Source organism: Podarcis raffonei, chromosome 3 (assembly GCF_027172205.1).
Source record: "Podarcis raffonei isolate rPodRaf1 chromosome 3, rPodRaf1.pri, whole genome shotgun sequence".
Lineage (NCBI taxonomy): Eukaryota > Metazoa > Chordata > Lepidosauria > Squamata > Lacertidae > Podarcis > Podarcis raffonei.
Genome location: NC_070604.1, coordinates 7,954,710 through 8,097,242, shown reverse-complemented (window position 1 = coordinate 8,097,242; position 142,533 = coordinate 7,954,710). Strand labels below are relative to the sequence as shown.

The window sequence follows — 142,533 nt, the reverse complement described above, 5'->3', positions numbered from 1 at the left end:
TAAAACACACACAAAAATTACATATAATGAAGCATTATATATACAGGGGTACCTTGGGTTAAGTACTTAATTCGTTCCAGAGATCCGTTCTTAACCTGAAACTGTTCTTAACCTGAAGCACCACTTTAGCTAAGGGGGCCTCCCGCTGCTGCACAATTTCTGTTCTCATCCTGAAGCAAAGTTCTTAACCTGAAGCACTATTTCTTGGTTAGCGGAGTCTGTAACCTGAAGCGTATGTAACCCAAGGTACCACTGTACGTACACACACACACCTTTCCCCATCATGTTACCAAATAAATTGATTGTATTTCCCTTTTAACAGCAGGTTAAGAGAATGCCCTATTCAAAACCATTTTCTTCCTTTTATTGTTGTTTTTAAATTTTTATCCCACCCTTAATCCGTAGATCTCAGGGTGGTTCCTTGATTAGCAGTTCCTCATTCTATTAACCCAGTTATATAAAGTTATATAATTTTTGTCTAGAAGTGAAGGCTGCTAATGAACATCTTTCCCATTCCCAGTTTCTATATGTGACTGACTTTCATTAATCATCTCTACATCCCCTCCCCACTCTGTTCTATACAAATAATTAAATTTAAGTTACATCAGTATGAGCATTTATAAAATGAAGTTGAAGAAACCAATAATAAATTATTTTCTTTTTTTACAGGTTCAACTCTGTTGGGCCCGGTCTTATTCAACATCTTTATCAACGACTTGGATGATGGACTCAAGGGCATCCTGATCAAATTTGCAGATGACACCAAACTGGGAGGGGTGGCTAACACCCCAGAGGACAGGATCACACTTCAAAACGACCTTGACAGATTGGAGAACTGGGCCAAAACAAACATGATGATTTTTAACAGGGAGAAATGTAAAGTATTGCACTTGGGCAAAAAAAAAATGAGAGGCACAAATACAAGATGAGCAGTACATGTGAAAAGGATCTAGGAGTCTTGGTTGACCACAAACTTGACATGAGCCAACAGTGTGACGCGGCAGCTAAAAAAGCCAATGCAATTCTGGGCTGCATCAATAGGAGTATAGCATCTAGATCAAGGGAAGTAATAGTGCCGCTGTATTCTGCTCTGGTCAGACCTCACCTGGAGTACTGTGTCCAGTTCTGGGCACCACAGTTCAAGAAGGACACTGACAAACTGGAACGTGTCCAGAGGAGGGCAACCAAAATGGTCAAAGGCCTGGAAACGATGCCTTATGAGGAACGGCTAAGGGAGCTGGGCATGTTTAGCCTGGAGAAGAGGAGGTTAAGGGGTGATATGATAGCCATGTTCAAATATATAAAAGGATGTCACATAGAGGAGGGAGAAAGGTTGTTTTCTGCTGCTCCAGAGAAGCGGACACGGAGCAATGGATCCAAACTACAAGAAAGAAGATTCCACCTAAACATTAGGAAGAACTTCCTGACAGTAAGAGCTGTTTGACAGTGGAATTTGCTGCCAAGGAGTGTGGTGGAGTCTCCTTCTTTGGAGGTCTTTAAGCAGAGGCTTGACAACCATATGTCAGGAGTGCTCTGATGGTGTTTCCTGCTTGGCAGGGGGTTGGACTCGATGGCCCTTGTGGTCTCTTCCAACTCTATGATTCTATGATTCTATGAACTCTGTTTCTAAGAAGACTTACAGATCCTACATAGTAAACTTACCCTATCCATGTTCTGCATTCCCATTAAATGAAAAAGCATTAATAGGACGTTTTAAGTCTTGTGACTATCAAGAGGAAGTTATGTGAAACTTATGGCTATAAATAAAAAGATGCTTTTTGCCATTTCTCTGGTGGTTCTCTTCTGTTATAGCAGTTATTGACTTCTGGAAAATGCCTTAGGGCTCTTGCACTCAAATCCTACTTGTGGGTTTCCCACAGGTATTTGGTTGGCTGCATTTGTTATTGGTAATGACAAAACTCCTCCTTCCACCTTAGAGATATATGAGAGGGGAAGAGAGCTCTATATAAGTGCACACTTCCGGTTCTGATCAGAAACTTCCAAATGCAAGTTAAGAATGGTGAGGAAACATGGGAGAAATGTCAATAAATCAGGGGAGGTTTACAGTCTCTTATGGGTAGACAAACTAAGGCCCGGGGGCTGGATCCGGCCCAATCGCCTTCTAAATCTGTCCCACGGATGGTCCGGGAATCAGCGTGTTTTTACATGAGTAGAATATGTCTTTTTATTTAAAATGCATCGCTGGGTTATTTGTGGGGCCTGCCTGGTGTTTTTACATGAGTAGAATGTGTGCTTTTATTTAAAATGCATCTCTGGGTTATTTGTGGGACACAGGAATTCATTCATTTTAATTTTTTTTCAAAATATAGTCCGGCCCTCCACAAGGTCTGAGGGACAGTGGACCGGCCCCCTGCTGAAAAGGTTTGCTGACCCCTGCTATTTCTGCCTTGCTCTACATTGCACTGTGGTGATATACAGTGGTGTTCACTGCAAGAGCCTGCTTCCACTCTGGTTGCTTGAATGGAATTGTGAAGGTTCTTATTTTCAAAAAATGATTTTACATGTTCCCTTCCTGCTACCACAAGGTTCCTGCATTGCAGAGGGTTGGGCTAGATCAGGGGTCTGCAACCTTTAAGACAAAAAGAGCCACTTGGACCCGTTTCCGAAGAAAAAAAAACTGGGAGCCGCAAAACCATTGCGACATTTAAAACAAATATATCTCCGGAGCCGCGATCTGACAGCGGGCGGGAAGGAGACGTCGGGACGGTGCGTGACTAACGCACGCACCGTCCCCATGCGACGTCACAGCCAGTACAGCGCCCGCCACAGTGGGGAGTGTCGGGGCGCACAATGCGCCTCCTCCCCTCGCTAGTATCCGCCCCGGAGCCGCGGCAAAGGTGTAAAAGAGCCGCATGCGGCTCCGGAGCCGCGGTTGCTGACCTCTGGACTAGAAGATCCTGGGGTCCCTTCCAATTCTACAGTTCTATGATTCATTGCTGCATCTTCTCGTGTTGCACCTCCACTTATTGTGATATACAGTGGTACCTCGGGTTACATACGCTTCAGGTTACAGACTCCGCTAACCCAGAAATAGTACCTTGGGTTAAGAACTTTGCTTCAGGATGAGAACAGAAATCGTGTTCCGGCGGCGCAGCAGCAGCAGGAGGCCCCATTAGCTAAAGTGGCGCTTCAGGTTAAGAACCGTTTCAGGTTAAGAACGGACCTCCGGAACAAATTAAGTACTTAACCCGAGGTACCACTGTATTTCAGTGGAGTTATACCAGGAATGTTCTCCCCGGCTCACCTGAGAGCTTCATTATACACTTAAGGCACCAGGTGAAAACATTTCTCTTTGAAGGGCTTTGGGAAGGAATTCTCAAAGTTCGAAAAGGAATTACTGGAAAATAATGAGAAACTGTTATAAAAAATGTACAATCTATTGTTGGACTGGGAGACGAAAGATGAAGAGGTTAAAGCTGTAATGATACATTGGGCAAAAGATATAGGTCATAATATTCCGCTTGAATCATGGGGAAAGCTGTGGAAAGAGAATCTAAAGTTCACAGCCTGTAGTTCACAAAAAGAAAATTTTATGAAAATGATGTATCAATGGTATTTGACTCCAGCAAAGCTGGCTAAGATGTATAAATTCATCTAATTTATGCTGGAAATGTAAAGAGAAAGAAGGTACATTTTTTTCATATGTGGTGGACATGTAAAAAAGTAAAGAGCTTCTGGGAAATGATCTATAATGCAATTTTAAAAACGTTTAAGAATACGTTTGTTAAAAAACCAGAGGCTTTTTTATTAGGAGTAGTAGTAGAAGTACCAGGGAAGCAAAAGAGACTGTTTTTGCATGCTACAAAAGCGGCCAGAATTCCGACTCCTCTCTCCCCTCTCTCCCTGCCTTTTTTATTCTTCTCATTTATTTTGGAAAGGTGCCCTTCTCCTCCATATGCTCCATATGCTTCAATAATGAACCCTAATAACAATAATAATAATAATTCATTATTTATACCCCAGTTCAAGTCTGACTATGCTACGTACAACATTCTGCCTACACATCAACTTCATATTGTGCTGATTTTTAGTTGTCTTATTTATTTACTTTTTGAATTTTTATACATTTATCTTAGTGTGCGTGAATTAGATTGGTACTGATTCGTTGTCCCCAAGAGGGGGCAATGACAATAAAGATATTATTATTATTATTATTATTATTACTGATTGTTTGATGCTATCCTGCCAGCTACAGCAATGGCTTACCTCTCCATTTTAGGGAAGCCACTTTTGGGTTCATTTGTGAAGCAGATGGAATAAGGGCAGATTCCCAAAATAAAAGGGAAGAATAAAAAAGGGAAGCGTGGGGTGGCGCTGTGGGTAAAAGCCTCAGCGCCTAGGGCTTGCCGATCGAAAGGTCGGCGGTTTGAATCCCCGCGGCGGGGTGCGCTCCCGCTGCTCGGTCCCAGCGCCTGCCAACCTAGCAGTTCGAAAGCACCTCCAGGTGCAAGTAGATAAATAGGGACCACTTACTAGCGGGAAGGTAAACGGCGTTTCCGTGTGCGGCTCTGGCTCGCCAGAGCAGCGATGTCACGCTGGCCACGTGACCCGGAAGTGTCTCCAGACAGCGCTGGCTGGCCCCCGGCCTCTTGAGTGAGATGGGCGCACAACCCTAGAGTCTGTCAAGACTGGCCCGTAAGGGCAGGGGTACCTTTACCTTTACCTAAAAAAGGGAAGAGGCAGGGAGAGAGGAGTTGGAAACTATAGCTGATCAGACAGTGGAACAAATACGAAGCAGAACAAGCTCAGCTCACAGCTGACTTAATCCTGCAGGGAGACAGTTCTGTGCATCTCCTGCTAAAGGCTTTAATTCAGACTGAAAGTGGCTCTTGGGATTTCACTTCACGGCATACCAGAGAGATGCCCAGCAATGCTTCAAAAGTGACACTTGAAATGACAACCCTCCTAGAATGGTGTGGTGCTCCCAGGTATCTTGTCGTGTGCTAAACGAGCTGGAAGTGGGTGTGCACAAGATGTGCATTTTCTCTCTCTTGTGGCTGCCGCATGAAGAGAACAGGACCTTGCTTCTGGGTTCAGGAACGACAGAATTGTCATGATGAGGTCCTTCTTTGAGGGATCGGGTAGCTGAGAGGCACCACCATTGTGACTGTGCTTCTGTTTTCGTGCTGAACTCTTGCTTACTTTTCCTGGATAGTTAGGAAAGAAATTTTCAACTTTGGAAATCTTAATCATAGTGGGAAGGAAGGATTGATATGCCAGGCAGGATCAAAGCTCCTGACTCTCAATAGGGAATCACTTTTACCAGTTTCAGAAGGTCATACTGAGTTCTTAAAAAGACATACATTGGTACCTCGGGTTACATACGCTTCAGGTTACATATGCTTCAGATTACACACTCCACTAACCCAGAAATAGCGCTTCAGGTTAAGAACTTCAGGATAAAAACAGAAATTGGGCACTGGCGGTGCAGCGGCAGCAGGAGGCCCCATTAGCTAAAGTGGTGCTTCAGGTTTCAGGTTAAGAACAGACCTCCGGAACGAATTAAGTACTTAAACTGAGGTACCACTGTACATCAGAAGAACCTTAGAGTTGTATCCAGAACAGACTTCCTCTCATGCAAAGTTACTGCTTCCAATTGACTAGTAAACTCAGAGGAAACTCAAAGCAAACATTTGTGGGAAAATCGGATGGTTATAGAAGATATGTTAAAAAATACAATAATAGTTTTGACTCCGGGCTAGCATTCGAATGATAAAAGAACTAAAAGGAGGTGGACAACAATTAAGGATTTATTATGTTTTCAGAATGTATTGGAAAATTTATATAGAAAGGTTTATTGTTTTGTGTACATTTGATTGTAAGGTAAAATATATGCAAAGGGACTTGACAGGAAGTCCAAGTTGAAGAAAAGATTTTGGAAGATAAAAGGGGGGAAATATTTACTTTCATTATTATCATTTTGTGTGCAGATGTGGGTGTCTGCACATATGTGTGTTTTTGTATGGAATGTTTGGGAGGAAATAAGACGGTAAACAACAAATATCAAACTAAATATTGATGTATGTAATTTTTATTTCTTAATTATATTTAGTGGTAGTATGGTTGTATTGTTTTTTGTAACATAAAATCATTCAATAAAAATTATTTTAAAAAACAACAACTGCTTACTTTCTCTGTAGTTCCCATGAGCATCTAAAAAGCATAACACATGCATGCAACAAATGTGTACTTACAATCAGAGAACTGTAGAGTTGGAAGGCACTGTGTCAGGAAGATTTTGCCCTGTCAAATGGCAGGGCAGAATCTCAAACAATGATAGCCTCTCCCAAGCCCCCATTCCCAGCACTTTCGCACTCCTGTTTCAGTGAAGTCTCAGCTATTTGTATAGGTTGGATTACATTTTTTTTTAAAAAAAAATTGAGATTACTGGGTAAAACACAGTATGAAAAAGTTAAGAATGACACACCAAGAGATCAATTTTTTCAGGGCAATTTTTATTTAACTCATTAAACAGGTGAACACACACACTTTGAATGACAGGTGTGTAGGAAAATAAATTAGGGATGCGGGTGGCGTTGTAGGTTAAACCACAGAGCCTAGGACTTGCCGATCAGAAGGTCGGCGGTTCGAATCCCTGCGACGGGGTGAGCTCCTGTTGCTCAGTCCCTGCTTCTGCTAACGTAGCAGTTCGAAAGCACCTCAAAGTGCAAGTAGATAAATAGGTACCGCTCCGGCGGGAAGGTAAACGGCATTTCCATGCACTGCTCTGGTTCACCAGAAGCAGCTTAATCATGCTGGCCACATGACCCAGAAGCTGTACACCGGCTCCCTCGGCCAATAAAGCGAAATGAGCCCCACAACCCCAGAGTTGGCCAGGACTGGACCTAATGGTAAGGGGTCCCTTTACCTTTAGGAAAATAAATTAGAGCCGAGTACAACTTCAAGATGCAGAGAAAATATACCAAACAATATTGGGAAGCGAGGATTGATATCCCAAGCAGGATCAAATCAGGAGATTCTCAATAGGGAATCACTTTTGCCAGTTTCAGAATGTCATACTGTACTGTGTTCTTAAAAAGACATACATCAGAAGAACCTTAGAGTTGTATCCAGAACAGAATTCCTCTCACGCAAACTTACTGCTTCTTTCCCCTATACAGTGGTACCTCGGGTTAAGTACTTAATTCGTTCTGGAGGTCCGTTCTTAACCTGAAACTGTTCTTAACCTGAAGCACCACTTTAGCTAATGGGGCCTCCTGCTGCTGCCATGCCGCCAGAGCATGATTTCTGTTCTCATCCTGAAGCAAAGTTCTTAACCCGAGGTACTATTTCTGGGTTAGCGGAGTCTGTAACCTGAAGCGTCTGTAACCCGAGGTGCCACTTGTATATCACAATAAGTGGAGGTGCCAGTTTCAGAAGGTCATACTGTGTTCTTAAAAAGACATACATTAGAAGAACCTTAGAGTTGTATCCAGAACAGCAAAGTTACTGCTTCTTTCCCCTGTAGTTCCCATGAACCCCAAAATCTGCAGCTGCAAGAGAGGCACCAAAGCAGCGCTTTAGAATGGGGAAGAATCCAGCTGTTGATGGGGGCCGTTGCAACAGCCGGGGGGGTGCAGCAGAAGAGACCCGACCCCTCTGGCTGGGGGGGGGGGAGAGAGCCAAAGGGGTTGGAAGACGCAAGATTTACCCACTCTGGAAGAATGGCAGATGAAGCTGATTGACTGTATGGGACTGGCAGAAATGACTGGCAGAATCCGTGACCAGGGAGAAGAGTCGGCGGAAGAAGATTGGAAGAAATTTAAGGACTACTTAAAGAAATACTGTAACATTATTGAATCTTGAAGGGAGTTGGATTGAAACGAATGGTTTTTAGCTGCTATCGTAAAAGAATGTGGAAGAAATGTTTTTCTTTTTTCTCTTGTTTCAATAAGGTTTAAGTTATAATAATTTAAGAAGCTGAATAGAAAATAAGGTGTTAATTAATTGTGAAGTTAGGAGATCAGGATTTGCTGGATAAATAATTTGAACTAGAAAACAAGAAGGGGAGGTATGAGGAAGTCAAGGGACGATGGTTTTGAAAACTATGTGTTTTTAATATTGTCTTTTTTCTTTGTGCTTTTTTCCCTCTTCTTTTTCTTCTTGTTTGTATAAAACGGAAAATTGTAATAAATATTTATTAAAAAAAAAAGAGAGAGAGCCAAAGGGGCCCAAAGCCAACACCTTGAGTGTCTTCCCATGGTCTCTCCCGGAGGGGGGGGGCAATGCTGATCCCAGGTGTCCTGGCCAAGGGAGCCCCCCCTCCCCCGGCCGAGGAGGCGCCCCTGGAACGGGCTGCCTCATGAAGCGCCGCCTCGGACAGCGCCTCCGTCCCTGTCCGGCCCCCCGCCTCTCCCCCGGCCTGCGCCCCGGCCCTCCGGCTCACCTTCCTCCGGGGACGAGGGAAGAAGCACCGCCGCCGCCGGGGGGGGGGGGACCAAGAGGCGGAGAAAGCCGAGAGCGAGTCCTCCCACAGCCGGCCCGGCCCGACCACGCATGCGCGCGTTGACTGAGGAGGCAGGGCTCAGCGAGGAAGGGCGGGGCCAGAGGGGGCGGGGCTAAGGGCTTTCCAACGCCACCACCGGATCCCGAGCGCCTCTCGGAAGCACGTTTCTCCCGCTTAAAGAATTCCAGGCGCTGCTGGGAATTGTAGTTCTCCGAAGGTAAACTACAATTCCCAGAATTCTTTGAGGCAAAGCGTGTGCTCCCAATGTGCTTTAAGACTACTGTGTTCATGCAGCTTATTCACACAGTTCCCTTCTCGCACACCTCCTTGACTGTCCTAAAAAAATAAAATTATCCCCCTAACTAGACTTTTCTCCTTCTAGCCTGAAAAATCGGATTAAAACCCTTGGGCAGCAGGGATGGAAAGATATAAAAGCATTTTTTGAAAAGAAAAGTCGCCCTAATTCTATTCAAGCAATCAGAGCGAAGCAGGCTTTTGATGTGAACATCACTGTATATCATCATAGTGCCATGCAGAAAGTGACTGTCAACCTGCCCTGATTTATTGACATCCCTGCCCCCCATGTTTCCTCACTATTCTTAAAAAAAATAAAAAAATACTCATTTTTCTTTTTCATTCATTACATACATCTCATATTCATAACTACTATGCATTCCTTCCTCCCTCCCCTCCTGGGCTTCCCCCAACTTCCGCTTCTGGTTTGATTCTCCTTTCACCCACTTTGCTACCTCCTAAAAGAAAAAAACTACTAATAACATATTTATACAATAACATCAACCCTAAAAAGAAAAATAACAATGAATACACCATATTATTTTTCTATCTTCCACACATTTTCTATTACTCACCATTCTTAACCTGCATGTGGAAGTTTCTGATCAGAACTGGAATTGTGCAGTTGTATAGAGTGAGAGCTGGACCATAAGGAAGGCTGATCGCCAAAGAATCTCGGCCAATAAAGCGAGATGAGCGCCGCAACCCCAGAGTCGGCCACGACTGGACCTAATGGTCAGGGGTCCCTTTACCTTTACCTGTAGGCAACAGGCATCTTTGAGCAGGCACAGCATATGCCGCCTGGCAATCCCAACAGATAGGAGAGACTTGTTGCTGACCATCAGCTGTCATCCTCTTATGACAGGCTGCCATTCCTCAAGTACTTGAGGAAACTGAGTGGCCACGTCTGGCTGGCACCAGGGGAGCTTGAGAACATAAGAATCACAGAATCATAGAATTGTAGAGTTGGAAGGGATCTTGAGGATTTCCCTGCAATGAAGAAATATATGGCTGGCCCATATGGGGATCAAACCTGCCACCTTGACGTTATCAGCACTGTGCACTGTGCTCTAACCAACTGGGCTAAGCTGTTGAAGAGCTTCACCAAATGCCTGAGGGAAACCCACAAGAGGATTTGAACGCAGGAGCCCTAAGGCATTTTCCAGAAGTCTATAACTGCTATAACAGAAGAGAACCACCAGAGAAATGGCAAAAAGCATCTCTTTTTATTTACAGCCATACGTTTCACATAACTTCCCCTTGATAGTCACAACACTTAAAACGTCCTATTAATGCTTTTTTATTTCATGGGAATGCAGATATATGGAAACATGGATAGGACAAGTTCACTCAATGGGATTTGTAAGTCTTCCTATAAACAGAATTGAACCTGTAAAAAAAAGAAAAGAAATTATTATTAGTTTCTTCAACTTCATTTTATAAATGCTCATACTGATGCAACTTAAATTTAATTATTTTTATAGAACAGGGTGGGGAGGGTGATTAATGAAAGTCAGTCACATTTGAAAACTGGGAATGGGAAAGATGTTAATCAGCAGCCCTCACTTCTAGCAAAAAAATTATATAACTTTATATAACTGGTTTAACAGAAGGAAGAACAGCTCTGTGGATTAAGGGTATAAAAATTTAATTAACCACAACAACAATAAAAGGAAGAAAATGGTTTTGAATAGGGCATTCTCTTAACCTGCTGTAAAAAGGGAAATACAATCAATTTATTTGGGAAGGGTATGGGGGAAAGGGTGCAGTTCTTCATAAGGCTCAGAATAAATGTGGCTGAAATTGCATCCTTGAAAGTATCATCCTGGATTTGGAAAACTGATACAAGGCGCCATGGGTGTAAACAGCATTTATTGTGGGGCAGGCTTTATTTGGGGGGTAAGGGCAGAGCCGAGTTATCTGTGACACAATTGGTCAGTTAATTAAGTATTTTTATTGATTTACTTGATTTAGGGAGCAGCTACCTCCCCTCCTCCCTGGCTACACCCATGTTAGGAGACTAACACACAGTCTTTGGTGTGGTGATGCTTTCAAGAAAGCAATCCCCAATGTTCATTTTCTTTGGTTTTGTGAACTTTTATGGACTTCCAAAGGGACGCGGGTGGCGCTGTGGGTAAAAGCCTCAGCGCCTAGGGCTTGCCGATCGAAAGGTCGGCGGTCCGAATCCCCGCGGCGGGGTGTGCTCCCGCTGCTCGGTCCCAGCGCCTGCCAACCTAGCAGTTCAAAAGCACCCCCGGGTGCAAGTAGATAAATAGGGACCGCTTACCAGCGGGAAGGTAAACGGCGTTCCGTGTGCTGCGCTGGCTCGCCAGATGCAGCTTATCACGCTGGCCACGTGACCCGGAAGTGTCTGCGGACAGCGCTGGCCCCTGGCCTCTTGAGTGAGATGGGCGCACAACCCCAGAGTCTGTTAAGACTGGCCCGTACGGGCAGGGGTACCTTTACCTTTACCTTTTTATGGACTTCCAAGCTATATAGTGTGTTAAAGAAGGCAACAGCATTTTGCTATCATCATCATAACTTCTACGGATAAATTTAATTGATATTTACCTGTTCTGCCTTGCCTAAGGAGAAAATTAAAAGGTCTATCAGCTTTGAAGACAGGAGCACGGGATCGTTTTAGCAACACCATAGCTGTGTGGTTAAAAAAAAACAAGTAGGGAGTGCCAGAAGTCTCACAAGAAGTCAAAATTACCACGCTAGCGTTGAAATAAAAGTCTGTCCTGATCAGTCGTGGTTGGTGCCACCACCCCTGACCTGTTCAGGTGAACTGCAGGAATGTGGGTGTCATGGCCGATGAACACCAAGCCACTTCCTGGGCTGGTTCCCATATTTGCAGCCCATGTTCTCAAACTCTGGGAATATTCACAAGTTGGATACCCTACTGGCTGGGCCCTTGCACTTATGTAGATCCATTGGCCCTTGCCTGTTCTTTCCCACTGTAAGTTGGAAACCTCTCACGGATGTATGCTTTCTTTTATTTTCTTTTTTTAAAAAAAATTAAATTTATGCTTATACATCATAAAACAAACACTGAATAAAACGAACATATAATACAAAAACAGAAGAAAAAACAAAAACAAAATTACAAGGATATAAACATAACATAAACTACAATCGGAAAAAATAAAATGAAAAATAAAAAAGTGACTTCCAACTAACTCCATGTGGAACTTTATTCCTCATATCACTGGTTGTCTGTAATGATTAAATTTAATTATGTAGCTATGCTTTCTGATGTAATCAATTTCATCCTCTGAAGGGAGGGAGGCTTGAGAAGAGCTTTCTCCCTTGTGAAATGGACTACAACAGAAATGGTTTGCCAATACAGTATCAGCATAGGTAGCAGGGTGGCTTTTTTGTCAAGCTGGGCACTTTTGTGCAGTTGCCCTAAGCCCATCCCACCTTTGCACTATTCTGCTTGAGAAATAACTCTTTGGCAATGAACTCATGCTGAACCCACTAATCATCTGATGTGGAATTTGGACTGCAGTTTGAATTGTTCCTGCCTATATTGCTTGCAAGCATTATGGACATAACATCCCAGATGGCAAACTGGAGGAATTAGTTCTGTGGGACTGAAGGGCAATGGTTTAGGAATTGAATAAATGTAAATAATCAGCCTGTGCTGGTTATCAAGGCTAATGCAAGAACCATCTCCACCTGGTTTACCTGTAGTGCCTGAGGCCTTTGTTCCATCTTCCGTCACTTCAATCCTTGCTCTGTGGGTAGCTTCTGAGATATAAAGATGCTCTTGTTCTAGCAAAGAAAACCATTACTAGTCATTCCAGTTGTCAACGCAAAACCAATACAACCTTACTTTCATATTAATACTGAAAATCTTATTTGTCTAGTACAGCTGAATGGTGCAAGAGTCAGAACACAGGAAAATATCGAATTTATTTGCAGGATGTAATGGTGGCTGCCAACCTGAATGGCTTTAAAAGGGACTAGACAAATTGATGGGAAATAGATCCACTGATGTACTGCTGTTTCAGAAAGATATATCACAGTGGTTTACAGCAATATAAAAACATGAAGCCCAATGATAAAGTCATGAAAAGTTAAAAGCAAAAAAAAATAATTAAAAACAGACATCAGTAGAGCATTGTGAGGGATGTAGTTTTAATTGGCTGCATATGTCTGGTAGAGCAGAAAGGTTTTTAGCATGTGTTTAAAAACTGGCACAGAAAGCGCCCTCTGAATCTCTATGGCAGCGTGTTCCACAGGATTGGGCCAATGGCACTAAGGTCTTGGTTTCTTCTTGTTGTTAAGTGAACATCGCCAACTCTGGGAACGACCAAAGGCAAGGCTCCCTTCGCTGGCTGGCCAAACCAAGAGGAAACAAGCAGGTAGTGGCATTTACCCTGGTTGTCTGAACTAGAGTGAAAGGGAGCGATCTGGAAAGGAGGTCCACAGGGCTCTGGTTAGGAGGCCCTCTGCTGGGATGTGGGTCAGCTGATGCCAAACCATGCAGACCCTTGACTTAGGCTTTGCCAGTTGGAAAGGCCCTTTGCTCTGAATCACTGCCACAAAATGGACAAGGGGATCCAACACACTAACAAAGCGTGAGAGACTTACCTGAAATCCCTTTAAAATTGGCCATAGCGGGATCAAACATGTCTGTAATTCCTAAGGTAGGCAAAACCATTTTCAGGTCCAAGTGGTTTTCGATTCTGAACCTGAAATTTTGATGGGTGGACATTTAGACATGCTACTTGCAACTGCCCCTATCTTGGTTTTGCTCATTATAACCCACCTGTTTACAGGAATAAAGCCATGACAATTTACGTGGCCCTGGGTTGAGACTCCTCCAAGGCATGAGAACTCAAAATCAGAAGGAGAATTGCACCCAGGGACAAAATCAGAAGCACTCCCACAACACTAAGCCCCAGTGGTGATCTCTGCATCTCTTTTCCATCCTCACTCACAGATTTTGACGCTGTACTCCTTGAGTTTGTATGTATTTACTTAAAAGACCAATTTCACCCCAGCAGTTTATCATAGCCATCAGTTGAGAAATACAATATTTCTTTATTCAGTGAAACAAAACGATGACAGAAAAACAAAGCAATGTAATATTATGATGGAACCATAAGATGTGCTAGCGAAGTGCCATCCAGAATGGGATTTAATCATGTTTGCAAGAGGATGCAGGCATGAAGCCTTCCAGTTACTTTCTGACAAGGCTCCTAGGGATCATTTGTATTCTGAGTCGGCTTCTATAATGTGGAAGTTACTTGCATTATGACTACTTTACCAATGTTGCTGAGGTAAAATACGGGAGCATGACATTTCGTCTGCGCAGCTTATTTATTGCTCTTTGCCTCAACTCTGAGAATGCAAGGAGAGACCCGGTTGCAGGCGAGAAGATGGCAAGCGGCGCCCACTTCCCTTTGCCCGGCCAGGCCAGCGGCGGGCTGCCGCGCTACGAGGAGCTGAAGGACGAGCACGATATGGCCATCCTCGACCCCGCGGGCGCGTCGCCTGGCTCCACCGTGATCCACATGCACAACCAAAGCCAAGTCTGCGTGGCGCCTCCCCGCGACCATATCTTGTGGTCGATCTGCACCATGATGTACTGCAACTTCTGCTGCCTCGGGTTCATGGCCCTGGTCTTCTCGGTTAAGGCAAGAGATCGCAAAGTGGTTGGTGACCACAGTGGAGCTCGCAGCTATGGTTCTACTGCCCAGTGCCTCAACATCACAGCTGTGACCCTGTGCATTGTGCCCATTGTCATTGTCATCATCCTGCTAGCAACAGGGTTTTTCACTCCCCAATTTCATAATGGTTATTAGGAAGCCTATGGAGAACCATGTCACAGACGGGTTTCCCTTGTAAAACCACTCACTGCCTTTTCCCTTGCTGCCAAGGTTCCCACTCAAGTAACTTTGTTTGTGGGTAATGGTGATGTTTTGCTTTCCAATGACATGGGTGTGTAGCTGGTCAAAGAGCAGCCCTTATATTGAGAATATGGTACTTCCAGTGATGTCTCTCTAGTGCTTGTGAAGGCGGAGCTGGATAAGCATCAATTTCAAGAGTTGCCATGCTGTGAATTGTGCATTAGAGGGATTCCCCCCCCAAAAAAAAAAATCCACATGGCTCTAGTGCCTCTTCTCTCAAGTTATTTTCCTAGCATCCAGTTTTCTCTCTTGCTGGTACACATGGGGACCAAGTGACATGAAGATTCATCTCCTGTTCCTGATGCAAGGAAAACAAATTATCCAGTATTTACACACATCCCCACTTCTTTGTAATAAGAGATGCTTGTAGTTTGTTTTTGCAACATATCACCGTAATACATTTGCTTAAAAATATTTATAAAAAAAACTCTGAGAATGCAAAAGCATTTCATGTGCCAGTTTTCTAAACCTGTTCCTAATCTAAAACCCATCTTGTAAGTCTGCTAAATGGTTTGAAACTAAAGGAGCCCTTAGGAAAGCCTTAGAGAGATTCTGGCTTACGTGCTCCTCTCACCCCAACTGACTCTCATAAAAGCTAGTTTTCTTCTCCTCTGTTCTTTTACAATTCCAGCCACCCCAACTTTAGTCTTCATTTCCTGTTCATAATAATGTTGTCTACCCCTACAGTTGTGTTCACGCATACCCACACCTCCGCTCTCTGTAGGAGTGCAAATATCCAGAGATGTAGTGATCAGGTGAGATTGCTATGAGGAATTATAACAAATATAGAGTAAGCCATCTGTGTCAGCAATGAAAGCATTGCGTTGACTGGGTTTAAACTATTTTTATATGATTCTTGATCAATCTACACCTCTGCATCTCTGGCCATTTCCTCTACTGGCCATTTCTCTTGTCACGTACACAGCCCAGTTGCTTAGACAGGCAGGCGTCCGGGGTCCTCAAAGATAGGGGGCAAGTTTCTTTGATGTATATTAATCTTAGGATGTTAATCTTAGGGCCTGGAAATAGTTTCACAGGAAGGTGATAAAGATGCCTATCTCCTTCCATCCTCTCTTGTTTACTCCTGTTTGCGATCTCTGGAGTTTCTCTAGTCCTCTTTTATTTACTCTCAGATTATGTATGCATGCTCAGAGTAGTAGTCTTTGTAGTTAAAAGAATTTCTTTTGATCTAACTTTCTCCCCACGTGGGTTTGTGGAAATGCTCAGAAGAAACCTGATTGGTTCTTTCGAACACTGTAAAAAGTTCTTTTGTGAATAAAAACTACCTGGGCCAGGGGGCTGGAGAGACGGACAAGCACAGAGAGATACGATTATACGCACCCTTCCCAGAGTCTTGCTGGTCCAAGCCTCTGTGTGTATTCTTATTAAGCAGGGTTCAATCCTTCCTTTACTTTGCAAACACAACAGCTCTCCACAACCAAAGATCAAATTCCACAAAGGCCAGGCAAATGTGTGTACATATAACCTTTACCTGGGGAGAAATAGGTCCATCTTTGTTCTTCTCAGGCTGTTGGACCACAGCGGGAAATTTCGGGCTGAAAGGTATCTCTCAATCTCAGCTACAGGTGTTCTCCTGTCAGATGGAAGCACCACAAACATACTGACTGCCTCCCCCAGATAGGGCAATTCAACCACACTGACCCGCTCCAGAGAGTCCAGTAGGAATTCACCTGTGTTTTGGGGGGGAAATGTTTGTTTAGGACTATTCAAGTGACTCAGCGGTTAAGGTTAATCGGAAAGCACTTTTGTAGTCATGACCGCAACAAAAATAATATAACGCTGGCATTTCCATGCCTGCATTCTGCTTTTGTAGCTGCTTCTCTGCCTTTTTGGCTTTTTCAAAGGTCTTCTGGCAATGGGATTCTGAGTTTCAGGACATCACTACAGGTCATGAAACCAATTCAGGGTGAAGCCAATGCACAACTCATACAGTTGTGTGGCAAGCATAGTAGTTTTTTTGAGAAACAGGCAGCTCTTGTTTACTCTGAGGGTGACAGCTCTTTCCTGAAAGGTAGAAGTGGTTGCTCCCAGAGTAAGTGTAAAGGTAAAGGGACCCCTGACCGTTATTGGCTGAGGGAAGCAGACAGTTTTTCTGGGTCATGTGGCCAGCATGACTAAGCTGCTTCTGGTGAACCAGAGCAGCACACGGAAACACCGTTTACCTTCCCGCTGGAGCAGTACCTATTTACCGTATTTTTCGCCCTATAGGACACACTTTTTCCCCTCCAAAAAAGAAGGGGAAATGTGTGTGCGTCTTATGGGACGAATGCAGGCTTTCGCTGAAGCCTGGAGAGCGAGAGGCGTCGGTGCGCACCGACCCCTCTCACTCTCCAGGCTTCAGGAAGCTATCCGCAAGCCTTGCGAGCCCAGCAGGAGTTCCCGCGGGCTCGCAAGGCTTGCGGGCAGCAGCCTGGAGCCCGAAGCACGGGGCGCCCTCCGGAGGACGCCCCGTGCTTCCCACAGGTGTCCGCAAGCCTTGCATGCCCGGCGGGAGTTGCCGCTGGGCTCGCAAGGCTTGCGGATAGCAGCCTGTTCTGGGGGCTGGGGTTGGGGGAAGCTCGGGCTTCCCCCGCCCCAGCCCCGTGGCTGGGGGGGGGGATATGGTATCTACTTGCACTTTGACGTGCTTTTGAACTGCTAAGTAGACAGGAGCAGGGACCGAGCAATGGGAGCTCACCCCATCGCGGGGATTCGAACCGCCAACCTTCTGATCAGCAAATCCTAGGCTCTGTGGCCACCTGTGTCCCTCAGAGCAAGTGAGGCTTAGTTATTTCCCTAAAAGCTCAGTGCTGCAACTGCAAGCCAGACCAGGGAAGGGGAAATACGTGGAGCGTGGTTTTCTCTGTCTCCTTTAAACCAAACTACAAAGTTTCCAATCAAGCATCGACATATATATTCACAATGACAGATGCAAGATAATAGCTTTGCAACATATCCATCATTTGCATCCGTTTGTACCTCACCTTGGGTGTCAGTATAAAAGCTTTTGGCTGTCAAACAGGCCTGATTTTTAAGGCTCTGGATCCATTAGATCTCAATAAGCAAAAACACACGCCTCTGCTGTTGCAGAGGAAACTGGCAGAGGAGCACAGCTTTCACCATTGTTTTCTCCTTCCTTGGAGGTTTTTAAGCAGAGGCTGGATGGCCAACTGTCATGGAAGCTTTAGCTGAGATTCCTGCATTGCAGGGGGTTGGACTAGATGACCCTTCCAACGCTACAATTATATGATTCTATGATACTCTATATGCATTGCAGATTACTTCAGCAAAGAAACTGCATGTGGACAGTCTGTGTGGTTTGTATCCATCCCCAGTATAATTACCATAGTTGACTTCTGCGCTGAGATACATAGTAGGCACTTTCAGGATGAGGCCCTCTGTGGTTGTAAAGGACAAGGTCTGAGTATCTGTGAAGGTGAATTTCCTTTGCCAAGTGCTTTTGAAGGACATCACGCTCACTACAGCTATCTGGTTAAGCGGGGAATCAAGAGTTTCCAAAGATAGGTAACTTGTTTCTCCATCTGCAAAGGAAAGAAGAGTATAGTCATTCAGGCTAATCCTGTAGCAAAGGTCACATTGATCACTTGTATTTGAAAAGGATATTCAGAAATAGACGTGATTTCCTGTTTGGTTTTTGTCTATTCAAATAGAGTTGGGGACATACGGGTGGGAGAGAAGCTTGACTAAAACCATGCAAAGGTGCTGCCTACCAGTGCAGACAATACTGAGGCTAGATGAACCAGTGGTCTGATTTGGTACAAGTCAGCTTCTCATATTTCTACCATGATAGCAGCTGTTCCCTTTTTTCCGCAGTGTGCTTCTTATCAACCTGGGTTCCAGACCGAAGGTGTCCTGCAGTCTGCTTAGCTGACATCTCAAAGTCCTGGTGCTAAAGTTCTGCATTTAAAAACTGCATGGCACAACTGGGGGGGGGGGCGGAGCGTTGTCACTTTACCTCCAGTGCTTGTGGCAAACCATTCATTTATCTGAGCCGCGGTCCTGTTAGGCTCACTGAAGTTAGCCTGGTGTACTGTGTTGTTTGCCCAGAGTGCGGCATGCTGAACAAATGGCGGCAAAAGATGCGTTCCGGCTTGAACAAAGAGGGCACACGCCAGCTGTGCTACAGCAGGGCTTTGGCTTGAGTTGGTCACTTCTCTGTACACAGTGTGCAGGAAGTCTTGAACGTCCTGATCTAGGAACAAAGTAATTTATTGGGGTTATCAATCTCTTAAACAGTGGGATGAAAAATGCCCTTAGAAGGCCATTTCAAGGAGTGAGGCAGTGTTCTGCCTAACCAGGGTCTTCTTTCTAAAAGAATGTTTAGGGGTACTCTCATTTTGACTCAAGAAAATCACCATTTTATAGTTCAAACTGGGAAAAATAAATACGGTAAATGGACAAAAGTACAACGATTCACAAAATGTTTAGGGGTAAGCATCCCCCCAGAAAAAAAAGCACTGCTCCTAACTATCTATTGCATCCTTCGGATCTCCTGCTCATGGGCATAGCCAGGATTTATGTTAGGGGGGCAGGATTTATGTTGGAGGGGGCAGAACTAAGATATCAGTGGCACAATTGGTCAGTTAGTGAAGTATTTTTATTTATTTACTTGATTTAGGGGGGCAGCTACCCCCCTGCTCTCCCGGCTATGATTAGTTCTTATTTGTTTACCATGCCTTATAAGCTTAGTTACTATGAGATATTCATGCATATCTGTAGATTCATACAATCCATATTTATGATGGCCAGTTTATAACCATAAGGCTACCTGAGGCACATTCTTTCCTTAAAGAATTCTGGGCACTGCAGTTCATTCATTGTTGCTGAAACTGGCAACTCTGTGAGGAGTAAACTTCAGTGCCCAGAACTCTTTGGGGGAAAGAATGTTCTTGAAAGGTGTAGCATGCACATGTAAAGCCCATTGAAGTGAACAGCATGGCATGAAAGGGGGTTAACCCAGAAGTAAGTCCCCTTGGATGACTTGCTTTTGTTTTTATATGCTTTGCCTACCAGGACGGTCCAAGCTGTAAGGCGAAGCTCAGGACAGCCTGCACTGCTCACCGAAAAGCTGTTTCTCAGAAGGTTGCCTTACCCTGAGTGCTGTATCCCAGAGCATGCTGCAGTTGGGCCAGTGTCCTCCCTTGTGCCCCAAACTGCAGAAGCCCCAAAGAAAGAGACACGCTCACTGGGGAAATGGCGAGGTTGGTTCCGTGGTTGCGCTCTGCCCAGCGTTGGTAGAGAGCGAGGGCAAACTCCGTGTTCAGGTTCTGTGGTTCATGGTTGTGCTCGCAGCCTCCAACGTTCGAGGAACCAAGCGACAGAAGGAGGGTAGTGATGGAAAAGAGCAGCATGAAGGCAGATCTGCCGAAAGATGGTCTCAAGTCTGCATAGCAACCAACAATGGGGATAGTTAGTCACCAACAGAAATGACAATCGAACCAAATACGAATTGTGAGTATCCCACTAAAGCTACTAGCCTGCAAAAAGTCTTACTAGCCTGTCAGGGGCTGGCAGTGGAAAGGTGGAGAGTTATGTTTCTATGCCGGTTGGAAAGGCGGGAGCATCTTTGAAAACAACATTTGTAAAGAAACCAGAAGCTTTTCCGTGGGGTATTTTAGGACAAGATGTGAAGAAAGAATTGAGGACACTATTTATGTATGCGACAACAGCAGCAAGAATTTTAATGGCACAAAACTGGAAGACGGGAGAAATACCATCCAAAGAACAATGGCACGAAAAGTTGATGGAATATGCAGAATTAGCAAAATTGACAGATAAACTGCGTGGAAAAGATAATAGTGACTTTGGAAAAGAATGGGAACCTTTTGTAACATATTTGCAGAAACAATGTAAAAGCATGGATTCTTTGGCAGGGTTTAAAATAAACATATATAATGTAATTAGAGAGAACAAGAAAGACAACAATGTGATAATATACTACTATATATAAGCAGCAGAATGCAACAAGTGGTTTAACAAACCAGAAACGGAAATGGAGGGAAGCCAAGGGAGAGAGGGGAATTTGTAAAACGATTGTTTGGTTAAGTTGAATAATATATGTATGAGAACTAATAAAAACTGAATATATATTTTTTAAAAAAAGGAAAGGAGGAAGCATCCTTCCTCTTGCAGCCCACTTGAGAACGGGCAGGTGGTCCATCCTTCTCCATCAGTCCACTCATTCGCCTGCATGGAATTTCTGGTCACCTGTGAGTACACCTGTGGCTAAAGGTAAAGGTAAAGGTACCCCTGCCCGTACGGGCCAGTCTTGCCAGACTCTAGGGTTGTGTGCCCATCTCACTCAAGAGGCCGGGGGCCAGCGCTGTCCGCAGACACTTCTGGGTCACGTGGCCAGCGTGACATCGCTGCTCTGGCGAGCCAGAGCCGCACACGGAAACGCCGTTTACCTTCCCGCTGGTAAGCGGTCCCTATTTATCTACTTGCACCCGGGGGTGCTTTCGAACTGCTAGGTTGGCAGGCGCTGGGACCAAACGACGGGAGCGCACCCCGCCGCGGGGATTCGAACCGCCGACCTTGCGATTGGCAAGTCCTAGGCGCTGAGACTTTTACCCACAGCGCCACCCGCGTCCCAGTACCAGGCTACTGATTATAAAATGCCATGCTGGACATATAATGTAACATCTGTAATGGCAAAAGGGTTCTTGCTCCATTCCATGTATCAGGTATAAGGAACGTTGGCCAGAATGTCTGGTCACAAAGGTTGTACACAGTGGCAAGATATTAACTTTGAATTAAAAAAAATGGTACAAAGAAAGTTGCATGTGTGTGAGAGAGAAATTTGTTTTTGCTATATTGATCCTAGAAAACAAGAGATACAAAACAGGAAAAATGTTCACTATTACTGAACTTTGGTATGTGCATGATAAAAGTCTATTAAAAGTCCTTAAGCTAGACAAAGTTATAGAACAGGTAGCTATTTTTCAGCTATAGACTGAACAAGAACTTCTAATGCATATTACTTTTAAATCTTCCTAGGCAAATGAACAAAACAGACTCACCAGCTAGATTTAAACAGCCTCAGTGGTTAAACACGATGTCTTGTTTCATTCCAGAATTTTACACACAGACGTCTACCACTTTCTCTAGCGAGCAAATAAGCTCCGAAGACTTACTCACCGCAGTTTCCTTCGGATTGCAGTGCAATGCCTTTCTCTTTGTTTCAGCTGAGACCGGTGTCGTGTGTTGGGTCTACCCGCTTCTTTAATATATCAAGAAGTGGGGTGTTAGTCATAAGACCTCACTGAAAGGGATAGTCAGCGATCGTGGTCTCTGTCGGCGATGTCTGTACCACCCTGTCCAAATTCCCATGGGCTCTGCATGGAGCCAGGCGAGGAGGCATGTAAGTGCCCAGCAAATCCCAGGCAAGGAACAAAAAGGTACTGATGGAGAAAGAGCCAGCAAGCACCATTCAAGCCTCCATAGGCGTGTGACCTGCTTCAACTGAGAAAAGTATCACCTTCCAGTATCACTGACTGACCTCCCGCTTCTCTTTTCATGCATTCCTTAGATTTCTCATTCCCTAGTGGAAGGGAAAACCATGCCTGCCGTGTGCCACACACAAAGCTTATCTCAACAGAGGTCGGCTGGTGGAAACAGCCACTCTAGACAAATCAGTTAGAAACTTAGGAAGCTGCCGTACACTAAATCCTGCCCTTGCCCCACCTGGCTCTGCAGAGACTGAGAGTGGCCATCCACCATTTCAGGCAGGGGACAGTCCACTCACCCGCCTGGCATGCAAAAGATCCCAGGTTTTAAAACCCCAGCATCTCACACAGTTTTCGTATTTTGTTAGCTAAAAAGTGGAAAACCCAAGAATTACCAACAATAGAAGAATAGCAGATGAAGATGATGGATTTTTCGGAGCTAGCCGACCTAACCGGAAGAGTCCGCGACCAGAAGGAGGAGGAGTATCAGGAAGAGTGGAATAAATTTAATGATTATCTAGTTAAATTTGTGAAGTTAAATTAAGTGAAAATAGCTTGCAGATACTTAATTGGCTTAGGATTTTATTTATGCTAAGTGATGAATTAATATGTTTAATTCCATAAGGTGAAGATTTAAGGCTGTTAATGTTTAAATTAAATTTCATAAGAATTGGGATTTGGAAAACCGTTAAAAGGACATGCAATGAAATTCAGGCAAGGGGAAGCGAGGAAGTCACTTAACAAAGTTAATAAGTGTAATTTTCAATAAGGCTATGATTTATGTTTGTTTGTCTTGTGTGTTTGTTTGTTTATAATATTGTGAAAACTAATAAAATTTTGGGGAAAATAAATAAATAAAACCCCAGCATCTCTAAGCAGAGCTGGGAGAGATTCCAGACCCTCCAAGTATCCCTCTTTTCCAGGGACAGTCCCAGATTTAGAGAAGCCACCCCGGTTTCTGATTTGATCCTGGAACTACAAGACAGTTTCCTCTGGTCTTATCCAGAGATGATGGGAATCGAACCTGTGGCTTTCTGTATGTCAATCAGGCCGCCTACCCCTGAGGTACAGTCCTTCCGCAATTTCCAAGGAGTTTCATGGCCCCTCACCCCGAACCTTTACTAGGAAGTATCACATGAGAGGAAAGCGGTTCACCTAAATTATCACCCCTACTGCCATTCTTCGGCTGATTGTTCCTGATTTTTTTATTGGAAGAGAAAGAAGAGAGGGTATCAGGATGGCCAAATGGGGGGGGGGACAGATTTTCATATGCTAGTTTCAATGCATACATGCAAATTTAGAAAGAATTAGCATAATGGAAACACAGCACCTCTCACCCTAGCAGGGAAGACTTTGACTAGGTGACCTGTTTGTCTTCTTAGTCTGCTGTCCTTCTGCTCACAGTTGATGGACAACTTCAAGGCCCCTGCTCTTCCTCCACGTCTTCTAGGATGATGTCATCTCAGTGAAAAAGAGAAGGCTAGCAATTATAACTGTTTTAGAGACTTTCTTATATACACTGAACATATCCTTGGAAATAGACATTACCTTCATGTTTTCCTGGGGTTTTCTTGAGCTCCTCTGACATACGCAATGGCGCAACGGCACTTTCTCTTCCTGGCGCCACTGGGCCAGTCCTCTGTTTCCCTTTCCCTCAGGTGAAATACCTAAATGGAGAATCAATCACGAGCGACAGTGGATTTTTTCTTTGTGAAAACAGGTTGAAAACAAACTTTATTAACAGATGTAAACAAGGAGTTTTGGTTCTTCTTCTCCCACTGAAATGTAACAAACAGTGCTGTTGCTTTTTACTAAAATGAATACGGTTTCAAGTTATAGGCTGTATGCTGCAGGCTTAAGGTTACTTTCTTTTACACATCTTCCATAGATCAGACTTCTCTACACACACTTCAGGAATTTAGGATTTTAATTGGACTGTTTCCTTAAAGGTAAAGCGACCCCTGACCATTAGGTCCAGTCATGACCGACTCTGGGGTTACGGTGCTCATCTCGCTTTATTGGCCAAGGGAGCCAGCGTACCGCTTCCGGGTCATGTGGCCAGCATGACTAATCCGCTTCTGGCGAACCAGAGCAGCGCACGGAAACACCGTTTACCTTCCCGCCAGAGAGATACCTATTTATCTACTTGCACTTTGATGTGCTTTCAAACTGCTAGGTTGGCAGGAGCAGGGACCGAGCAACGGGAGCTCACCCCGTTGCAGGGATTCGAACCACTGACCTTCTGATTGGCAAGTCCTAGGCTCTGTGGTTTAACCCACAGCACCACCCACGTCCCGACTGTTTCCTTATAGACACCCAAATCCTCCTTTGCTTCAGAATCACTACTGCCCTTTCCTGTCAGAGTATTCCCTCTGAGGACCATTTTTCTGTAAATATCATGTGGGACTATGTCTTTTCTATTTTTAACAGTGTTCTGCAGTTCAGAACCTTAGAGCATATACTGTGAGTTCTCAGCTCTCCTCAGCCCTACCGCATCAGAACAAACTTTCTTGACAGAATCCCACTCCCTTTTTTTTAAAAAAGAATATTTATTAGATTTTCCAATTTTTTAAACAAACAAACAAAAACAGAACAAACAAAAACATTAAAAAAGGAATAAAATTCATAAACCATACTTTTAAATAACACATTTCTCAGACCTCCTCATACTTCTCCTTCTTGTATCCCAATTAAGGTTATTTGTTCAGCAAATCCTTCATTTAAAGCATTACAGCTTATAACATTACCTTATTTTTCAAACCCTTTCCCCCCCCCATCTATGTTCCTTTGTATCATTACAGCTAGAAACCTCTCAATTTCAATCCAACACCATCTAACTTTCTTTAATTTTACAGTATTTCTGTAAATAGTCCTTAAATTTTTTCCAATCTTCTTCAGCCGACTCTTCTCCCTGGTCACGGATTCTGCTCGTCATTTCTGCCAATCCCATACAGTCAATCAGTTTCATCTGCCATTCTTCCAGAGTGGGTAAATCTTGCGTCTTCCAATACTTTGCGATGAGTATTCTTGCTGCTGTTGTAGCATACATAAAAAAAGTTCTGTCCTTCTTTGGCACCACTTGGCCAGACATGCCCAAGAGAAAGGCCTCTGGTTTCTTCAAGAAGGTATATTTAAATACCTTTTTCAATTCATTATATATCATTTCCCAGAAAGCCTTAATCCTGGGGCACGTCCACCAAAGGTGAAAGAATGTACCTTCATTTTCCTTACATTTCCAACATTTATTGTCGGGCAAATGATAGATTTTTGCAAGCTTGACTGGGGTCATGTACCACCTGTATATCATTTTCATAATATTCTCTCTTAAGGCATTACATGCCGTGAATTTAATCCCGGTGGTCCACAACTGTTCCCAGTCAGCAAACATAATATTATGTCCAACGTCTTGTGCCAACAGAATCCCACTCCCAGACCCCATGAATCTCTCACACTATCTCTCACTCCACCTGCCTCCCTTGGAACTCTGGCCAATCAGGAGCTGCTGCTAGTTGACTGTTTGCTGGCAGGGAAAAACATACGCAGGTAAGCTCAAGAGGAATTCACTATCATCACAGAATGCAGATGCTGAGAGAAATCCTACTTACGGTACATGTCTCTTCTCTGGCGATCATCAAGATTGTCTTCCATAAACACGTATTTTAACAATGAGTTTGTAAGTGACTGTGGAGGCCAATTCTGGATCCACATGTCCTTCCACAGCAGGGACATTAGTTCCCGGGCAGGAGTTGATCACTGTGTGGATTTGCCAAGCATGCCTTCCTCTTAGCACGTTTCTCCCTTGCGTCCTGAGTTCGAGTGTCTTCAAAGCCCATGACACCTTTGGTCAAGGCTGTTCTCCAACTGGAGCACTCGCAGGCCAGTGTTTCCCAGTTGTCAGTGTTTATACTACATTTTTTCAGATTTGCCTTGAGACAGTCTTTAAACCTCTTTTGTTGGCCACCAGCATTACACTTTCCATTTTTAAGTTCGGAATAGAGTAGTTGCTTTGGAAGACAATCATCAGGCATCCGCACAACATGACCCCACCATAGGAGATCACTAGGCCTTTTAACACTCTGGTGATCAATGAGCCAGCAGAGGGACGTGTCCCAATGAAGCTTGTGACCCAACAACCCTGGGCCCTGAGAAAACTAGCAGCCACAAGCACTGCTCCTCTTAAGTGACACTACTAAGTTTTCTCATATGACTTTTCTTCCAATTTCCACTTTTTATAAATATGCAAAATGTGCCTGTTCCTTTGGATTCCAGCTGTAGTTGTTTCTGTACCTACTGAGCACTAGCTCCCTCCAACATTTCTCCCTTGAAAATAGGAATGTCCTATTCCATTATTATTATTATTATTATTATTATTATTATTATCATCATCATTATTATTATGATTCTGACTGGGTTGCCCCAGCCACTCTGGGCAGTTTCAAATTTATACAAAAACATCATTAAACATTACCAAAAAAACAAAACAAAAAAAAACCCCTCTCCTTCAGTTGTATAGTTACTTATCTCCTTGGCTCGGGGGTCACAGAACTACATATGCTCTAACATTTCTCCAATGAAAATTGGAACGTATTAGGGAAAAGCGGGTCATTCCGGGGTCAGACCAGAAGCCGGGATGGCTTCTGTTAATCTGGGACTGTCGCTGGAAAATAGGGACACTTGGCGGATCTGCTGAGGTGCCCAGATGTGAGACCACCAGGGAACCCATGATATAGTTCTTAGAATTATACAGACAAAAAGTAATATGTAAATAAATATATACAGTATATAGACACACTATACTTTTTGTCCTTTCTCACACAAGAATATTTCACTAAGTCAGAAAGAGGTCTTCTGCTCACGAAAGTCCACCTTCGGGCCTGAGCCTCCTAAATAGCTCTACTTGGGAGTAATTTTTTCTGACCCCAGTGGAAATTAGTTCCTAGTGAGCATGCCGGGGGTTGTGGTATGAGGAACAGGACACTGCTGTCAAGAAAGGGGAGAGGTAGCTTTACTCAAGTTTGCCACGTGTTGGGGGCCTCTAAGAACAATCCCATGCTTGGGTGGTACATCAAGAAAGTTTTTAAAAATGTGTGTGGCACAGTGAGGTAGAAGAAGAGTTGCGTCATTCACACATCATTAAAAATGCCACACACATGATCCAGTAGACATCTCTGGAAGTTTTGGAACAATGGCCGTCACATCTTGCTGGGCTACACAATTCCCACTAGTCCCAGCCAACATGGCCAACGGTCAGCGATGATGGGAGTTTTCCTTCACTAACATCTGGAGGGCACCACATTGGTTACCCCCGAAGTATTAGGATGTTTAAACCTTAATGTCTTAGAACTCAGTCAAGGTTCCCCACCCACCCCAGTGTGTTTCACAGTTTTTCCCCACTAGCTGTTCACATCAGCATGGTTTCCTTAGTGTCAAATACATTTCTGTTTCTGCATGCACTAGGGGACATTGACAGGTCAGGGATGTCTTTGCTTTATGCAACTGGTCTTCACACCTTGACTAGAGGCTTAAGGACTCCAATCCTTTTCAGAAACCATATCAAAATAGTAGGATTTTAGAACAGGATACACAGGCATTCTGGATGTCTGTTGAACAAGGATTAAAAACCCAGCACTGGAAACAGTGAGTGCACACAGCAAATGGAACTGTGAACACAGGCATAGAGAAGGTAGTATTTTTACAACAGAAGTGCTACTGGTCTAAACCCTCCTTTAAATCCATATCAACGAAAAGAAAAGAACTCACACTGAAACTCACCTACAGGTGGTACCTAACACCAAGGAAACTAGCGCTAATACAACCAGGAACCTCACCAAAATGCTGGAGAGGGTGCACCTCCACAGGCACATACCTCCACATGTGGTGGGAGTGTCCCAAAATTCAACTATTCTGGACAACAGCCATACAAGAAATATGTAAAATAACTAAGCAAGTAATAGACATCACCCCAGAATTGGCCCTACTAAACATCTTCCAAGACAACAATGCCCATTTACACCACAAAGAACTCATAACCCACCTGCTCTCAGCAGCCAGAAACACCATAACCAGACACTGGAGAGACCTGTCAGGAGTAAGCATGGACCAATGGTACCAAATAGTATGGGAAACAGCCCTACTAGAAAAATTAACTAATAAACTGAAACTGACACAGGGACAAACAGAAGAAGACGCCTTCACCCCGGTATGGCTCCCCTTTATCACATACACAACCCAACAGGACAATGACAATAATCCACCAACAGCATACAAATCAATATGGCTAACCTGATCCAAAACACACACACACCTCACTCACACACGAAAACAAAGATCACCACAGCCAATCACAAGCAAACAATCACACCCTAGGCCAACCCCAACCTCTCTCACCACCAAAGGAACACAAGTGAACAACACAAGCATGCTGACACCAAACTCTACATACATTAAACGTAATAGAAACACCGCCACCCGACCCCACCCCCATCCATCTTCCCTCTCTCCACCTCCCCTTTCTTTTTTCTTTCTTTTTTCTTCTCCCCCTAATGCCTCAACAAATGAAACGGATTTGTAAAAATGTTACATGGAAGAAGAAGAAAAAATACGAGGCACTACACTTCTGTAAAACAAGAAAATCCTTAATAAAAAATATTTTAAAAAACAACAACAACAACAGAAGTGCTACTTAGAACATCAGGATTCAGCCTACACAATCCTCAGCAAGAAAAGTTACCCTGGCACATTATTCGTTTTTATACTTCATTCCAAATCTGGGATTTGGTGCAGGTCATTTCAGTATCTCTGCCTTGAGACTATCATCTCCCCCTGGCCGCTCCTTGGTGGCTTTCAGTTTTAGGCAGGAAATTGGATGGGCTGGGGTTTTTTTGTTTTTGTTTTGACATTTTAAAGGTTTAAAATTGTAGTTTTAATATGTTAATTGTTTAAAAAACCATGCCCTCAAACATTTCTCTGATGAAAATAGGGACGTCCTATTCCATAATGATAATTTTACTATTCATACACCACACATCTTACTGGGTTGCCCCAGCCACTCTGGGCAGCTTCCAACATATATAAAAATTTAATAAAACCTTAAACATTAAAAAAACAACCCTTCTCTATACAGGATTGCCTTCAGACGGCTTGGGGGTTAGTTAACTCCATACCCTCCAACATTTCTCCAATAAAAATAGGGACACCCTGGGGAAAGGTGGAACTTTCCGGGATCAAATCTGAAACCAGGACGGCTTCTCTCAATCAGGGACATCCCTGGAAAATAGGGACAATTGGAGGGATTGAAAAATGTGTATTATTTCAACTCTGTGTGAACCACCCAGAGAGGACTGGGCAGTCAACAAAGGGTATACATAAATAAACAAGCGCGTGAAGGGAATCCCCCTGGAAACATTCAGAACAATTTCTGTCAGGAATGTCTTTTTTAAAAGAAGAATAATTACTCTTAAAAGGAAAAAAAAAATCTAGGCAAACTTTCCCCTGTATATAAAGTAATGGCATTCCTCAACTAACCCGTTTATTGACCTTGAACAGGGGTCAGCAAACTTTTTCAGCAGGGGGGGCTGGTTCACTGTCCCTCAGACCTTGTGGGGGGCCGGACTATATTTTGTGGGGGGAAATGAACAAATTCCTATGCCCCACAAATAACCCAGAGATGCATTTTAAATAAAAGCACACATTCTGCTCATGTAAATACACCACGCAGGTGTATAACTCAGAGATGCATTTTAAATAAAATGACACATTCTACGCATGTAAAAACACGCCAATTCCTGGACTGTCTGAGGGCCGGATATAGAAGGTGATTGGGCCGGATCCGGACCCCGGGCCTTAGTTTGCCTACCCATGACCTAGAACATTCCCAGATCTTCCATATTATGCCTAAAGACACAAAGCCCTGTCCTGTTTAGGAATTAATAATAGCTGCAGAAGGCCTCCCTTTTGGCGAAATGGGCCTACGCCAACGTAATCCATGCTTTCTTCTTTTGTTCACCCGCACATAAATGAAGCCGTAACTGGTAGCAGAAACTGCACAGTCCAGCTGATGACCGATGGGCACACGAGACCTGTCACCCCAGGTTGCCATCACCACCCATTTCTGCAGGTGAGGGTGAATGAAAGGCAAAATACTACAGATAGCGCCCACAGATCTTAGGACCTTGGCTGCCTAAGAAGTAGCTCCTGACAATATAGCAGGGATGGAGAGTCTGTTGCCCTCCATATGTTGATGGACTAAAACTCCCATCATTGTTGGGAAACTGTGTATGTGCAGCTACTTAAAAAGGTAAAGGTAAAGGTACCCCTGCCCGTACGGGCCAGTCTTGCCAGACTCTGGGGTTGTGCGCCCATCTCACTCAAGAGGCCGGGGGCCAGCGCTGTCCGGAGACACTTCCGGGTCACGTGGCCAGCGTGACAAAGCTGCATCTGGCGAGCCAGCGCAGCACACGGAAACGCCGTTTACCTTCCCGCCAGTAAGCGGTCCCTATTTATCTACTTGCACCCGGGGGTGCTTTCGAACTGCTAGGTTGGCAGGCGCTGGGACTGAGCAGCGGGAGCGCACCCCGCCACGGGGATTCGAACCGCCGACCTTTCGATCGGCAAGCCCTAGGCGCTGAGGCTTTTACCCACAGCTACTTACACAGAGTCAATTAAGGTTTGGCAGACAGCCAGAAGACAATCTGAAGGAGTAAGTCTGCCTGGTGATAACAGAGACATGGAGTCCACTCCCTGATTGGTCAAGCTCTCTCAAGGGAGTGATAATTAATGGCCTACTAACTGGAATGTGTTAGTTCAGTAGTTCAGTTGTTCTGTGTCAGTGTAGGAGTTGTGAGTCGTGTCAGAGAGAGCTAGCTAAAGATCCGTGTTCTGTTCCTGTAAATAGTCCACTGTATATAATAAACACCTAACTACAAGTTCCTGGTTCCTGCTTCGTCTATCCTGTCTGCAGCCAAGTCGCCAATTGCTTCCGTGGATTCTGCGTGTACTCTGCTAGGTCTGGCTAAGGTCTTGCAACTAGTCAGAAAGTTGTGAAACACCAATAGGTTTTACCAATAATCATCCCTGATCATTGGCCATGGTCTCACTGGGCCTGATGGGAGCTGAAGTTCAGGAGAGCAGAGAACAAGAAAGCAGCCTGAATGCAAAGAACCGGAGGTGCTGAAGACCAACAAAAAAGCACAGATACATCATGGGAATGTTTAATTGGTGGCCAATCTTCCGCCACCATATTTTGTGGGAAGCAAAGGGGTGAGTAAGCCTCCTCCGTTCCACCATCTTTCATTACGAGAGACATTTACGTCAAAGCAAGCTCTTTAGTTTTCAGAGTTGATCTGCTCCTGCGGCTTATGATCCTCTCAGTGCGATAATCCTGCATTGGTGACATCACAGAGTTAGCTGCAGTGACCAGAGTGATGTCACAGAAAGAAGATTAGGACCTTAACTGGGAAATAAGCTGTGAAACTCCAAGGAATGCTGACAGGACAAACATTTGTAATTATGTAAAGGCCTAGTAAATTATATAAGGAAAGCTGTAAGAAAGATAGCTGTCAAAACTGCTGTTGAAGAAATGTTAAGATGAAGTGTCTATCAGCATCAGAGTATCAGAGGTTGCCACAACTCAACAATTCTAGTATAAAATTCCAACCCCCCACACCAGAATTTTAACTTGATGGTATTTTTAATCCAGTGCAGAAATCGTCATCTCATTTCAAAGCATTTCATAGTTCAACTGTATCTCATACAGAGATGAACACATAAAATAAGTTTGGCACTCTATGTCAGACCCTCCAAGTATCCCTATTTTCCAGGGACAGTCCCTTATTTACAGAAGCCATCCCAGTTTCTGATTTGAACCTGGAATGTCCTGCTTTTCCCTGGGATGTCCCTATTTTCACTGGAGAAATGTTGGAGGGTATTCTATCCAACCAATATATAAACTCAGGGGGAAATGCAGCAAATATTGGCCTGTGAAAGGGGATCCGGGAAGCACAAAATGGCAACTGAAGAACAGGGGTGAGGAACATCAGAACCAGGGGCAGATGTGGCCCTCCAGGGTTTTCCATCTGGCCCTTAGGACCTTCCTCAAGCCACACCCCTCGCTGGTTCTGCTCCACACCTGCTTCCATTTCTTTTACCTGATAAGGATGTGTTCTTGAACTGTAATAATGCCTCTTGCTTGCCTGGGTGGAGAGATGTGCACTGGTCTACTGTACCTGTGGGGCCTGCAAGGTTCCCCACTAAAGCATGTGATTTTCAGGCTGAAAAAGGTTCTTACCACTATGTAAAAAGTTATTAAACCACTAAACCAGAAACTGCAATGCTTCTCCCCACCTCCCACCCCCATGATGCTGACCTATATCTTTTAGTTTAGCATAAAAGGCAAAAATCGAGCTCATCAGTTTCTTCCTGCTGCAAATGCCAGAGTCTTTCATATCAGGAGTTGACCATGGAAATTAATCTAGACAGTTTGTCAGTGGCTTCAACTCTTGGTTATGTCTTTCTGAGTAGCTACATCTAGGAAAGGAGAGGTGTGAAGGGGCCAGAGAAGGAACAGTCAAGTGCAGGGAGTCCTATATGCCATCGGCGCACCTCCCCAAATGCACCAATCCTGCTGCAGCCTGGAACTGGGTGTGTGCAGACGATTTATTTGTTGAATGGGACACGGAGATGGGCAGCCAGAGGAACCTTCAGCAGATGCTGTCACCTGTCCACAAGTCCTAAAGTGCCAGACTAGGGTGAGGTCAGCAGGTTCAGGGAACCCTTTTCATTGTGAGAGAATTTGGGGTGACCTGTGAGTTTGTTTGGGCCTTGGCTGAGAGCCAGGGTGCCTGGGAACAGAATGAATGAATGAATGAATGAAAACCATTTTTTAAGAAAGGGACCAGGGCTTGGCTTCCTCCACTGGGCAGGTTTAGAGCATCTTTTATTTTATAAATTAAGTTGGTGGTGGGGAAGGAAATAAAGGAAGGAAAAAAGGAAATCCGGAGGAGTTCTCATGCGATCTCCCACCTTTTCCCTTCATACCACACCATGGGACTTGTTTTCCTTTTGCATGTCTGATTTCATCTATGCTGACAAGTGTCAAAAGGGCCAGGAAAATGGAAGGGCCACTATTAGTTAATTTAAATCTTCCTGTCTGGCAAGTGTAGGGATGGGGGAGGGGTGTTTATTGCACCAAGTCTCGCTAGGATGGGGACAATCACAGTAAACTTTCTAGTGTCCCAATGGATGATGTCTGCTGTCTGAGAAAGATGTTCCTATGATACCATACACGTTTTGTCTGCTGCTGGATCCTGGGAGTGGAGCCTGACCTATGTAAGAGCCCTTCCACATGGCAGTTTATTATGGAGTCTGTTCTGCTGACACATGGCAGCTTTTGCACAAGGTCAACACAGTGCTGTCCTCCATAAAGTGTCATTCCATGTTATTTTTTCCATTTAATCAGCACTTACTGTTTTTGAAGAAAATCCTCCTCGTTCCCGCCCCCCCATGCAAAACTGGTAAATCCAGATTAAATGGGGTGAGGGTTGGAATATGGGATGGCATTTTGAGGAGGGTGTTGTGTGGATGCTCAAGACTTTACAACCTGGAAAAAAGAGACAATGCATGTACTTTTGTAAAGCAAGAAAATCTTTAATAAGTTTTTTCTTTTAAGAGTAGTACAGAGCCCACAATCACCTGCCATGTGGAAGCACCCTAAGAACATAAGAAAAGCCTGTTGCATCAGGTCACTAGTCCATCTAGTCTAGCATCCTCTTCTCATGGGGCCAACTAGATGCCTGTGCAAAACCCTCAAACAGGATTTTTCAAAAAAAATTTTTATTCAAAATTAAAACAAGAGATATTATCCAAAAACATATCATCCTTGTTTCCCCCCCATTTTTCCTCCCTCCCCCCATCCTCCCACCCCCCCTGACTTCCCTCAGTTCCAATCTTTGGTTTCTCTGAGACTGCTGTTTTCTGCATGTTACAAAGTTGTATACATCCTCCAACTATTTAGCTGATTATTATCAATAAAAGTTTGTGAATGTTTATTCAAAACCTGCCAATGAGTCCAGTTCATTTTGTTGCTTCTTCAGATACTTTGTAAAGGGTTCCCATTCATCCTTAAAGTCACAGTTATCCTTGTCCCATGGCTTATATGTCAGTTTTGCCAGTTCTGCGTAGTCCATCAATTTTTCTTGCCATGATTCTTTAGTTGGGGTTTCTTCAGTCTTTCAACCTTGTGCTATTAAACTCTCGCGGCCGTTGTCGCATACATGAAGATGTTTTTCAGCTTTTTTGGCAGATCTTTCCCTACAGTCCCTAATAAAAATGCTTCAGGTTTTTTAACAAATGCTAAATGGAACATTTTCTTCAATTCGTTGTATATCATTTCCCTTTTTTTAAATTATATTACAACCCCACCACATATGATAAAATGTCCCTTCCTTTTTCTTACACTTCCAACATATATTTGAACTAGTTTTGTACATTTTCCCTAACTGCACTGGTGTTGTGTACCATCTATACATCATCTTCATGTAATTCTCCTTCAATAGGGAACAATCTGTAAATTTTAAATCAGTTTTCCATAATTTTTCCTAATCTTCCATCATAATGTTGTGCCCTACATCTTGCGCCCATTTAATCATAACTGATTTTACCTCTAGCTTGGTGGTGTTGTAAACAAAAATTGCCCTTTTCCCTTATGGGGTATCCAAGAGCCCATATAGAGTCCTTACAAAAGTTCCCTATTGGTAGGAGAGAATAACAGAGGCCAACCAGAGAATATCGAGAAGCAAAGCAGCTAGTAAGCTTGATCTTTATTGATCTGTTGCAACAGGGTGCTCCCCTCACCCGCAGGAGAGAGGAGGGACCCAGAAAAATGCTGTGCAAGGCCTTATAAAGACTTTTGAAATTGCCACCCTATAGATCAAGACCACCCCTCAGATACATCACACCTACATCACAGAAAAGGCGATCTAAAACAGAAATTTGAATGTTGTTGTTTTTCTCCTGTCCTTGTTTATCTCCTGCCTGGCAGGTTACTTGATTGGATTGCCTGGGGAGCCTGGCCAATCTTTTGTAATGATAAATACTTAGTTCCTGGGCCATGTCACAGGCTCACACCTTATTCGAACACAGACATACCCTTAAGACAGGATTTGTGAAGGAAAAGACAATGGGGAGGCTTTTCCACTTTGACTTTGCAGAGAAAACATTTGCTCAGTTTAGGAATCAAAATGGCTTCAGGTCAGTCTTCCTGTGCTGATCTATGTACGTGTGGTTATGAACATTACCATATATCGAAGACCTCAAAATTCCTATCACAGCGGCCACCACTGCCTCCTGTGGGAGTTCCATAGTTGAACCATGCACTGTGCAAATAAGTTATTTTCTTTCAGCTGTCCTGAATCTTCCAACATTCAGCTTCGTGTGACATCTGCAAGTTCTAGATCGGAGGCAAGGAGTGTGTTAGAAGAGCTGTTCCTTCTTCTCTTAGTGGCACAGGATCAACTTGCCCCAATGCTGGATCGAGTTCTATGCTGTCACCTTGACTATTCTCCCCACACAATCATCTTCAAGGGAAGAAAACCAGTTTTTTGTTGGAACTATAAAAGCAGATTTGTTAAAAAAGTCCTCTGTTTTAGATTGTTTGGAAACTTATGAGAGAGCTACATCCTCGGGGTCCCTGTAGCGTTTACTAGCAGGCATAGTGTCACCGTAGGGAGTAAACAAGGAGAGGTTTCCCCAACCGAAGAAGAGAGAAAAATAGAAAGTGCTCAGTTTGTTCAATTTAAGAGCTTCTCCGTGTGTAGACTGCCAGGAGTTCCAGGAACAAAGTATAGAAGGGAGTTGGCAATTAATAGCTAGCAGCTGGCGGCCTGCCCAGGATGCTTCATAGAACTTACCCAAGATATTTCTCATAGCATAGACAAGAAGGTGCTGATAGAATCTCAGCAGGTTGGTAAGTTTAAAAGCAGAGAAGTAAGAAAAAGGAAAAAATTACTTCCCTGGGTAGCAATCAACGATAATTACAGTCCTGTTATCTGCACTTGCTAAGCCGTCGCCATCTTGGAACTGCCCCCCTCAAAGAGCTGTTTAACTTCATGTCGTTTTCTCATTCTTGTATTGTTCTCCCTTAAATTATATTATATTAATACAGGTGGTCTAAGGAAAACAGCCTGTAACATAACAAGAAAGTGTAAAGAAACGCTGGCCCGCACTAGTGGGGAAAAGAAGAAAAACAAGGTATTGTGTGTGAGTGCAAGAGACAGAAGGAAGGAATTACCGTATTTTTTTGCTCTATAAGACTCACTTTTTCCCTCCTAAAAAGTAAGGGGAAATGTATGTGCGTCTTATGGAGCGAATGCAGGCTGTGCAGCTATCCCAGAAGCCGGAACAGCAAGAGGGATTGCTGCTTTCGCTGCGCTGTGATCCCTCTTGCTGTTCTGGCTTCTGGGATTCAGAATATTTTTTTCTTGTTTTCCTCCTCCAAAAACTAGGTGCGTCTTGTGGTCTGGTGCGTCTTATAGAGCGAAAAATACGGTGCATTCCTAAGAAATGTGGATGGTTTGGAAAGAGAATTTCTAACCTGGGCACCCCAGACTTCACATACAAGGGGGCTATAGGCAGAGATGCTTCCATGGTGATTTGAGGCTATGGGTTTATACAACCATTTCCAAGCTTCCAGTTTTAAAACTCACTCACAAAAGCAGAAGTTAGACCTGCCTCCAGGAAGCATGTGCATTGGCAAGATAATCCAGCTCACTTTACCTCTATGTACCTGGTAGCACACTACTCTGCAATGAGCAAATATCAGAAGTGTGTGGTTTAATTAGAGTCGGATTAATTCAAGCTGACTGCCTGTCTCTGTGTGTAAATAGGGCACTAGAGGTCAGAAAGTACTAAGTACCTTAAAGGTCTCCTTGCATAATGTGAAAAGCTATGGGAGATGGATGACCTTTGTGTAGACATAAGAATTAGGAAAAAACAAGTAGTCGACATTTGCAACCATTAATCTCTTTAAGACCACTGTCCCCTTAATTATTGGGAACAACAGAAGCCTGACGTTCTGCTGATAGAATCTTTTTTTTTTTAAGGTGAAGGATTTATACGTTTTGAAGAGAAACCACAGTATTATTATTTTGAAAAGCACTTCCCCCATGCATTAGTATGTCAGCCTTTCTTTACACTTTCTTGTTACATTACAGGCTGTTTTCCTTAGACCACTTGCATTTATGTAATATAATTTAAGGGAGAACAACATTTTCCTAGTTCTGTTCCCTTGCATCATGTATGTTTCCATGTAATTTGTTAATAAGAAAAAATTAGACACTAGGAAAGGAAAGAGATGGCTGCTTGAAACTGTCTTGAATCTATGATATATAATGAGATGAAAAACATGTTGAAATATACATTTTTTTAAAAAAACCAGAAGCATTTTTACTTGGTATTATAGGTCAGGAAATTAATAGACAAGATGTCAAACTGTTCTTATATGCAACAACAGCGGCAAGAGTATTGTTAGCCCAGAAATGGAAACAAGAAGAAATTCCGACGAAAGAAGAATGGCAGACGAAATTAATGGACTATGCAGAATTGGACAAAATAACAAGAAGGATTCGAAACCTGCGGGACCAGAGATTTACAGAAGATTGAAAGAAGTATATGAATTATTTGAAGAGCAACTGTAATCAACAAATTACGCTAGTAGGACTACAAGAAGTTTTGTAAGGAGAACTATATGAAGTGTTACAAAATACAAAAAGATAGAGATATTGGTTATGAGTTTGAAATGTAATAGGGAAAATAAGAAATGCATACTGAAAGATTAGATTGGAAAATTTTCAGACAGGATTGATGGAAGTCAAAAATTTTAATAAGATGTAAAAGTATGTTTAATTACTGTTGAAAATGATATGTTAAAAATACTAATTAAAAATTATAATAAAAAAAGAAGAAACTGTCTTGAATCTATGCACATGCTACCAGAAGTGTCATGAAATGGACCCCCTACATGAACTATGGTGCAGATACCAAGGATATTTAAAACAAAAACATGGTGCTACTCATAGCAGGCAGATGGGCAAATCTAGAATAAATCCAAAGTAAATGCATGCACAATACATAAGAATCATGGAATAAAAGGCATAAAATGGATTGTGCTACTCAGTAGAAAATGTAAGTAGGTTTCTGTATTCTGGTTCAGTTACTAACTATTACTATTTTATGAGGGCTCCTTCCTCCCCAGGGTTTTTGGATATTTGACGCAGTCTTTAGTACGACTTAGAATTTTTTTGCAGGGCTGGCCCTACCATTAGGCAGCTGGTTTGGGGTGTCTTGAAAGGACAGCAAATTGTTATTTATTACTGTTGTTCAACGAAGCCTTATTTTCGTGTGGTCCCACCTGCTGGCTGATGTGGTAACTACTACTAAACACTGAATAGTGAAATTCACCTCCATCTCTTTATCTTTTCCTCTTGACAGATTGCTCCTTTCACTAAATTGCTGGATAAAATGATGAAGAAAAGAAAACTATTCTGGGTGAATATTGACAAGGACCGATAAATACTGCAAAAGTTTTTCTCCAGTTGAAATGTTTTATTAATGCCTTGAAAGTTGAAGAAAAATGCTCAACATTCCTCATGAATAATCTTTTGAGATAACTGAGGAAGTAATTGATTCTAACTAAACTTAATTGACTGCAATAAATTACACTTAACTGAGACATATGCTAACTTGGTGGACTTGCCTGGCTTATGAAACACCTGATAAACTAAGTTTAAACTCCTTGGGACAACAGATGAGCTGTCTAGGGCTGTGTCCACATTAGAGAGTTTTACACATAAGTAGGCTACTATTTCCATGTGCACATTTCGGTAATACATTCACAGTACTGAGTAATGGGAAATAGGGCTATAGTGTATGAGAATAAATATAGAAAAATCAGAAGCAAATAGAAGGAATTGTGACAAAAACAAAAAGGCATCTGGGAAAAATCAGGGAAATATAAATGCTGGAATAAGATTTCATTCAACAGGAAAATGTAGAGTCGTTATATGACAATATAGAAGTATTAGAAAACAAAATTAGCAAGAACAATAATTGTCTTGAGGTCTTAATTGGATGGTAGAAGTTTAATATCTAAAGTATATTCAAGAGCTTTATTGATTTAGTTAATTTACATACTGCTTAGGATTTCAGCAGAAATTGCTAAGTGGCTTACAAAATCTCAACAAAAAGGAATTAATATAATAAATACAAATTTCAGATTCAAAATCTAACAATGATTAAATTAAACTATGAATAATCATAATCACAATTCCACAGTTTAAGTAATATAATTAAATAAATATCTCTAGGCGATGTACATAAAACACCAGAAGCCACAAAACAAACCATACCACACAAAACATTGAAATATATCAAAGTATCTCAAAATGCAACATAATAACAATATATCATTTTTTTAAAATAAACATTTTAAAAATCAGGTAATATGACAAGTGAAATAATTAACCTACACATCCACACTACACAAAACTAACCTAAACACACAGTCCTCACAAGCACAATTACTCAATGATTTCCTTACATCACTCCATCCACTTAATTTTCACTTTAATAAAACACTCCAGTGTTGTTTAAATAACAAATAAATAACAAAGCAGTAGCCGATAGTTGCTTTCATAAAAATAGACCCACTAAATAAAAATGACTCAGTGGCATCAGAAAAAAAACAAGAATTATTGATTTCCTTTCCATATCTCACCTGAGGACATCCTCTCTCTACCGCTCACCTAGGGAGAGTCAACCTTTCTCTGCCTTTCTCTTTTGGGAGTTGGTCCAGCACACAAGATGTTCACTATCTCAAAGGCAGCATCCTAGCCAATCAGACAAAAATAAATAAAACCAGCCCCACTTTAAGTGCAGTGCTCCAACCATGAACAAGTTAAAAGTTAGAGCCAAACCTAAACAGAATAGATACAGAGAGATCTTCTTTGGCTTACAAGATGAGGACTTGGGTGTGTGTGTGCATCAATAATAATAATAATAATAATAATAATAATAATAATTTATACCCCACCCATCTGGCTGGGTTTCCCCAGCTGCTCTAACAGAGTATTAAAAACACGATAAAACATCAAACATTAAAAACTTCCCTAAACAGGGCTGGTTTCAGATGTCTTCTAAACATCAGGTAGTTGTTTATCTCTTTGACATCTGACGGGAGGGCGTTCCACAGGGCAGGCGCCACTACTGAGAAGGCCCTCTGCCTGGTTCCCTGTAGCTTCACTTCTTGCAATGAGGGAACCGCCAGAAGGCCCTCAGCGCTGGACCTCATTGTCTGGGCTGAACGATGGGGGTGGAGACGCTCCTTCAGGTATGAGTTATTATGTTCTGATAACAAATGATGTGGTACTTGTGCCACTATATCACTCCTTCTGAAAGCATTCCTTAAAGTAACCAATAACTATAGGATGAATTTGCATTGCATTGCTTTTTTACAAAGAATATTTCTGCTTCTTCAGTTGGCAGTTTCACTAAAACAATTTCCACAGAAAACCAAAACATGAAATGTTCTCCCCCTCCTGCACTTAAAACTCATATTTCATAAAGCTGGTATCATCAGATCCTAGGATGCTTTGAAATCAGTTCCCTGGAAGATTTGAATTTTTTTATACGTTTAGCCTGTTTTTTTTGTCCATGGAGTTTTCTTGGCAGGGATACTGGAGTGGCTTGCTGGTTCCTGCTCCACGCCTGCTTCCTGGGAGAAAAGTGATGACAAACCTAGACAGCATCTTAAAAAGCAGAGACATCACCTTGCTGACAAAGGTCTGCATAGTTAGCTATAGTGTAGTGATGTATGGAAGTGAGAGCTGGACCATAAAGAAGGCTGATCGCCGAAGAATTGATGCTTTTGCATTATGGTGCTGGAGGAGACTCTGGAGAGTCCCATGGACTGCAAGAAGATCAAACCTCTCCATTCTGAAGGAAATCAGCCCTGAGCGCTCACTGGAAGGACAGATCCTGAAGCTGAGGCTCCAATACTTTGGCCACCTCATGAGAAGACTCCCTGGAAAAGATCCTGATGTTGGGAAAGATGGAGGGCACAGGGAGAAGGGGACGACAGAGGACGAGATGGTTGGACAGTGTTCTTGAAGCTACCAACATGAGTTTGACTAAACTGCGGGAGGCAGGGGAAGACAGGAGTGCCTGGCGTGCTCTGGTCCAGGGGGTCACGAAGAGTCGGACACGACTAAGCGACTAAACAACAACATGTTTAGCAGAGCAATCCAAACATGGGCTGGGGTTAGCAGAGTCACTGCTGCATCATGTGAGCCAGTGTAGAAGTGGGCTGAGTGCTTGGGCTCTGCTTTTGCTGCACCAATAATAGCATCTGTGGTGATGTCTCCCAACCCTAAAACCAGGTAGAGGAAGAGCTCTGCCACACGTCAACCTGCACCAGCACTGCAGATCAGGGGTTAGGACTGCTATGCCCAGTTCCTAGGATACAATATGTAGTGACAGAAATATTTATGCTAGCTGTGCAATAAAGATGCACTTTTCTTCTGAAATTCCATTTCACGCATGCCAGAGGCAGCTGACCACCAATGCAAACTAAATAGGCATAGATTAACACTCAAAACCCATGAGTGGAGAACATTTTAACTTTGCAAGAAGTGGTGCAATTGAGGCAATGCAGATTTCTGAACTACCAACCTTCAACACAGAAATAGGCAGTCATAAAAAATATTAATAGATTGATTGAACCTAGTTTTTTTAAAAACAACAACAACAACTCAGCATCTATTTGAGGTGTGTGCGTATGTAAACAGCGGGTGCTTTTAGCCTAATCTAAAGCTACACATTAGACCACACCAGAAGATGGAACCAGCAGCCCACAGATCAAATTTCTCTCTTTCTTAAAAGAGTGAACAAGAACTTTTCTAAAGGTGCACAAACTTTTTTTTTTTTTGCTTTTCCACAGGCAGGTTCTAGAGAACTTCTCCCATAGTATTCACTCGTCACACGCATCAAAAATTTTAAAGCCACAAAGACAGTATGCAAACTACTAACCATACTGCATTTGTATGTAAGTGTACATATACAAAACTATTTTCCATAGTTGGAAGCTGAATGCAGAAAAATAATTTTAATATAGGTATTTGGCATATCATTTTGCAAAGATTCAGGCTAATTCCTCCCTAGTCAGATCAGTCTTCTTCAAACTAGTGCCCTCCAGATGTTTGGGACTGCAACTACCCTCAGCCCCATCCACTGCTGGGTGCACCACATGGGGAGAAGGCTCTGTTAGGTTATCACCTGTCTTATAAACAGGTCCCACTCAATTTCCACCCTAAGGAATGAATTATGAAAATTATGATTTGGCAACGGCACACACCTACCAATCTAAATTGCTTTGTAACTTCTTGCTAGCGACATCCCCGTCCTCCAGACTGTTATGGTTAGCAAACTGTGTAATGATCCCTTTCTACCTTCTCAAAATGTGATCTTGGGCCAAGGGATCAAGATAAGAAATAACAGTGTCAAAGGTTGGATTCAAGACTAAAACCAGCATTTAATTTATTAAAATAGCAAGGAAGTGTTTCCAAGTCTCATTTGAGATATTTGCCAGTAAAGCGACTGCTCATACAGTGACAATCGTTACTGAAGAATTTTATTCCCAAATGACGTTCCTCAACAGGAATAACCATAAATGCCTTTCCTGATAGGACTTTTTATAACTCTGTAAGCTTTTGCATTCCCTATTCAATCCAGTAAGATCTTTAACTGACAGTTCAGAGTTATCTACTTTAATCTGTTTAGCTGTGCTTTTCTTAGCTTCACAGCACTCCTGATCACACCAAGCTTCACCGTTAGTGCTGTCCTGCTATGGGATTTAGTTGGAACTGCCAGAGATGCTGTAAGATTATCAGCTAAGATACTGAGAGACGGAATCTCAGGGCTCAAAAGAGTGTCACATAGTTATAAGCAGTTACCTAAGGTATCCAGAATACTGTCTCATTTAAGGCACCTAGTCCCTACAATGTCAAGTTTCTCTATCAGATAGCATAGCTAATATTTTTCACTCCAGCTGGAAAATCTAAACTGGGTTCTAACTGGCTGACAGGCGCTGCAACTAAATGGGAGGGAGCGCATGGGTGCATGGGGATGGGAGAAATTTACAAAACTTCCAACAGTACACGAGGGAACAAAAACATAGCACACTGCACTCACTCCCCAAGAACAGCAGAAGCAGCTGGAAAGAGAGGACTTCAGGGATAGATATATATATTTTTAAATTGCATGAGTTGTGTGTCCCTGTTTCTCAATTTGATCCTTTTACTTTTTTTTGTATGTTTTGTGGTATTTTGTGCATTGTGACTTGCCGTTATTTTTACTAATTATAGTTTAAAGGTAAAGGTAAAGGTAAAGAGACCCCTGACCGTTAGGTCCAGTCATGGACGACTCTGGGGTTGCGGTGCTCATCTCGCTTTACTGGCCGAGGGAGCCGGCATACAGCTTCCGGGTCATGTGGCCAGCATGACTAAGCCGCTTCTGGCGAACCAGAGCAGCGCACGGAAACGCTGTTTACCTTCCCGCCAGAGCGGTACCTATTTATCTACTTGCACTTTTGGCATGCTTTCGAACTGCTAGGTTGACAGGAGCAGGGACCGAACAATGGGAGCTCACCCCGTTGTGGGGATTCGAACCGCTGACCTTCTGATTGGCAAGTCCTAGGCTCTGTGGTTTAACCCACAGCGCCACCTGCGTCCCAATGTGCCACCTGCGTATTATAGTTTAGTCATTCTTTATTGTGATTGCTAAGTGTAAACTGTTTAATTATTATTTGCTGACATTTAATTTTACTGTTTACTATTATATTCTAATGGATTATTGGATATTGCTTTATTTGATGTAAGCTGCTTATTTTAAAGTTATATTTTTATTATTGGATCAGATTGTTATTAGGTGCATGATCTTTGCTGCCTATTTTGTTGTTTCTTCAGCTTGCAAACCACCTTGTGTATAGTAATATAGAAAGGCGGTGTACCAATTAAAAGTGAAATGAAATTAAACATACACACTTACCACAAGACCCCAGGGCAGCAAACAGGTCTTGGGCGCAGGGTGGAAACTGGCTCAATAACCAAGCACTTAAAGAAAATAGCTTTCTCTTTATATCTCTCTCTCTCTCTCTCTCTCTCTCTCTCACACACACACACACACACACACACACACACACACACACAGGTTCAGATGTAGAATTCTTCTTCATTGCTTTTCCCACCACCAGTTGTTCTGCTGTCAGCAAAAGGGAAAACGGTTCCTCTTGGCAAACATTTTATCTCAAAGGAACCAGCTGATGGGGAACCTGAATGTGACTCTGAAGAGCTGGAAAACCAATCAAAAGGAAAAGGAAGCGAGCCGGAAGATAATTCAAAGATGTTACACTTGGTTGATGGGGATCTTCCTCGTGAGCCGGGCTCCTTAAATCTCTTGACACTTTGCCCTTGTACAGGATGCTTAGTCTTTGCTTCCACGTCACTACTGAACCCATCTGAAACTGAGTAAGCCGAGACCACAGATAGATCAGCGAAGGCAAGTTTCATCCCTGTGTCCACATCAGTCTCCTGAACTCCTTCCAAGTCATCAATGTTAACTCTGCTTCTTGTCCTGTGTCCAGAAGAGAAAGTGCTTAATGAATTTGGCTCGCTAAAATGAAAAGATTTGGGGACCAGCGAAGAGCGCATTGTGGGCAAGCAAGCAAGAGACTTGCTTCGCTGAAATGAGTCGGCAGAGGCTCCACCAGGTCTTCCGGCGGAAAGTGCTTGGTTGTGATTTCTCAAGTCCTGCTGGGAAACGCCAAGGCACAGACTGGCATGGTGAAACGCAATGGAATAAACTGGTTTTGAAGGATCACTGGCTTTGTTGGGAGTCCATCTGCTGCTTTGGGGAAGAAAACTTAGAAGCGGTGTAACAGGAAGGTGCCTTGCAGGAGATGGCGAGGAAAACTTGTTCAGCTTACCACACTTCCTATACCGGGCCTGCTGTGAAGAAGAAGGGATGAAAAGGGAGGAGGTCACATTAACAACAAACCTTTATTTCCATAGCTGAATTATCTACTACATGTTAAATGGCCACTGGTTGCATTAATCAGCAACAGTAATTGGCTGGGGTGCCTGGAGCTTAGGGGAAATGTAGTGGAAAACATCAGAAATGTACCAAGTTGATGAAGGCTACTGTTTACCTTGGAGTAAGTCTTGTTGAATTAAATGTTAATTGCTTCTGAGTAGGCATGCATTGGATCGCACTGCAGAATCAGAACTTGTACCCTACAACAGATTAGCACTACTAATATACAAAGCCCTAAGCCTTTTCTTCTTTCTTAAAAGGTGGCATGGAAATAAAAAGCTTATAAACTAGCAAGCATTGTGGAGAAATCTTATTTCCCGCTTTGGAGAACTACCCTCTCCAGGGATAAAATCCTCCAGCTGGTTTAAGGAAAAGAACCACTACTGCATTGTTGCCTTTTCTTTCTCCTTTATATTTTTGGTTTCTGCAGGGCCATTAGTGCTGACAGAGAACTGCTTGTTTTCTGCAGAATGAGTCAGAGCACAAGGAACATGGACTCAACTGGAGTCTGCAGTTCTAAGTAACAAAAGCTCTATGTACAAACTGATACACTTATATCAGCAAGGCAATAAAGAACTGTTTCTGTCTTAAACAGAGCTGCACAGTTGCCAGACGTCGCACCAGTTTATTCTGATTGCACTGTTGTCTAGATGATGCAAAGCCTAGCAACTATACCATTCTCTAAAAGTAAACATATCCACATCCTTCAAAAATCTTGCACCGATTTCCCAAAGTTTCCCACTAAATGCACAGAAGTCCTAGAATAAAATGATGCTATCCTGCTACATTTTATACCAGACTTAGCTACTTCCATAAAGTTCCACAGGTTGCCTGATTAAACGGTAGAAAAAGAATCTGCTGCTGAACTAATTGTTTCCAAAGTTAAGCACCTTATTACAACTTGTATGTAAAGAGTGCCTGAGAAACTGATAGTAATAGTTCAGCAATGCAGGAATCTTTTGCCCAACATTGGGCTTGAACCCACAACCCAGAAATTCAGAGTTCCATGCTTTACCAACTGCGCTCTCTCAAGCACAGCTTGCAGCACTTTGCTTTTGCTCCCATGCTGAGCTAAACCACGGTTTGGCTTAGCGTGTTAACTAAACTTGGATTCATGACTACACAATCTCCTGACTAACCACAACCTGCAGCCAAGAACACACCTATTCTATATTCTTTGTCCTTTGAAAGTACTTTGCCAATATCATCCTAAGAGTGTTGCCTGTTGACTAATCAAATCAAATGTAGTCACAATGTTATTGTTCCTGTAACACAGCTGAAAGATCTTTGTATAAAACAACCTTTAGCCCCCTTTACCTCTAATCTTAAGGAAACCATGGCTAAGCATGGACATATGAGCATGTGTGTATTCATGGCAAAAATTGCAGCCATTTCCCTCCTTCCTCAGTCCTGCTGCTGATGTTCCATGACACAAAGATGAGCCATGGTTTGGTTTGGCTACATCTGAACTTGGGTTCGTGGTTTGTCAAGGTTCACACGTAACTCTAAGCCACACCATGACTTAGCTTCGGGGAGTAAGCCAGCAGTACCAGGACCAGGGGATGAGCAAAGTGGCTGTGATTTTTTAACTCAGTACCCACATTCACACTTAGCCATGGTTTACATGTGAACTAGGCCTTTGGCTTCTTGCTGTTTTTGAATTCCTCCATCATGCACAGTAAAAAAATCTGACAGATTGTGGAAAATTATACAGAGTCAGCCCAGGAACAAACTAACATGGAAAAGAGTTGACAAGGTTCTTTCTGTTTATACAAGGCTTCTACTTTCTGGGGTCCATAAGGTTCAAAGTGAAAGTTTAGAATTGGAAGCGATGGATCTTTCAAACTAGAGAAATATATGTGAATTGTGCTAAGGGACAATAAACGTTATTCACCCTCTGGTGTGTTAACACCATCACCCCAGTCCACACCCAAAGACCAGAGGTCTTTGGCAATGGATGGTGATTAGTATGAAACAATTCATACTGGTGTTACAGGGAGCTCACTAGACCATAATAATTATTTATTACATGGACAATATGTGGGCAGCTCATTTCAGTCTGGAAACAAAAGTAGGGACTTTTCTGATGGAACTTAATAGTACTTATTTCCAAGGAAACTTTACACACAATTATGCTGCGTATCCTTCAGAGACATTCTGATTCCCACCCGCCACCCCATGCATGGCAGCTTAAAATCTGCATTCCAAAATGCCACATGGAGATTTAGGGGTGCTAAGAAATACCTGCAGGAGGATCTTGTTCCCATCAGGATCTTCAGTTTGCCACCTGCCTTCGCTGATCCGGCTGCAAGGATTCGGCAGGAGAGACATCAGCTGCTCAATATCTTTGACTCGGAATTCCAGCAGCGCTGAGTCTGTGGGACTTGGCACATGGCCTTTGGGGAGCCTCTTTAAAGACAACTGAATATCAATATCCACATTGGAATAGACAGGGATCACACAAAAGCCTGCCTTTTTCTGACAAACCCGTCTTCTCAGAATGAGTTCGTAGAGCTTCATAACGCTGGCAAATTTTTCATTCCTGCAGTAGATGGTGAAGCGTATTATTTCCTTCCCGTAATGCACTGGTCGTATGGCCCACAGAGGAGTGCCTGGTGCCAAGGTGAAAAAGTCCTGGCTGCCTGGCATGTAAGGGAGGAAGTTGCCATGCACCTGTTCCGTGTGGTGGTAATGCCAGGGTGGCCTTTGAAAGGACTCGTGAAGTTGCAGGATCGGCACCTCATCATATTCTTCCTTCAGAAAGAGGATTACTGCAAGGGCTGGCTGGGAGACGATGGCCTTGTCGGGCTTCCTTGGCTTCCTCCTTTCCGAAACGCGGAAGAGTTGGAGATCAGGGTGGATCCATGCCAGTAGGCTATCGATGGCTTGCTGGAGGACACCAGAGTCTCCTGGGTCTGCAATTAGGTGCATGCTAAGAAGGAAAGGATCCTGTACATCTTCCACAGAAAGTTCACCTGAATGGAGGAGGGGGAAATCCCAGTCATTCTGGTTTGGTTTGCAACGGTTTACATTCAGTTTTCTATAAAGGTGTGGTTTTCAAGTAACTAAATGAGCAAATGGAAGAACTTCCACTCATGCAATAGGACTCCCCCCACAATTTCTTCCCCCTGCACACGCCCCACACTGTCCCCAAATCTGCTCCAAAGGGTTGGGGGACCCCCATAACAGAGTTAGGGTGCGTGGAGGGGAAATCCCATTGTGCAAGAAGTCATTTCACTCCTGCATAGCATTAATAATAATAATAATTTATTATTTATACCCCCGCCCATCTGGCTGGGTTTCCCCAGCCACTCTGGGTGGCTTCCAACAAAACACTAAAATACAATAACCTATTAAACATTAAAAGCTTCCCTAAACAGGGCTGCCTTCAGATGTCTTCTAAAAGTTTGGTAGTTATTTTTCTCTTTGACATCTGGTGGGAGGGCGTTCCACAGGGTGGGTGCCACCACTGAGAAGGCCCTCTGCCTGGTTCCCTGTAACTTGGCTTATCGCAGCGAGGGAACCGCCAGAAGGCCCTCGGCACTGGACCTCAGCGTCCGGGCAGAACGATGGAGGTGGAGACGCTCCCTTAGGTATACTGGACCGAGGCCGTTTAGGGCTTTAAAGGTCAGCACCAACACTTTGAATTGTGCTCGGAAACGTACTGGGAGCCAGTGTAGGTCTTTGAAGACCAGTGTTGTATGGTCTCAGCAGCCGCTCCCAGTCTGAATACAACCCCTTGGAATCTATATTGGGTCATACTTGCCACAGGTTTGGGTCCCAAACAGAGAATTCAGTCCACGTCTCCATCATAAATCTGCATACGTCAGATAACCCATAACTGCCAATCCTGTTCCAAGACATATCTGGACCACTAGGCTCTCAGGGTTGAAGTGTGTCTGGTCCAATGGTGCCCAAGTAAACAATATTCCTGATGGAGTAAACAGCATCCCAGACATATTTCCCTGTGCCGCTAACTGAAATAGCATCAGCCACCCAGTGAGACACTCAAACCCCAAATTCAGTAACATAATAAAGGACTGGCTGCAGGCAAGGGGAGAACTTCTCTTCATTTTAAGCTGGTGTGTGTTCTTGCTGCTCAGTTCCATCTCATTAATTCTGAAGCCTACATCAGGAGGCTTCAGAATCTGAGGTGAACATCTCTTCAATGCTCAGGAAGACTAAGGAAGAGGTAGAGCACAGAATTTCATCAGCTGGATAGATGGAGCAAGAAATAAGTTGGGAAAGGAGGAAAGAAGGCTAGTTCATCCATCTAGGCATTCCAGAGGAGGAACCATTTGCCAAAAGTCTCAAGAAGGTGATACGATGCCAGAATGCCGACAGGGAAAGAATAGCCAACAAGTTGTCCTCTTTCACGCAAACATGGGCAATGTCACTTCAGATCGTTCATCTGCCTGCCACACACAGATGACCAGCGGTTCTGCCTTTGACGCGAAGCACAAATGTATCACTTCAGTCAGTATAATTAAAATAGCTCGCAGTGATTTTGCAAATCTCTTTCAATGTGAACCGACACTTTTAACCCTCCAGCTAACAGAATGAAGAAGAAGACAACAGCAAAACCTCTAAATTTGGCATGGACTTTGAAGTTAAACTGGAAACCAACTTAAACTACAGTATATCTAGCAGCCCAACTCACTGCATGTAGGTCAGTAGAGAAGCCGCGAGTCAGATGATCCTTTTGTGCTTCACTCCTGGAGGTGTAACCACTTTGACAGATGTCACAACCATTTACAACGTGGCGGCAGGGAATGAGAAGCTTAGAAACGCACTAGACACTGAAAGCATCCCTCAAAGTAGAAATGTGCAAATAAATTCAGATGAAGACTAAGGTCACCTCTACACCATGCACTTAAGGCACTCTTGTGCCACAGTTACCCATCATGGTTTCCCCCAAAGAATCCTGGGAACTGTAGTTTGTTAAGGGTGCTGAAAGTAAGGCCTGTACAGAGCTGCAACTCCCAGCCAAAGTCCCACCTAGTCCAACGTCTTCTTCTCGCAGTGGAGAAGCAGGAATCTGAGCACAACAGCACTCTCTCTATTCAGTAAGTAGATCCAAACTGTGTTAGAAACTCAGATATAGAATCTAATTGACAAATGGCACCTTAAACCTAGGTTGCGGTCGCCATAATGGTATGCCTAGGTGCTGCTTTAGTTATTTTTTTGCAATGGGTTTTTATTATTATTATTATTATTATTATTGTTATTGTTATTATTTTCATTTCTATACCACTTTATATTTTAAACGGGGGGAAACTCAAAGCAGTTTACAACACATTGCAATCCAGAATAAAACAAATTCAATCTTCAAGGAAATTATTTCAGATCCTTGGACTCACCTACATTGGCAAAGAAAAAGCGCTTTATACGCATTGTATATGCATTAAAGCACTGTGACACCAGATGGTGCTGTGGAGTTCTGTTTTTGCCAACTCGATTTCTCATACAAAGTTTACGACGCGTTTAACTGAGACGCTTCTTTGGTGTGTCTAGATCCAGCCCTTCTCTAAGTGACATTTTGCTTTCCCCAGTCGTCAGCGTGGCATCCAGAGATCTCCATGTGGTCGCAATTGGACCCACACCACTCGCCAAACACGCCTGGCTAATTCCTAGCAGTGGGTCCAAACAATCACACACTTGAGGCATTATTGCTGGCTACACTTCTTACAATTTATAGGCAATGGACGATCCAGCTTCTTCTGCCTGGTTTTCATTAGCTACAATAAATATTGCTCCAGCTCACAAGCGCTTACCCAAATGAACATAAGGAGAACCTGTGGATCCAGCCAAGGACGTATGAAGTGGGGGGCGGGACGCCCTGGGTGGCACTCGGGGGGGTGTGACAAGATGGCCCCTGCCTCCCCCCAGCTGTAGAGCAGTCAAGGGCGCGCTCATGCGGCATCCATAAGGGCTGCTGCTCTCGTGTGCCGTCCATACGGGTGTCTGTACAGGCTGCCTCTCACACGGCGACCGTACGGGCTGCTGTGCGTGCGCAATCTGTATGGGATGCTGCACATGCACACGCCATATGGGATGCTGCTTGCGTGGTGTCCCACTCCAGGTGCCAGAGAGGGTTCCTCCACCACTAGATCCAGCCAATGAATGGCAATGTAGTCGAGCATCTTGTTTTCAAAGTGCCCAACAAGATGCACAACAGCATCTAAACGGCCTCGGTCCAGTATACCTGAAGGAGCGTCTCCACCCCCATCATTCTGCCCGGACGCTGAGGTCCAGCACCGAGGGCCTTCTGGCGGTTCCCTCATTGCGAGAAGCAAAGCTACAGGGAACCAGGCAGAGGGCCTTCTCGGTAGTGGCGCCCGCCCTGTGGAACGCCCTTCCAGCAGATGTCAAAGAGATAAACAACTACCTGACATTCAGAAGACATCTGAAGGCAGCCCTGTTCAGGGAAGTTTTTAACGTGTGATATTTTACTGTATTTTTGGTTTTTATGGAAGCCGCCCAGAGTGGCTGGGGAGGCCCAGCCAGATGGGCGGGGTATAAATAATAAATTATTATTATTATTATTATTATTATTATTATTATTATTATTATTATTATTATATTTTCTCTTCCTGCAGTTTCCAGCAACTGTGGAGGCAGAGCAGAGCAGATGCCTCCAAGCAACCTTCTGCCTTTACAGTGGCACCTCGGGTTAAGTACTTAATTCGTTCCGGAGGTCCGTTCTTAACCTGAAACTGTTCTTAACCTGAAGCACCACTTTAGCTAATGGGGCCTCCCGCTGCGCTGCCGGAGCATGATTTCTGTTCTCATTCTGAAGCAAAGTTCTTAACCTGAAGCACTATTTCTGGGTTAGCGGAGTCTGTAATCTGAAGCGTCTGTAACCTGAAGCGTATGTAACCTGAGGTACCACTGTATTGGCACTATCAACTGAAATTAGTATCAGGAAAAAGAACATTTCAGAACCTCTAATAACACAAATCCTGAAACCATGGTCACAGTAGCAGCACCCAAGTACAGCTGAAACAAAAGAATGTGCAAACTGGTTTCTGTCATCGCAAAAAGCCTCAGGCACAGCCTGAGTTCGCCAGTCCACTCTCTCATTATCTGGGAAGGTTATAAAGTACTTTACATCAACAATGACAAGTAGGTGTGTTGATTTATTTGCTGCTGTGTCATTTCCACACTAGTTGTTTTCTTTGGAATTGAGATAAATATTTCACTTCATTATTACATAACAGGGTGGGAAGCCTTGGCACCATTCCCTTTGGGGCAACCTTTCCAGCAACACAATTTTAATTTTGCTTCCAGTTGACTGCAGAAGAGCAGAGCCTCCACTGTGCTAATGGGCTCTGGTATGGAAAGGAACCAAAACTTCCCCATAATGCGTACTAGCGGGTGAGCTAGTCTTCTGTCTCGCTGCTGTGTGTGTGTGTCAGCTCCTCTAAAAACTAGGGTGACGCCCAATGATTAAGACGCAGGAGAAGACACTACCGTGTAGGCAGTAATGGTCAAACTATTCTCAGCAGCCTCAAGTGCAGAAATAACACAATCCCTAATAACTGAGCCGCAGCATCCCTCAAGGTCAGTGGGCAAAATCAAAGCAGGGCAATTTAACTGCTCTATCGCACAAAGAGAGCTTATGCAATACGGACCTGTAATCTCAAGCAGCAATTATCTGACAGGACAATGGAGTCTTCTCAACATCCTAGCCCTGAAAATATGCATTTCTAGGACAGTCAAAAGACAGGAAACAAAGTTTGCTCTGTCGGTTGTGTCAGACTAATCACTTTTCACCATTCCAGAGCCTTCCTGATGGAACCTCGGGTTCAGCCTTGGATGAAATCACCCAATTCATTCTGCTGTCGGCTGAAAGAGTGTTGGACTACACTTCCCATCATCCCTGACCATTGGCCATGCTGGCTAGGACTGATGGGGGCTGGAGTGCCATTGATTTCCCACTAGAAAGTCCCCTCCATAATGGGTGGCCTTTTCACCAGCCGCAACAGAGTCTCCAACACACACTCCACACTGGATAGGTTACCAGGGGGCAGCCAGATATTGTTGTACTCTAACTCCCATCAGTCACAGCCAGCATGGCCAATCTTCAGGATGATGGGAGCTGTGGTCCAATGACATTTGGGGAGCACCCTTTTGGCTACCCCCAAGTTAGGCACTGGAATTTTCTTTCCAAAGCACAATACCCACCTACTGAATAGCTTCTGAGATTGAGCTGGCATGGAGAAGAAGAGTCATACATGACTCTGTGCCACCATGGCTGCAACACATGTACCACACCGTTTGGGTCCCTTCCCAGTCTGTGTTTGACTGTCGTCATTAAGTGCCACACACATCTCAGTGAAAGGTCCACCAGAAACGAAAGTCCTGGCTTGCCCAAACTGGCCTGAAATTCTTGACTATGCAGAGGCACGCACTTACTAGCCTATACATGTTTACTTGAAGTAAGTACATGAAGTGAGCCCCTGTTACTTCAATACTCCCAGGTAAAGATTGCAGCCTAAAGCCCCTTCCTATTAGCGAATGTTCCTCCCTTTTCAGACAATCTTTCTTCCTCCATACTAGTTCAGTAGAGGCTCCCCACCCACATACAGTGGTACCTCGGGTTAAGAACTTAATTCGTTCTGGAGGCCTGTTCTTAACCTGAAACTGTTCTTAACATGAAGCACCTCTTTAGCTAATGGGGCCTCCCGCTGCCACTGTGCCGCACGACTTCTGTTCTCATCCTGAAGCAAAGTTCTTAACCTGAGGTACTATTTCTGGGTTAGTGGAGACTGTAACCTGAACATAGCTGTCAACTTTCAGATTTGAAAATAAGGGATCAGCAGCCTCACCTGTCCCAGGGACAGTCTACGGCAGGGGTGTCAAATTCAAATTCATCGGGGGCCGCATCAGCAGTTTGGTCACCCTCAAAGGGCCGGTTCAAGTTCGAGTGTCTTCAAAGCCCATGACACCTTTAACAGCTGGATTAAGTAATGCAGAGCTTCTGGCTCATGGAACACTACACCTTGATTTCATTTGAATACATATATGAATATAAAAATTGTTTCCTGTTTGGCTTGGTGTTTAAGTTACACAAGATGTGCAGGTTTTAATTTTTCTCATTCCCCAAATTTTAATCGAGCATTTGTTTGGATTTTTTCCCCTTTGCTACCTACCCTTGCAAGAAGAGCAAACCTCTTCATTCTGAAGGAAATCAGCCCTGAGTGCTCACTGGAAGGACAGATCCTGAAGCTGAGGCTCCAATACTTTGGCCACCTCATGAGAAGAGAAGACTCCCTGGAAAAGACCCTGATGTTGGGAAAGATGGAGGGCACAAGGAGAAGGGGACGACAGAGGACAAGATGGTTGGACAGTGTTCTCGAAGCTACAAACATGAGTCTGACCAAACTGCGGGAGACAGTGGAAGACAGAAGTGCCTGGTGTGCTCTGGTCCAGGGGGTCACGAAGAGTCGGACACAAATAAACGACTAAACAACAACAACAGAAGAACAAAATTATACTCACTGCTGGAAGATGACACACAGCTGTATTCTGACCTGCAGTAAAAAAATAATAATGTTAAGTTCAGTAGGGCTGTTGAACAATGGGGACTTAGGTTATGTCATTATGGTTAGAGTGTCAAGCTAGCCCCTGGGAGACCCGGGTTCAAATCCCCACTCAGCTATGAAGGTGTCTTTGGACCAGTCACCATCTCTCAGCCTGCTGAATCTCACAGTCCTCAGGAGGTTAGGGAGAGAACCACGTATGATGCCACGAGTTCCTTGGAGAAAGGCAGGTTATAAATGCAGTTTTAAAATAGCAGAAAACAGCAGATAGTACAGTATGGTCCATGCGGAAGCAAGGTCTTTAACTTCCTTGAAATAAGTTGGTTGGGGGCACTATTTTGGACTGCATGTATGAGTGGATTTCCAATTACAAGCTCCTACTCTAATGGTGTAAATCACAATTTTTTCATGGATGAAGCCTTACAGCTCCCCCCTCCTGCCCCCCCCGAAAGATACCTCTAGCTGCAAAAATATGTTTTGACTATTACATGCTGCATGAACAGTCTGCTTCTTTGGTTCATAAGATGATTATGAACCATCTTGGTTGAAAATGAAAATTGTGGGGCAGGTTACACGTACAGGTGAAACTTGGAAAATTAGAATATCGTGGGAAAGTTCATTTATTTCAGTAATTCAACTTAAAAGGTGAAACTAATCTATGAGATAGACTCATGACATGCAAAGCGAGATATGTCAAGCCTTTATTTGTTATAATTGTAATGATCATGGTGGTTCAATGCCCATGGGATTACTGTGCTTGATTGGCCAGCAAACTCGCTGGCCCCATAGAGAATCTATGAGGCATTGCCAAGAGAAAGATGAGAGACATGAGACCGAGCAATGCAGAAGAGCTGAAGGCTGCTACTGAAGCATCCTGCTCTTCCATAACACCTCAGCAGTGCCACAGGCTGATAGCATCCGTGCCACGCCGCATTGAGGCAGTAATTGATGCAAAAGGGGCCCAAACCAAGTACTGAGTACATATGCATGCTTCTACCTCTCAAAGGTCCAATATTGCTCTATTTGCAGTCCTCGTTTTGCTGATTTCATTTAATATTCTAATTTTCTGAGATTGTTAATTTGGGGTTTTCATCAGCTGTACACAATTATAACAAACAAAGGCTTGACATATCTCGCTTTGCATGTCATGAGTCTATCTCATATACTAGTTTCACCTTTTAAGTTGAACTACTGAAACAAATGAACTTTTCCATGATATTCTAATTTTCCGAGTTTCACCTGTAGCACAGAAATATTCCCCTGCTTGTCCATACACACAACATTACAACGTGCTGCATGCCCTAGACCATATGCAGACACATCCCTTACATACAATTATATATGTGCCCAAGCACACACACTGGTGGGAGTATGTAGACAGGGATGTGTGCACATACACAATGATCACTGAACACATTGTAATGTGGTCGTAATGCACAAATGCACCCAAGATAAAATATGAAACAGCCCTAAAATTGGGAGACACTTGAATTCCATTGCATTTCTGGATTGCGGGGTGCATGTACCTTAAACATGCCCATTCTGATTGCCAGAGTACGATTTCTGCTGCTGCCTGGATCCTGCTCCCAAGTTCCTACTCACCAAAGCTTTTTTATGCCCCATATGGGCAGTTTATTAACAACAAGGTACTTGTAATGATATAAGATCTTTCTTTCCTCAGCCCTTTTAGAACATTATATATACCCACATATAAAATCTACCCAAATTTTTGGTTATTTTTTCAATATCACTGAAACTGTTCTGCAAGGAAAATGGTTGTGCACTAATTATAACGAAGCATGCAGAGAGGCATCATGTTTGAGGCAAAATCCTCACCTCTGTTTGAACATGTTCACCCTTTTTTTTTTTTAGGATCAAACATTTGTCCAAGTTTCCCTGAAGAAGCGCTTAGCTGGAAAGGCAGGCAACATTAACCTTTCGACGTTCAATTAATTTACTTTCTTTTCCTAAGATTTCCTACACTCCACCCCCCCCCCCGCCCAGACACAAGAACGCACAAATCCCTCCATCACAGCTCACAAGCCCCATTACTTTTGGGATCAAACCAGCAGTTTAGGATTTGTGCGAGTCGGATGGCTCCGTCGGTAGAGCCTGAACCTCTTCATCTCAGAGTCCTGAGTTCGAGTCTCAAGTTGGGCAAAGGGGGGTGGACTAGACTGACCCTCAATGGTCACTTTACAATTACATGATTCTATGATCTGGGGTTTGGGAGAGGCTCGGGCTACATGACCCTGGGGGTTCCTTCCCACTCCATTATTTGAGGTTTGGGGAGGGATGGGACGAGACGAGGCGCCAAAACGCCCCAGGAGCGAATTCGGAGTGGGGCTGATCACCGTTTCCTATGGGGTTTCCCTATATTTAAGGGCTTGTTGCGCTTTGGTTTCGATGTTGCTTCTTCAACTGCCCGTCCAGGGGGACCCCTATCCCCGTCTGAAGCGGATGGGCATCCTTGTCGAGGGAAAGGGACCGGGCACGAGAAGCCCCCGGTGCCAGAGAGGGGACTCACTCACCCGGCCGTCTCGGCTCCGGAGTCGGCGGCCTCGTCCTGCCAGCGGCCGCCCCCTTTCCGGCGCATGGCGCGGCGGCTGCTCCGACCGCTGCTGCTCCTTCTTCTTGCCGGGCTGGGAGGCGGCGAGGGCGGAGGGACGGGTCGGTGGGCGGGTCTCCCGCGCTGCCCCCTGGCCGGAAGGTCCGTCCTCCCGACGGGGATTTGACCGGCCAGGCTGCAGGCGCGCGGCGCTCCTCTCCGCGGCGCGCCATAGAATGCGTCCCGGGACCCGTCGGTGGTGCCAAGTGCGCGCGGGAATGCGTAAAGATAGGAGGATGCCGCGTTTGAGCCCGGCAGAGATTTAAAATCATCATCAACAACAATCATCGCTTTCTTATGTATATTATGTATTTCCCCTGTTAAGGTGCTACACTCAATACGCCAGCAAGTTTGGAAAACTCAGCAGTGGCCAGAGGACTGGAGAAGATCAGTCTACATCCTGGAGAGTGAAGTCAAATGGGCCTTAGAAAGCACTGCAAATAACAAGGCCAGTGGAAGTGATGGTATTCCAGCTGAACTATTTAAAATTTTAAAAGATGATGCTGTTAAGGTGCTACACTCAATATGCCACCAAATTTGGAAAACTCAGCAGTGGCCAGAAGATTGGAGAAGATCAGTCTACATCCCAATCCCAAAGAAGGGCAGTGCCAAAGAATGCTCCAACTACCGCACAATTGCACTCATTTCACACGCTAGCAAGGTTATGCTTAAAATTCTACAAGGCAGGCTTAAGCAGTATGTGGTCCGAGAACTCCCAGAAGTGCAAGCTGGATTTAGAAGAGGCAGAGGAACCAGAGACCAAATTGCAAACATGCACTGGATTATGGAGAAAGCTAGAGAGTTCCAGAAAGACATCTACTTCTGCTTCATTGACTATGCAAAAGCCTTTGACTGTGTCGGCCACAGCAAACTATGGTAAGTTCTTAAAGAAATGGGAGTGCCTGATCACCTCATCTGTCTCCCGAGAAATCTCTATGTGGGACAAGAAGCTACAGTTAGAACTGGATATGGAACAACTGATTGGTTCAAAATTGGGAAAGGAGTACGACAAGGCTGTGTATTGTCTCCCTGCTTATTTAACTTATATGCAGAATTCATCATGCGAAAGGCTGAGCTGGATGAATCCCAAGACGGAATTAAGATCCCCGGAAGAAATATCAACAACCCCAGATATGCAGATGACACAACCCTGATGGCAGAAAGTGAGGAGGAATTAAAGAACCTTTTAATGAGGGTGAAAGAGGAGAGCGCAAAATATGATCTGAAGCTCAACATCAAAAAAACCAAGATCATGGCCACTGGGCCCATCACCGGGCAAATAGAAGGGGAAGAAATGGAGGCAGTGAGAGATTTTACTTTCTTGGGCTCCATGATCACTGCAGATGGTGACAGCAGTCACAAAATTAAAAGACGCCTGCTTCTTGGGAGAAAAGCAATGACAAACCTAGACAGCATCTTAAAAAGCAGAGACATCACCTTGCCAACAAAAGTCTGTATAGTTAAAGCTATGGTTTTCCCAGTAGTGATGTATGGAAGTGAGAGCTGGACCATAAAGAAGGCTGATCGCCAAAGAATTGAGGCTTTTGAATTATGGTGCTGGAGGAGACTCTTGAGAGTCCCATGGACTGCAAGAAGATCAAACCTCTCCATTCTGAAGGAAATCAGCCCTGAGTGCTCCCTGGAAGGACAGATTGTGAAACTGAGGCTCCAGTACTTTGGCCACCTCATGAGAAGAGAAGACTCCCTGGAAAAGACCCTGATGTTGGGAAAGATGGAGGGCACAAGGAGAAGGGGACGACAGAGGACGACAGAGGACGAGATGGTGGGACAGTGTTCTCGAAGCTACCAGGATGAGTTTGACCAAACTGCGGGAGGCAGTGGAAGACAGGAGTGCCTGGCGTGCTCTGGTCCAGGGGTCACGAAGAGTTGGACACGACTAAACAACTAAACAACAACAACATGAAGCAAATTATGTCACTAGACTGATCCTATGATGATGATGTCAAACGGTCTGAGTTTTAGGAAAGGAGTATATCAATAAGTATCCAGCACAAATAAAACAAGTTTTGTTTATTTACATTCTACTTCTTTTAAAATGCATGCTTTTCCAAAGTTGCTAAAGGCTTTTGAGTTTTCAAAAAACAACACACCAGTCAGTCTGATAGGTTTGTTTTTATGCAGTGCTTTTTTATGTATAGGTGTACTCTCATTTTGACTCAAGAAAACCACCATGTTATAGTTCAAATCGGGGAAAATAAATACAAATTCACAAAATGCTTAGGGGTATGCGTTCCCCCCAGAAAAAAAGCATTGGGTTTATGGCGGGAATGTACCGTATTTTTCGCCCCATAGGACACACTTTTTCCCCTCCAAAAATGAAGGGGAAATGTGTGTGCGTTCTATGGGGCGAATGCAGGCTTTCGCTGAAGCCTGGAGAGTGAGAGGGGTCGGTGCGCACCGATGCCTCTAGCTCTCCAGGCTTCAAGAAGCTATCCGCAAGCCTTCAGGAAGCTATCTGCAAGCCTTGCGCGCCCCGCGGGACCTCCCGCCTGGCGTGCGAGGCTTGGGGCGGCAGCCTGCAGCCCGAAGCATGGGGAGCCCTCCGGAGGGCGCTCCGTGCTTCGGGCAGGTGTGCGCAAGGCTTGGGGCTGCAGCCACGGCTGGGGGGGGGAATAATTTTTTTTATTCATTTCCCCCCCAAAAATGAGGTGAGTCCTATGGGCCGGTGCGCCCTATAGGACGAAAAATACGGTAGTACATAAAGAAAGGAGAATGCCGCGTTTGAGCCCGGCAGAGATTTAAAATCATCATCAACAACAATCATCACTTTATTATGTATATTATGTTTTTCCCCAGTCACTCTGGGCAGCTTCCAGCACATATAAAAACATCAAGCATTAAAAACGCATGTCTTCCAATTTTATCAGTGCTTTGTACATGTGTTGAATGATCGAAGCTAAATTGAAATCTAAAGTTGTATTTTTTATATATCTCATCCCATTTTTTGAGTTATGAGGGTTTGAAATTTCAATTTTGGGGGGATAATTTTAGCCTACACAAAAAAACTTAAAAGCTCAGCCCGGAATCAAGATATTTCAAAACTAAAAATACTGATCTCTTCAGAACATCATGGGCTTTAATATGATCTGTCACATGATTACTTTAAATTTTAAAGTTACAAATTTTAAATTTTTTAAAAGTGATTAAAATTAATATGATTTCAAAATTCAAAAAATGTATTGATTATTTAATATTTTTAAGAGCTACATGCAAAATGTCGTATTGGGATCTCAATAGGATCACATTAAAAAAAAATATTTTGTACATACATGCCAGCCTTTTGGGGTTCTATGTAGGAAAAACGAGTCTTTGGAGGAAAATATAACAGAATAAACATGACTTCAAACTATAATATCAGTTGCTTCAGGCATTTCTTTAGAAAGTTATTCAATTGAAAGGTATCTGAGAAGCTAGTCAGGGTCGTATTTTAAAAATGTTCTCCAAAGCAGAGTAATAGCTTGCTGTTGCAGAATAGAATTAACACTTTGAAAGAATTCATGTTAGTTCATGGAAATTACAACATAATAAATGTCAAACAAATTTATGACACAGCTTGAACTCTTTAACTGGTGCTGATATAACATCCCTTCAATCTAGTTCTTATTTTCAACAAATGAGGAGTATAGAAAAGAATAAATGTTCCTAAAACGACACTTTGAAAAAGTGAAAGTGATCAAGGGAACAAAGGATTCTATTGCTGCTACATCCAGTCCAACAGAAATTGTGACCAAGGTGTATTCCTTTAGCAATGAGAGTGAGAAGTTCAGTGTTGAAGGAGGCACAAAATCTCTGTTCGTGTTCATCTCAAGCCCTGATGCCTGAAAGAAATGCATTTTATTTATGTTTTTATTGTGGACAATTTAGTTCAAAGGTGATTAAAAGTAATGTGAGCTCATCTTGTCATTTAAACACGGACCGGAACAATACAGCTTTGCCATTGCTGTATTGAAACTGTTACACCTTTACTTCTTAAAACAGATCATGCTCTCTGTTGCTCTCGCTGTTTTGTTTCCTATAGATAATCCTCTCCGCAATTAGCAAAACTGTGATGACAACTCACGGGAGCCTATTAAGCATAACCATGTTAGATTTAAGCAGCCATATGCAAGAACTAAGTAGAAGACCTGCCTTTTCAAAGCAGGTAATCTTATATGCTATGAAATATTTAGCTAGTCCATTTGATCAGTTCCTCCCCGCATCTTTGGAAAGATTTTAGTTATGGTTTGATACCTCTATGCCCATCTTGTGCTTTTAAATTAGGAGCACTGTCTTACCTCTTGAAACTATACGCACTGCTGTGTGCATTTACATGCAATTCTGCAATAAAGTCACAGTTTTAAATCTTCAGTATTCCAGGCATATCCAGACCCTTTTGATACAACATGATAGCTACTTTTACTATGGAGCCAGTGTGGTGTAGTGGTTAAGAGCGGTAGTCTCGTAATCTGGGGAACCGGGTTCGCGTCTCCGCTCCTCCACATGCAGCTGCTGGGTGACCTTGGGCCAGTCACACTTCTTTGAAGTCTCTCAGCCCCACTCACCTCACAGAGTGTTTGTTGTGGGGGAGGAAGGGAAAGGAGAATGTTAGCCACTTTGAGACTCCTTAAAGGGAGTGAAAGGCGGGATATCAAATCCAAACTCTTCTATGGTTTACCTCCATCAATGCATTTTCATATACTGCATGGTCAGTGGTAAGGGATATGGGGAACTGTGGTCCTCCAAGTTAACCATCCCTGCCCTAGAGCAGTTTGTGAATAGTTGTGCTGGGCCGGGGGTAACCAGAGCAATGCGGTCCAGGTCCGGTCCCAAATCCAAGGGTTCTGCGAGGAGTCAGTCTAACAGGGCCAAGGCAGGAAACCAGACAAGGTCAGGTACAGGATCACAGGCAGGTTCTGGCAAACAGCAATGTTGCTCCCACAACTTGGGGCGGGGTCCAGCAGCCTTTTATCTATGTCGGGGTAACTACCGGTCCTGATCCCCCGGTGACTCACCTCCCTGTCTCACCCGAAGGCGAGCACTCCTCCTGCGAGTGCTCAGGTCTCTCCTTCTCTCAGACCTCAGTCTCTGCAGCTTGGGAGATGTCGGTGGGTTAGTAGACCCAGAGGCCGCCTCAGCCTCTCCTAACCCAACAGATAGTGGAAGCGGCTGTAAGTGATTGCCCATGTTACGGAAAAATCTAGGTGTGAGGCTGCTCAGTCACCCAGCTCGTCGGGCAGAGCCCGCGGGTCCCTGTGGAATAAAGGAAGGATTCCAGCCAACCGGAGGAAATAGCTGTAGACCAAAGTTTATTGCGCAATAGATTCAAAGAGGAAATTTGAACCCTGAGGATGGGGTGACAAAGACTTTTAAAACTTTCCCACCATATCCCAGAATACAGTTCGTACAGCATCATTGATACATCACTGACATGTCACAAAAGGGGAGGGGTTAACTTTGGCAAAGATGTCCAGACAAGTCCTTGGTACCAGATTAGCATAAGCAGACATGGCAGGGCAAGACTCAGGTATAAGATTAGCATAGACAAATATGTCGTAAGTACCCACCACCCAAAAGTACAATAGAACTTCCTTTGCATGTCTGGAGCCTGAGGCAAGTCAGGGGATGAGATTTGGCTTCCCTTGGCTAGCAATGAGCCCAGCAATTGTCACCTCTGGGAACTTCCTGGAGTCCTTTTTCAAAGGGAAAATAGCTTTGGAATGGAGGAAACTGGCAAAGGAGTTGATTTTATATTATTTTTAAAGCTAGGTAACTTCCCTGAGTTGTCAAGTTGAAAGGATGCATTCAGGCATAATATTTGTAACATTTAACTTTAAATATGTGCCCCCCCCAAGTAATTTCCGTAACACCCAGCTGGAGGCAATGAGGCAACGAGCCAGGGCAGGCTCAGGCCCCTGACTCGGCCCAGCTGGTGTTTGTTGCAGGGGAACCTGTGCAGACTGGAACTCTTCAGAATCAGGCCCCAGGTTTGGTTCAGACACCACCTGAGGCAAAGGATCCGGTGCGGACTGAGACTCCTCTGGCTCCGAGTCTGAGCCCGAGTCCCAGGCCATCACACTAGTCGTTATTCGTTGATAGTCTCTAATCCCGTCCCCGGTGCATTCTGAATTTCATTCTAACTTCCAGTTTCTCCCACTGCATACCTCATGCCGAAATGGACCAAACCAGTCAAGACTGGAACAGGCCACTTAAAGTAATAAGAGTCCAGTGTTGTTTCTTTTTCACGTGGAGGATTAATAATGGTTTTGTTTCCTTGACCCGGTGGTTTGGGACTAAAGTACTTTACATTCTGGCACATGAGGTTTTGATAGATGTTGCAGTGAAGTCTGGGTGGCATCAGAATAAAAATGTCTATGATTCCAGAAGAGGAAATCCCAGAAGGCTTGTGCTTTCCAAGAACTGTTCGTTGCTTTGTAGCTATATCATAGCATCGTCAATCGGTATGAATTGTTCTTTGCATACCAGCTTTCTCAGATGAGAGAGAGAAAGTTTGGGGATTATGTTTCTTTAACCAAGTGGGGGAAAATGTAGTATATGGCAAGCTTGGTGTGTGTGTGTGTGTGTGTGTGTGTGAGAGAGAGAGAGAGAGAGAGAGAGAGAGAGAATACAATGGAATAAGATAAGAGGGAAGAAATCTTTGGAAGAAATTTGAAGTGTAAACAGTCATTCACGTTGGGTTGGTTGATTTTCTTTTGATCCTTATTACACATATGGTCTTTCCCAACCACATTTAGATAACATTTTAAATCATTCAAACCATGAATTGCATGTTCCTCAGTAGCATCCTATGTCCATGTGGACTCCAACTCTCGTACAGCCTTCTTCCACATTTGGGTAGAGTCTCGGGCCATTAAAACCCTGCATGCTCCTCACCAGCATCCTAAATCCATGTGCAGCCCAACTCTCTGTTTGTCCGGGGCCTGGACCGCAGCAGGAGTCAGTGCAAAATGACAGTGAGGAGTTTCCTTTCACAAGATGAGAGCAAAATATGCACCGAGGTTGCTTGTAGTATACAAAGCACTGAGCCCAACTAACAGAGACAATCTGTTAAGCTGGCTTTGCTAATAAGTAAACATCTTCTTTTTTTAAAAAAATAAATGTTTATTAAAGTTTTACAAAACAAAGAATTCATCATTTCAGATAGATCATTCCATTAATTAAAACCCACAGAAAAGTCAAAAAACAAAAAATATATAACAAAAAAAGAAAAAAAGAAAAAAGAAAAATCCACTTTAAACAGTTACAAAATTCCTTATCCCTCTGTCCTGACCTCCTCACATCTCCCTTTTTTGTGTTCCTCTTTATTCATCTGATTCAGCAAATTCAAACCCATCTTCAAACCATGCTTACAAATTATGTTTTTCTAATTATTATGTCCCAAGTTTTCATTATCTTAGCCCATTCCTCATCTTATATACTAAGACATAATTTTATTCTGTTCATAACCCCCTTCTCCTTTTTGAAAATTTACTTTTCATTCACATTTAACCAAATCCCACATGCCCTGTTACCTTCACTTCCCACATCATGTTAACACTCAAACATTTTGCAATATTTTTGTAAATAGTCCTTAAACTTTTTCCAGTCCTGTTCCATCAATTCTTCTCCCTGGTCCTGGATTCTGCCAGTCATTTCAGCCATCTCCATGTAGTCGATCACTTGCATCTGCCATTCTTCCACGGTGGGTAGATCTTGTGTCTTCCAGTACTTGGCGAGAAGTATTCTTGCTGCTGTTGTTGCATACATAAAAAATATTCTGTCTTTCTTTGGCACCCGTTGGCCAACTATGCCCAAAAGGAAGGCCTCTGGTTTCTTGGGAAAGGTAAATTTAAATACCTTCTTCAGTTCATTATATATCATTTCCCAGTAAGCCTTAACCCTTGGGCATGTCCACCAAAGGTGAAAGAATGTTCCCTCAGCTTCTTTACATTTCCAGCACTTGTTGTCAGGCAGGTGATAAATTTTTGCAAGCTTAACTGGGGTCATGTACCACCTGTAAATCATTTTCATAATATTCTCCTTTAAGGCAATGCATGCCGTAAACTTCATACCGGTGGTCCACAACTGCTCCCAGTCAGCAAACATAAGTAAACATCTTCAGCCAACTTTGTTTATTTGGCACGTGTGTTTTGGAAGACAGTTTTATTTTATGGCCAGCCTCCCATGCTCAGGCTGCTGTAGGCGGTGTAATGGATCTGGATATCCTAGTCCACTTTATTCTCAACAATAGTGTTATCAGATAGCTGCAACCATCTCTCGGTTGCCATAGCACAGAAAACAAAACCCCTTCAGAAGCAGTTGAACTGCTGCCTGGTTTTGCAATGTGCTTATCCAGTATAGAGCTCAGCAGTGGAAATGCAGGGGGACCCTGGTTTCCTGGCATCTTTTAGTTTAGCCTTATGAAATCCTCATCTGTCTCTCATTACCTCTTAACAAAATGTGTTTTCCTTTATTCTTCATTTCTAAGGGTAGTTCAGTACCATGGTCAGCACAATGAAGGCAGTAAGCTGTGCGACCCTTAAGGAGAACTAAAAATATCTTAAGGAAAGATGTGACTGAAGAAATTGGTATGATTTCATCATCTGCTATTGTCTGAAATAAATAGATAGATGTAAGTAGGCAGCTGTATCTGCAAGAAACTGGATTCTTAACTACAAAAGGGCACATGGCAAAGTGTTAGTTTCTGCTACAGGCAAGAACCATGTATTGAATTGAGCCTCTGTATGATCGATGGGTGAGGTGAAGAAGGACCTGCACAATGCTCAGGAAGATTCACGCAATATTTCACCCCAACTCCCGCAGGAGAAGCCTGTCCGATGGAATCCCTACTTTTGATGGCTCTGCAGTCCGGTTGATCCGTAGCACCTCTATGTATGTGCTTGGAGATGAGGATAACAAATTCAGCGAGCCTTTGAAAAAAAGCAAAAGTACCACCAGCCTGGATTCAGTTGCCTGCCTCCATCTGAAGGAAGAAGAACGGGCATGGATGTACTCAAAGACTCAAGACTGTTTGCAGTACTTGCAAGATTTGCTAGCTTTGAGGAAAAAATACATTGAGAGCATCAAAGATCTGAAGTCCAGTGACAGGGCATCTGATATTTCCTCAGTGTCTACAAAATCTTCCAAGACGAGGCAAAAGTCACCAGCCACGCCTCCACCAGTACAGTCTTCCAAGGTAGGAGCTATTGCATCACATGGTTAAGAAAACATTGCTTATATGTATGATAAGATAAAGGCCCATAAAGGTTTCAAAAATCATGTAATTAGAAAATCACTATATAACGTTTGGATAAGATATAAAGATCTCCTAGGAAGGAAAAGACCCAGATGGCTTTCACCAATGGAAGCTAAGGCCCCCCCCAAAGTTAAATATGGAGAATAAATGGTTGAGATACTCTGACCTTTTGCTTGAGGATAATGAAGGATTTAAATTAAGACCATCTGATCAAATCAAAGACAAAGTGGATTGGCTTCAAGATTATCAGATCAATGAATTATTGAAGCTTGACAAGAAAAATGGTTTTGCAATGGAAAAAAACAAATTAGAAACAGAATTGTTAGATACCAATGTTAAACATTTGTCTAAGATGTATAATTTACTGTTGGAATGGCATACAAAGGATGAACAAGTGAAATCTGTGATGATAGATTGGGTAAGAGATTTTGGTCACAATATAATGATGGAAGATTGGGAAAGGTTGTGGAAGTTTAATAATAATGTGCACAAGAGAAGCGAGACCCACAAATGTGATGTGTTTCTCTCTGTAATACCTTCATTGGGTCCATCCCCCGTTCAGTTTTTCACACACATCCATTACACAGAAGTATCAAATACAACTTACACTTTGTTCACCCAACCCTAACCCTTTCCATCAATCTAGAGACATGGTGACTGCTTGGTTTAAAAAACAAACAAAAGCAAAATTCTGAGCAGCCGAAATGAGAAACTTTCTCAGCAGGTGAGGCCATGACTGCAGGGAGTCTAATTTCAAGAAAGTGAAGCCATGCTTTTTTTACAGCCAGTAGCTAAAGAAGGCATCGACAACCGTAGATTGTGTTTAACCTTTGGACAAGTTTCTCTCTTGCTGTTCTTCTTTTGAAAAAGAAACACCATTAGTTTTATGCAAATCAATGTGTTCCGTGCTTTAATTTCTTTATTAGCATGGCAGCTGCTCTCAGATTGTTTTAAAAAAAGGCTTTCATTTCACAAGCAGGTATGTTATTAGGTGCGGTATTGAGTAGATTACTCCTTTGCAGCAGTGCCGATAGTGATTTAAAGTGCTATAGGCACACTAAACAGCATCCTAACAGAGTGATTACTATATTTGTTTACTCAGAAGTAAGTCCCACTATGGCCAATGGAACTCACTGGTAAGTGTTTATAGGGTTGCTGCCTACATGTGGAAAAAACATGATGTAACCACTGAAACCCTTAAAATGTGCTCTTGCACTATTTAAAAAGGACAATACAGTTGTTGTTGTTGTTGTTGCTGTTTAGTCGTTTAGTCGTGTCCGACTCTGCGTGATCCCATGGACCAGAGCACGCCAGGCACTCCTGTCTTCCACTGCCTCCCGCAGTTTGGTCAAACTCATGCTGGTAGCTTTGAGAACACTGTCCAACCATCTCGTCCTCTGTCGTCCCCTTCTCCTTGTGCCCTCCATATTTCCCAGCATCTCTTCTCACAAGGTGGCCAAAGTATTGGAGTCTCAGCTTCAGGATCTGTCCTTCCAGTGAGCACTCAGGGCTGATTTCCTTAAGAATGGACAATACAGTACAGAACCACTATTTCTGGGTGCCTGAGCCTAGCCAAGAGACTCTCACTAATATATACATCTCACACACTTGCTTACACTTACTTGTCACCTTCAGTAATGCTTTGCATGTCACAGCCTGATAGGGAAAGGGAAATGCAGCCACAGAGATGGATGTTCAGCATGAATGCTGCAGCCAGGAGCCAGTTGGAAAGGGGAAATTGTGCTTTTCCAGAAATCATAGAATCATAGAGTTGGAAGAGACCACAAGGGCCATCGAGTCCAACCCCCTGCCAAGCAGGAAACACCATCAGAGCACTCCTGACATATGGTTGTCAAGCCTCTGCTTAAAGACCTCCAAAGAAGGAGACTCCACCACACTCCTTGGCAGCAAATTCCACTGTCGAACAGCTCTTACTGTCAGGAAGTTCTTCCTAATGTTTAGGTGGAATCTTCTTTCTTGTAGTTTGGATCCATTGCTCCGTGTCCGCTTCTCTGGAGCAGCAGAAAACAACCTTTCTCCCTCCTCTATGTGACATCCTTTTATATATTTGAACATGGCTATCCTATCACCCCTTAACCTCCTCTTCTCCAGGCTAAACATGCCCAGCTCCCTTAGCCGTTCCTCATAAGGCATCGTTTCCAGGCCTTTGACCATTTTGGTTGCCCTCCTCTGGACACGTTCCAGTTTGTCAGTGTCCTTCTTGAACTGTGGCGCCCAGAACTGGACACAGTACTCCAGGTGAGGTCTGACCAGAGCAGAGCAGATATATATTGGGACCCTGCTGGCAATGGTGCATGGATGTGGCTACAAGTAATTTATACCATGCTCCCAGTGGGTAGGCATGAATAAATCTGGTAATCTTTAGCAGTAATAGTTAGGAAACATTGTGTGTGTGTGTGTGTGTGTGTGTGTGTGTGTGTGTGTGTGTGTGTTGTCTCAAATCTGCATTCGCAGCTGTAATCTAATCTGAACATATATGCGAGTAAGACCCATAGAACTGAATGGGTCTTACTTTGACAAAACAGGTATAGGATTGCATTGTAAACTGTGCATGATTAGTTATCCTTGAAACAGCCTATTAGGTAATTATTATTATTCACAGTTTACAGAAAACAAGAGTGAGTTTGGGCAGCAGTGGCTTCATTATGGTCCTTCACTGACTTCATGGCGAGGCTGGGATAATGTTCCTGTCCTCATCAGAATAATAATTTTCACTTCACAGAGAACCTAAGCAGTTCTCCAAGCTCACATAGGTACTGTAAGTACAGAAGGAATGAGAGTAGCTCCAGGATTCCTGTTTTAAGTAATTATTTCTGCAGCTGTGCTCCTATATTCATTTCTTCATCTAATCCCCCTTCAAGTTGATCTACACAATCAAGCAGAACCACACTAGAGGGTCATTCAATATCAAGTGATCCAACTTTCTTACTTCATGCCATCCAATTTTCTTAATATTTTGTTGATTTGTTGAATGAGCAAAACTAAGTTTAAATCTAAAATTTTAGCTTTTTATCTCATCCCGTTTTTTAATTATGAGGGTCAGAATTTTTTTTTTAAATTATAATTTTGGCCTTGTCACACTACACAAAAAACTTAAAAGCTTATCCCAGCACTGAGACATGTCAAAACTAAAAACACCAATCTCTTCAGAACTTCACGGGCTTTAATATGATATGTCACAATAAGGACTTACTTTAAATTTTAAAGTTAAGTTACAAAATGCTGGGCTGAGCTTTTAAGGCCAAAATTGTTGACTTTTTGAAAAGGTTTAACTAAAAGCTGTTGATTGTGATTCAGCAGGAAATGCTCTTCCCAAAACGGAAAAGTGGCGATGGGAAACGACCTAATGAATTTTTCCTGCAGTAATGCAGTTGTCAAGAGTGCCAGGACTTTGGCAGAAAAATAGGTGGCAACTGTAGATATGAAGTTGCACCGGTGCCTTGAGAAATGGTTCATTAAAACAACCCACATGGTAGTAGAACATTTGAGAATATACCTAAGTGAACCCTGAACTCACAATTTCCATTACATTGGCATTCTGAGCCAGAGCACAATCCAACTCCCCGAATTAAGCATAAAAAAACTTTAAAATGCAGGCCAAAGACAAATAAGTAGCAATGGGTTCAAAGAACAATTTAGCCAGTGATCAGAGATTGTTTTGTTGAAGAACATTTACAAGTCCGCTTCCACCATTTTGGTCCCACGTTTTGTATCCTTGGATATTGGGTTGTTCTTTGCAATAGCAAAGTCTATTTGTTCAAACCAAACTCCTGTCATATTATTCTGTTCAACAGATCTCAGCAGAGAGGAAAGCCTCCCAGCTCAATTCAGACGTAACCGAGGCAATAGCTTATTTTGACTCAATTATTGCCGAGCTAGATGCAGAAAGGCATCGGAAAATTGTGGTGAGGGATCACCCGCCACACGCAGATGTTGATTTTGATGGTAAGTAGGCATACAATTCAGGGAGCTGCTGAGTGACCATAGACAAATGACACATGGAAATAAAATAAAATCTGTCATAATAAAGTCATGCTGTTCATCAACAAAATTAAAGTTAAACCCCATAATGTAAAAGCTTTAAAAGCTGCTTGACTGGCAGAAATGTAACTGGTGTAACAAGCAACTAGCTCCTGCGAACCTAGCAGTTCGAAAGCACATCAAAGTGCAAGTAGATAAATAGGTACCACTCCGGCGGGAAGGTAAACAGCGTTTCTGTGCGCTGCTCTGGTTCGGCTTAGTCATGCTGGCCACATGACCCGGAAGCTGTACGCCGGCTCCCTTGGCCAATAAAGTGAGATGAGCGCCGCAACCCCAGAGTTGGCCACGACTGGACCTAATGGTCAGGGGTCCCTTTACCTTTACCTTTTTACCCACTGAAGAAAGGCCCTGGTGTTACCCTGCCTTCTGACATTACTTAACCTGTGGCCTTTGGGGAATGATTTGGTAAAACTTCCCCTATGATGCATACCAACAAGCAGGAAGTATTTTAGGTGAATTTCCCTCAGAGCCACTGAGGGATCATTGTGCCTTCGACTCTGCACATTCATCATTTCAGTCAGCAAATAACTTCAAATAAAATCTAATAGGGATGCAGGCAGGAGTCCTGCAGAGAGAGAGGGAGAAACTACACTATTCCACTGGGGTGAAGAATGGAGTGTCTCCATGCTGGACGTGGGTGGCGCTGTGGGTTAAACCACAGAGCCTAGGACTTGCTGATCAGAAGGTCGGTGGTTCGAATCCCTGCAATGGGGTGAGCTCCCATTGCTCAGTCCCTGCTCCTGCCAACCTAGCAGTTCGAAAGCACATCAAAGTACAAGTAGATAAATAGGTACCGCTCTGGCAGGAAGGTAAACAGTGTTTCTGTGCGCTGCTCTGGTTTGCCAGAAGCGGCTTAGTCATGCTGGCCACATGACCCGGAAGCTGTACGCCGGCTCTCTCGGCCAGTAAAGCGAGATGAGCGCCACAACCCCCGAGTCGGTCACGACTGGACCTAATGGTCAGGGGTCCCTTTACCTTTATGCTGGAGGAAAAGGAAGAATGCTTGTTTGGCTTGGAGTATGCCAGGAGAAGCTGAAAAATTATGCAGTTAGCCATTAGGTAAGCAAGTTGGCAAGGCAGTGAGACCATGTTACTACAAGAGTAACAGGTTGGTGCTGCCAGAAGCAGGCCGAGGAAAACAAGGTGCTTCTTTCTTTGGTCAGCAAGACTTCCAGGGTTGTTCAACATACTATTGTTAAAAGAAATCTTGGCTTAATGTTGCAGGTGAACATGGCCAATGTTATTGGGTGATGTGAGCACCCTTCGAAAATGCTTTCAGAAAGATCTATCTTTGTTAAAACTTTATGCTGCTGTGAAGGTGTATTCATTCCAATTTTGGTTCCCTCTTTCAGTCATTGCGAGCTCACGGGAGCACAGCTTGCATTCCAACTGGATTCTACGTGCCCCTCGGAGATGTTCCCAAGACACTGTCCAAGGAGGAAAGACGACAAGCCAATCGGAGAGAAACAGCCATGGAAGAACAATTTGCTCCAGAAAGAAACTAGAAAGATACCCAATATATTTACCTAAGGCTGTAGAGGGAGCATTCAATACTTTGAAGTTTAAACCCAAAGTGTGCCCGAAAGTACTGCTCTGATCTGGAAGTAAAATGCAATGCCCAGCGTGGAGTTCCTTACATATGAGGGCAGACTAAACCATCAAGGGCCTTTATGCTTAATTGGGGTTTACTTTTGCATGAAACACTTGACATAGTAGCTATCTTTTTGATACATATGGCTCACAGTTCTTCCCTTAAGATTGCACTTCAACAGAAGGGGCCCTGAACTTCCTAAATGCAGTATTTTATAGGCTGGAAACTGTGACATTCCCTGCTCCCACCCCGCAAATCACACATCTGTTTCTAACTGTCCTTACCATGTAGAATTTAATAGTACAGGTGTCACGATGACCTCTTGGACCTTTCCGGTTATGTTGTGAGATATGGGCAAGACAACACCTCCTTCCTCGTGGTCATACAATTTTGTCAACTTTGTTTATATTGTGGTGTGTGTGTGTGTTTTTAAAAAGTATTTGATGGCCAACCATGCAATACCCAGCTAAACAACCCTAAAAGTGGAATACCCATCTAGGATTTGTTTTTTAAGTGGCAAAGAGCAGCCGGACCACCTGTATTCTTACAATGTTGCGAAGCTCTTAAATAAATACTTTTTTATGTTAACATTTATAACCTGCTTTTCCTGATGATTGTTGGCCTTTTTTGTTGTATGCTCTCCCTTCTTCTGTTGGAGCACAAATGATGCTATTCATGAAGCAAATGTATGCCTATACATAAAGGTAAAGGGACCCTTGACCATTATCATAGAATCATAGAATCATAGAGTTGGAATAGACCACAAGGGCCATCGAGTCCAACCCCCTGCCAAGCAGGAAACACCATCAGAGCACTCCTGACATATGGTTGTCAAGCCTCTGCTTAAAGACCTCCAAAGAAGGAGACTCCACCACACTCCTTGGCAGCAAATTCCACTGTCGAACAGCTCTTACTGTCAGGAAGTTCTTCCTAATGTTTAGGTGGAATCTTCTTTCTTGTAGTTTGGATCCATTGCTCCGTGTCCGCTTCTCTGGAGCAGCAGAAAACAACCTTTCTCCCTCCTCTATGTGACATCCTTTTATATATTTGAACATGGCTATCCTATCACCCCTTAACCTCCTCTTCTCCAGGCTAAACATGCCCAGCTCCCTTAGCCGTTCCTCATAAGGCATCATTTCCAGGCCTTTGACCATTTTGGTTGCCCTCCTCTGGACACGTTCCAGTTTGTCAGTGTCCGTCTTGAACTGTGGTGCCCAGAACTGGACACAGTACTCCAGGTGAGGTCTGACCAGAGCAGAATACAGTGGCACTATTACTTCCCTTGATCTAGATGCTATACTCCTATTGATGCAGCCCAGAATTGCATTGGCTTTTTTAGCTGCCGCGTCACACTGTTGGCTCATGTCAAGTTTGTGGTCAACCAAGACTCCTAGATCCTTTTCACATGTACTGCTCTCAAGCCAGGTGTCACCAATCTTGTATTTGTGCCTATCATTTTTTTTGCCCAAGTGCAATACTTTACATTTCTCCCTGTTAAAATTCATCTTGTTTGTTTTGGCCCAGTTCTCTTATCTGTCAAGGTCGTTTTGAAGTGTGATCCTGTCCTCTGGGGTGTTAGCCACCCCTCCCAGTTTGGTGTCATCTGCAAATTTGATCAGGATGCCCTTGAGTCCATCATCCAAGTCGTTGATAAAGATGTTGAATAAGACCGGGCCCAAGACAGAACCCTGTGGCACCCCACCAGTCACTCTTCTCCAGGATGAAGAGGAACCATTGATGAGCACCCTTTGGGTTCGGTCAGTCAGCCAGTTACAAATCCACTGAGTGGTAGCATAGTCAAGACCGCATTTTACCAGCTTCTTTACAAGAATATCATGGGGCACCTTGTCGAATGCCTTGCTGAAATCAAGGTAGGCTACATCCACTGCGTTCCCTTCATCTACCAGGCTTGTAATTCTGTCAAAAAACGAGATCAGGTTAGTCTGACATGACTTATTTTTCAGAAATCCATGCTGACTATTGGTGATCACAGCATTCCTTTCTAGGTGCTCACAGACTGTTTGCTTAATGATCTGCTCCAGAATCTTCCCTGGTAATGATGTCAGACTGACTGGGCGATAATTATTTGGGTCCTCTCTTTTCCCCTTTTTGAAAATAGGGACAACATTTGCCCTCCTCCAGTCTGCCGGGACTTCGCCTGTTCTCCAGGAATTCTCAAAGATGACTGCCAGTGGTTCTGAGATCACATCTGCCAGTTCTTTTAATACTCTTGGATGCAGTTCATTAGGTCCTGTCGTGACCGACTCTGGGGTTGCGGCGCTCATCTCATTTTATTGGCCTATACATACCCATCCACTAGGTGTGGACAGGAGCCCGGATCCAAATAGGAAACATTAAATTTGTCCCAAGAACCCAAAAGGGCTTTGGGACACAGTCCTACATTCATTCATTCGTTTCCCCCCAAATAATTTTTATTTGATTAAACACGTGTAGAATTGTAACAGTACAAAATACATATCCATATTTAGAGATTTCTCTGAATCTCTAGATTTCCCACCAGGAATATAAAATATTCTGAGAGTACAGGCGTTTTAAGTTTCTCATAAGATAACAAAGGCAGTCATTTCCCAATCCCCTTGTTAACCATATGCACATTTAAAAGAAAAGTTGAAAGTGATCTCCAAAAGTCAGAACAATCAATGCTATTCAAAATGGGTCACATCTCTGATTATATCCTTTGGATTTTCACAATGCTTTGCCCATCTGGCTCTCTGACTTAACCAAATTTCCAACTCACATCCTTCAACTTGGAATCACTGAATGGGTTTATAAAGATTTCAGAAGTGGCAAATCAGCAGAAAAGCAAATTCCACCAACAGCAGTAGCATCTAGCATATGGTGCAGAGAATCAGCTGTGGTAGCTTTTGCAGTTTCATCAAATGGCAAATAATAGCAGCCTTATTCTATTGCTTCCAGTTGTGATGGTACTGCCTTGCAATTTAGGAGGGGAAAGAATGAACTAAATCCTATTAATAGATTTAAAGGTCCTTTGAGGGGAACAGCCATCAAAGCCACTGTTTCTTAAATTTTCTAAAATTAAACAGTGTAATGGAGCTGTAATAAGCAATTCCCTTCTTCACTCTTTTTCTTTGAAACCATCAATTTACCAGAGTATGCTTATCTCAGTCAATTTCAAGGAGAGACCCAGCTGATTAATCAGTTGAAGGGCCAGACTTCAGAACACTGGTTACGACAGTGATGAGGAGTTAATATTTATAAGTGGGGAAAGTATTTATTAATGAAGGCAAATGTTATTCCCCTTTAAAGGATCTTAAAGAATCAAATGGTCACAAATCCTCTGGGGGCCACAAGGCAAAAGTCCAAAGCCAAAAATCCTTCTTCTTTATTTTGTAGGCATCTATGCATGTACAGTGGAACCTCGATTGCTGAACGTAATCTGTTCCGAAAGACTGTTCAACTTCTGAAACGTTCGACAACCAAGGCGCAATGGGCAGCTGGCAACTTCAATGGAGAAAATTGAGAAACACGCCTCAGAAGCTGTTTGACTTCCAGGACACGTTTGAAACGGAAGCATTTACTTCTGGGTTTTAAGCGCTTGAAAACCAAAACGTTTGGCTTCTGAGATGCTCGAAAACTGAGGTACCACTGTACGCTGCTGCTTCTGCCACATGCTGCCCTGGAAGGGGTGGGGACAGGGCTCCTTGGAAAGCAATCTAAATGAGCATTTAGTGAAGTCCTGTTTCTGACGCTCTGGAGAATCACATGATTCTCAACCTCCCACCCTTATTTTATTCTCACAACCCAGTGAGCATCATGGCTCATGCCAACCCAGCAGTTTGAAAGCACGTCAAAGTGCAAGTAGATAAATAGGTACCGCTCTGGCGGGAAGGTAAACGGCGTTTCCGTGTGCTGCTCTAGTTCTGGCCACATGACCCGGAAGCTGTACACCGGCTCCCTCAGCCAATAAAGCGAGATGAGTGCCGCAACCCCAGTCGTCCGCGACTGGACCTAATAGTCAGGGGTAGCTTTACCTTTACCTCCCTATTCCTAGACCAACATTCTAACCAAAATACCTCCCTGACTCCCCAGTGTTCCCTTTATGGTAGAGACAGGGGACCTGTGACCCCCCCGAAATTGTTATGACTACAATGCCCATCATCCCTGACTATTGGCAATACCAGCTGTGGCTGATGGAAGTTGCAGCCCAACAATATCCGGAGGGATACAGGTTCTCCCTCTTGCTTTTCGGTCCCTTTCAATGCAATGTGGGCCAAAGTGGAAAACCACCAAAATAAGATCTAGCCCACAAACTTGCAGTCAAGTGAAAGCTTCCCCACATGGCCAGCAACATCATACATGGAATATTTTGTATTTTTCTCTTGTGAATCACCCTAAGATCTTTTGATGAATGGTTGTAAGTTAGTAAGCAAATAACTAAGTACATACATACATACCCACCCACATAGCTAAAGATGATTTCCCATCATTTGGAACTATCTTCAGATTATTTATCATTGCACTGTTTTCAAGTTTCCACTTTCTTCTGTAGTCGGGACATGGCTGAAGGCCATCATCCTGTCACTGTAATTCTGCTGACTTCACTTCTAAGTTAACTGCAGTTCTAATTGGTTTTGTCCTGGTCGTCAGTTTTTAATTTTTTACACAATGTAATAGTGTACAATAACATAGCTGTCAAGTGTCCCTTATTTGAAGGGACAGTCCCTTATTCCAGCGCCATGTCCAGCTGCTGTCCCTTATTGATGGATGTCCCTTAAATGATGTCCCTTAAATTTCAAAGGAAGCAGCTCCTCTCCCTCCCCCTCTGCCGGCCAGGGAGGAGGGAGGCTCCAACTGTGTTGCTTGGCTGCGTTGCTCACCCAATAAGAAGTCTAAGAACGACTGGGGGGTGGAGCTTGCATGCCTTGTGTGTGGCTAGTTAATGGAAGCTGAGGGGGTTTTTAAATGCTGGACGCCATTTTGTTGCATGTGCTGCTGCAAACTTTGCAGTGCAAAGCCAGGCTGGGGAGCCATCTTAAGTTGAGGCTGCATAGGCCTTGTGGTGCATGTGATTCAGATTCTATTCAGTTGAACCTCTGGTTACAAAGTTGGTTGGACAGCGTTCTCGAAGCTACCCAGCATGAGTTTGACCAGACTGCAGGAGGACAGGAAGACTGGAGTGCCTGGAACAGGTGAGGCTGCAGGTCCCTTATTTTGGCTGCTGGTCCCTTATTTTCAAGGCTGCTGGCCCCTTATTTTCAAATCTGTAAGTTGACAGCTATGCAATAAGGTGAAGGCAAACTGGTCAGCTGTAACCAGAAAGTGCATTTTGTTCTTTAGAGTTGCTCCAGAAGCAAAAAGATGGGGAGTCTCCTCCAACTGGAAGGAATGTCATAGGTGAACATGAGAGAACAACTGACCTGGGAGAGTCTCATGTGAAGCAGGGACTGGGAGCACACAGAGGAGTGACTTGCTCTCTGTGCTGAAACCAAAATTACGGCTTTGGGAACGCTCTAGAAAACAAGATCTGTTAGATCATTAAGATGGAAAAGCTCACAGTATCATCTCAGCTTAAATGAAAACATATGTCACAAAGACACCACCCTCTCTGGGGACTTTTATTCCAAGGGCACGACCCTCAAGGTTTGTGCTGAAACACCTGAAATCTTTCACTGCTGAGCTTGGCGGGGAGAGGCGGAAGAATATATCTGCAAAATCAAAGCTTGTTTAATCATTTCTTTCATCCATACAGAACAGCACCTATTTGATTACAGGCATGCGAAAGGCTGCGCTGGATGAATCCCAAGCTGGAATTAAGATCGCCGGAAGAAATATCAACAACCTCAGATATGCAGATGACACAACATTGATGGCAGAAAGTGAGGAGGAATTAAAGAACCTTTTAATGAGGGTGAAAGAGGAGAGCGCAAAATATGGTCTGAAGCTCAACATCAAAAAAACGAAGATCATGGCCACTGGTCCCATCACCTCCTGGCAAATAGAAGGGGAAGAAATGGAGGCAGTGACAGATTTTACTTTCTTGGGCTCCATGATCACTGCAGATGGTGACAGCAGCCACGAAATTAAAAGACGCCTGCTTCTTGGGAGAAGGGCAATGACAGGCCTAGACAGCATCTTGAGAAGTAGAGACGTCACCTTGACAACAAAGGTCCGTATAGTTAAAGCCATGGTTTTCCCAGTAGTGATGTATGGAAGTGAGAGCTGGACCATAAAGAAGGCTGATCGCCGAAGAATTGATGCTTTTGAATTATGGTGCTGGAGAAGACTCTTGAGAGTCCCATGGACTGCAAGAAGATCAAACACATCCATTCTTAAGGAAATCAGCCCTGAGTGCTCACTGGAAGGACAGATCGTGAAGCTGAGGCTCCAGTACTTTGGCCACCTCATGAGAAGAGAAGACTCCCTGGAGAAGATGCTGGGAAAGATGGAGGGCACAAGGAGAAGGGGGCGACAGAGGACGCGATGGTTGGATAGTGTTTTCGAGGTTACCAGCATGAGTTTGACCAAACTGCGGGAGGTAGTGGAGGACAAAGGTGCCTGGCGTGCTCTGATCCAGGGGGTCACGAAGAGTCGGACACGACTAAACGACTAAACAACAACAAGAGACCACTTTGCACAGGGATTCCGTTCCTGTCCCCCACACAGATCAGCAGAGTGCTGTAAGCCTGACCCACCTTGTGTTCTGCCCTCTTCCTGGTCCAAAAGGGCCTGTGCATCAGCGGCCGTGCGTCAATTGGCCACATGCAAAATGGTCGCTGCTTGAACTTTCTATCTGGAGTAACCAACATGGCCAATGATCAAGTATGATGGGAGTCCAGCAACACACAAAGGGCACCTCACTAACTACCCCTGCTCTGTATGGGTCCATCTCCATGGCAGCACTCACATCCTACCGTTACGTCAATCCACTCACTAGTTAAATGTTAAATCAGAAGGGTAAACCTCAGGTGAATCTTGTTTATTTAATACAGTTATATAACACTCTCAAACCCTGGAGCATTCTCAGGACAACTAACAATTAAAGAACAATAATAACAGAGCCATTTTTATTTCTCCATCTTGTTCACAAAGTTATATGAAAGAGCACTATCTGCAGGATACTATCAAGTGCTCTGTGCAATTGGTTGCCCAAGTTTTTTTGGGGAGGACCTACTGATTACAAAAGAGGCACATTATCCCTAGTTTGGATGAAGTTATTGTGTGAACAAAATGTTGATATTGGGATTGCTCTGCAACACTTTTTCCTCAACTTGGAAAAAGTCATTAAAATGAAAAGACTGACTCTCTTGCCCTTAACAGCTGTGCAAAACACTCTTCTGGAATCTAAAACATGTACTGCTGCAGTGAGGGGTGAAAAGTTGCTGCTACTCGGCTGTTTACCTGGGGGAATTGCTATTTGCCCAGGGCTAGTGGCAATATTGATTTATTTACTTTTCAAAAAGACTTTCATGTTCAATATCTACACAGCTTATTTAAATGTAAATCAGTGTTTTTACAGAAAAACCTGTGCCTCAGATTCCAGTGCAAAGCCAAGTCACCTGGGATTTATGTTTCAGAGTAAAGAAACAGAGTGCCGTAGTATTGTACAATCACTTTTAGAAGAACAATAATACTGGAAAGAGATTTGGGACATAATTGCTTTCATCATAAATTTATAAACCTTTTTCTGAAATACAGAGAGAAAACAAATGCCGTTTGTATTATTAGCTGGAATATGAAAGACAGTGATTGTTTACAGCCTGGTTACCAGTTTGGCAACTAATGAACCAAATTCCAACTTGGTTTAACTGTCCATCTAAAACTGTCATGATCTACCGTATATGATGATTACTTATATGCAACATAATGTTCCCTTCATTTAACATGAACTTCCTAGTTTAAGCCTCAATGCCGTATGTGGCACAGTACATCAGGCATTAAAATCAGTAGTGTTAAGTGTTACAACTCAAGATACACGACTTTCTCTCAGACATTACCAGCTGTGAGAAAACAGCATTTAAGATTTACATGAGTGCAAAATTTAAGAGATGATTTCGAGGTAAAGGCTCATCTAAACCACTATTCTTAGAGGGGAAATTACCACTCAACTGGCACTACTGAGCCAGATTTAAATGCTTTCATCCCCTTCACACTAATTGAGTTGGAGTAAGCTCTCTCAACCTGACCAATATATTTTTGTTCATTAACCAATCTATTTGGTCTCAATATCTTGAGATATAAATTGGTATCAATAAATTATTATTGACTGTCTTCCAAATTGCCTCTTGTCTTCTTAAATGCAAGGGACAGAATCAAGAGAACATTTATGCCAACTTGATTTAAGGGTTAAAGTGAATCATTTAAACTAAATTGAATTCAGGACGTTTCATGTATTTCAACTGAATTGTGCACTACATTTGCAATATATGTACAACTACTTATTGCTTTTAACAATCTTCTGTGCTTCTTTCAGAAGTGTGGCAACATCTTCATCATCCTTGTCTTCAAAATCTGGCTCCCAGTCAGAGTCTTCATCAGTAGGGTCACACTCTTCTTCCTCTTCGTCATCATCTATAAAGCTGTCATTCAAATTGTATTCATTGGGCTCACCATCATTATCACTATCATCATCCAAAACACTTCTTCCTGTAGAGTAAAAAAGACAGCACCCTTAAAATTAAATACTATTACAAACCTAGAAGTGGAAGGAAGGAACATACAGAACCCAGCTGAGATTAAAAAATGTTTCCAGAGGTACTTCAAACAATTATACACACAAGGGCCACAGAAACAAGTTGACATAGATCGATTTTTGAAGATAAATGGATTACAAAAAATCCCTCAAGAAAGTAAATTAATGTTGAACTGTAAAATATCTGAACAGGAAATAGAAGATGCCATTCAGAACATGCAATTGGGCAAATCTCCAGGACCAGATGGACTGACTTCAAGATATTACAGAACTTTAAAAGAATGGTTAGTACAACCTTTAAAAGAAGTCTGTAATGAAATACTGGAAGGGAAAAAGGTACCAGAATCGTGGAAAGAAACATATATTACACTTATACCGAAAACAGAAACTGAAAAAACTCAGCTTAAGAACTACCGCCCCATATCACTACTTAATGTGGATTACAAAATTTTTGCAGATATTTTGGCTAAGAGATTAAAAAAAGTGTTGATGGAAGAGATTCATAAAGACCAAGCAGGCTTTCTTCCGAGTAGACATTTGTCTGATAATATGAGGAATATAATTAACATTCTGGAAAAATTAGAAGTGAATATTAACACTAAAGCAGTTTTAATATTTGTGGACGCGGAGAAAGCCTTTGACAACATTTCTTGGAGTTTTATGAAGAAAAATCTACAGGGGATGGGGGTGGGAGAAGGATTTGGAAACGGTGTAAGTGCAATTTACTCTGAACAAAAGGCCAAGCTAATTGTTAACAATGAGGTGACGGAGGAATTTAAGATAGAGAAAGGGACACGACAAGGTTGCCCAATTTCCCCATAGCTTTTTATATCAGTCCTGGAGATTTTGCTGAATATGATTAGAAGAGACCAGTTGGTTAAAGGTATACAAGTCGGAGCTAAACAGTATAAATTGAGAGCATTTGCAGACAATTTAGTACTGACATTACAGGAGCCAGAATCTAGTACCAAAAGAGTTTTGGAACTGATTCAAGATTTTGGTCAGGTTGCTGGATTTAAATTGAATAAACTAAAAACAAAGGTTTTGGGGAAAAATTTAACAGAGAATGAAAGAGAGAGGTTTCAGAATGAGACAGGTTTAACAGTGGTTAAAAAAGTGAAATACCTGGGGGATTAACATGACAGCCAAAAACGTGAATTTATTTAAAGATAATTATGAAAAATGTTGGGCGGAAGTGAAAAAAGACTTAGAAATTTGGTCAAACTTGAAGCTTTCACTGCTAGGCCGTATTGCTGCGATAAAGATGAATGTATTGCCAAGAATGTTATTTTTGTTTCAAACATTGCAAATTGTAGACAAGATGGATTGTTTCAAGAAGTGGCAGAGAGATATTTCTAGATTTGTCTGGCAGGGCAAGAAGCCCAGAATAAATTTTAAGATTTTAACGGATGCAAAGGAAAGAGGTGGATTTGCCCTGCCAGACCTTAAACTGTATTATGAATCAGCAGCTTTCTGCTGGTTGAAAGAATGGCTACTCCTTGAGAATACAGACATTTTGGATTTGGAAGGTTTTAACAATGTATTTGGTTGGCATGCATATCTGTGGTATGATAAGGTCAAAGCACATAAAGCATTTAAAAATCATATTGTCAGGAAAGCACTATTTAATGTCTGGATAAGATATAAAGATTTACTTGAAAATAAAACCCCAAGGTGGCTATCACCAATGGAAGCAAAGGCCTTGAAAAGACTCAATATGGAGGCCAATTGGCCGAAATATTGGGAAATTTTGGAACAAGCAGGAGACAAATTGAAATTGCAGAGTTATGAAAAACTAAAGAATAAAGTGCGAGATTGGCTTCATTATTATCAAATAATGGAGGCATATAATCAGGACAAAAAAATTGGATTCCAGGTGGAAAAATCAAAATTGGAAACAGAACTGTTAGAGCCCAAAACTAAGATTTTGTCAAGGATGTATAACTTGCTGTTGAAATGGAATACTCAGGATGAAACGGTGAAATCTGCTATGATTAAGTGGGCACAAGATGTTGGACATAATATTATGTTTGCTGACTGGGAACAGTTATGGACCACAGGTATGAAGTTTACGGCATGCAATGCCTTAAGAGAGAATATTATGAAAATGATATACAGGTGGTACATGACCCCAGTCAAGCTGGCAAAAATTTATCATTTGCCCGATAACAAATGTTGGAAATGTAAAGAAACAGAAGGTACATTCTTTCACCTTTGGTGGACGTGCCCAAGGATTAAGGCTTTCTGGGAGATGATATATAACGAAATGAAAAAGGTATTTAAATATTTTTTTAAAAAAATATATTTATCAAAATTTTCAAAAAATAAAAAAGAAAGACAAAAAAGAGAAAAGAGAGAAAAAAGAAAAAGAAAAAGCAACAATTGAAAAAGTTTACATTACTTACTTTCCATAACCAATTTCCTTGACTTCCCCACACCTGCCCTTCTTGTATTCCAATTCCAATTTTTAGCTCAGCAAATTCTTGTCCCCACACTTTACCTTATTTTCTCTAATTCATTTTAATTAACCAATTTTAACTTATAAACCTCAATCTTTATATATCAATACTTATTCTTAAAATACTTTTCCTAAATTCGCCCCATCAATTTAATTAACCCATTTTAACTTAAAAACCTCAATCTTTATACATCAACACTTATTCTTAACAATCTTTTTCTAAGGTCGGCCCCAAATCCCTTCCCCAAAATCCCCATTTTTATGTTAGTGGCAAAACCAACTTAATTAAAACAAAATATATTTATACACCCTTTGGATTCCCAAAGCCCCACCACCCCCTTTCCCGGTTTCGAACCCCAACCAAAGTCCATCAGTCCATCTGCAATCAGCCTGGTGACCTCACGTCTGAGGCACTTAACTCTCTCTCAATTTCTCTCTGCCGGGTTTTTTGATAGTCCTTTATTTTAAATTCCGAATCTCGAAGAAGCTCTGTTCCAATAAGGTCCATATTTCTTCCAGCCAGACCTCCATATTTAACAATGGAGCCAAGATCTTGTTTCTTACTTCTCATAGGTCCAAATGTCCCAAAGGCTCCAATTTCCACATTAGCCAAGTTTGTATTCCATATGTCTTCAGATCTCCATATAAGGAGATCTCTCCAATTTCCATTCTTCAATTCAAACCAAATTTTCATCATCCTGTTCTTATTTTCCTTTGTATCCATCTTAACAGGCCTCTGGCTCTCCTTAATCATCTGCGACATCATAGCTCCTCCTTCTTTTTCCTTCAGATCCTCATGTTCCTCTTTAAACACATTCTCAGATAACTCAAATTCCTTTTCTTGTTTGGCTGTAAGGATTTTTAAATCAACAACAACACTTCCCTGTTCATCTGCAGGAACTTGAATCATATCCCTTCCAGGCTCAGCAACTTTATTTACTGTTCCCTTCAATATTGTGACATTCACAGTCAAAACAGCCGTCTGTTCCTGCAGTTTTCCCAGGAGAGAGAAGGTCTTCTCCAGTTCAGCCAGTATTTTTCCACTTACAGCCATTTTTGTAATGTCCTGAACCCCCTCTAGAGGGATTCTAGTTTCTTAATGTCTTCCAATTCCCACCCAAAAGCCAAGTTAGCCTTTTCTTCTTTATTTTAACAGTTTGTTACCAAATTGTAGCGAATATAACCAGCAAAGTCAGCAGAAAACAAAGTTTCCCTTTTCTTCCAACTTTGACAGCTAGTTTAACAGCTGTCAAAGTCTTTATGTCTCTTCCGCAGGCTCTCTCACTGATCGCTCCCGGGTCTTGGGGGAGGGGTGAATTCAGTTCTCAATGTTAGCTCTTATCCTCCAGCACACTCAGTTAAACTGCCCCAATGTAAAGTTAATTGCTTTTCTCCACAAAGAAGAAAGGTATTCTCACAACCTTAGTAATAAAATCCTTGCTTTACGATGTTTACAAGACGGGTAGGCGGACTTCCTTTTAACACCTTACCCGATCGTGCCTAATTCCCATAGAAAATTTCCCTTTTAAGTCGAATTACCGTGTTACTCACGGGTCGTTACTTTTAATCCAAATGTTCAAAGGAAGAAGTTAGCGCTCTCCGTCCATGGCATGCGGCTTCACTCAGCAGGGGAAGCAGTCGACTCACAGCACCACGCCGCTCTCCGTCCCCCGTTCCAGAGCCTTTAAAAAGGCTCCTTTGCGGGTCGGGGGGGGCACAAATGGTGCCCGCCGAGTCACCAGGTCCACAGGCTTCAGCGCCTGTGGTTTCTAAGGGTCCCCGCGTCGCCGCCGCGGCAGAACCCGACCCCTGTTGAGCCGATTCCCTCCGGAGCTCGGAGGGAATCCGCCATTAGACGATGGCGCCAACCCGGAAGTCCGAAAAAGGTATTTAAATATACCTTTCTGAAGAAACCAGAGGCTAACCCAGAAATAGTACCTTGGGTTAAGAACTTTGCTGCAGGATGAGAACAGAAATCGCACAGCAGTGGCGTGGCAGCAGCAGCGGGAGGCCCCATTAGCTAAAGTGGTGCTTCAGGTTAAGAACAGTTTCAGGTTAAGAACGGACCTCCAGAACGAATTAAGTTCTTAACCTGAGGTACCACTGTACTCACTAAGCTACTGGTCTCCTAATAAGGGTAAATACTTTAAGAACTAATGAACCAAAGGTTTTCTAGCCATTGCTCCTCTTTCTTCTTTGGTGGTCACACTTACCTTTAAAAAAAATTGCTTAATTTATGAAGTGCTTCACATGAAATATTCCAAAGTTATTCAAAATAATAAATAAAAACCATATACAAGTTAAATTCCCAGGTAAAAGGTAAAGGTAAAGGTACCCCTGCCCGTACGGGCCAGTCTTGACAGACTCTAGGGTTGTGCGCTCATCTCACTCTAGAGGCCGGGAGCCAGCGCTGTCCGAAGACACTTCCGGGTCATGTGGCCAGCGTGACGAAGCTGCTCTGGCGAACCGGCACCAGCGCAGCACACGGAACGCCGTTTACCTTCCCGCTATAAAGCGGTACCTATTTATCTACTTGCACTTAAGAGAACTTGCTGAGCTAAAAATTGGAACTGGAATACAAGAAGGGGAGGTGTGGGGAAGTCAAGGAAATATGTTTTTGAAAGTAAGGAATGTAAATTTTATGTGTTTTTAATTGTTTTTTTTCTCTCTATTTTTTGAAAACTTCAATAAATATCTATTAAAAAAAAAAGAGTGCTTTCGAACTGCTAGGTGGGCAGGAGCTGGGACCGAACGACGGGAGCTCACCCCGCCGCGGGGATTCGAACCGCCGACCATGCGATCGGCAAGTCCTAGGCGCTGAGGTTTTACCCACAGCGCCACCCGCGTCCCTAAAAATTCCCAGGTAAATACAGATAAAAACTATGATTTAAAAAATGTACTAAAAAGACTTGTTGGAAGAGGGTGGTCTTCAAGAGGCACAGAAAAGAAAGTGATATATAATGGGAGGAGTTCAAATGGGTAGGTGCTGCTACATCACATGAACCAACTTCCTGATGAGATTGTAACTACTGAAGGCCCTCTCCTGCAGAGCATAGTGATCAGTTGGGTATGTAAGAGGTGACACCTCCCCTTCCCAGTAGATGATTCATAGGAAAATATGAACTCTGGTTCGTTGTGCATTGCAGTGTGTAATAAAGGCCAATGGAACTCTATGTGGCTGCAAGATAATTTTTTTTATAATAATAATAAAAAAATATTTATACCCCGCCCTCCTCAGCCAAGACCGGGCTCAGGGCGGCTAACAACCAATAATAAAAACAAGTTGATTAAAATACAATTTAAAAGATTAAGATACAATATTAAAACAATCAGGGAACAATCTCATCATAGGAGGAGAAAGGAAAAAGAAAAAGGGGGAGGGAATCAAACTGATTCTGAGCCAAAGGCCAGGTAGAACAACTCTGTCTTACAGGCCCTGCGGAAAGAGATCAGATCCCGCAGGGCCCTGGTCTCAAGAGACAGAGCGTTCCACCAGGCCGGAGCCAGTGTTGAGAAGGCCCTGGCTCTGGTTGAGGCTAATCTAACTTCCTTAGGGCCCAGGACCTCTAGGGTGTTGCTATATATGGACCTTAAGGTCCTCCGTGGGGCATATCAGGAGAGGCGATCCTACGAGGGTCCTAGGCCGTGAAGGGCTTTAAAAGTCAAAACCAGCACCTTAAATCTGACCCTGTACTCCACCGGGAGCCAATGCAGCTGGAAAAGCACTGGGTGAATATGCTCCCATGGCCGACATGTAACTGCCATCAATTCTAGATCTGGGGAGCAATACTTGTAAGCTACTTTGCTGTTAACGCACCAACCATTGTGTATGTAAATACAGACTCCGCCGCCCCTAGCTTTACCAGAATCACTGTTTCTATCAGAGCGATAAATTATTCGAACTGCTGCATCCGGTACTGCTGAATGTAGCAAAGTGTCTGTAATAATTACCATACAGCTCTCACAAAGAAGCTTGTTTGCTGCCATCAGCAACTGTAGTTCGTCGATTTTGTGGACGAGAGATCTGGTGGTCAGGAAGACGCTTGGCAGTGCTGGTCTCGTGGGTCTTTTTCGAAGCCGACCAGCTCTGCAACCACGTTTTTGCTTTCGCTCTTTTCTCTTTCGCTTCTTTCGGCACTTCCCCCTCCCGTCGACAATCCATAGAGATCTTATGCAGTTTGGTATATTGTGGGACCTTTGAAACTCTCTAGTTATCTCTATTTTTCTTGTGAGCCCGATGTTTACCAGTTTTGTGCGTGAGTAGGTGAGGTATTGGGATCTCAGAGCCGCAGTGTATGAACGCGCCGCCATCTTGGAACGGAATCCAAGATGCCATTCATCTATTCTAACCTTCAACAAGTTTTAAGTCTTGGGAGAAGTCACAGGAACCAACAGGCAGGTTTGCCAAATCCACCCCATTTTGTCTCCATGCTCCCACTGTGCCTCTCCTTCTCCATCTTGGCAGTAACTGCCTAGCAGGAAAGGGCTAGCAAGCAAGGACATGATTGAAGGACCAGTCACTACCTTATGCAGACTTCATTATTCTAATGGGAGTGTGTGTGGAGGGGGATAAACTCTCCTTCTAAAATTAATTGAACTACTGGGTCACCCATATCTACACTAAGAATTCTAAATGGCTATCAAGAAAGGAGTGCCCAAATCAGAAACCATTCGGATTTGTAAGCAAATTTGCTATTGTATGCATTTTAACTTTTCTAGATGAGAAAATTTCAGGGAGCACAGGGGCATGTGGAGGTGGGGAAGCTCCTTTGTGAAAGTGGAAGTCCTTATGCAGCGCTTCTGATGGGACTCATTAGCTGAATCCCACCCCATGTCTTTGTATGTGAATTCAGTAGGGACCCAGTGTTCCTTTACAAAGCTTTTTTAAGTCAAGCTTGTTGTATTCATCATATGGAATATTTGAATATTAGGATTAGCACTGTGGAGACCCAGCAATAGACAAATGAATGATAAGAAGAGCTCCACTCTTCTTAAAATGCAGGAGCGGTCCTAGCTAGGGCAGTTCTGGGTTTCAGCATTGGCTGACTCCGCGGAGGCCACCAGCAAACACCCTCAAGTTCCATGATTGAAGAAAGGTGGGCTGTAAAAGCAAATCCATAATTTGTTCCTGTATATTTTCTTATTAATCTTGTTCAAAGTTAATCTTATTTCAAAGAGAAACCAACACTCTGCAAGTTGTCTGCTTACAGAAAGTACATGAGAAATTACTCAGAGCTATTTATCTTTGGATAAATACACGGTATCCTAACCTTTTTTAATAGCCTTCGGTCTTGTCTGCCTCCTCTCAGGTTCTAAAGAAACAAAAAAAAATACCATTACCAAGGCAACAATAGAAATGAACTGTTCCATATTTTAATAGTATCTGAGAGCCGAACTACACAGGAAGTTCTTGGAAGTGGGTAATTTTCAATGGGACCACAATGCATTGGGAGATGCTTAATCCTTCTCTCCTCAGCTACAGTCCCAATGAACACGCCCCCAGCTGCTATTAGCCTTAGTCAAAAAAATCAAACAAACCCCAAACCTGTCCTTTTACACCAATAGGGGCTTTCTTCCTTAGCTAATGTCAGTGTGTGTATGAATTTCATCCAAGGCCCCATCTACAACACACATTTAAAGCACTATCATACCAGTTTAAACAGTCATAGCTTTCCCCCAAGGCTTTTGAATGGCAAAGGGAAAGAAGAGGCAAGAAAGTCCTGAGCAGGGAACTTGCATCTTCTGCACATTTAACACACACTATTTCAACCATACGTGGTTAAACGTGGGCTGAAGAGAGGAAGGACGGGAGGTGGGAGGAAGCTGGAAACCCTAAGCAGATCCAGTGTGAAAAGCACCAGGTCTGCTTGGGGCTTCCAGCTTCATCCCACCTCTGGTCTCCACCCCGCCCCCACTGGCTGCCATATAAAAGATGGTCTGGCTGGCCACGAGGCGGCTCCAAATGTAATTTTGGCTATATGAGATTTTTGGGTACACTTATAACTCTTTGAACCAACTCCCCATGTATGATGCCTGTACTGTGTGCATGGACACTGCTCCACTCACAGAATTGAATTATTATTTATGCAAGGTGCTTGGAATAGCCCCATGGGATTTTTTCTTTGAACAATAGGCATGCACCACATTTGCCATATCGTTGGCTGTCTTTGAAAGCAGACTTTCAAAAGCAGTTTGCCTAAAAGCCTGGAGGAAGGAGAAGGTCCAAGACTGCAATCTGAGCACACTTACTGAGGAGCAAGTAACCTCCTCAGGTGGACTTACTTCAAAGTAAATGTGTATAGGATCACACTGTAAGACTTCTTACGGTCCTACATACACATAAGGGGGTACATCCCACCAAACACAGTAGGACTTACTTCTGAATGAACATGCAAAGGACTGCGCTGCAAACCCATTTAAACTCTGAGAAATAGTTACTGCATATAGGTATGGACAGGTTCTTGTATCTCAGCTGCAATACAGCTGCATTATATTTGTACCATTTGAGCATTTGATTTTGTTGGCTAGTTTAATTTTTAGCTTGAAAATCTTAACAACTCTAATAAAAATTTTATATAAAAAAAAAATCTTAACAACGAAAAGCATCCCTTTTTATGAGCGTGCTAGGCACCAGCTAGGCCCACTGTTTGGTCCTCCTCACTCAGTTGTATTAACAGATATAGACTCTACATTTCCTATATAATGAAACCAAAGCACTTTACCTGGTGGCACAGTGTGTTTGTATTCCAGCTTGTGCTGTGGATTTTTCCTGCAAAGAAAAGGCAGGGTGGGGAGAAAGAGATGAAACCTGAACTTCCCATTGTATAGTCTTCATAACTTTAATAATATTTTCTAACCAATGAAAGCTACAACCATAATTCTCCAGGGGGTTGTGTTGAAGAGGGAGGAGGAATCAGTCATTTTGTGTACTGTAGCTTCAAAGTGTTTAACTGATCCTTTCAGGGAGAGAAAGAAAAAAGGCAGGCAAAATAAATGCTTTTCATCTTTGTTAAAAAGGGAGGACAAGTACAGTGATGCTTAATCAAACTGGAGGTTTGTTTTTTCACTTCCAGATGAATAAGATTTCAGTCTGAGCCCTTAGTTTAAGTTTTTAGTTTAAGTTTTTATTATTGGACAATCTAAATGTATTGAAGAATGATGTACATATCTATCAAAAATGGAAAGATTAAGAGGGTATACAGTACAAAGTACTGAGTATTTAAAAAACAGGAAAATTAAATTACTATTAAGAGGCCTTGAATGTAAACCAATCAACTATGTGGTTTTACTGTATGTGTTTTTTTTAATCAATGTATTGTGTGATTTGCACTTGCAAAACAAAATTATATCTACTGGTTGCAGAAGACAATTCAGACTACAGTGGTACCTCAGGTTACATACGCTTCAGGTTACATACACTTCAGGTTACATACTCCGCTAATCCAGAAATACTGCTTCAGGTTAAGAACTTTGCTTCAGGATGACAACAGAAATTGTGCTCTGGCGGTGCGGCAGCAACAGGAGGCCCCATTAGCTAAAGTGGTGCTTCAGGTTAAGAACAGTTTCAGGTTAAGAACGGACCTCTGGAACGAATTAAGTACTTAACCCGAGGTACCACTGTACTATTTTTTTTTTCTCCCCCAAGCCTCCTTCTCCTCTACAGCCCTGAAAATCTTCTCCAGAGGCTTATGAAGGGCTACTGAACTGTGTGGGATTTGTTGTACAGGGCTGTGGTGTGTTTGTGTGTGGAGGAAATCTCCTGAATTGGGGCAGAGGAACCTTGTGGTAGTGGGAAGGGAAGAGAAAGATAGGTTGCAGGTCATGCAACCACCAGATACAACCCATAATCTCCCCCCACCCTAATCTCCCCTCGCCCTAGAGTTGCCTTTTTAGAGTTACATGTGGTTCTTCGAAAGTGGTGTACCAAGTCTCATTTTCTGGGTACATCTTTCGGGTGCTGCCAAGCTGAACTTTTCTAAGAACTTACACTCATCTTCTGTTGGGTCTAGTCAACTCAGGAAATGGTGTCCCAGTTGTGGAAAGTGATTACTGTACTGTACTGTCCAGTGCTATTTTTCTAGAAAACGAGGTGCCAGAACTCACAATCAACTCCTTCCTTGTTCTCTTATAATGGCAATGGCACCCACCTGTCAGGTGCCAGAACTGAGTTCCAGCAAGTTCAGGTTGAAAAAAAGCCCTGCTTCTATCACTTTGTAAAAGGGATGTTGGTGGCACTGTGGTCTAAACCACGGAGCCTCTTGGGCTTGCCAATCAGTAGGTCAGCAGTTCAAATCTGTGTGATGGGGTGATCTCCTGTTGCTCTGTCCCAGCTCCTGCCAACCTAGCACATCGAAAGCACACCAGTGCAAGTAGATAAATAGGTACCACTATGGCGGGAAGGTAACTGGCATTTCCATGTGCTCTGGCACTCATCACAGTGTTCCATTATGCCAAAAGCGGTTTAGTCATGTTGGCCACACGACCCAGAAAACTGTTACTGGCTCCCTCGCCTTTGACTGGACTTAACCATCCAGGGGTCCTTTACCTATAAGGCATTGGACTTCAATTTGCTACCCCTGTATTTTTAGTAGTTGTGCAGGGGAGAGAAATTCAACAAGCTTCTCACCCATACAAAACCAGCTGTGCCTGCTAAATTTTTCTTTTCTATACAGCTGTTACAGCCCTTTCATTCTCTGAATTTGATTGAGCTGGGAGTAGGGGAGTAATGGAGACATATGATAACATTTTTAAAGTGGCTCCCATGTTATAAGTTAGAGCTGACAATGGGACATTCTGCTCTGAAGAGTCCTCCAACAGTTACCCAAAACCAGAAAGGAAATCTGGAGTATTTCATTGGAGAGGACATTCCAGTTTCAGTGCCATTATCAAAAAGAGCTCTATTGTATTCACCCATCTGATCACATGTGAAACAGAGCGGATACCCTGTTGGAAGCAAGCCCAAACTGTCCAGTGCAGACACGACACTTAACCATGGTTTGTTGCTCAAACTTGGTCAAGAAACAGTCTCCAACATTGCAAAACAGCCCCAAACTGTTATCTATGGTTTGCCATGGTTTCACAGCCCTTAACAACAGTTTAGACAAGGCTGTAATTTAAAATTTTATCTGTGAAGGTCATATATTCATCAGGTGTTTTTAAGCTTATCATTATAAGGCACATTTGACACATCAAATGTCAGGATAGGTTTGAAATATTTAATTATCACAATTTAAAATAAAATTCCAGAGATATAAGTACATGCCCTCTCTTAAAATATTAAAAGTAATAATTTGTAGTAGGCAAAATTTCTAACCTGTAGCAAGCAGTTCCATAAGGGCATTCAGGTCTGTTATCATTTTCAGCTTGAGTTACAGATTCCGTATCATGATAGTCACTATCTCCGGGGTGACTGAACTGCTGAAAATGTATAGGATTTTTCCTGTGAAATTAAAAAGACACCATAAGCTATACTAAAAATATGTAATTCATATAACAGAGCTAGAAAAATGCCATGCCATGCCATGCAACAAACTAAATCAAGCATGTATCTTCTAAATGCAGCCCCCTGGTTATGGCGATCTACAGGACAGAACACTAATATCCTGTTCTTTCTTACCCTGAAAAGTATAGCTATTTCAGTAATTCTTCAGCATGCCATTCCTTCTTGCTTCCGATAGACTTTTATCACAGGAGTGCATCCAGATTGGATTTCCTTTCATTATTACTTATAGAACGTTGAGGAATAACAGATAATACACCCATTGTTACAAATACCTCAGGTATGTTTCTGTCTACTCAAAGAGGACTTTCCCCAGCTTTATCCAACAGTATATAAAATGTTCAGAACATTTGCAGTCCCCGGTGCATGTTACATGATAGCAATTACGAGTTAAGCAAACAGTACATCCTGGCAGATGGTTGATAAGCTCTGTTCCAATATTCATTTTACTTGCAATGCAAGAACAATTTTTCCAGATTTGCGGATCTGCCCACTAAACTCAATAGACCTTATCCAAGTGCAGAAGTTTAGCACCACAATGTTTGTTAAAGTTTATCTTCCACCCCAAAACTTCAGTACAATTTTTTAAAGGCTATTCATAGTACAAGCTACAATGCTATTATTGCCTTGTAGAATTCTGTTTCTATTTCCTGGAGGAAATTGTTTTTTATTTACCTAAACTGCATATTGCTTAACAGAGCATCACACTCTTTATCTATCTCAATAAAATCCCCTAGATTCACTTCTCATCTGCCACTCATCTGCTCACTAGCTTAATTAAAGCAGGCTTTTAACTTAAGAGCTGGCAATATAAGATCTCCATTGCCCACAGACTACATTACTATATAGCAGGAGGTTATCTGAATCAGTTCACTTAGAAGATTGACAATTTGATTTTACCTGTAGCAGCTTCTCCCATAGAGGCAAGCTGTCCTCTGGTGTCCGGTTTTGTTAGTATTTTGTGGTACATCTTGATTTCCAGTTACATTAGAAATGCTTGTTTCGGTAGACGGATTGAGAAGAAGCTCTTGAATCTCACCCTGGTGAACCGGAGTTTGTGACATGTCCTGATGAAATTGCTCAGAATTACATTTAACATTCTCCAAACTGTTTTCATTTTTATTAGTTGTATCCATTTCAGCAGGCTGGCAAGCGAGTCCATCTGTGTTGAGCTGTAACTCTTCATTATGAAGTTGACGATTACATTGCCCTGTAGGACTTACAGCTCTTTGGGGTAACATTTTGCTTTCATTCTTTTCCATTTTTCTCACAATAGGTTCAGCAGATAGATGTTTTATATCCTGTGGAAATAAGTGTGAAATTATTCATGAAACAGATTTCAGTCCACAACACTGCAGAAGAATAGTGCCTAGTGAAGTTGGATTAATTCATCAATGTACATGGCATTTTATAGAGCAAAAGCTTAACAAGTCCCTGCCCCCACTGAGCTTATAATATAAATAAACTATTAGGAAAACAATAGAAGGCAGGAGGAAGAGTCAAGGGTATGAATGGGAGCCTATAGTTATATGTTTTTAACCTTGGTCACAATTATGGCTACAATCCTATGCACGCTAACTTGAAATGAAACCACAGGCCTGAAAGAAGGGATTTGATGAAGGATTTGAATGGAGATATGGAGAGCAGGGGGCACTACCTCCATATTTAGAGAAAGCAACATTTTACAGCATTAAGAATCTGAATTGGGAAAGATGAAGTTGGCTTGAAACATTACTGAAAGAGACCATGCATGCCTCTGTGCTTGATAGAGTAGAAGGGCAAACACAGTTCCAAAGCTATCCTGAGCAATTTAGCTTTCCACCTGTGTCTTCAAAGACAGCCTCCATTGTATGCTTTAACACACCTGACTGAAAAATGTCTAATTAGTATTGCAGGAAGAGTTTCAAGAATAATTTCCACTACTGTGCCAAGAAAATACTGGGATTTGAAGTTACCAACATTAAACATATGTATATCTTCAAAGTAGATGTTGAAGGATTGGACATGAGCATCTCTCTTGTGACTAGCTTTCATTAGTATGAACTGAAAACATCCAATTCTTCTAATAGAATCTCTCTTGGCTAATACACAGAAGTATGAAAGCTAATGTGGCTTTGCCAGCCAATTTTAGTTCTGCAGTTCCCAAATCCCACACCACACACAAAATTTTGTGATAGTTCTATCCACTAACTCAAGCTATAACTTCGGTTGCGCTCACCAATCACTCCGGTTGAAATTCTAAGCAAATTTATTTGGATATAAAACCAATTAAAATCTATGTGATATACATACTTGCAAGGAAGTGTAATTAAAATCAAGCTGTTTGGTTCTACTCCAACTTCAAGAATCAAAGCCACAAAATATATTTGCCACCTACATTTGTCCGTGTATCATGAAGTCATTTGAGCTGGAAGGAATTCTCTCTTTCCTTGCAATTGGCTTTCCAGGAGGCTACTCTATACCCATAATTCAGTGCACTTGCACTTGACTTGCACACCCAATGATAACCATTTGGAATTGGCTGATCTAATTTGTCTGACTCTAGCAACAGAATGGAAAACAATGAGTTAACTGCAAAGGGACATGGAGAAATATAGTCTTCAGTGTAACAGAATTCATGTCATTCTTTTGTTAAGCTTTCATGACTGAGCTTCCAAGTATGGAACAAATTTAGTACTCTAAAACAACACCAGATAAGACACGGTGCACATATTATGGGAGAGGGGAGCCTCTCCTCTATTGACTGCTAGTCCTGATACACAAAAAGGGTTTGCATAGGGTATAGAAACACAATACAAACGTAGTTTTAAATATCTGCAACAAAGAGCAGATCTGTTTACAACACCTGTGTAGCAAGGGCAGCATCTTCATTTTCAGTCCTTTTTCGCTTTTTCCCTGGACTTTGTTTTATTTCTCTACTATTTCCTATGAAAAATTGCAAATGACATTAGTTATTAGAAATGGTGGTATTCAAACTCTGAAGAACTGCACATGTTGTAATATTTTACAATGCAATAATACAATACAATCTAAAAAAGACTTACCTCTTCCTGAACCTGAGGCTGATGAACTTTGGACTATTATGTCTGCTTGCAGCATCCATGCTGGAAGCACTCTTCTCCTTTGAAGAAGTCTTACTTCTTCATTTTCAGAAATGCTAGCAGAAAACTGAAAAATATGACATTAATTTGTGAAATAAATGAGTGGAATTCAGTGCTAGTCCTACACAAGAGTCCTACTCAGGACACTGACATTACCTGACAGATTATGTTAGGTCCATTAATTCCAAGTAGGACTTGGGTACACATAATATATATTGGATTCAATTACCATCAATAGGAAAGCAGGAAGAGACAAAGAGAATACCACTAACAATATCTTGAAAGTGGAAAGACCTGTTATTTGATGCATGAATTCTGCCACACATACTGCCACTGAAAAAAATGTTTGGGCAAGAGCCCACACTGCAACCTTGTTAAAATGAAAATTGGTGATTCACCAAACACACATCATTGTTTAGCGTAGCAGGCACCGGCATAATATCTAAAGAAGGCACAAAGGAACTGAGAAAATGTATCCTAGATCATTTTGGGTACATTTTGTATTACATTTCCTTCACAAGGAAAATAGTTTCATGCTGACCAGATGCAACATTAAGTCTCCTTTGTGGAGTGGCACAGTTGGTTTCAGTCAGTCTGCCTCATGCAACTTGGAAAACAAGTCTAACACACAAGACAGAGCTGTTAAGATTTAATTTGAGAAAGGAACAAGCAACATTATTCAGAAACAGAACCTTTGAAACGGTCTATTCCATGCCATCATGCTCAAGATGTATCCACAGCAGTCATCCCATAAAGTTCCACCAACTTGTCCATAACAAAAACACAATCTATTCACGTCCGTTATGTACTCTAACGTTGATAAGGTACCTTCTTTGGGATTTCCGCTGCTTCTTCTAATCGTGAATTTACTTCCAAAAGTTGGCTCTTGTTGGAGGATGTTGTTTGCTGTGATGAAGGCTGTCCGCGAGGCATCTTGGTTTGCTGAAGTGATGAGGTAGGTCGATTTGGTATGTCTTTTACACAGAGGTTCCCATTTCTCCTATTGCATGACACAAAGGTTCTTTGTAAAATAATCATGGTGTATCACTAATCAGTTATGTCACACCTTGCCTGCAGAGCTGGCAGACTCTCACCCTTTCTCTGACACCCTCCCTTGTGGAGTGTTTTCTCAGCCTCTCCTTGAGAGTTCTTCAGGCAGCTACTGCTGCCGCCCCTGGTCTCTGAGTCCCCCCCCTGCACCCCAAAAGAGATGCCTCCTTGTACTGCCCCATAGGGGCCTGGGACTTATCTATCCATTCCCAACAGCAAGGGCTGGCGGACTGGCTGGCTTGCTTACTCCAAGGCCACCTCAGCTCCTGGCAATCAGCACCCCCTGACCAGCCCCAGAGGCACCATTCGCCTACGGAGCTTGTAGCCAGGGCTGCTGCAACAAACAGCTGTGCAAGCCTTAGGAAGCAGAGATGCAAGAAGACATCAGGGGAGGGAGGAAAGGAAAGAGGGACAGAGGCCAGTGTTGCCCAGGGCACCTCTGACCATCATTCAAGGCACCCAAGGATGCCATGGCACACGGGTTGAAAACCACTGCACTACACTGTTCTGTAAGCAGAAAGCAGAGTCAACAATGCTACTTCTTTCCATTTATCATTAACACTTGATAAAAAAGCAATTTTCTCTCTCTTGGATACTACAGGAAAAAATTCTACTGTCACTGCGATGTTGCACTTTTGCACTTAATTTCCTGGCATAGCAACTCTTATTATGTTTTCTCTTTTCAGGAAAATATTCTTTTTTCTATCTTCTAACATCATAGGAGAATTAGACATTTAAGATAATATATACTAGTATGACTGTACCATAATCTTCAAGCAACATTGTGCACATTAAGAACCTTTTACACCACCTTAATTTTTCCATGGAATAGATGGCACAGCTTAGTAGTGCTAAACAACCAACAAGATAAATAATATATTTTGCTAATGGATATTACCTTGACTCAAACAAATTTTGACTTATTTAGCATATTATACAGTCAGGCTGGGGTACCTGTGACCCTCCAGATGTTGCTAGACTCCAACAGCAAGGCCCATAGTCAGGGATGATGGAAGCTGAAGTCCAACAATATTTGAAGACCACAGATTCCCCACTTCTACAGTATGGAAAGATAAAACTGTTATACATTGCAAACAACACTTGTTCTAGATTTTCACATCAGATAGCATTACCTTAGCAGACTTTCTCCCTCTGAAGAAATGAAGAGAACCCTGAAGATATATTTGTCTACTAGCAGGGAAAATCTGTCACCTGGACTCAGCTGATGCCATCTATCAGTATCCATTGGCAATAGTTGGTCATTTTCAGTCGACTGATAAAAACAGGGGTTTATATGGACCTGCCAATTAAGAAGACACTCTTACTACAGATGATATGGCCTAATTACAGACACAGGCCTAATTACCTTATTTTGGAATAGACTACCATTTTTATCCCAATCTCTGTTTGGAGCATTAAAGATAAAAGCTAGAACATGTAAAATCAGAACCTCCAAGACTGATTTTTATTATTTTATTGTACTGAGAAATAGGAAACAGTTACCGGTTTGATGCTAAGCTGGTCACCAACTACTTTCAGAATAGCGTGTTTCCTGGATACTCTTTTATCTGTAATCTGTAAAGACACAAAACCGACAGATGTCAACAGTGGGGGCATAAAACCCAAAAATAAAGATATCTAAAAATAATAAAGCTACTATATAGTTTTTACTGTGGTGACAAAATTTGTTAGCTTCACTTTTTAGTATAAAAATATTGTTCACTTTGTTGACAAGTTAAATGCTAAAACTTTCATCAAAGCCAACAAAAGCAAAATAGAAATCTGAGTTTTATCAAAATAAGAAGCTTCCTTCTATACCTGTGAGTTTCAACTGAAAGCAGACAGAGGAGGGAGAGGTGTTTGGTTTTTGTTTAAAAAACAACCCTCCTAAAACCTCTATTTAGATAAGTCATTCTAGGGCAAATTGGTAATTCCAGACAATGGTGTTTAGAATACTTTGTGTAGTTGCAACATTAAAGTTACTTATTAAGATCTTATAGTGATACTTGGAGCATCAATATAAAGTAGGATATGTGTTGGTTATAGGAATATATTAAGAGTGGGGTGATTCTTTTTTAGCTATAAAGGACATCTACAAGGAAAAGTTTACTCTCCAAATTCATGCCTTATAGATAAATTCTATCTGGCCTACAAAGGGAAGAGTAGAAATTAATAAACCAGCACCACAACTAGTGTAGGGTAGTAATTAAAAGCACCAATATAAAACCAAGTGTACAAACTAACAAACACAAGAAACTAATACAACTAAGAGGGAAAGTAATTAAAGCAATCATAATTGAATTTAGAGAAGTCACTTCCCAAGAACATCCTCTGATTACTTCCAAATGGGCAACTAACATACTCTCTGGGCTTCAAAAAGTATAGTGAGGGGGATATATTTACAGTATCAGTGGATTGTGACCTCTAGTGTGTAATACACTTGACCAAAAAGACAACACAACTCAGGTGAAATGGGGAGGGGAAGGGAATGGGGAAAACGCCCCCCTCCCCTCACAGTCCGTTCTTCACCCTGTGTTCTCCACCAGTTGCTAAGAATATTCCCAGCAACAGACAGCAGCAACTGGAACTACTCCCAGACTTGTGGCTAGAGAACTGTGTGTAATTATGAGGGTTTACACAACCCGCCTCAAGCATCGAGAACACTGGTCATTTTAGCTAGCCCCTTTGTTCACTGATTGCACATTCAGCCATATGAAGTAGCTCTATGTACATAGAACTCCTCCATTTTGGACGAATGTGGATCCTCAATCACATGGAGGTGGCCTATGGGGCCAGCACAGATATCATAATTTGGGTAGGGCTGCTAACTAGGATACTAACTGGGATCCCACAACCCCACCATATACACTTCCAATGTGTGAGGGACTCGTGCAAACTTCCCTAACACATCAGATGAAGAAACAGCAACAGTTTGCTCAGCTTCAGCCAATGCAAGGAACTGCTGGGCGACAGGAAGACTATCCTCATGTTCCATGGCTTTGTAAACAGCAAGACTACTTTCAGCACCGAGTGAGTTGTACAGTGGTACCTTGGGTTAAGAACTTAATTTGTTCCAGAGGTCCGTTCTTAACCTGAAACTGTTCTTAACCTGAGGTACCACTTTAGCTAATGGGGCCTCCCGCTGCCACCGTGAGATTTCTGTTCTCATCCTGAAGCAAAGTTCTTAACCCAAGGTACTATTTCTGGGTTAGCGGAGTCCGTAACCTGAAGTGTCTGTAACCCGAGGTACCACTGTACACCCTTAGAGTGCAATTCACACACACCAATAACACAAGGTGCAAAAGGGAGCCTCTCAGTATGCCTTTAGCTAATTTTGCTTAGTGTCCTTGCATGTGTATAAAGCTGGCTTTCCAACCAGAAGTCTGTCTCTTTGCACACCAGATTATGCAGTGCAAAAATGCATTGGGAACTACAAGACTAAATATACTGGATAGAATTCCTAGGATTGTACTGTACAAAGATTGCATCTAGTTGTGTGTTCTGTTATAGCATGTTTGGTCATTAATACAATAATATTAAAACACCCAGTTTAAACCTAGTTGACTCTAGGGAAAAAACAGCTTCCATTGCAAGTCTCCTAGTCTCTCACCTAAAAGTGGAGATTCCAAGACACATTATTAAGAGAGTAACCCAAGCCCAGATCTATGGAGAGCCACTGCAGTAGGAGAAACACAGAAAGCTGCCTTATACCATTGGTCCCTCTATCTCAGCATTGTCTACACTGACTGGCAGCAAAGGCTCCAGTATTTCAGACAGGGAGTCTCTCTCTCCCAGCTAAGTCTGGAAATGCCACTGGAGGGTGTTGAACCTGGGACGTTCTGCTTGCAAGGCAAACACTCTGCCGCTGTGCTATGGCCCATCCTAAATAAATAGGAAGCTGCCTTACACAGACCATTGGTCCGTCTAGCTCAGTTATTGTCTGCACAAACTGGCATCAATAGCTCTCTGGAATTTCAGATAGGGAGTCTCTCCCTCTCCAAAGCCCAGTCTGGAGATGCCACTCGGGAGGTTGAACCGAGGACGTTCTGCATGCCAAGCAGGCTCCCTGCCACCAAGCCACAACCACCTGGAGTAGCTGCCTTTTTTTCCTCTCGGAGAGATGCTGCGAAAGATTTGCATGCAGCCAAAAAGTTGGAAAGCCTCCCCCCCCAGCCAGATTTGGAACATAGCAGGCCAGCTGGACCAACAGTCTCATTTGGGGGGTGGTGGGCATCACGAGTTTAAGCTGCAAATATTTGTGCGGTGCAATCGGTCAGTGCGTCTTGCTGTTAACCAGAAGGTCGGTTGTTCGAGCCCACCCTGGGGGCAGGATTGCAGCATGGCCGAGGACTGGGCTAGATGACCCATGTGGTCCCCTCCAACATAATCATCATCATCATAATTTATTATTTATACCCCGCCCATCTGGCTGAGTTTCCCCAGCCACTCTGGGCGGCTTCCAATCGAGTGTTAAAAACAATACAGCATTAAATATTTAAAAATTCCCTAAACAGGGCTGCCTTCAGATGTCTTTTAAAGATAGGATAGCTGCTTATTTCCTTCATGTCTTCATCCCCCCCCCCCCCCGTTCCACAGGTTGGGCGCCACTACTGAGAAGACTCTCTGCCTGGTTCCCTGTAACTTCACTTCTCACAAAACAAAAAATTTTTTTTCTTCCAGTAGCACCTTAAAGACCAACTAAGTTAGTTCTTGGTATGAGCTTTCGTGTGCATGCACACTTCTTCAGATATGCTACTGGAAGGAAAAAAATTTTTTGTTTTGACTATGGCAGACCAACACGGCTACCTATCTGAAACTTCACTTCTCACAGTGAGGGAACTGCCAGAAGGCCCTCGGTGCTGGACCTCAGTGTCCGGGCCGAACGAAGGGGTGGAGACGCTCCTTCAGGTATACAGGCCAACATTACAGTCCTATGATCTAAGATCTCCGTCTTCTTCCTCTTACACCAACTCCACCCCGACCCACCCGCCTACCCCAGACACCTCTGGAGCGCCGCCAGGGGGGCACTTACTCCCAGCAGGGCACCTCTTCCTATCACTGTCTCCCCAGGCGGCAGCACCACGGGGCAACCCCCGTCCGCCGGCGCCAACTCAAACCCTGGCATGAAGGTCCAGCAGGGCCTCGCCGCCGCAGGGCTTATCACAGGGAGGGGGACGCAAAACACGAGCGGACCGCCTCGCCACTTCCGCTCCGCCTCTCCACTGAAACTGAGGTAAAAAGTTCCGGCCTGCGAAAAAAATAATGAAAATAAACAAAAAATAAAAATAAAAAATAATATAAAATAAAATAAATAATAATAATAGTAGTAGCAGTAGAAGAAGACGAAGAAGAAGAAGAAAGTCCCCTGTTCTTTATCAAACTACATCCCCCACAACGCACTGCGGCGACGGCAGCTTCTCCTCAGAGCCTCTGCGATTACGTCAACTGAGCGGTTGGGGGAACGAATGGCATTCGAATGGAGAAACCGTCTGGGCCGTTAACGGCCGCTGCGCGCGGACGAACGCAGGTGAGTGGCAGGCGCTTAGGCGAGTCGCGAGGCGGCCCCGCGTTGCTGAGTGGTGACGGCGGTGCCGCGAGCGCTCCAGACATCCAATCCCCGAGTAGAAAGGGGAGGGGAGGGGGCGCAACTGGAAGCCGGTTTAGCGATTGGGGGCGTGGTGGGAGAGTATCCCGAGGCTCCCATTGGCCACAGCTGGCCGTGTAAACAAACATTGCCTGAGCTTGGCCGAGTCAATTCGCCTCAATCCTCTCAAAACTTACCAGGGCTACCAAGAAAAACACATGCAAAATATTTCCCTCAAAACACTTGCATTCTCGATAAACTGACCCAAAGTAACTAGCACCTTCTGGTGCTCAGAGTCCATACAAATTTAATTACTTAATAATAAGAATAAGGCCTAGCTGCCCAAATACTCACAGAAATTCAGAGCAGCTGCATAGCCACCCATTGCACGTGGCCACTTTTAAATTAGAGTCAAATAAATATGTTTTTAACTCGGGTGATTGGGGGGGAGGGAGAGAAACAAATAAATACATTTTAAACTCGGAGGGGGGACCTAACCAGAAAATCTAATGGCTCTTTATGTTAGAGGCAACTCACAGCTTACATTCATATGTCTTTACAGTAGTTATTTCCCCTTCCTCAAATCCAAACAGTTGCTACTTCTGTGTTTGCCTTTTGTTTCATTTCCACTTTTAACAGGCTTGTCCACACTCAGCTTGTCCAGTGTCTAGAAAGCACAGGTCCAAGATGTTTTCCTCTTGCCCGGGGCTTTCTAGTCACGGGTCCAAGCAGTTTTCCGTTTGCCCCGCTGCTTTCCTTGGGGAAACCCACTCTTTTCTGCCGGAATGGCACAAACATCATTCTGTGAAAAACCTGACCAGTGTTTGCTCCAGTTCCACAGTAAAGAGCAGGTTTAAAAGCGGCGGAAGAAGCAGAAGCATGGATGATCCCAAAAGGATTGATACATATTATGAAAACCTGGGGGGAAATAGTGTCAAGAGAGGAAGTCCCAAAACATAGAATCATACAATTTTAAAGTTGGAAGGGATCCTGAAGGTCATCTTGTCCAACCCCCTGCAAAGCAGGACTCACAACTAAAGCATCCATGATAGATAGTCATCCAACCTCTGCTTAAAAATCTCCAGTGCAGGAGAGTCCACCACCTTTCCACAGTCGAACAGCTCTTACTGTCAGAAAGTGCTTCCTGGTATTTAGTCAAAATCTCTCTTCCTGTAACTGGAAGCCATTGGTTTAGGTCCTTCCCTCTGGAGCAGGAGAAAGGAGCTTGCTCCATCTTCCATGTTACAGCCTTTAAGATATTTGAAGACAGTTATCAAATCTCTCAGTCTCCTTTTTCAGCAGGCTAAATAGCAATGCTGTTTTGCAGCCCAAAAATGCTGTGCATTTTTGCATTTATTAAGGCAGCCTTGCCACCTGTCCAGGCCCCACATGCAGTCTCATACCATTTTAAAGCTCCTCCCGTGCCAATATCCTGAGAACTGTTATGTACGGAAGTTCTCACCCTGGGCCAGCAGGGGGATAATGTAGATAGTTTTCACTCAGGTCCACATATGCAAAAAAGGGATTGAAAGTGACGTTCAGTGATTGGATAGTTACAGAAAATAGTTACTGTTGCGTTCTAGTGGAGCTCTATATAAGCAGGCTGGCTGAACCCTTCAGTTCAGTTCTCTTCTGGCCTGTGAATAAACAAGAGCTGTTTGAAGAATCGCTGTGTCGTCTGATATGTTCACCCACAACTTAACAAGAACTGTAATTTGTTAGTGCTGAGAGCTTTTAGGAAACCCCTATTCCCCTTACAGAGCTACACTTCCCACAGAACTCTTGGAAATGTAGTTCTGTGTAGGGAATAGGAATATCCTAGCAACTCTCACACATAACAGGCTATGGTCCCTGGGATTCTTTGGGGTAATCATGCGTGTTTAATGTGGTATGATGCAGCTTCAGATGTGTAGTGCAGATGGGGCCCAACAATAATCAGTTAAATGTTTCTAAGCAGAATTGATGTTATAAGTTCCACATCAGTTAACACAACATTCATTGATAATTCTACTTTTTCCAGAAAGGGTGGTTGGTATTTTAACAATATCTGAATTATGAAGAAAGGCTCTAAGCAGACAACTTCCAGAAGAAACAAGCAGACTGTTGCCAGTACTACCTGTAAGAAATTGTCCATTCAACCCTCTGAGCAGAAGATAAAAACATGCCAAAGAGATTTTGTGCAGCTGTTCCCGCTAGAAGTCAGCTTAAAAGTTTTTAGTGAACTTGACATTCAAAGTTTATGCAATGCTGCAGTGACATGCAAAAGTTGGAATCAGACCATTGAGAACTGTGATGATTTATGGAAACATCATTGCTTGACTGTAAGGGCTGTCTGTCAGCGAGAGATTGATGACGACAGAGGAAACGGTTATTCATGGAAGGTAAACATTTGACTGTTGAAACTGTAGTGGTGAATGAAGATTTTCAGTCCAAGCACAATAGCACCCAAGTTGTTAGGCTCAATTGCCATTTGGTAGGGCCATTCATCTCAAGTTCCATTCCCATTTAACAAGGTGGTTTGACACAGCATCATAATAGTACAGAAAAACATAGCTTAGCTCCCCCCCCCCTTAATCAATAAAAACAATATGTAAAAGAGAACAATGCATTCTCAAGGCTTCTGAAAATAATCATCTTTGATTATTTCTGAAAATAATCATCTCCTAACCATACATTGGATATAATAGCCCTTTGGCTAGCACAGTCGCAGCACATGTCTGATGCCACAGTAATTACTGAATTGCTTTGCTTGTTAGGCTCTTAATCTTACATTGCACTGCTATAAAACAAGGATATCCAACATGGTACACACATCAATATATTTTGGTTTACAACTTTCACCAGCCCCCACAACATGGCTAATGGTCAGATATGATGGGAGTTCAAAGGCTTGCAAAATCTAGACAATACCACATTCCCTAGCCTTAAGGTAAACATTTCCATAGTCCACTAGTGGGCAGTAGTAAACCTATATCTTGAGAGTTCATTTTAACTTGCAAATACAGTGGTACCTTGGGTTACATACGCTTCAGGTTACATATGCTTCAGGTTACACACTCTGCTAACCCAGAAATAGTGCTTCAGGTTAAGAACTTTGCTTCAGAATAAGAACAGAAATCGGGCTCCAGAGGCGCAGCGGCAGCAGGAGGCCCCATTAGCTAAAGTGGTGCTTCAGGTTAAGAACAGTTTCAGGTTAAGAACGGACCTCCAGAACGAATTAAGTTCTTAACCCGAGGTACCACTGTACATTTTTCTGGTGTAAGTCATTCTCAGTTTTAGGGTGTTTCCATATATAATGCTTGAATAGATCAGCAGAGCAAATGTTAAACCTATAATGGCTAGAATGTAGTCTCATTTATTTCTTTTACCTTCTCTTGTGCATTAGCAGTATTTTAACATGGTACAACCTGCATGAAAAAAAGTTCCAATGTGTCACATTTAGCAACAGGAACAAGCAGTCCTTAGTTCTATTTGTGAAATGATTTGCAAGGAATGGTTACTTGTGCCCTTAAGAGGAGAGCCAATTTAATTCATTGCTCATGCCTTTCTCATATTCCCACCCTCAGGTCACGCTCCTGAGAAACTACTGGAAAAGCAAGGTGAAGTATGAATGGCTGAGTGGGAAATATAGCAATATTCATTCCCGTGTTGCTTTGCCAGAAAAGAGCATGTATCCCATGGATGTGGACACCTGGGGAGAAATCCTGGAAGCCGAACTGGAAAGATAAAATGCCCAAAGAAGGATCTTACACAGAAGGAACTAGAAATGAACTCATCTGCAGAAAAGAGTGTTCTATATACAATTGTGGCAGCTTTACACATTGCTGTTGTTTTGTTTTGCACTTTCAGAGCTGCTGTTATTTAATTGTTTATTTTAAAGTTTGAAACACAGTGTGTGTGTATTTCTCTTCTTGGACTACTCTCCCAAAATGTACTTTGCAAAATATGTCAAAACATGCTTGAAAGCTGGAATGTTATTATATTCTGCCTTAACCTGTTGCAGGAATTAGCTGGAAGGGAAGCTTAGGATGACATAGTAATGAAAAGAAAAGGAACATGCCTGCTGCATGAATAAAGTCATCAGAAGGATTTTGATATACATCTGGAATAAGAGAAAGAACATTTGTAATTCATTGTCTGTTTCCATGCAGTTTTCTGGTTCACATATTATCTGGTATGCTGGGCCAGAGGAAAAGGTTGAGAAACAGAGCAATCCTATACCTGAGAGCTGGTAGTTAATGGTTTGTGGGATTTGATGGAAGCCCTGCCATGCTGCATGAACTTGAGCTACACTGCTAGCACAAAAGATACACCAGCAGAATATCCAAGATAGGCCAGTGGAACTGCTAGCATGGCTAAAATGGTGTGGAGAGGTGGGTGTGATGGATGGCACAGAGGAGGTGCACACTTACGCTGTATCTTAAACTATGACAGACCATGATCACATCGCACCTATGGTGCATCTTTGCAGCAGCTAAGAACATAAGATCCAAACAAGACCCTACTGGATCAGGCGCATCTAGTCCAGCATCTTGTTTTCACCAATCAGCTACTTATTTTGGGCTAAGCAGATGCTCGTGGGAAACCAAGGAGAAGAACATGAGCACAAGAGCACCTCTCATGGTTTCCAGCAGCTGGTATTCAGAAGCATTGCTACCTCCAGATATATTACAAAGAATTTTCATCTCGTTGACTTCAGTGTGGGGCAGTGAGAGGGGGAGAAGGATTTTTAAAAGGGGCCTCGTATCAGCAACCCCTGTGTCCATAGGTTGTCATCCCAGTGCTACAGCTAAGGTTCCCTCAGCACAAGGGTTTTCCTTGCACAACAGAACCCTCTCTTCCTCTCCTTCCCTATGCGCTTCCTAAATCTCTTCTGGGGTTTCCCCCAACCTTTTAGAGCAGAGTTGGAGACAGAGCAGAGTGCATGTGGAGGAAGAGAAGGGGGAATCCCCATTGCACTAGTGGAAATATTTTTTTGTGGCAGCTTCCACTAGCACAACTACAGTGATACCTCGGGTTAAGTACTTAATTCGTTCCGGAGATCCGTTCTTAACCCGAAACTCTTCTTAACCTGAAGCACCACTTTAGCTAATGGGGCCTCCTGCTGCTGCTGTGCTGCCGCTGCACAGTTTCTGTTCTCATCCTGAAGCAAAGTTCTTAACCCGAGGTAATATTTCTGGGTTAGCGGAGTCTGTAACCTGAAGTGTATTTAACCTGAAGCGTATGTAACCTGAGGTACCACTGTATTTAGTTGCATACAACCCCATGTTACCATGACAGAACAGAGGATATGCTGTAACTATACCACCAGTATATGTACCCCTCATAGCAGTAGACCCAAACCGTACATTTAAAGCACATCCATTTAAAGCACACGACTTCTCCCAAAGACTCCTGGGAATGGTAGTTTGTTAAGGTTGCTGGGAATTTGTAGTTCTGTGTTTAAATGTGTGTGTTGGGGGGTGTCCTTTATATCTCTGCCCTCAATGTGTAAACCCTTGGAGATCTCGAGTGAGCTCTGGTTGTAGACAAAAGGGAGAAAAGAGAATGTAGAAAGCTGCCTTATACCAAAGCAGGCCACTGGTCTATCAAGCTCAGTATTGTCTTCAGCGATTGGCAGAAGTGCTCCAAATGCACAGGGAACAGACACTTTCCAAAAATATGTGGAAGATTAATAATAACTGTACCCAGTAACCTGAGAGCAATACCCATGTAACTCAATGGAACATTTCTGAGTAGAAGTGCATTGTATTGTACCTTTTTTGTTTCTAAATGTTTTCATATATTTTCATGGTAAAGGTAAAGGGACCCCTGACCAGTAGGTCCTGTCGTGGCCGATTTTGGGATTGTGGCGCTCATCTCGCTTTATTGGCCGAGGGAGCCGGCGTACAGCTTCCGGGTCATGTGGCCAGCATGACTAAGCCGCTTCTGGCGAACCAGAGCAGCGCACGGAAACGCCGTTTCCCTTCCCGCCGGAGCGGTACCTATTTATCTACTTGCACTTGACATGCTTTCAAACTGCTAGGTTGGCAGGAGCAGGGACCGAGTAACGGGAGCTCACCCCGTCGCGGGGATTCGAACCGCCGACCTTCCGATCGGCAAGTCCTAGGTTCTGTGGTTTAACCCACAGCGCCATGTGCGTCCCATTTTCATGGTACAGAGGATAAATTTTGAGAAAACAATTGTTACAACAGTAAACAACAAATAACTTGTCCTGACAGAATTACAGACTTTTATCATGCCATATGTTCAAATTTCATTTGATTTCTCTAGGAGATCACCAGATAACTAGGAGGTAAAATAATCTAGAGACATGGGCTTACGGTGGTTTGGAATGCAATCCTATACCCCAGGGATGGGGAACCTTTTTCAGCTACCTTCCAGGGAACATGCCAAAAGTGAATGTTGCCTGGTGCAAAGCTAGGCAGAGGAACAAATGTGAATTTTACCTTTGTACAGTAGGCTAGTTTTGACACACTCACAAACAACTCCATCTTCCATCAAGGCAAGTAAGAAGTGTTATACTAGAGTTCAAGGACATATTCCAGCCAGGCCAATTTGATTACTATCCCAAGTAATTAAATGATTGCAGCACTTTGTAGAGAGCAAGGTTTCTGTAGAGCAAGGCCTTCAGCACAACTTCTGCCATACTTATAAGGTATTCTTGTCTCAATCTCATGCTACAATCACAAATGATCTGAGGTTGTTTCTGCGAAAAACTGTGGAGGAAGAGAAAGATAAGCACTAGTTGTGAGATGCGTAGGCCCTGTACGATGCAGGTATCTCTCTGGAGATCTTATGTGGGGCAGCGTATCTAACGGCTGCTGTGCTGCTTACTTCCACCTCTGCTCCACCTGTGCATCTGTAAGTAAACCAAATATTGCAAAAGCAGCAAAGGTGGACCCTCCAAGTGTCCCTATTTTCTAGGGTGACTCCTCTAATGTTAACCATCTTTGACCCTGTGGTGGTGGTGGGGGAGGCTTCTTGCTAATGCTGCTCTTGGGTCGGTGCTGCCCAGATGGCATTGACATCTCAGATAACAACAATCAACAGAGGAGGCCCTGTTGGTCCTTCTGGGTGCTGCCCAGTTGGTGTGAACCTGCGATAGGGCATACTTGGTGAAGGTTCCACTCTCCCTGGTGAAGCATGTCTGTCTCCTTCATTAATGTTCAGATATCCGATGGTTGAAAGACACTGTTCCTGGCAACCTTGAAATTATTAGCTGTGATGGCTACTTTGAGATGTTCTTAATGTTCTTAAGTACATTCAATAATATTTTGCTAATTTGTTCTTTACCACCCTGTGCTCATTTGGGAAGAAGGGCAGGGTAAACATTTAATAAATAATGAAAATAATTTTTAATGGAAGCCAAACCAGATAATGGGATTTATGATGACAGATAATGGGAAAATGAGGAATACAAAGTGAGGTTGCAGGGAACGAGGCAGAGGGCTTCTCGGTAGTGGCACCCACCCTGTGGAACCCCCTCCCCTCAGATGTCAAGGAAAATAAACAACTATCTGACTTTTAGAAGACATCTGAAGGCAACCCTGTTTAGGGAAGTTTTTAACGTTTGACGTTTTATCGTGTTTTTAATATTCTGTTGGGAGCTGCCCAGATGGGCGGGAAATAAATAAATAAATAAATAGTAATAATTATATTTTGTTTAAGCTGAGGACAGCAGCCATGAAGCAATGAAATAATCAAGATAGCACAGAAACACAGACAGTGGTGTAGAGTTTGCACAGCCTCAGTGACCTTTTTATAACTCTGAGACCGACACATCATATTGTAGTACAAAAAATAGGATGAGTTCCGGTTTCCTTGGTTTGCAACACTACAGCATATTTTTAGAGGTAAGAGCCTGGGTGGTAGGAACCACACAGCAATTATCACGAAGACATTGGCTAAATGAGCAAGCTTTATCTTCCTCCTCTCTCTTCCCTTTTCATTGTGGAACCACTGACACATTTGTAGTCCCGTCAGCATTGATGACTTACAGGAAAGGCTAGCAATGAGTAGTTTCCCCTTAAAACATTAATTTTTAGAACTCAGAAATAATGATGAAACATGTACATGATTAAGGGTTGAGGCATGGTGTACGTGAACCTGACCACTTTTCCCTATTTTTAAAAAAATGTTCTTGCTGCTGCTGTTGTAATCATTCCTTGAGCCCAAAATGAGAAATTTGTTCAGGGACATGAAATTATACTACATGTAAGGTTGTGGCGTTCAGAGGCACTGTGCTGCGATGACCTCCAGTTCCACACTTTATGAAATTGTCAGAATTTCATATTTGCAGACATTAACTATTTACCAGTACTGGAAAGCTTTAGTGCTCACTTGTTTTAATGTTTTGCCCTCTGTTCTTCTAACTGCCCAATTTAATAAGATTCTGCTGAAGTTAAAGATTTTGTCTTTGTGGAACTGGAATGATGAATCTGTTGGTCATCTCCTTTTTACACTGCAGGGAGGCCAGAGAGAGGCTGATTCCTCCAGAAATTTAGTACTCTTCCCAGATATTTTGATATTTTCTGTTCATTTGATGATTCTAGCTACGTTACTGATAAGATAACTGAATTCAGTGAGCTAGTCATCAGTACAAATTAGGAAGCAGATAATAAAGTCAGAACTTCCTTTTGCTCCCTTTATAAATTTGCCTGGTTTCTTTTTATGCTTTTGAATTATGGTGCTGGAGGAGACTCTTGAGAGTCCCATGGACTGCAAGAAGATCAAACCTCTCCATTCTGAAGGGAATCAGCCCTGAGTGCTCACTGGAAGGACAGATCCTAAAGCTGAGGCTCCAATACTTTGGCCGCCTCATGAGAAGAGAAGACTCCCTGGAAAAGACCCTGATGCTGGGAAAGATGGAGGGCACAAGGAGAAGGGGACGACAGAGGACGAGATGGTGGGACAGTGTTCTTGAAGCTACCAGCATGAGTTTGACCAATCTGCAGGAGGCAGTGGAAGACAGAAGTGCCTGGCGTGCTCTGGTCCATGGGGTCACAAAGAGTCGGACACGACTAAACGACTAAACAACAACAACAATTCTGTTTGTAACACATTTCATTGTTCTTTGGCATAATGAATTTATGCATTCATTCAAGCAGATATGTCACACAGCTTTACTAAGTTTTGGGGTACACTACACTATACCAATCCCACTTTTACCAGAGAATTTCCCCACTCACTCTGGGGAAAGAAACCAGAGACCCTTGATTTCTATCATTCTGTCTGTGCATTATCATGCTCTTTTTAGCATCAATGTGTGCACACATTTTCAAGCTTACCTACCACAACCAAAATGGCTGATATACTCAGAAAGGTACTTCTGGATCAGGTACTGCATTCTGTGGTCCATCTGAGTTGTGGTGTCATCTTGACACACTCAGTCCTGCCCTTTAGCATACATTCATTCTGTTACACCCCAAGGTCCATGAGCAGTGCAAAATTCCAGGCCCTTCCCAGGGTTGTCTCCGTTGGAAAGAGCAAGGGACAGCAGAGTCTTTAAGAAATATGTTCTATTAGCACATATTTACGCCTGGAAATCTGCAATGGAGGGGGTGCAGAACCCCAAGTGTCTCCTGTTGCTCCCGTCATAGCTTCAGCAAGCTGGGGTTCAAAGCAGCAGTAAGACATGGCTCCCAGTATCTGTGTTGCAGCACCTCCAGTCAGTCAATCAGTCAGTTTTATTGCACATAGCCAAAGGCTGCCGCAATGTACAATGTGCAATGCACCTCCGGTCACTAAAAGGCAAAGGTAAAAAGGTTAAGGACCCCTGGATGGTTAAGTCCAGTCAAAGGCAACTATGGGGTTGCGGCGCTCATCTTGCTTTCAGGACGAGAGAGCCGGCATTTGTCCACAGACAGCTTTCCGGGTCATGTGGCCAGCATGACTAAACTGCTTCTGGCGCAATGGGACACCATGACGAAAACCAGAGCGCACGGAAACCCCGTTTACCTTCCCGCCGCAGTGGTACCTATTTATCTACTTGCACTGGTGTGCTTTCAAACTGCTAGATTGGCAGGAGCTGGGACAGAGCAATGGGAGCTCGTCCCATCGTGGGGATTCAAACCTTCGACCTTCCAATCGGCAAGTCCAAGAGGCTCAGTGCTCAGTAGCCAATATAGCTCTGACTTCCAGCTCCTGCGTGAACTTCTGGCCTGCCCAGCTGTTTGTGGAGGCCTGGCCTTTGTCCTCCTCCTTCTTCCCAGCACACCTCTTGCCAAAAACCCAAACCTCCCGTAAAAGGGCACTTTCTCCTGTCAGCTCTCAGTCCTCCCCGTCACCTTGGCAACCCCTGTTTTGCACAGACCTGTGAACTTTCTGTGAGGGTGCCTGGCATTGTTTCATAAGGGTTGGCATTCAAGCAGCCCAGTCAGGAATTCCTTTTCTGGCACATTTCTGTACTTTGCATTTTCCTTTCCTCGCTAGATTCTGACATTCATTATTGGGTTCAGAGGTGTCCCCCCAAAAACACTTATAACAATATCTTGGCGACATTGTTCCTATCAATCAGGTGGCACTGTGGGGGTCTATACTAGATGGCACAAGTCAAAGAGGGGATGCAGTGCATCCATACCAGAGGCGGCAGAACCTGTTGTGCTGCCCTAAATCTGCTTGTCAACAGCCCCTGCAGCCAGCCTTGGCCTACTTACTATTCAAGCTCATCCAAACCAGACTGAAGTGATAGATACTGCAGTGCACTTTCTAAACCAGGCTTCCTCAACCTTGGCCCTCCAGATGTTTTTGGCCTACAACTCCCACAATCCCTAGCTAGCAGGACCAGTGGGAATTGTAGTCTCAAAACATCTGGAGGGCCAAGGTTGAGGAAGTCTGTTCTAAACCATGGTTAGCAAACCTGAGGTTTCTCCAGATGGTGTTGGGACTCCAGTTCCCATCAGCCCTCTGCAGCATGACCAATGGCCAGGGATGATGGAAGTTGCAGTCCAGTGACATATGGAGGTCCACAGGTGGGCAACAGTTGGTCAGGAGTTACCGGTACCAGTCAGATCACCCAGGAACTGACCGGTACGGTACGTTTCCACAGCAACAGAATTCCCGGACTTGTAGCAGAGCAGGCACAGCGAGTGTTTGACTTGTGAGTGAAGAGAGAGTCCACACGCTGTAGTTCTTCTAAACTAGACAGCTTTATTTACATCAGACAGATAAAACAACAAGCACTCCTTCAGAAACAGCAGACATGATGTCTCTCTGCCTCTCTGTAAACACCAAACCTCACACCCCCTCTTATCCTGCACTGGGAGAATGTAAGTGTGACCACTTACCCCAAACACAGACCTTCACAGAACTCCCCATGACGCTGGAAGGTCAGCGGTTTCGTGAACTCATCTGCCAGGTTCTTCGAACTGGGACAATATTTCAGTTCCACTAATCCCAACTGAACGCTCTGACACACATTCTGGAAACGGATGTCTAGGTGTTTGGTTCTGGCCTTAAACTGCCCAGACTCTGCCAATTTCAGACAGGGTTGTTTGTCCTCCCAAACCGTGATGGGCAAGCAACACTCTCCGCAGATCTCTTAAACCGAGCACACATAGAACCCCAGTTCCCTGCAAATCTCAGACAGCACACTGAACTTGTAGCCTTATGAGGCTTTGCCCTCGGGTGGGAAAAATATTGCGCCTGGGAAAGGGAAGTGGGAGTCAACAGACACTCAAGGAATAGTTCCGGAGAAAAGGCTTTTATTTCTACCATCCATGAACTGGTAGAAGGAGCAAGTGTGATAAGTCACAAAAGCATGCACAAAGTTCACAGTCCTGTGCACAAGCATATATACCCCTTTCCAGTTCCCTCCTCCTTTCTCCTCCCTCAGGAGTCCTCTGAGCATGAACAGAAAGCTGTCTTGGGACTATTGGGACTCTTGGCAGGAAAGGGGTTTCAGAGTGTTCATATATGTTTCAATCTCTTGTTCTGGCATGGTTCCCGGACAGAAAGTAAGTTGCAATGTGGTTCTTTAGCAAGGCCAGAAGGCATCAGAAAGGCCTGAGAAACAATGGACTGTGTTCCCTACCTTTGTTGCAATCTTTTTAGCGGAATGTTTCTGATGCTTAGCTAATGCCTTTTAGCTGCTGAGAAAAATGATTTTGAAAAGCTCTGAGAAGCTTTGAGCCTGCTTTGGTGGGGCATGACTTCAGGCCTAGGTGAGGTCACCTGTCCTCACCTTCCTTCAAACTCAGCCTCAGTAGAGGAGAGCGCTATGAGACTTTGCTTTCGGGACTCCCACCCAACCAAAGCGTCCCCGAACTTCACCACCATACCAGAAACGGACTTCCTGTCTTCCAGATTCGCCCAATTGCTGTCTGCCCAACACGTCAACTTGACGTCGCCCTTGGCTGACTGCTTGAGACAGAAGTCTTTGGCATCTTGCAGGTAACGCAGCACCCGCTTGACACCATTCCAGGCTTGTACGCTTGGGCTTGTAGCTTCTCGGCTGAGCAGATTAGTAGCAAAAGCTATGTCAGGAACAAGAGACAAGGAGCAATGAGGCTTCCCCTTCTCCTTTAAGGGTTAGTGTTGAAGATGTGAGGAGAAAAATGGATTCAATGGAACTTCCATCATCATTTACTGCACAATTGATTTGATCCTCATAACTCCTTATCAATGATTCAGTCTTTTCACAGGCTGGTTGTTATTCAGAGCAAATCCTGTCCATTTTATGGAGTTGTGAAATTCAAACTAATGAGTACTGAACTCATTCCACTTTCACACAGCTTACATAAGTTCATCCTTCTATCCTTTTTGCACAAGATGTGTGTGGTATCTGTTTCATTTTTTAAGTGGAGCTCATTATAAGTATGTAGAAGCTTCTATGAGTTGGCCTTGTACTGGGAGACCCAGGTTCATGTTCTGGCTCATCCATGAAGTTCATTGGGTATCCCTGAGCCAGTCACTACCTCTCATTTTATTTTATTTTATTATAAGGTGCTTTGAAATTATTCTGTGAAAACTGAAAATTTAGAAATTGTTTGCTTATGCAAAAACAAAGATAAAATAAAATGTTTCCAATGATAAAATTGGAAATATGTAAATATATGCATAATGTACATAATTTGAAGTTAGCAACAGTGTTGTAGAACAGTGTTGTAGCCAAATGAATCAACTTGGGGGCCAGTCCTAAGGGTGTTAAATGCTTTGTTGCCTTCTCCTATTCCAAACCACTTGTTTAATTGGGGTTTTTAAATCTTAATTAAACATATGGGATGGAGGCAAGCAGTAGTGAAGTAGCAAGATTGGCCCCACTACTGTGTCTGCACCACGTGGAGCTCCCCTTGGCCTCAGCCCTCCCACTCTCCCTCTCAGTAACCAGCAGCGATGTGTAGCATTGGGAAACCAGGTAACAATGCTGCCCTGCCCATGCCACCTTGTTGATCACTTTGGAAAAGTATGGCAAGGGAAGGAAAGAAGGGGAAGAGATTCCTGAGACAATTGCTTGTACAGTGTGCTTTAAGAAAGCCAGACAGCCTGTCTTCAAAATGTTGCAAAGCACCACCATATTGGGGGAATGCTGTGGTGGCTAGACAGGAGTTGAGCTTTGCTCAGTGACAGCTCCAGCTTCCAATCCAGGACTAGAATCCAGTCACACTGCTTGGGGAGGAGGGATGGTGAATTGTTAAAGCTAGTTAGTTGGAAGTCACATTTTTTAAAATCATTTTTTATTTTCTTCTTTATATTTTCTCTTTTTCCTTTTTCTTAGGAGAGTATAGTGCTTATATTTTTTATTGCAGTTTATGTCATTATGTTTGTACAGTGGTACCTCTGGAATGCAACGGGATCTGTTCCGGAGCCCCGTTTGTATCCAGAGCAGAATGCAACCTGTATCCAGAGTGCAACCTGTATCTGTATCCAGAATGCAACCTGTATCCAGAGCAGCATGCGCGAGTGGCGAAACCCGGAAGTAATGCATTCCATTACTTCCAGGTCGCCATGGAGCGCAACCTGAAAATGCCCAACCTGAAGCGACTTTAACCTGAGGTATGACTGTATCTATGTATTTCTGGCTTTATTCTGTTTATTTGTATGATTTGTATTTTTTCTGTTTTATTGTATGATGCATAAGTATAAATAAAGTAAAAAAGACTCCAAAAAAAAGGAAAGGAAAGAAAAGAAAAGAAAAAGAAAAAACCAGGAAAAACCAGAGTAGAAGGTTCTGGAAAGCTGGAAGGGGTAGCAGATCCTGCCTCCGTGAGCCTGATATTCCTATCCATGCTCTAACCCAGCACCCTTGACAAACGACAGTTCTGGGTGGGTGCCATTTTCTGGTTCACCTCAGGCAGCAAGGTGTCTTGGGCCAGCCCTAGTTCCCCGTCATAACTTTGGGTTACAGCTTTGGGTTAAAGTTACAAGCCCTACTCTTATCTAGAATAGCGGCCTGAAGCCTGTGGCTTATTCAGTGACCACAGTAGTGCTGGCTGTGTGGATGTGGGTGCGTGTGAGACAGTGTGTGTGTATTTTTATACATGTATGTATTTTAAAAATAATAATCCATTCTTCTCATTGGTTCATCAAAGAAAGCAAGTTTGTTCATTTTTCAAATATATATATATATATTTCCATGACATTAGCTGTAGTTTTAATACTATTAGGGCAAATAGAACTCCATTTACTTCAGTTGGAGCTTCTTACAGATACACATATACCAGTATGTGAAGAGGCTGAGGGTTCGTTAAAATACAAAACTCATTTTACAAACAATTCCCCCCAAACCACTACCATATGCAGAAATCATAAGGCTTACGTAACCCTTAGTCATGCATCTGCTTTAAAGTAGCATCTTATTTACCGGTACTTGGTGGTACATGAGAAAACTTTACAGACCGTTGTGACGAGGCCAAATGATCCTGTTTTGGATAATGGGAAGGTATAGAAAGCGAACAGGACACAGGCATGTGAAATACTGTGCTAATTCTAAGACAGGTTATTGTCAAATAAAAGTTTCAGAGTTATAGCTACCCTGGTATCCGTGAACGAGAACAGGGCTACAGATAGCCAGTTGTGTGGAGAAACCCTTTGAACAAGAGGCACTAGTATTTTGCTAAAGCTTATAGTTCTTCACTTTCCAGTCCTGGAAACCACTTGAACGGCCTTGATCCATTCTGTACGTTCTGTGGAGGTGGCTGCTTGCAAGATGTAGTGGACCTCATTTGCAGTAATGATTTCAAACAGGTTTCCCCCGACATCATTTTTCTTGCCTAATTGTGAGAGAAAGAAGACTGTGAGCAAAGGAGTCTGGAAGCTGTTTCAGTTCTTCTGGCTCAATGGTCTCTTCCATTTTCACACGACTCTCGCAAACACAATTGAAAATCTTCCAATTTCCACGTAGAAAATCAACTCTACATACATATATAAATAAGCCTGTATTTCATTTGAAATTGGGAGTCAAATCTGCCAGCATCATGGTTAGCTAAGCCAGTGACCTAGCATGGTGGGACTCTAACCTGAGCCTGAGCCAGCACTAATGGTCAGAAATGGTGATCGTTGCTCCCACTCCTTTTTTAAACCTCTCTCATGCTCTGTTTAGGCAGTGTATGGATATTGAATACTGATACTGAAAAGACAGAATAAATCACAAGAAAATTCTAGCCAATGTTGGTTTTACCTGCAGACAGATTTAAGCATAAATGAACAGATCAAAATGCCTTTCTGACAAGGAAATAGTGATGGGGAAAGACATTCAATTCAGCTCACATTCAAAGATAATTCTATCTAATTGACATATTAAGAGGGAGATGCTTATTTTTTCATGTGACTGCCCCAGTTTGGGAATCAGCAAAATGGAGTGTTTGAGCCATTTGCTTCCAGGCCTCGAATATGTTAAGAAGCAGGGGTCACCAACCTTTTTAGACCACCAGGGACATTTTGAATTTTGAAAGCATGCTGGGGCTGCCCATCACAAAATGGCTGCCATGGAGGGGATGTGGCATAACACAAAACTAGAGTGGCAACCACCCCTTGACCAGGGCCAACTTAAGCATATGTGGTGCCGGAGTGCATGCAAAGATGACCGCCTGGCGCCCCCCCCCCCAAGTTGCTCAGAGTTGTCAACCTTTTTTTAGGTGCTGAGACCATGCTTTTCTCTGCTCAGGAAAAGAAAACAGGAAACATAAGGAGCCCAGCGCAGCAAAGCAGGCCGAGGCGTCGGCGACTGAGTGAAGCCGGGCGCCTCGTGGTGTAAGCAGCATGCGTTGGGCAGGAGCTACCCGCCCACCTCAGCACCTCGTTGGCTTGCTTGCCCCCGAACTCGCGGCGCAGAGCTGCCCACAGCAGAAGAGCCCGCCACGGGGCTCCGACCAATGGGCGGGCTCTTCCCACACTCGGGCCCCGGACTCTTGGCCTGGTGCCTATGGTTAAGACGGCCCTGCCAATGACAATCTTATGCGTGGTGTTATGTACTGAAGTTCTCACCCTGGGCCAGCAGGGGGATGCAGTAGATAGTTTTCACTCAGGTCTGCATATGCAAATAAGGAATTGAAAGTGACGTTCAGTGATTGGATAGTTACAGAAAGTTGCTACTGTTGTTTTGTAGTTGAGCTCTATATAAGCAGGTTAGCTGAACCCTTCAGCCCTGTTCTGGCCTGTGAATAAACAAGAGCTGTCTGAAGAATCGCTGTGTCGTCTGATATGTTCACCCACAACTTAACACATACGATGGAAAGTCAGCTATACACTGCTGCTCCTGTCTAATACCAAGAGGCGGCATTCCTCAGTACCAGGAGAAATCCACAGGGCAGCCATGCCACTCTTGTTTCACAGAAATCTCTTAGAAGATATTGGCACATTTTGCTTCACAACTTTCTTTCTAAGAGGACTGGAGACTTACAAGAAAGAAAGAAAGAAAGAAAGAAAGAAAGAAAGAAAGAAAGAGAGAGAGAGAGAGAGAGAGAGAGGGGGGGGGGGGAGAGAGAAATGTCTGAGGCACCCGCCTAGGGGCACCACCAGAAGTGTTACAAAGACTTCTTAGAATGAGACATGAACATGCATGTCACGAGGGACAGTCTCTATGTGCTGCTGCTTACCATCTGGTGCGTCTTCAACCGCTGTCACCACACAACCCCTCAAGTGAATGGCTCCAAGTGGCTCTTCCCCCTGAAATAATTCAAAATCAAACCATTGTTAGCTTGGCTACAAACTCATTCTGGAAACCATTTTTCGCTTCCAGCTGAAACCAACACGATAGAAATTATTACGGCCATCAGTGTGTGTGTTTATGCAGGCTATGGTGTAATCTAGGAGGAAATCATGAAGAACTGGAGTCTCTTATCTTGGTTAAAAACTCATTTTGGAGTGAGATGGACATGGCTATGGCTGTGTGTGTTGGACCAGGCTATAGCATAGCTGTCAACTTTCCCCTTTTCTTGCGAGGAATCCTACCCGGAATAAGGGAATTTCCCTTAAAAGAAGGGAAACGTTGACAGCTATGGGCTATAGGCAATCGAGGAGTAAAACCAGAAAATCGGGGTTCTTCAGTGTAGAAGAAAGGTGAAGGAAAGTAGGTTTCACCGGGAGTTATTGACATTATGAACCATGTGGAAATAATGAAAAGGTTCCCCTTCCCTCTCTCTCAAACACATAACGTTAGAACTCAGTGTGTTGGCAGGAGGGTCAGAACAGATGGAAGAAAAACTGTGCTAGAACAACAGAACAAGCTGCAAAAGTTGGGGGATGGGAGCCACTTTGCTGACTGAAGCTCATTTGCCAAAGGCTTTCTGAAATAGGTGCATTTTGTACTCACTGCACACACCCAAAAATTGGGATACTTCCCCTTTATTGAGGTATTTATTAAATGTGACTAAACTAGAGAGCTGTTTTAGAACATACAGCTTTTTGGGCTGCATAAATCTATTCGGTTATTTTATTCACTTATTTTAACTTCGGGCTGCCATATGTCCGGAATTTCTTGGACATGTCCAGGAATCAGCCAGCAGAATGGCGTCCAGGTGGATTTTTGCCAAATTTGCAAAATGTCTGGGAAACCAAGACGTATGGTGGGGAGGGCTGTCATTTTTCAAAAAATAATCCATAAAAAATTCCAAAAAAGCCCCCAAACTTCTTCCTTTTTGTGTGGAGATGTTCCTAAAAAGAACTCAACAATTTTGACCTAATCCCCCCCCCCAAACCACCTCAGCAACTTTGCCTGGATTTTAACTTTTGTAATATGGCAACCCTATTTTAACTAGCCCATGTTTTAAATAATGATTGTACCGCTGCCATTCAGATTTTGTTTCACTTTGCATTGTATTGCGTTTTTATTACACATAAGCTTCCTTGCGTGGGGTTATGCCCTGAAAGATGGCCTATAAATAAGTTGATAAAATATATTAGAATATACAGCCCTGAAGATAAGGCAGCAAGGATTCTAACAGCAAGAAATTGGAAAAGCGAAATTATCCCTTCAAAGATTGAGTGGCAAGCCAAATTGATGAGAGTACTTACAATTAGCAAGGAGAACAGGAACAGTGAGAGGAAACTCAACACAAGAAGTTAATTAGGAATGGATAGTAATTAAGGAATATCTCAAAGGGTACTGTGACCATGAAAATGTCCTGGCAGATATTGAATGAGCCATGTCATATAAAGTAATTGTTGGAAAACGTCAGATTTAAGATGAAGAGAAACAACTTTAGGAAACTGTGTAAATAATAGCTTAAATGTAAAAGAGTACAATGGGTTTAGTCGGAAATTTCTTTTCTTTTGCTGATGTGTACTTCAGATGCAAGTATATTCTTTTTCTACTTAGACTTTTATTTCTTTTAATTCCTTTTTTTTGTTCTTTTCTCCCCCCCCCCTTTCTATTTCAATTCTTTATAATCTTTATAATTTATGGAATGTATGTAATGTATGTCGGCATGGAATGTATTTTAAGGTTTCTCTTGTTCAATAAAATAAATACATATTTTTTAAAAAGAAGATACCCTTTTTTTTTAATCGAGAGGAGAGGTCCCAGCAACTGAACACAATTCACATAAACAATCCTGCCACTCAAACCCATGATTCTGAAGCCGGGTTTCATATCAAACGTCCAGCAAAACCACAGAAAACGGGCTTACCCCTGCAGGATCATAGTAATGCATGTAGGCAGGGTCTTCTCTCAGGACAAACTTCCGTACTTTCCAGTTTTTCCTCCGGTGCCCCTAAATAAATGTAATGAATGTGTGACTTTCATTTTCTGCACTGCAATAACAAATCCCAAAAACAGAACTGAAGAACGCTGTGGTAGCTAAGTGAGAATGTTGTGATAGCTGCACCCAGTGCTTTGTTCTGGGGAAATTCACCAAGAAGTGATTTTGTTGTTGTTGTTTATTGCAGATCCAGTCACATTGCAACACCTCCCCCCCGCCCCCCGGGCAGGGGCTAAATGTAAGATATTATTAATAAACTCAAGCAGACAGTGATCTGGATTAGAAATGGCCACAACTTTATTGATTACAGATATAGGTGGATTTTTGGCTCAGGCATTGGGTGTATATCTGTTCCAGCTCCCCTCTCCCCCGGCCAAAAAAAATTATTATTTAATTTTAAAAAGGTACGTTCCTGCTCAAAAAATCCCCTGGCTGCATCCCAGGAATATCGATGGGTTTTGCTGGAATTCTGCTGTTTTTGCTTCCTCAGCACAATCAAGACCCTAAAAGTTATTTTATTTTATTTTAGGGATGTATATGTCACCCTTCTATAGAATTCCCAATGCAATTAAAATTGACCTCTAAAACCAATTGCCACATACAGTATCTTCATTTTCAGAAGGCTGCTGGTTTTTTCTTGGGTGGGAAATAGCCATTATAGTTTGGCAACGACTGCTCTAAACTATTTTTCCCATGAACCATTTGAAAATTGTTAATCACCACTTAATGATTCTTTCTGCCTCTTTTAGCAATTGCAATGCAATGTGCTAGATGCTGTATGATTTCTTACTGTTTTCATTGCTTCCTTTATTTCTTATATTTCATTTGCCTTCCACAGAATTCAATTTGCAATCCAATAAAATACAATATAAGAAATTAAAGAAGCAATAAAAAAATCAATATGTCAATTAATGTGAACATGCTGTGGACCACCTGAATAAAGCTCACAGACCACTGGTGGTCTATAGACCACAGATTGAGACCCCCTGGTCTAGAGCACAGACTATAATGAATGTTATTCCCAAGAAGGAATGAAGATCTGTGGCAACAGCTTTTACAGGTCAGTTGTAGACCTTAGGCAATATATTGTTCAGCCTCAAACTAGCTATAATGCAAGCTTTTCTTGCACCAATGCTTACATCCAAAAAGCCTCTTAAAAGTCTTCGCTTGGGTAACTCCAAATACACACCCTTTTTAAAAAGTGGTACTTTTGCTTCCTTATAAAACTCAGTATCTCTTGAAATAATTCAGACTGAAGAATGTCTCTACAGTACTAGAAAGAAAATACAACATTTAGAATTCATTTCCCCTTCACATTTTGGATACTGTGCCACTTATATTCCTGAAAGTGCCTCAAAATTGACGGCCAACGTTCTACTGTGGATTCAGTCTGTGATAATTTCCTCTCAGTGCTGCAATTTCTTCTTAGGATTGCATGAAGCAAGTGACAAGCTCAGTGAGTCACATGGTTATAAAGTCTTCATATGCCCCGTGCGTGACGGCAGTGTTGCAATTCTGTTGGAATTGGGCAAAACCAGATCAATTGTGACACCCCCCCTGAAGGATGCCCTGTTTCACCAGCTGATTGCCACTGAGCAACACAACACAGCACAGCTGTGAGAGTCAAGAGAGGTTTCAGCATAGGCAGTTTTCCTAAGAAGGTTTATATTTCTGTACTATATTGACTGCTTTTCTGAGCCATCACAGCAAACAAGGTCTATACCAACCTGTTTCAGTAAACATCCCTGTTTGACCACTGCGCCTCTGAATTCTTCCTTGAAGATCCCATCATCATCACTGGAATTCCCTTCACTGAAGAATCCACTATCTGCCTGTTTTAAGGAAAGAACAAGACCATGTTGCTAACGTCACCTGAAAGAGTTTTGATATGTACTGAGTGAATAGGATCCAAAATGCAGCAGTCTGATTGATCTTAGAACAATAGGATCCAAAATGCAGCAGTCTGATTGGTCCTAGAACAATAGGATCCAAAATGCAGCAGTCTGATTGGTCCTAGAACAATAGGATTCAGAATGCAGCAGTCTGATTGGTCCTAGAACAATGGAGCAGTATGATTGGTCCACAGGAGCCACCCAATCCAGCTCCAGGTGGAAGTGAATCCGCAACCTGATTGGCCTACAGGAGAATCCCAGAATCAGCCAATCACATGTGGCCCATTGTAATGTATATAAAGCAGATATTGTGGGGGAACTTTCATTCCTCGCTACTATGAGCTGAATAAAGAGCATGAAATCCACACTCGACTCTGAGTATATTTCAAGTTTGATGTGTTACTCTAGATTCATTGCTTTGCAATGAAGGTTAAAAATATTTCTAAATAAGACAGCAAATAATGTCAGCATCTGCTGAACTTTCCAAAGCTTCCAAACAAATAGGCTGTGAGCTCAATCTCTCCCCTATCCCAACACTGGGATCCCACTTTATTTGTCATTCTTTTATCTGGACTAGAGACTAAGATTTATGCATCGTAGTGAATACATGCACGATGCACAAAGCATGTATATAGGAAGTATGCACCAAATTCCTTTTTCCTTTGTGGCAAACAGCATTTTAAGTTACTTCCTCTCCGATGTGATCAGTAGAGGCTCAGAGAAAGTTCTCACCTTGCTTTCTTGTGCACACAAGTCAATATCCGAGCGAAATGGATTCATAGAATCATAGAATCATAGAGTTGGAAGAGACCACAAGGGCCATTGAGTCCAACCCCCTGCCAAGCAGGAAACACCATCAGAGCACTACTGACATATGGTTGTCAAGCCTCTGCTTAAAGACCTCCAAAGAAGGAGACTCCACCACACTCCTTGGCAGCAAATTCCACTGTCGAACAGCTCTTACTGTCAGGAAGTTCTTCCTAATGTTTAGGTGGAATCTTCTTTCTTGTAGTTTGGATCCATTGCTCCGTGTCCGCTTCTCTGGAGCAGCAGAAAACAACCTTTCTCCCTCCTCTATGTGACATCCTTTTATATATTTGAACATGGCTATCATATCACCCCTTAGCCTCCTCTTCTCCAGGCTAAACATGCCCAGCTCCCTGATTGAGCAACTGAAATGCAGAATATGAAGAGTACTCTTTCTTCCTCTCACTGGTCACACTGGAGCAGGGTGGGGTGGGGTCAAGGGAGGGTTAAATAACTCTTGTCTTCATCTGCATTCTATGAAAAAGAAATTTAGAGTGCCTAATATAGGGAAGCCCTTGTCATGGAGGAGTGAGTCAGATGGCACAACCAAAATTGTTCAGCAACAAAATATGGCATGTGTTTGTTTTTCTTTCTTAAAAAAGTTGCCAACCAGAGTTGTAGAATCTCAGGACTGATTATATGGGACCTTGCCAACAGCTATGCAACTAGCATTCCCTTAGACAGCATCAGCAAATGAAGTTGGCAGTCTAGATAATCATGCATACAGAAGACTGAGAAGGCCAGTCTTAAGGCCAAACTAGTTGTGGAAGTGAGAGCTGGACCATAAAGAAGGCTGATCGTCGAAGAATGGATGCTTTTGAATTATGGTGCTGGAGGAGACTCTTGAGAGTCCCATGGACTGCAAGAAGATCAAACCTCTCCATTCTGAAGGAAATCAGCCTTGAGTGCTCACTGGAAGGACAGATTCTGAAACTGAGGCTCCAATACTTTGGCCACCTCATGAGAAGAGAAGACTCCCTGGAAAAGACCTTGATGTTGGGAAAGATGGAGGGCACAAGGAGAAGGGGACGACAGAGGACGAGATGGTTGGACAGTGTTCACGAAGCTACCAGGATGAGTTTGACCAAACTGCGGGAGGCTGTGGAAGACAGGAGTGCCTGGCGTGCTCTGGTCCATGGGGTCATGAAGAGTCGGACACGACTAAACGACTAAACAACAAACAGTTGTGCACTGGTTATAAAGCACTTTCATCATGAAGTGAAGCACACAGGGGATGGAGTACAATGTACCTACTCCTTACCTTCCCACGCTTCATTGCTTAAATCCACACCACAAACTCCAATACCAAAAGTCTTCAAGCAGTGGAACAGGGGGAGGTAAGAGGGTGACAGAGAAGGTTCATTCCCTCTTCCACCCCCACAAGCTCCATTTAGTGATAAAAGTAGAACCTCAAACTCACTAGGATGGATGTACCAAATCTAAGGCCTGGTTTTATAGAATTCATTGGAGTCCTAAGTAGAGTATGCACATGGGGAATGAGGTCCACTCATGCCATGGGACTTTCCCCTCTTTCCTGCCCCCATTCACGCACACACCCAACCTGTTCTGGGGGCTCCCCTTACTTTCCAGAGCAGATTAGAGGGTTGGGGGGAGGAGAGGGTGGGTGTCAGGGAGCTGTCAAGGAGCCAGGTCATCCACAGGGTAGACACATATACAGAAGGCACGGAATGAAATTAGCTTATTATTAGCAAAACAACAGCTTACCAACAATACATCAATGTCCCTGTTTCATCTTAACTCAATGAAGGCATTGCTGAAACTAAGCCCTAGGTATGCCCCTCCCCTCTAGCCTCTCACTCTGGCTTCCTCCCAAGCAGACGAAGGCTGTGTTGAGGGGGTGAGCTCCTCCTCTGGGCCTGTCTGGCATAGGACCCTCCTGGAGCGAGGAGTCAGAGGGGGAAGAGAGTCTGTAGGACTGGGACTGTCGCTGCACCCTTGACCGCTCAGGTCTTCTGCTTCTATCAGTCCTATGAGAGCCAGTGTGGTGTAGTGGTTAAGAGCGGTAGTCTCGTAACCTGGGGAACCGGGTTCGTGTCTCCACTCCTCCACATGCAGCTGCTGGGTGACCTTGGGCCAGTCACACTTCTTTGAAGTCTCTCAGCCCCACTCACCTCACAGAGTGTTTGTTGTGGGGGAGGAAGGGAAAGGAGATTGTTAGCCGCTTTGAGACTCCTTTGGGTAGTGATAAAGCGGGATAGCAAATCCAAACTCTTCTTCTTCTTCTTCTTCTTCTTCTTCTTCTTCTTCTTCTTCTTCAGTCCCCAGCTCATCCCTTCTGCCCTTCTGCTGACTGCTCCTCAGTCGTTTGTCCCCCAGGCTCTGGGCTGTAAGTTATGGTTACCAGACGTCCCTGTTTCCCGGGGACAGTCCCTGTATTTACAAATCTGTCCCCAGGCAAAATCCGTCCCCGGAATGTCCCCGGATTTCATTTAATGTCCCCGGATTTATATTTATACATTATACATATGGGGACTTCTGGCGAGGCAAAATGGAGGACGCCACGGCAGCGAGCAGCTCCTGAAGCCAGCAAGAGCCAACTGCGCTACCAGGCTGGCTCCAGGCTGCTGAGACTGCCACTGCCAAGGGGGAACCACTGACCGCCCCCCGTGACCCAAATCGAGCCGGGCGCAAGAGCGCCCGGCTACCCGGCGGACTGCCTAGCGGCACTCCGGGGCCAGGAAAACCCCGGAGCCGATGCAGGGAGAAGGAGGAGAGGAGAAGGAGAAGGAAGAGAGAGAAAGAGGAAGTAGAAAAAAGAGGGGAGCCCTGACCTTGCCGCGCCACGGCAACGGCTTAGGAGGAGAGGTAGAATCATAGAATCATAGAATCATGGAGTTGGAAGAGACCACAAGGGCCATCGAGTCCAACCCCCTGCCAAGCAGGAAACACTATCAGAGCACTCCTGACATATGGTTGTCAAGCCTCTGCTTAAAGACCTCCAAAGAAGGAGACTCCACCACACTCCTTGGCAGCAAATTCCACTGTCGAACAGCTCTTACTGTCAGGAAGTTCTTCCTAATGTTTAGGTGGAATGTTTAGGTAGGAGAGCACTGGGAGGGCAAGGACACATGGCCGAGCCCAAGCCCAACCCGAGCCTACCCCATGGCAGCTAGTGCTCCAAAGGAGCAGACCGGGGCCCAGAGGAAGGATATTACTTCTTAATTTTTTTTTAAAAAAATTACATTTTCCCTCTCTTTAAAAAAAAAGTGTCCCTGGATTATATGAAAAAAATCTGGTAACCTTACTCTAAGTTGTCATCCTCTTGGGCTGGCAGCCTCTACCATTCCTCCTGATCCAGCCAGTCCCTGAATTTGGGAAGGCCCACTGCATGAGCAGACCACATTCTATGCATGCAGCAACGCTGTCGATTCCCACTCATAATATCCAATATTAGTTATACTCAGCGCAGAACCCTTCAAATAAATGGATATTACTAACTTCAGCCCATTAACCTCAATGGGTCTACCCTGAGTAGAACTTCACTGAATTCAACCTTGTATTTCCAGAAGGCCTGTGGAAATGGTTGGAGTCATATATTTACAATTAACCCTCTTAGGATAGGAAAATACCCACAAAGATGTAAATAGAATACATTTACAGAAGAACACAAGGCAGCTTCCTCTGAAATGACAGCTAACTGAGGCCAGGTCTTGCACTTCAGTGATTCACAGTCACTAACTTTCGGAGGAACGCTGGCTTGCTTTGTTGCTTCTGCTGAAGCAGAGGGATGCCAAGTCATTCTTCCTCCCAAGTGCTTTGCAATAAATTAAAGGCTGGGAAGCAGAGATTTAAATATAAGTATCCAAGACATTGTATTAAAAAAATTGTGGCAGCTGGGGCAGAAAACCGAACCAATGCTGCAATCCTGTAACAGTCAAAAGTCAATCCTTGTTACTGCATAACTAACACATCCACTTTAAAAACAGAAGGAAGGATTTTGGTTGAAGGTAAAATTAGATGAATCATGAAACTTTGGGGGCCAATCAGATAGCATCAATATTTGAAGATGTTTGCACCAAATAGACCACCTATTTTCACTGCAGTAGTAAAAGGTGGTTAATTTGTATTAAGCAATGTGGAGTATACGCCCTGAGAAAAAAGTCAATGGGGAGTCCAAGTGTAGTACCAGGAAATATAAAGATAAAGATAAAGGTAAAGGTAAAGGGACCTCTGATCATTAGGTCCAGTCGTGGCTGACTCTGGGGTTGCGGCGCTCATCTCGCTTTATTGGCCGAGGGAGCCGGCATACAGCTTCCGGGTCATGTGGCCATCATGACTAAGCCTCTTCTGGCGAACCAGAGCAGCACATGGAAACACCGTTTACCTTCCCGCTGGAGTGGTACCTATTTATCTACTTGCACTTTGCCGTGCTTTCGAATTGCTAGGTTGGCAGGCGCAGGGACCAAGCAACAGGAGCTCACCCCATCACGGGGATTCGAACTGCCAACCTTTTGATCGGCAAGTCCTAGGCTCTGTGGTTTAACCCACAGCGCCACCCGTGTCCCACCAGGAAATATACATGGACATATATTTCAACACACATGCACATATATACAGTATATACCTACTCACAGAGACTACTTACAAAATAATAATAGGCGTCTTCGTGGTCAAGGAAGGAAGTTTCTGACAGGCCCTCCAGTGCACTCTTGGATATATCTCCAGCAGGCTGAAAATAACCTTCGTTCAACAGGGCAGATGCCAACATTTGACCCTCTTGACGATTCCTGATAGAGTTGTTTGACAGGAGCCAATCAACCACACAACTACCTAAGGGCAAGCAAATGAACCAAGGTGTTTGAGCAGAAAGGCACAAAATGAAGTACTGCAGACTGCAAGTAGTTAAGCAAATCAAAGAGATATGTTCTCAATTAAATTCAAATTGCAATTACAGTTTGGAAATATGAAGCCAGCGGTGACTATATCTGGACTTGGTTTGAGCCAGGCTCTGCTAAATATTCCACTTGCCAGCGAATATGTAAATTATATGAAGTATTTAGGGCTGTGTCCAGTCCATATTAAAGACTAACAAATTTGCTGTGGTATTAGCTTTCAAAACTCAAGCCCAATTCATCGGAAAGCCTTGACCATGCGGTTTTCACATTCTGTCTACTGGAAACAATTTCCCCTCTCAGTGCCGCCACATTCTGCCCAATATCTATAGGACATTTTTCTCAGGACCTGGCAGGTTCAACTATTTTGGAATGGCAACTGACATTTTCCTCCCATCAAAATGCTTTCTGTCGCGACTCCATTTTCTAGCACCTGTTTTACTCAACGGAACATTTTTTGAAAGGGAAAAATAAGAGCTCTTTACCCGTAAAGCAGTGGTTGAAAATTTTCTTGTCCTTTTCCAGCTTCATTTCTCGTATTCCTTTGTCGGGGTCTTTCATTGAGAGATACAGCTCACTGTGCAGTGAGAGAAGTGAGGCAGAATTAGGAAACAATGTTCGACTTGGCTCTTTGGGGTTTAAATTCCTCCTGCAAATGCATCAAAGGGACTCTGCAAACTCCAGTCCTTAAAAAGGTAAAGGTAAAGGTACCCCTGCCCGTACGGGCCAGTCTTGCCAGACTCTGGGGTTGTGCACTCATCTCACTCTATAGGCCGGGAGCCAGCGCTGTCTGCAGACACTTCCGGGTCACGTGGCCAGTGTGACAAAGCTGCATCTGGCGAGCCAGCGCAGCACACGGAACGCCGTTTACCTTCCCGCTGGTAAGCGGTCCCTATTTATCTACTTGCACCCGGAGGTGCTTTCGAACTGCTAGGTTGGCAGGCACTGGGACCGAACAACGGGAGCGCACCCCGCCGCGGGGATTCGAACCGCCGACCTTTCGATTGGCAAGTCCTAGGCGCTGAGGCTTTAACCCACAGCGCCACCCGTGTCCTAATGACCCACTAATTATAGAATCACTGAGCAGGCGGCTTGTGGGCCGGTTAAATGACCCCCATGGGCCACTTGTGGCTCATGGGCCTTAGGTTGACTAACCCTGGCTTAGGCAGGCATAGAAAATGCCTACATCCTCTAAGGAGGCTCACCTCATGCTTTTATAACTTAGACAACTAATAAGTGGCCTTTCTATGAAAGCTTTTGTCCATGCTTCTTGGGAGGAAAGCAATGACAAACCTAGACAGCATCTTAAAAAGCAGAAACATCACCTTGCCAACAAAGGTCCGTATACCGTAGTTAAAGCTATGGTTTTCCCAGTAGTGATGTATGGAAGTGAGAGCTGGACCATAAAGAAGGCTGATCGCCAAAGAATTGATGCTTTTGATTTATGGCGCTGGAGGAGACTCTTGAGAGTCCCATGGACTGCAAGAAGATCAAACCTCTCCATTCTGAAGGAAATCAGCCCTGAGTGCTCACTGGAAGGACAGATCCTGAAGCTGAGGCTCCAATACTTTGGCCACCTCATGAGAAGAGAAGACTCCCTGGAAAAGACCCTGATGTTGGGAAAGATGGAGGGCACAAGGAGAAGGGGGCGACAGAGGACGAGATGGTTGGACAGTGTTCTCGAAGCTACCAGCATGAGTTTGACCAAACTGCGGGAGGCTGTGGAAGACAGGAGTGCCTGGCGTGCTCTGGTCCAGGGGGTCACGAAGAATCAGACATGACTAAACGACTAAATGACAACAACACAGTTGAGATAATCATACAGGCATAAGTCTAAACACAGGGTGCTTCCAGGCTGTCGCTGTTTTCAGATGGGATTCAATCACATCCCAGCTAATTCCGGTTACATGATTAAAGTTGATTTGGAGCTCTTGCACAATAAATCTGCTTCCCTCAAAGATCAGACTTTCTGCTTCTACAGAATGTTGTGATGGCTACCAACTTGGATGGCTTTACAAGGATGTTAGACAAATTCATAGCACATATTTCCCCTTTCAGAGGCAGGATGGCTCCAACTGCCAGCTGCTGAGAACCGCAAGTGGGGAAGAGTGTTGGTCTACTCATGTCCTGCTTGTGGGTTTTCAACACATATCTGCTTGGCCACTGTAAGAACAGGATGCCGGGCTATATATAGGCTCTTGGACTGAGCCAGCAGGGCTCTTTATGTTCCTACCCTAACTGAATCTAAGTGAAAGTCAAATTGCAAGTGGACTTGGAAACAAACAAACAAAAGTCAACTTCCTCTTTTGTCAATTAATATTTTTAACTTTTGTAATCTCAGTGCTTTGTTCTAGCCAGGTTCTGAGTTTCTTGTGCGTTTTGGGAATAGGGGAAACAAAGCTTCGCTTTATGACAATGCCTGGTGCCTACATATCTGCCCAACAGAAAGCAAAGAAATGATGACTCAATAAAACCAGATTACTACAACCCAAGTGTGAATGCCGTTAAAATAGCTCCACACACATATATCCTTTAAATAAATAAAAAGCAGCTTTGAGAGATGGGAATTTGGAGAAGAGGATGTGTGTGTGTGTGTGTGTGTGTGTGTGTGTGTGTGTGTGTTAATCCTTTCTCTACTCACAATTGTAATATATAGTTTTTTCAGGCTCCATTGGGGGATAAATAACTGGGATATGCGATTGGGGGTGGGAAAGCTGGGGAAAGGATGACACACTCCTCTACCTCCCCATCACTTCTCCAGCCCAATTTTCCATCTCTCAAGGCTGCTTTTCTTTTCTTTTCTTTTTTGAAATCATAGCATCACATTTATGTGTAATTAAAGGTAAAGGGATCCCTGACCATTAGGTCCAGTCGTGGCTGACTCTGGGGTTGCGGCGCTCATCTCGCTTTACTGGCCGAGGGAGCCGGCGTACAGCTTCCGGGTCATGTGGCCAGCATGACTAAGCCGCTTCTGGCGAACCAGAGCAGCGCACGGAAACGCCATTTACCTTCCCGCCGGAGCGGTACCTATTTATCTACTTGCACTTTGATGTGCTTTCGAACTGCTAGGTGGGCAGGAGCAGGGACCGAGCAACGGGAGCTCACCCCGTCGTTGCGGGGATGCAAATCGCCGACCTTCTGATTGGCAAGTCCTAGGCTCTGTGGTTTAACCCACAGCGCCACCCGCGTCCCTATTTTGAAATCATAGCATCACATTTATGTGTAATTAGCCCCTAAGGAAACAAGAGGATATGTTCCTGCCTTTTAAATTAATATTTGAAGAAGTCTATTTTAACAAACCCCAGGTTGATGGTGGTTGGAAGCTTAATAGACTTCCTGGTGGATTTCCTAGAAAACCGTTGACCTCCCGCGATGCACTTAATGGCCTTCTTGATGTCTTTCACCCAGACATCTCTGTCCTCGAGATGAGAGGCTTGGAAGAAGTGGTCCTGTTGCTTGGCAGTAGTGAGCTTCATGACAAACTAGAAGAGAACCATTTCATAATGATTTACACTTGTCCATTGCATAAGGGCTGCATGTACCCTAGACCTTTAAAGCACATTTTCCCCTTCAAAGAATTCTGGGCACTGTGGTTTGCTAAGTGTTGCTTGGAATTATAACTCGTTGAAAGGCAAATTACAATGCTCAGAATTCTTTGAGAGAAATCATATGCTTCAAATGTGCTCTAAAGGTAGACTGTGTGTGCAGGTTTCATATATTTGGCAGCACAGCTTATATGAACAAGCAACTAACAGAACAAGCATGAACTTGCCTACTCAGAAGTAATTCCCACCAAGTTCAATGGCGCATATGCCCAGGTAAGTATGTATAGAGGTAAAGGGGACCCCTGACCATTAGGTCTAGTCGTGGCCGACTCTGGGGTTGTGGTGCTCATCTCACTTTATTGGCCGAGGGAGCTAGCGTTTGTCCACAGACAGCTTCCGGGTCATGTGGCCAGCATGACTAAGCCACTTCTGGAGAACCAGAGCAGCGCACGGAAACACCGTTTACCTTCCCGCTGGAGCGGTACCTATTTAGCTACTTGCACTTTGACATGCTTTTGAACTGCTAGGTTGGCAGGAGCAGGGACCAAGTAATGGGAGCTCACCCCGTCGCAGGGATTCGAACCACCGACCTTCTGATCGGCAAGTCCTAGGCTCTGTGGTTTAACCCACAGCGCCACCCGTGTCCCTTAGTATGTATAGAATTGCAGCCTAAATTCAGCAGTATAAACTGCTTAAACTGGGCAAGCTGGGAAGGAACTGTAAAGTAGTATGGAACAGAATAGAATTTTTACACCATTATCTGCTCTTAGAATCATAGAATTGTAGAGTTGGAAAGGACTTTTAGGATCATCTCTAACCCCCTACATTGCAGGAATATGCAGCTGTCCCATCAAACCTGCAACCTTGGTTTGATCATGCAATACAGAAATAACCAGGAAACATTCGTGCTGATTTATTGTTTATACACAAAGACACAACATAGCAAAAGCTGAGTATCTACTTTATCTTAGGCTAGGGAATTAGCACAATCCACACCCTATTGAAGAAAATAGGGTTGTATCCGAGGAGTGCTCAGAATAGACCCATTGAAGTTAATGGAAATGACTTGCTTAGGTTCATTCATTTTAATGGGTTTGTTCTAAGTTGGATACAACAGTTTGAACTGAAAGGGACTTGGGATCACATGCATGCTTTCCAAAGTAGGACTAGCTATTTTAAACTATTGCTTTCACGTTGCCCTTTCAGGAAAACTGCAGTGGTCTAATCATCTTTCTGACTTCTCTGCCCAGACGGATATCTAAGAAAGGCACCGAGCACTCAGACTACTACAGTGTTCCAGGGGTGGAAACACTGAATCAATTTGCCCCAATCTTGGAAGACTAGCACAGTCTGATCTTGTACATATTGATTTGGAAAGAAATGGTCCCATACAGTTTAGCAACAGTTACATGCTCAGACTGCTGTTCCTCCTAACCGAAGAGCATTAGTTCCAGCCAACAATTCCTACTGCCCCTTACTCAGATATGTGAGTTTTTCGGAGACAGAGAAGCTGTCTCACCACAATATCAATAGTCCCCAGTTCTTTATCTGTGTGAAGAACTGCACTGTCAAAGTATAGTCGAGATGCATGCTGGACCTTAACCACTCTGTTTCATGTAAATTCCCATAACAATAAAAATCTGTCAAGCAAGGGCTCGCCCACCCTTCTGCTCATCCCATGCTTGGTTTTCTGCTTTCCCCATCTTTCTAGGCACAGGTCCAAGTGATTTTGCCATTGTCCCACCACAAAACTGGAACAGCAATCCATGAAAAACCCAAAGGCTACTTGTTCTGACTGGGTTACCCCAGCGGAAGGAGGCAGGGCAAAAGGAGGTGTGAATAAGCCCTGAATCTATCCTTAGAAAGAAAATGACCAGCATGGTTTTCTTAGAACAGCTTCCCAGGTGTTGGTGGACTACAACTCCCATCATCTCTGACCGTTGGCCATGCCGGCTGAAGCTGATAGGTGTTTGAGTCCAACATCGTCTGGTTCTCCACCCTGTCTTAGCATTTTGCTGGGCTGAATTTGCATGGCATCCTCTCTAAACACTAGGAAGGCTAGTATCAGCTTCTGCAGCCAGCAAGATCTGACAATATCTTAACTACAGTGGAAGAAACCTAATCCAGAGCTTAAATCCCCCACCTTCCTGCCTGCTTTCTTCAGTGTACTGCAGAAGACATGCATACTCACCATTCTTTTACCAAAATCCTGGCAGGGACTTGTGAAGGTGCTTCCCTTCAGAGGGATCATTCCTTTAGGGCTGTTGTCTGTCTTCTTCTTAAAGTATTCAATTCCGTCTTCTAACAAGACTACCCACATAGGTTTCCAGGTGTTAAACATGCTACCCTGTACGCAAACAAGTTTAAGACAAAATTATCTAGGCATCCTGTGACAATGCCAATGAAAGCATTTTTAATGAAGTTGCATCTAAATAAATCCTTATTTACCCAAAACGTGTCAAGCACCTATCAATCCCCAAAGACACAAGGAGATTCTAAAAACAATGTAACATACAGTATTAGGGTTATTTATTCATTCCCCCACCCATACATTTAGATCCTTCCTTTCTTCTATTGTATCAGGGACGCGGGTGGCGCTGTGGGTAAAAGCCTCAGCGCCTAGGGCTTGCCGATCGAAAGGTCGGCAGTTCGAATCCCCACGGCGGGTTGCGCTCCCGTTGCTTGGTCCCAGCGCCTGCCAACCTAGCAGTTCGAAAGCACCCCCGGGTGCAAGCAGATAAATAGGGACCGCTTACCAGTGGGAAGGTAAACGGCGTTCTGTGTGCTGTGCTGGCTTGCCAGATGCAGCTTTGTCACGCTGGCCACGTGACCCGGAAGTGTCTCCGGACAGCGCTGGCTCCCGGCCTCTTGAGTGAGATGAACGCACAACCCCAGAGTCTGTCAAGACTGGCCCGTACGGGCAGGGGTACCTTTACCTTTACTTTTCTTCTATTGTGGAACCCAATCGTTCCCAAGCTTCTTCTTCTCTGGCGATCACTCATCTCCGAGTAAGGTGGTCTTCCATGAACACGGTTTTAACAGTGAGTCCGTAAGTGACTGTGGAGGCCAACTCTGGATCCACATATCCTTACACAATGTGTCTTCCTCTCTTTCATCCTGAGTTTGAGCACAACACCTTTGGTAAAGGCTGTTCTCCAATTGGCTCACATGCCAGTGTTTTCCAATTGTCGGTGTTTATACTACATTTTTTAAAGATTTGCCTTGAGAGAGTCTTTAACCCACTTTTGTTGACCACCAGCATTATGCTTTCCATTTTTAAGTCTGGGATAGAGCAGTTGCTTTGGAAGACGATAATCAGGCATCTGAACAACATGACCAATCCAGTGATGTTGATGTTGAGGAATCATTGCTTTGACACTGGTGATCTTTGCATCTTCCAGTACACTGGCATTAGCTTGTCTGTCTTCCTAAGTGATGTGTAAAAGTTTTTGGAGACACCATTGATGGATACTTTAAAGGAGTTGGAGATGGCATTTATAAGTGGTCCATGTTTCACAAGCATGCAGTAAGGTTGGTAGTACAATACCTTTGTAAACAAGCATTTTGGTTTCCCTGCAAATGTCCCAGACCTCAGACACTGTGCACTTCAATCAGGAGAAAGCTGCACTCGCAGAGCTCAGGCGATGCTGGATTTCAGCATCAATGTCAGCCTGTGTGAAAAGATAACTGCTTGGGAACCATTGGGTTCACAAGGGCTGACATTGATGCCGAAATCCAAATCAAAACCCTGACCTTCAACCCTGATGCTTTAAAGGTGCATCAAATGTGCTTTGTATATATGGGGTTGATCTGTCCTTAGGTGTGTATTCTACCTTTTAATGAAATGAAAGGAGTATACAACAGAAACAATAGAGGTTTGGGTTCCTGCAGAAGTCCTCTCTTACTTTTTTCAGCTGCCATTCTGGAAGAATGCCTTACTCTTAAAAAATTTGATGTTTGCTGCACTGGGCTCCTCTGGGAAGAAGAGAAAGATGCAAATTAAATAACTAAGTAAATTGCGCCTATTCCTAGAGCTGGGAGGGGAATTTGACTGACCCGATATTCAAACACTTTAGACAATATAATTTTTGTATCAAATGCCATGTGATCTCTGCAGTAGTCTGAAGAATAATAGGGGAGCAGGGGGTTAAGGGAAAAGGAGGGCTGAGCATTATGGAATAGTGGTTAGGTTAGAACAGCATTTAGTGGTGACTTGCAATTTCGCAGTTCTGTACAAAGTGTGAAGCAACTAGCTTGGTTACTTAATTCTCACACTATACTGGCTGTTTTGAGGTTTCTCCAAGAAGCAAAAACTAACATACCGATATCTTAAGAAAACAGGCATGTTCAGCTGTATGGCTTTAGGACAGGGTTTTAAAAACAAGATGTCCCTGATTATTCGACAGAGGCTGGTAATTTGTGATTAGGAAAATAACACATATATGATCTGTTGTGTACCTGTAAGTGGTGGTCAGCAGGATCGCACTACAACATAAAGCAGTTGAAAAGAAGAGGTCTCTAAAACCAGACCCATAAAGCTTTGATTAATGGCTGCCCATATTGGGGTTTCTGAATTATTTGATTCAATCGTGGTTTGATGGCCTAATGTTGCCTCAGTTCAGAAGCTCTGTACACATCACAGAAGGATGTCATTGCTTGTTCAGGTCAAGGTTGCTCCAGGGGATGGGATGGGAGGCAGAAAGGAGGGAGAAGGGGAAGGGCCAGATAGGGCGCTATAAGGCTCAGGGACCAGCACGACTGCCTTTGAATGATGACTGCTCATTGACATTGGACAGTAATGTCACACTGAATGTAACTGACCTGCATGAAGGACTCTGTGATTGGAAACAGAGAGACGGTATGCACTTTTAATAAAAACACATTAGAAAGAAAAAGAAAAGGAAAGTCGCTTTGGATAGAAGGAGTTAAGTTAACACAAAGGGCTGTGCTCACGGTAAAAGTTGAGCCCAGAATCCCTTTTCAGTGCCAGGGCAACGCCCTGAAACATGAGACATAACCATTCAAGAAAGTGCTTCAGAGCAGCACAGAGTGCCTTGCCCTCACCACAGTACAGTTTATGGTCACATGAGATTAAGAAGCTCACATGAGATTAAGAAGCAAAACTTAACAGGGAAATCATGTAGTTTCCCCAGCACTTCTCAACTGAAGAAGCTGAGAAAACCACAAGGTGCTGTCCCGTGTGAAAGCGAGAAGCATTCTCTTTCGTTACAATATGTATGCTGTTTGTGACATGTAGTGCAATTCTGAGGACTAGTAGAGAGGTTGCATTCAACCCTGGGTTTGAGATTCTGTCCCCTGGTCACACACTGAGATTTACAGCCCACGGACTTACACTGAGCTTCCTTGAGTCCCAAGTAACTCAGTACAGTCGTACCTCGGGTTACATACACTTCAGGTTACATACGCTTTAGGTTACAGACTCCGCTAACCCAGAAATAGTACCTCGGGTTAAGAACTTTGCTTCAGGATGAGAACAGAAATAGCACAGCAGCAGTGCAGCGGCAGCAGGAGGCCCCATTAGCTAAAGTGGTACCTCAGATTAAGAACAGTTTCAGGTTAAGAACGGACCTCCGGAACGAATTAAGTACTTAACCTGAGGTACCACTGTATAGGGTTATAGCTTCAGAGGTCCATTGTATACCGTTAATTGCTTTCTCCGTAGCTTGCTGTTGTTACCTATTCATACTGTAAGGCTTCGCAATGCAAACCACTAGGCCGGTCCTGGTTAGGGTCAGGGACATCTGGAGATTTGCAGGCACATCTTGGCAAAGCAGTTTATATTAGCTGACAGGCAGCTTTTTGCTTCAGCGGCAGCACCATCATAGAATCATAGAATCATAGAATCATAGAGTTGGAAGAGACCACAAGGGCCATCGAGTCCAACCCCCTGCCAAGCAGGAAACACCATCAAAGCACTCCTGACATATGGTTGTCAAGCCTCTGCTTAAAGACCTCCAAAGAAGGAGACTCCACCACACTCCTTGGCAGCAAATTCCACTGTCGAACAGCTCTTACTGTCAGGAAGTTCTTCCTAATGTTTAGGTGGAATCTTCTTTCTTGTAGTTTGGAACCATTGCTCCGTGTCCACTTCTCTGGAGCAGCAGAAAACAACCTTTCTCCCTCCTCTATGTGACATCCTTTTATATATTTGAACATGGCTATCCTATCACCCCTTAACCTCCTCTTCTCCAGGCTAAACATGCCCAGCTCCCTTAGGCCAGAGAATCTTTGCTGCCTTCTGTGATACCTTACAGCTTATAATGGCAATTTTGTCCTATTTCATGTAGAGTCTGATTTTCTACATTGAAATCGCGGCCACAAAATCTCTTCTTCAGAATTGCTCCCAAAGTTCTATCCTCATACACATTGTGCACCATCCCAAAAGAGACTCGTAGGCTCTGGCTTGGAAATAATTAATGGGAGATTTCATTTCTGAAAAGCTCGTAGGGCTTCACAGGTTGTGATGTACAGGAGAGACAAACTGTGCTCTCTAGAACTGATAATCAAATGACTAGGGCTTTCTCTTCCTGGCACGCAGGCCTGGAGCTTGCAGTAATATTTCTAAGGCAAGCTGGAAGAAGTTTGGCTTTGGAAACTCCAACCCTTGGAACCCAAACTGAGTTCATGTAGGGGAGGGAGGGATTGGTTTCGCTTCCTATGGTGTAGTAGGTTAGTCAGATGGAAAAAAGGACAGAGCTCATGTAACTTAAATAATTATATAGACGCAGAGCTACACTTGCTGAAATTCCTATGCAAAGAAGCAGGAGACCTGTCCTCTTTTGCATCTACAAACACCCCCCCCACACAATGTGCTTTTGTTTTAACCCATTGTTGCCTACTCTTTCAATCAATCAAAGAATGGGGCCAAGACAGAAGTTCCCTGAATATTATTCTCAAATGAATAATACTTCTTTTCTTTTCTTTTTTTAGGAGGGGAAGAGATAGAAAACTAGAAGTGTGGCCTCTGGGCAACTTCCCCAAAATACCACTTCTCCTTTCCTTTGAGTCTGTTACACCACATGCCTAAACACAACGGCTGCTCCCAGATGCCCCACCTGCTGAACCCTGAGAGCTGTGCCACATATATTCCGCTGGTAAGTCCAGCCCATGGCCAACATGCCCCAGATGAGAAAGCCTCCCCACACCTGTTGCCATAACCCAGCCCCAGATAGATCTATTGATTTGGGTTCATTTGCATCTCATTTTTCCAACTTAGGTTCAGGTCATTTCTGCAGGAATGTGCAAATATTTATCTTTCTAAATTCCCGTGAAGACTTGCTCACATTTTAGTGCTAATTTCTCCCAGTAAACAATTTTTTGGGGGGTATGTGGAATTACTAACACATATATTTTTTTGCAAAAGACTCTCCCTGAATATAATGCATTTTTGTATGTTAATATTATTGTTATATGTATTTTTATCCACATTTAACCCTCATATATTTCTTGGCTAGGGAAGTGGCAAAATTCAGAGAAGTGTGAATCTGGAAGAATGGCTGTGATTTGCTTTGTGTATTCCCTAAATTCATTTCTTACCTTTGTAAGGAGCGTCTCCACCCCCATCGTTCTGCCCGGACGCTGAGGTCCAGCGCCCAGGGCCTACTGGCGGTTCCCTCATTGCGAGAAGCAAAGCTACAGGGAACCAGGCAGAGGGCCTTCTTGGTAGTGGCACCCGCCCTGTGGAACACCCTCCCATCAGATGTCAAAGCGATAAACAACTACCTGACATTCAGAAGACATCTTAAGGCAGCCCTGTTCAGGGAAGCTTTTAATGTGTGACATTTTAGTGTATTTTTGGTCTCTGTGGAAGCCGCCCAGAGTGGCTGGGGAAACTCAGCCAGATGGGCGGGGTACAAATAATAAATTATTATTATTATTATTATTATTATTATTATTATTATTATTAAAAACAAACTTAACAAGAAAACAGCAGTGTCATAACACAGTGTTTCCAACAAAACACTAAAATACAATAACCTATTAAACATTAAAAGCTTCCCTAAACAGGGCTGTCTTCAGATGTCTTCTAAAAGTTGGGTAGTTGTTTTTGTCTTTGACATCTGGTGGGAGGGCGTTCCACAGGGCGGGTGCCGCTACCGAGAAGGCCCTCTGCCTGGTTCCCTGTAACTTGGCTTCTCACAGCGAGGGAACCGCCAGAAGGCCTGCGTCATTAATTCATATGAATTGCCCCAGAAAAGTAGGGTATACATGTCCAAAATAAACTTTAGGCAAAGATGAAGTGCCAACTCTTTTGTTCTTGTTTGTGGCACTTAGAATTCCCCAACAGAAAAGCTTCTGCTTTGGCAAGTGCCTTATCAGCACACAAGAAGTCTCTTTTGGTTCCTCCCTTGCTGTCTTACTTGGTCTTGTGGTCTGGGCACCTTCCTTGTAGGGTTTTCCTACTCATCAAACATTCCATCAATCTTGTGTTGTGGGATGTGGGTGTCAATTACCCGGAGGATTCTCATTAGCTTAGAGAGAAAGATCGCTTGCTTTAACTTTAAGTTCAGTCTTCTGTAGTCTCATCCAGCATCATCAAATAAATATTTATTATTTGTACTTATAGCCTGCCCTTCACCAGCTGATGCCAGCTTTTTTGGCTAACCCATCTTCTTGGATTATGATGTCTCTCTATCCAATTTCTCCACAACAGGCATAATTTCATACGTAGAATCATAGAACTGTAGCGTTGGAAGGGACCACAAGGGTCATCTAGTCCAACCCCCTGAAATGAAGGAATCTTTTGCCCAACATGGGGCTTGAACCCAGGACCTTGAGATGAAGTGTCTCATGCTCTACCAACTGAGCTATCGTGGAAGAGGCATGTCTGTCCTGTCCCCCTTCCCCGCTTGCCATTGCATGCTCACAGAAAACAAAAGGCACTCTGTATTTCAAGCATAAATATTACAGAGATTAACGAAGGCTTTTACGTTCTACGTAAATGTCCTGTCCTTCTGCCTGAGAGTTATAACTCTCAGGTTCACACGCTCAAGAATAGTGAGCTCAGCATTCGTTTGCTCAGATCAAGCGTTGCCCTCCCACAGCTTTTGTCCAAAATGGTCCGCACGTACCTTCTTGACGAGGTATCCTTCCCTGATACGCCTGGGTTCTCTCTCAGGTTCCATCTCTGCGCTGCTCCTTCTGCTCCAGCAGAATTCAAACACATCTGACAATGCAAAGGTTTCGCCAGCTGCATTTATACAGCTGTCACTTTCGCAAATCCCTCTGCTTCTTAATCACATGAAAGCAAGCTCATTTCCTCTTCCGGAAGAAGGAAATGCAGAATCATGTGTACATGGTAAGTTAAGAACTTTTAAAAATACAGTATAAACTAATAATAACATTGTTTACACTGAGCTCTTAGCACAAACTGGGTGGGGGAAAATAACCACCAATGTATTTTCTTTTTCCAGAAGTCTCAGAGAACAGAGCTTCTCTTGTTAAATTAAGCGAGTACACATTTTAAGAGGCGCTCTTGTGGAGTGGCAGCCAGGAATATTTGACCCAGACAAAAACAATGAAGTTCTCTTAATGACAATGACCCAGCAGCAATGGTATCACAACACA

General features: G+C 43.3%; 7 protein-coding genes and 1 long non-coding RNA gene across 9 annotated transcripts; 3 read left to right on the top strand and 5 right to left on the bottom strand.

Moving 5' to 3' along the window:
* Positions 1-9,968: 9,968 nt before the first annotated feature.
* Positions 9,969-22,483, bottom strand: SERPINE3 (serpin family E member 3). The gene is made up of 9 exons (XM_053380478.1): positions 21,844-22,483; positions 19,799-20,089; positions 18,662-18,898; positions 18,030-18,227; positions 16,178-16,376; positions 13,364-13,464; positions 12,455-12,541; positions 11,333-11,416; positions 9,969-10,151 (listed from the first exon to the last, which is right to left on the bottom strand). Exons 2-9 carry the CDS (start codon positions 20,055-20,057, stop codon positions 10,108-10,110), a joined length of 1,209 nt encoding a protein of 402 aa, XP_053236453.1. The 5' UTR covers positions 20,058-20,089; positions 21,844-22,483; the 3' UTR covers positions 9,969-10,107.
* On the top strand, positions 14,136-15,072 carry LOC128409940 (dispanin subfamily A member 2b-like). The gene has a single exon (XM_053380479.1). The coding sequence runs from the start codon at positions 14,155-14,157 to the stop codon at positions 14,578-14,580; it is 426 nt and encodes a 141-aa protein (XP_053236454.1). The 5' UTR covers positions 14,136-14,154; the 3' UTR covers positions 14,581-15,072.
* A 16,785-nt stretch (positions 22,484-39,268) lies between the features above and the next one.
* LOC128409938 (uncharacterized) lies at positions 39,269-40,166 on the bottom strand. The gene is made up of 2 exons (XR_008329347.1): positions 40,045-40,166; positions 39,269-40,011 (listed from the first exon to the last, which is right to left on the bottom strand). It is a non-coding gene; the product is annotated as an uncharacterized LOC128409938 (long non-coding RNA).
* Positions 40,167-43,412: 3,246 nt separating this feature from the next.
* FAM124A (family with sequence similarity 124 member A) lies at positions 43,413-57,489 on the bottom strand. The gene is made up of 4 exons (XM_053380477.1): positions 57,364-57,489; positions 54,792-54,823; positions 47,532-48,262; positions 43,413-45,202 (listed from the first exon to the last, which is right to left on the bottom strand). The coding sequence occupies exons 1-4, from the start codon at positions 57,426-57,428 to the stop codon at positions 44,408-44,410; spliced, it is 1,623 nt and encodes a 540-aa protein (XP_053236452.1). The 5' UTR covers positions 57,429-57,489; the 3' UTR covers positions 43,413-44,407.
* An 8,350-nt stretch (positions 57,490-65,839) lies between these two features.
* On the top strand, positions 65,840-72,895 carry C3H13orf42 (chromosome 3 C13orf42 homolog). The gene is made up of 3 exons (XM_053383295.1): positions 65,840-66,633; positions 70,509-70,659; positions 72,108-72,895. The coding sequence occupies exons 1-3, from the start codon at positions 66,217-66,219 to the stop codon at positions 72,350-72,352; spliced, it is 813 nt and encodes a 270-aa protein (XP_053239270.1). The 5' UTR covers positions 65,840-66,216; the 3' UTR covers positions 72,353-72,895.
* A 7,086-nt stretch (positions 72,896-79,981) lies between these two features.
* APLF (aprataxin and PNKP like factor) lies at positions 79,982-102,698 on the bottom strand. 2 transcript variants are annotated; one of them, XM_053380475.1, is made up of 11 exons: positions 102,526-102,698; positions 98,629-98,700; positions 98,259-98,425; positions 96,904-97,075; positions 96,019-96,142; positions 95,820-95,899; positions 93,875-94,275; positions 92,789-92,914; positions 90,198-90,244; positions 88,746-88,787; positions 79,982-80,971 (listed from the first exon to the last, which is right to left on the bottom strand). In XM_053380475.1, exons 3-11 carry the CDS (start codon positions 98,369-98,371, stop codon positions 80,760-80,762), a joined length of 1,317 nt encoding a protein of 438 aa, XP_053236450.1. In that variant the 5' UTR covers positions 98,372-98,425; positions 98,629-98,700; positions 102,526-102,698; the 3' UTR covers positions 79,982-80,759. The 2 variants fall into 2 exon arrangements, with proteins under 2 accessions (XP_053236450.1, XP_053236449.1); XM_053380474.1 differs by lacking the exon at positions 102,526-102,698 and adding an exon at positions 102,158-102,373.
* A 121-nt stretch (positions 102,699-102,819) lies between these two features.
* Positions 102,820-106,808, top strand: FBXO48 (F-box protein 48). The gene is made up of 3 exons (XM_053380476.1): positions 102,820-102,978; positions 104,730-105,090; positions 106,276-106,808. The coding sequence occupies exons 2-3, from the start codon at positions 104,764-104,766 to the stop codon at positions 106,435-106,437; spliced, it is 489 nt and encodes a 162-aa protein (XP_053236451.1). The 5' UTR covers positions 102,820-102,978; positions 104,730-104,763; the 3' UTR covers positions 106,438-106,808.
* Positions 106,809-117,515: 10,707 nt separating this feature from the next.
* Positions 117,516-142,186, bottom strand: PLEK (pleckstrin). The gene is made up of 9 exons (XM_053380473.1): positions 142,038-142,186; positions 135,137-135,292; positions 132,701-132,882; positions 129,886-129,977; positions 129,154-129,338; positions 123,576-123,680; positions 121,777-121,860; positions 119,746-119,815; positions 117,516-117,921 (listed from the first exon to the last, which is right to left on the bottom strand). Exons 1-9 carry the CDS (start codon positions 142,089-142,091, stop codon positions 117,782-117,784), a joined length of 1,068 nt encoding a protein of 355 aa, XP_053236448.1. The 5' UTR covers positions 142,092-142,186; the 3' UTR covers positions 117,516-117,781.
* Positions 142,187-142,533: the final 347 nt, after the last annotated feature.

Excerpts from the sequence above, each read along its gene's own strand:
- LOC128409940 (XM_053380479.1), top strand. The coding sequence starts at position 14,155 with ATGGCAAGCGGCGCCCACTTCCCTTTGCCCGGCCAGGCCAGCGGCGGG.
- SERPINE3 (XM_053380478.1), bottom strand. The coding sequence starts at position 20,057 with ATGCTGCTCTTTTCCATCACTACCCTCCTTCTGTCGCTTGGTTCCTCG. Across the intron at positions 18,228-18,661 it reads GTTTGCCACAAGCACTGGAG|ATGGAGAAACAAGTTACCTA; the intron begins GTAAAGTGACAA and ends TTTCCTTTGCAG. Across the intron at positions 10,152-11,332 it reads CCTTAGGCAAGGCAGAACAG|GTTCAATTCTGTTTATAGGA; the intron begins GTAAATATCAAT and ends TTTTTTTTACAG.
- FAM124A (XM_053380477.1), bottom strand. The coding sequence starts at position 57,428 with ATGCGCCGGAAAGGGGGCGGCCGCTGGCAGGACGAGGCCGCCGACTCC. Across the intron at positions 54,824-57,363 it reads TCCGGAGCCGAGACGGCCGG|GTCAGAATACAGCTGTGTGT; the intron begins GTGAGTGAGTCC and ends TTTTTACTGCAG. Across the intron at positions 48,263-54,791 it reads CTGTGTGTCATCTTCCAGCA|GTGAACTTTCTGTGGAAGAT; the intron begins GTGAGTATAATT and ends TCCTCCATTCAG.
- C3H13orf42 (XM_053383295.1), top strand. The coding sequence starts at position 66,217 with ATGCTCAGGAAGATTCACGCAATATTTCACCCCAACTCCCGCAGGAGA. Across the intron at positions 66,634-70,508 it reads CACCAGTACAGTCTTCCAAG|ATCTCAGCAGAGAGGAAAGC; the intron begins GTAGGAGCTATT and ends TCTGTTCAACAG. Across the intron at positions 70,660-72,107 it reads CGCAGATGTTGATTTTGATG|TCATTGCGAGCTCACGGGAG; the intron begins GTAAGTAGGCAT and ends TCCCTCTTTCAG.
- APLF (XM_053380474.1), bottom strand. The coding sequence starts at position 102,250 with ATGCCAGGGTTTGAGTTGGCGCCGGCGGACGGGGGTTGCCCCGTGGTG. Across the intron at positions 96,143-96,903 it reads CAGCGGAAATCCCAAAGAAG|TTTTCTGCTAGCATTTCTGA; the intron begins GTACCTTATCAA and ends CATATTTTTCAG. Across the intron at positions 88,788-90,197 it reads CAAACACACTGTGCCACCAG|AACCTGAGAGGAGGCAGACA; the intron begins GTAAAGTGCTTT and ends TTGTTTCTTTAG.
- FBXO48 (XM_053380476.1), top strand. The coding sequence starts at position 104,764 with ATGAAGAAAGGCTCTAAGCAGACAACTTCCAGAAGAAACAAGCAGACT. Across the intron at positions 105,091-106,275 it reads GAAACGGTTATTCATGGAAG|GTCACGCTCCTGAGAAACTA; the intron begins GTAAACATTTGA and ends TCCCACCCTCAG.
- PLEK (XM_053380473.1), bottom strand. The coding sequence starts at position 142,091 with ATGGAACCTGAGAGAGAACCCAGGCGTATCAGGGAAGGATACCTCGTC. Across the intron at positions 129,978-132,700 it reads CCAACCACCATCAACCTGGG|TGAGCTGTATCTCTCAATGA; the intron begins GTTTGTTAAAAT and ends CTCACTGCACAG. Across the intron at positions 117,922-119,745 it reads GGTTGAAGACGCACCAGATG|GCAAGAAAAATGATGTCGGG; the intron begins GTAAGCAGCAGC and ends TCTCACAATTAG.